At 37.4% G+C, this 121,349-nt stretch overlaps 2 protein-coding genes and 1 long non-coding RNA gene across 4 annotated transcripts; 2 read left to right on the forward strand and 1 right to left on the reverse strand.

The window, feature by feature from the left end:
- The first annotated feature begins 32,375 nt into the window (after positions 1-32,375).
- LOC145989906 (uncharacterized) lies at positions 32,376-57,756 on the forward strand. The gene is made up of 6 exons (XM_083125404.1): positions 32,376-32,506; positions 34,535-34,632; positions 40,204-40,311; positions 43,191-43,312; positions 47,327-47,478; positions 56,711-57,756. The coding sequence occupies exons 1-6, from the start codon at positions 32,497-32,499 to the stop codon at positions 56,776-56,778; spliced, it is 558 nt and encodes a 185-aa protein (XP_082981530.1). The 5' UTR covers positions 32,376-32,496; the 3' UTR covers positions 56,779-57,756.
- A 2,914-nt stretch (positions 57,757-60,670) lies between these two features.
- On the reverse strand, positions 60,671-106,830 carry RNaseZ (ribonuclease Z). 2 transcript variants are annotated; one of them, XM_083125406.1, is made up of 9 exons: positions 106,376-106,830; positions 105,068-105,254; positions 101,388-101,616; positions 98,700-98,942; positions 96,248-96,749; positions 83,536-83,742; positions 77,125-77,627; positions 74,233-74,456; positions 60,671-61,532 (listed from the first exon to the last, which is right to left on the reverse strand). In XM_083125406.1, exons 1-9 carry the CDS (start codon positions 106,636-106,638, stop codon positions 61,371-61,373), a joined length of 2,520 nt encoding a protein of 839 aa, XP_082981532.1. In that variant the 5' UTR covers positions 106,639-106,830; the 3' UTR covers positions 60,671-61,370. The 2 variants fall into 2 exon arrangements, with proteins under 2 accessions (XP_082981532.1, XP_082981531.1); XM_083125405.1 differs by having other exon boundaries at positions 98,700-98,945.
- A 276-nt stretch (positions 106,831-107,106) lies between these two features.
- LOC145990259 (uncharacterized) lies at positions 107,107-112,420 on the forward strand. The gene is made up of 3 exons (XR_014441955.1): positions 107,107-107,241; positions 107,899-108,021; positions 112,411-112,420. It is a non-coding gene; the product is annotated as an uncharacterized LOC145990259 (long non-coding RNA).
- The last annotated feature ends 8,929 nt before the right edge of the window (positions 112,421-121,349 follow it).

A 121,349-nucleotide genomic window follows, 5' to 3' on the forward strand; every position in this document is an offset into this window, starting at 1 on the left:
TGGTACCCTTGACCCTGTGTACATCCCCTATAGAATGTGAAAGGTTTTGCATGGTATATGAATATTTTGTTGTTTGTGAACGTTTTCAGTTTATTTTAGCTCGCGAAAATGTGCTACTGTGAAATAAAGTGTTTCTTTACCAATAAGAGCCTGAAAGCTTCGCGCAATTGAATCTAGCACCCAAAATGACATTCTACAACAGCAAGTATAATTTTACATAGTTAGCATAGGTTTGGTACCAATAGTTATTATCAACTTGTTATTTTGCTATTTGAGTGTGCATACAAAGGGTTTTAATAATAAAAAGCGGCGGAAGCCCTCCAAAATGGCAGGTTTTTGCTTTTGCTGGTCATACTTTATGATCGAGTATCTCAGTTATTTGTGTTTTCCACATGCTGCAACTAATTTTATATTATGCAAAACATAAAAATCTGTCAATTAATATAAATTTCAATGTAATTCTGGAGGGGTATGGTGGGTAAATGGCCCCATGTGCTTGACACCAGCCATTCGTGTATCAAAATGTTTGAAGATTTTGTTCAATACCCTTCTACAGGTGCCATGATTGCTAAAATACTGCAATTTAAAGGTGTTGAAAAAATTGCACATTTTGCACTCATACTTTCGTAGTTAGATGGGTCAGGTTTAGTTCTTTTAGCATTTTCACATGGAATGACCCTGTTTAGAATTTGATGATAAATTACAGAACACAAAGTTAAAATGCCATTATGTCCATGATGAAAAGGACCAAAATATATACTTTAGGAAATGAGTTCATGTTAATGCTAGTATAAATTCTGCTTTTGGTAACAGTTAGATATAGTGAAAACAGATTTCTTCAAATTTACAGGAGAAATGATGGGAAAGTACTTACGGAATTGAGTTCCTGTGGACTTTTGGAAGCTTATTCGGCCGGTAAATAATGTCATTTTCGACATTAATGTATCTCCGTTACACGATAGCTCGTGCCACCATTACCGTCAACTACGTGAATAAAATGTTCCGTGCATTCAAATATGTAACCCACTGTCAGTGTAGCATCCAGGCGGTCGTTTTACAAGATAACATGTGAGCGAGTTTTTTTTCCAATTTAATTTTCTATTTTTGCCTAACCTAACTGAACCTAACCTAACCTTCCGTGAATGGTTTGTGAATCAATGTTAGCCTAAAAAACATCACTTTTCGGTTAATAAGTGTGTAGCAACCACACGGTAGTTTTACAAGATGACGTGTGAGCAGTTTTTTCCCCCAATTTATTTTCCTAACCTAACCTTCCGTGAATGGTTGTGGATCAATTTTCGTTTAAAAACCTTTTGTGAATAGTTTGTGCAGCATTTTTCGGTTCATAAGTTTGGAAACACTGCATATCAGCTGACGATAGACAACGTGAGTCAAGATTTGCGCACCATATTGTGTGTAACGAAAGCGAATTAGCAACAACCAATAAATACTTGTAATGTGAAAAATTACGCTTTTTTCAGTGAAAAAAACATAATCCAAAGTTGAAAAATTTTCAGCTATGCATATAAGGTAAGTACAAATGTAAATAATTCGGAAATAAAAGAGTTAAATGTGTTTTCACTATATCTAACTGGTACCCTGCTTTTTATACAGTAACACACAGGTTTCTGAAAATTTGATCTGGTGTACCAGATATAGACCTATGTATTAGATGTAATATATGTAATAGAAGAAAAACACCAATGAAGGCATGCAAGTAAATAAAAGAAAATGGAAATCCAACAACTTCAAATTTTCTGATTTTTTAAAATTTTTCATAAAATTCCCTCTTTACCTACAATTGGACCTAGGTTTCCCTGTACCAAGATAAATTTCCCTTCACATAACAACACTGCCTCTGCCAAGCACCCTGAAGGCCTCATGTTTTTAAATAACCACTCTCCTACTTTCTTTTCGTCTCCCTTACCTACAATCTGGGAGGAAACCTGGTCATCAGAAGGGTGTGATGGAGACTAGTTTTTAAGTTTTTTTAAATAATTTACTTAAATTCTGGTTTAGAAGCTTGTAGAATATATAATCAGCAATAAACCATACTTTAAATGAAATACAATATGAAAAAAGTTGGTTTACTAGCTGTAAACGTGGTAATTGGAGAATGTGCCACTGTAATTTACATACACAGATATGGACATCCGAAAGGAGCCAAGGAAAATTACTGTCCACCTAAAAACTACATATTTCACACATAATTTCATTTCAGTCACGGTAATTCATGTTATTTATTATAAATTCATTGAAGAAACATGATAATTTCAGACTGAAATAGTGTTTTTGAGGGGTAAAAATATTCCTGCCCACCCCCCTGGAAAAGATCCTGGAGATGTCCATATACACAGAAGTAAGATAACTTATAGTAAACTTTATTTATATAAAAAGGCTAGGCAATACCAAATTCAAAACGTTACATATATTTTCAACCAGACATGATGCATCATATACATAGCTTAAACAGTTTTTAAATATCAGTAAAGTAAAGTGCTCCCCTGTGCTATGCACCATGCCATGATGGTGTATAGGGGGTGTGAGGTTAGGTCCCCACAATTTCTTGATCACGGCCGAAGGTGGGGGTGATGTGATCAGCACCATGCCCCTGGCTGCCTTTACCCCCCCCCCCCCCGAGTTTTCTTTAGGTACCCACTTTATACGACGATGGGTGAGCACCGGAGCTTCTTGAACAGGTGGAAAAATTCCTGGTTCTCCCCCGCTGGTGATCGAACCTAGGTCTCTCGCATGGTAGTCAGATGCCTTAATGACTGAGCTACCGCAACTACTTTTAAATATCAGTAAAGAAATTATATGGGTCATTCCTTGTCAGACCAATTTCAGAAAGTCTTGGATTTGGATGATGGTCCAGTTATGTATGGAAAGGTTCTATACAAATATTAGGTTTCTCTGAGAAATAGTTCTAAAGCTATAGCGTGTGGAAGAAGGTGGTGCACAACAAAAATTGTGACCCATATTTGACCAATAAGTATTGTATCTAACTGCAAGGTTCAATAACTTTGGAACTATTGATCGATCACAGCTTGTTTAGCAAATACAAAATCAAAATATGTGTTAAAAGGTCTTACATGCCATAACAGGCATATTTTGTGTGCATAAAGTTACAACTGTAATCCACCCAGGAACATGGTATTAATAGTAACACTGATGTCGGCTGAATAGACACACATTAGATTATTTCAATATCTATCACATGTGGCTGAATCTACTAGAAATGGAAGAATCACTGGAAAATGTAGCACAAAAAGGGTGATATCCAAGCCAAGTTAGACACACTATCTAATCAGACTTCTCCTTAATGAGTGACATAATACTAACTTGTTATTGCAAGGCATTAGTGTACAGTAAAGGTTTATAAACATGTATTGGGATAGGTGATGTAAACAAAATTCTAAAAAATGTTGATTCGAAATCTCCTTCATTGCCATGTGCCATGATCTCATAGGAAAATCATTTGTAAATGATGAACCGTCGAAGGTGAACAAGAAAATGGATGCTCTGAACAACAGTGGTTCTCTACATTTGTGAGCCCACAGCCCAGTAAATTCGTATTTTCAAAGTTGATGCTCCGATCCCAACAATTTTTCTCGCAAATATCATCCTATTTTTTTCAACTTTATACATTAATTAATATGTACCCGTAAAATTTAACATTAATACATGAATTATGGAATATTCAAAGAGAGTATCAGGCCGTGTCCAAAATATACAAGACCGTACTTGAAGCGAGTATACTTCGAGAATGATCTTGCAGTGTGGTCTTGAAGGCGTTGACTGGAAGTGTAAATCTTTCAAACTGCACTTCGACTGCAGTGCCAATTACGATCAGTAGATATATCCGAGAACACGTTGCTTTTCCACATTTTAAACACTTGTGTTTCACCACAGAAATCACATAGCAAATGTTCTTATATATACATTTCCACACATTTGAAGAACTGCAACAAACAACTTGCTGGCTTTCTACCTCTGAAATTTCAAACAAATGAACAACTCCACTTGTCATGTGACCAAGCCTGTAACTTGGCATGCCCTGTCATGTGGTCTCGATACCTCATGAACTTGATGCTTTCGAACTGCATTAGGTGACATTACTTCTGTTAAGACAATACTTCAAGTTTGCACTTTGTACCTTTCAGACACAACCTTAGTTCAATTATGTCTAGGCTTGTTGACAAATATAACATTTGCTTCAAACTTGATGACAACTGGATCTAATAGAATTCTTTACTTTCCTCTACCTAGTTTCATTAAATTTATTTTGTAAGTGCTGACTTTCAGTGGAATGTTCTATTTCGAACACCAAAATAATTCCAATGAATCAGAATATTTGCACTTCAGTATATTTGTTAATTAAAATTGCTGTGCAAACTAAATTGTCCATGGTGTCTGTCTGGCAACCTCCAAATTTGGATGTGGGAAGCTATGCATTTAGTTCGTTTGATCTATTATATCACCACTGTCATGGAAGCATTTGTGGGAAACTCGAACAAAAAGCTATCTTGGCAGGTAGTTGCCACCTTGGGGTGCAAGTTGCTTCACCCTTCTGACTCTGACTCGAGAATGGCCCCACAGTTGTAATTCAAATTTCGAGGCTGCACGAATGACAGTCCCCTGTCAGTGGGTTTGATTTCTCACCAGCACTGCTAAGAAAGAATGCCCTATTTATTGTGTCCTGGTAATTGCCAGCTTGGGCTAAGTCTGTTCACCCTTCTGACTCGAACTCAAGAACGACAAGTCCCGTTAACCTCCAAATTTGGTCCCCGATTAGATCGTAGATCACTCACCACCACTGTCGCGAAAGGATTTTCTGTTATCGCAGTCAAACTTGAAACCAAAATTAATACATCATTCCAGGTGGTTTCCAGCTCGGTATGCAAGTCACAAACTTCAGGAGAACCTTTCACAGCCCGGTATAATTGATGCCAGGGCACTGCTCTATAAGAATTACAATAACGTGAAATTTCCCCTAAATCTAATTGAAAGGAAATTCAATACAAAAGTGGAAAAACTGATTAGTCAGATGATCATGGACTTGATAAATTAAATGGGAGAACAAACTATGTCAATTACAGTGGCCGGAAGTAGCGTGCTACTGTAGCTAGCTACAAAATTTGTAGCTGTAGCGGTGCTACATTTGGAGAATTGTAGCTGTAGAGGTAGCGAAGTTACAAAATTCCTATAGTTGTGGTGAAAATTTCACTACAGCTACATTTCTTCTCAGCATTTTGAGATATTTTGAATGTGGCAACAGCATCAAAAATAATTCGACAATAATGCTTAGTTTTGTAGGAGGTTCATAAAGATAAAGTCTATTGTGTACATGGAAATACAGATAATCTGGATTATAAAAAATCTTGATCGTAGATTATACCGGCGTAATTTATTTCATTAGTATCTGAATAATTCTAATATCCAGAATACTAACTGATATATATGAATATATTCTGGCTAACAGCTACGTTTTTTGATCTGCATCACTATTTTGAGGAGAATTGTGCCTCATTTGTGACACCACTGGAAAAAAAAATGCCTCGTTTGCGCCACCACCGAAACGAATCCTGTGGATATCCCTAGTGTAAGATGCAGCCAAATGTCATTAATTACTGTGTAAAACACAACTTGCAGTGCAAACAGGAGTGATCCATTTTCCACTAGAATGACAGCAATAGTGCCAGCAATCAATGGCTCAGTATGTTAACAGAATTGACATTTGTCAGGATATAAGATCTCACCAGCAAGAAATTATTGTTACAAGAACGATACATATACACTTTCTGGAATTACAATTACTTTTGTAATAATGTTTGTTCACAAATTTTCAAATTACAATGTATTTGGAACACTCGGATTTACACATCAGTTTCCTCAATATATTTCTGTTTCGCTTTTTGGTTACTTTCACTAACTATAACAATGAATAAGAATGCTTTATTTAGTAATTCTCTTATCTAGAGTCACTTTCTGCCTCTTTTGGCTATTTTTGAGAATGAGGAAGAATGGTGAAAGATGATGAGCAGCATGGGGAATGGAGGAGCAGGAGGATCCCATCCTCCAGGCATCTTTCCCAGTTTTTATTTTCAGTCCACTTTATGCACAGATATGCTAATCGAGACTGGTTCCGAACCACTACTCAATATTTATTCTCAATGAAAATATGTTGATATATAAATGTAAATAATTCTACCAAATTTTATTTGTGTGTAGTTGTAAACATTAATTTTGTGTCATCCTAATTGCACTACTCATATATCAAATTTGAATTGATCAGCCGCTTTCATGGTAACTGAAGTAACAATGCTATCAAAATTACCGAATGATGGGAATCATGACAATAAATAACAGTATCAATTTTCCAGTAAGTACAACTATCATACTAGGGTCTTCTTTGAAATATCCATGTGGTTGTTTTAATTTTTTTATGTAAAAGTAGCGAGTAGCGAATGGGAGTAGCGTAGCGAGCTACTTGTTGGAAAATGTAGCTGTAGCTGTAGCGAAGCTACATTTTGGAAGAGTAGCTGTAGCTGTAATGAAGCTACTTTTAAAATGTAGCGTTCTGATCACTGGTCAATTATGCCATTAAGGTGGAAATAAATAAATGCGGAATCCCATTAAAACACAAAAGACTCACCAGGAATTCCTTGAATTCTGGGAATTATGCATGCATTCTAAATAGAGTTGCAAAAAGCCAGATTTTTTGAATGGGCTTTTTTTTTATAAAAAGCTGGCTTTTTGGAAAAAAAAACAACTGAAATTTTGGCTTTTTATCAGTTACAGCTAACCTATTTCACTTGAAGTTACTGTTCTGAGTTTACAGGTTTGTAGTGACATATTTTACAATTACTAAAAAAATTTACATGATGTAGCAGCCAAGAGACAGATGTGCATAGTGGTTCAGATACAATTTTAACCCTAGCTTATCAAGGGGGAGGGGACTTGCAGGCCCACCACATCTATTTTTTTAGCTTTTTCAACTGTTTGAAAATATATTGCATTGTTCTCTAGGATGTTAACAATATTTTTCTTCTGTATTACTTTTGCTCATAAAAACGTAAATGTAATGTAAATAGCAGGCAAAATGCACTTGGTGGGCTTATCAGGCGCTATCTTTGAATGAATCTTATTCGAAACACTCATGCCTGTAATAGTGTACAATTGGTTCTTAATGATGGTAATTCTTGTTATTATTATATTTATAAAAAACTGCACTTCTACAGACAAAAAAGGATTAATAAAAAATTATGGATTTTGTGAGTTTTATTGAGTGATAAAATATATGTGAAACACTCAGGCAATAATTGTTTATTATTTTTTATTAATGATAGTAATTCTTGTAATTATTATAATTAATAAAGAACTGCATATATATAATCAGCAAAGGAAGCAGTGATTCAATAATAAAATGGTTTCTTAAATTCTAGTGATAAAAAGAAAAGTGTGTGTCTGTGAGCCACCCCCGATATGTAAGTTTCTAGTACAGCACATGTAAGCTAGGGTTTAAACTAAACGTGTAGTCCTGATGAACACATCTGACCATAAAATTTACTTAAAACCAGTGGTTGGAAGCAGCGTGCTACGAGGGTGAATCAAATGTGAACGAGCCTTGATTGGCTAAGCATCGGAATGGGTAGCAGGGTGTGATTGGGCATGTGCGACCGGTAGGTGGGGCTGTCGTGAGTCAGAAACCAGAACAGCCGGCGTGTCGCATGCTTCGTTTAGTAGCTCTCATGATGAGTGAGCAGAGTGTGCCAGTGTCTGTTGCGCAATGCATAATCATCAAGTTCCTCACCCAGGAAAACGTCAAACTGGCCGAAATTTACCGGAGACTGCAGGCCCAGTTTGGGAATGGTACCCTCTCATGGGCAAGAGTGAAGGTGTGGTGTAAGGAATTCCAGCAAGGCCGTGAACGTGTTGTAAATGAAGTGCACCCCCGTCGTCCTTGCACCAGTGTGACGAATGACAACATGGCTCGTGTTCGTGAGCTTGTCGAACAGGATCACCGAGTCACTGTGAAGCAAATTGCGGCAGAACTTGATGTGAGCTATGGAAGTGTCCAATCAATCATCACAAAGCACTTGGGCTTCTGCAAAATCACAGCTCGGTGGGTTCCCAAGCTGCTGAATGTTGCTCAAAAAGATGACCGAGTTCGCATTGCTCGCCAGCTTCACACTCGTTTAGACGTGGAAGGGGAAGCGTTTTTGCATCGCATCGTTACCTGTGATGAGACATGGGTGCATCATTACACCCCAGCATCCAAGCATGCCAGCATGGAGTGGAGAAGGAAAGGCGAAGGAAACCCCGCGAAGGCCAAAGTTCGGTTGTCTGCGGGGAAGGTGTTGGCCACGGTGTTTTGGGACTGGAGGGGGATCCTACTGGTGGATTTCTTACTCGAATGTCGGACCATCAACGCACCCTACTACTGTGGCCTCCTGGATCAAGTTAAGGTGCATTATCGATGGAAACGACGAGGCTGTCCCATCCGTCAGGTCTTGTTCCTCCACGACAACGCCAGACCCCATACAGCAGGTGTTACGTGGCAGAAACTGGTGGAAATGCACTGGGAACTGCTTCTGCATCCACCGTACAGCCCAGACCTTTCGCCATGTGATTTTCACCTGTTCAGACCCCTCAAAGAAGCACTTGAGGGCGAGCGATTTGCGACCAACGATCAGGTGGAAACCTTTGTGTGCAACTGGTTGGCTACCCGCCCAGCTTCATTCTACGAGAACGGCATCAAGAACCTACCACAACGTTGGGAAAAATGTATCATTAAAGGCGGAGACTATGTAGAAAAATAGGATGTGGCAGTGTCTCTGTTTCCTTCAATAAATTTTGTTTTTCCGCACAAGGCTCGTTCATATTTGATTCACTCTCGTACTTGTAGCATCACTACTGTAGCTAACTACAAAATTTGTAGCTGTAGCGAAGCTACAAAATTCCTGTGGTTGTAGCGAAAATTTCGCTACAGCTACATTCTTCACAGAATTTTGAGGTAAATTTTGAATGTAACAAGACCATAAAAAATCTACAATAACACTTACCTATGCAGGAGGTTCATAAAGACAAGTCCATTACATATAAATATGGATAATCTAGATTATAAATATCTTGATATCGCAGATTATAGATATCCATGTATCTGAATAATTCTAATATCCAGATAACTAACTAGCATATTATATGAATATATTTCGGCTAACAGCTATTTTTTTTGAGCTGCATCGCTATTTTGAGGAAAAATGTGCCTCGTTTGACCCCCGAAGCAAATCCTATGGATATCAATGGTGCAAGAGACTGCAAAATGTTATTATATACTGTGTAAAACCACTTGCAGTACAAAAACGAAAAATCCATTTTCCACTACAATGGCAAAGCAGTAGTGCCAGCAATGGCTCAGTAAGTTGACAGCATTGATCATTGTCAGTATCTCGTATGTAGGATCTCACCAGCAAGATATTATTGTTATAAGAACGCGGTGGCTCAGTCGGTAACGTGTCTGACTACCATGCTCAAGGTCCCGGGTTCGATCCCCGGCCGGTTAAAATCCGGGAACTTTTCTAACGTTGGAAATGGCCCCGGCACCCACCCAGCGTCGAATAACATGGGTACCTGGGGGAACCCTGGGGGGTAAAGGTGGTCAGGGGCATGATGCTGATCACATCACCCCCACTCATGACCGGATCAAGAAAGTGTGGGGCGTTACCCCCACACCCCCTATACGCCTTCATGGCGTGGTGCTACGCACAGGGGAGCACTTTACCTTTTTTTTTTTACGATAGACATACGCTTTCTGGAATTACAATTATTTTCATCATACTATTTGTTCATAAATTTTAAAATTACAATATGTTTAGAACACTCGGGTTTACATATCAGTTTCCTCAATACATTTTATGATATTGTAAAAAAGTACGTTCGAGTTATTGACTTTTCTGCAGAAACGACAATTCTTTAGTTAATATACAGTTTCCAAATTTATGTACTTTTCCTACTTTTATGTCACTTTCCTGTAAGTTTCGCTAATCATGACAATTCATATTCATATTCAATGATGAATGAAGATGAATGGTTCATTTTGTAATTCTCTTTATCTATAGTCACTTTCTGCCATGTTTGGCTTGTGAGAATGAGGAAGAATGATGAATGAAGATGAGCAGTTTGGGGAATGGAAGAGCAGGAGGATTCTATCCTCCCAACTAGGCATCTTGCCTAGTTTTTTGTTTTGAGTCTACTTTATTCACATATAAGTTAATCAAGACTGGATCCGAACCAGTATGTGCCTCCGTTGGGTATCGAATCTGGGGCCCTTTCACTACAAGGTGACAAAAGTTTCCACTGTGTCTTCAGGGAAGCATTCCCAACATAAAAAGTTACATAAAGCATTGCTCCACCTGTTTTGCATTTGTACCATAGAAGAATACCCCAGCTATTGCCAAGGTTCGAGCAAACATCTTCCCCCAAACAATTCATTTTGTTTAAGGGATAAGAAGATAAAACTGATAAATATCCATTTTTTTATTTTTTCCCCATTTTGCACAACACATTATAGTTAATTTCAATACATATGATAAATTCCAATTAATTTTTAAAAAGTAATCAATGAAAAATAGTTTTGTTACGCTGCTTGAGAACATGCACATGTGGAAGACCTAGTTTCATTAATCTTCCATGTGGACAGCAGGAATATTTAATAAGAGAAATGATCGATCATTACAGAGCATAGTTTACCCTCCAATTGTTGTTCCTTAATATTCTCAAGGAAAATATGTTGATATGTAAACATAAATAATCCTACCAAAATTTATTTGTGTATAGCTGTAATCATTAATTTCGGTAACACTGTAATTGCAATGCTCATATATCAAAATTGAAATTATATACCACTTACATAGGTATGATATTCTCAAACATTATAGTAAAAATAAGTATCTGAAGTAACACTGCTATGAAAGTTATCGAATGATGGTAATCATGATGATAAATAACATGAAGTAACACTGCTATGAAAGTTATCGAATGATGGTAATCATGATGATAAATAACAATTTATTTTCCAGTAAGTACAACTATCATACTATGGGCTTCTCTTGAATATCCATATGGTGGTTTAATTTTTTTATGCAGGAGTAGCGCAAAAGTAGCGAGCTACTTTTGGGTAAATGTAGGTGTAGCAAAGCTACATTTTTGAAGAGTAGCTGTAGCGAAGCTACTTTTAAAATGTAGCATTCTGATTACTGCTTAAAACTACCTTTCACATGTTTGTGTCTCAATTTAAATGTTGATGTCGTAAAATATGAAACAAATGTTAATATCAAAATATTCGACGTTTCGGAACTGTTTCACTGTTCACAACACATATGCAGGAGTATACGTATTATGTAAATGTGTGTATATATCCTGTTTAACAGAGCTTTGAGATGGAAGCGACATGTGGCTCCTGCAAACCAACCTTTAGAAGTAAATGCAGCATTTCGAACCGAAGGATCATTCCATGCCAAATCATCCACAATTTTGTCAAAATGTCACCCACCATCCCCGATTTTGATGAAATTCGCTATATTTATAGCATTTTTAATGCTAATTACAAAAATGACAACTTTTTTTTAGATTGGTCAAGGGGTTCAGAAGTTACGTGCTGTTTAAAATCTCTGTGTACGCCACTTGCAGCTCCACCTTGAATGACACACAATAGGTTATAAATGATGGTATTTTCCCTCAGGTTTTTTTTTATCACCCTGTCTCTGAACCACCCATCCCAATTCTTCCATCAGGCATTAGTACACACTCTGAGCTACCCACATATAAAATTGGTGGGAAATTGAAGGGGGGGGGGTATTGCACGAAATTCGCTATTGAAATAAGTAATTTATTCGTCTAAAAATTACATGAAACTATACATAAAAATACATGGTTATTAATACATTCATCTGAAACCTTATTTAAATGAAAGCTTACACCATTTTTAACAAAAGAAAAGAAACTTGAAGTTTCTACGGCAAACCTGAGGAAAGATACTATCATTTATAACCTAATGCGTGTCATTCAAAGTGGAGCTGCAAGTGGCGTACACAGAGATTTTAGAAAGTGCGTTAACTTCCAAACCCCTTGACCAATCTAAAAAATATTGTCGTTTTTGTAATCAGCATTAAAAATTGTATAAGTATACTGAATTTAGTCAAAATCGGGGATGAATTGACATCGAATGACTCCGAAGCAAGTGTCACTTGGCCTGTACTATTTCCTCAGGGAACTTTCAGACCGAAGCAACAAGTGACATGTGTCAGTCACTTGGAAGCAGACTCTCAGTAAACCATTCAACCTTCTGAAACAAAGTGCGACAACGACCTAAACATGTCACTTGCATGTTGCTCGGACTACACTGTTTTCTCAATGGCATGCATTGTGCCGCTTTGGTCTGTTCTTACATGCACGGTGAATGTTTTGCTTTATACTGAAGGAGACTGTGTCGCTCGTCATCTGTGACTTCAGTCTGAAAGCTCCTTCAATGGTGCACATCATTTCACCTCGGTCTTGCTTGTGCATGCATGGTGGATGCTTGCTTACAGACTGAAGGGGCCCATGTCAGTTGTCATGGCCCCCCACTGTCATGTGTTGCTTTGGTCTGAATATTCTCTAAACTTAACAAGATTGTTAGCTACTTCATCAGACATTAAGATTTAATTTAGCCTGTAAATCAGAGAACAAATTGCTAGTACTATTGTTGTAAAAAGGCTGGCTTTTTGATAGAAGTTTCCTTTTATAATCACGAATGGAGTGGAATAAATTATTAATTGTTGCCTTGCAACAAGAAGGTTGAACCTCAGTGGTCAGAGTGCATCGGATCTCATTTCAATCGTCCAGTCCAGAGTTCTAAAATAGGATTTTTTGCCTGACATTTGCAACCAGTCTTATTTCATTCTGCTTCAGTTTTAGTGCCAGTGTTTTTCAACTGCTGGGCCGCAAAAATCCATTGCACCCAGGGATTGACGACAAATTTAAATCTAATTTTATATTTGACAGCAAGTCTATACATAATTGAACCATGATTATGCCAGAGTTGATATATAAATATTAATTAAGGGTGCATAGTAATTTCCATATAAACTTTAAAGATCAGAAATGTATTTATCAGTGAAATTGTTGGGATCAGGGCATCAACTTGTAAGAAATAAATTTACTGTACTGAGGTTCACAAATGTTGAGAATTTTGCAACAAGCAGCGAAAATACACCACTAGTTGCTCTGTGACCAGGGTTAGCAGCCATTTATCCAAATTATACATGATGTACTGGAAAGCCAGAATACAAATATACATATTTTACTGAACACAAAATTTAATGTAAAGATATTTGATACTAGACTTTCTAAAGGTAGAGCAGTATTTTCTTTTTTGTTTCATGTACGTGTTCGTATAACAAATTCAAACATCGTAAATAGTATCTTACTGATCATACTATTAGGTTATATTTAAAAAAAAAACATACAAAACTACTCTAATTATGTGAATATGTTTATACTACATAGATTTATTTAATAAGCCAACCGAAATATGAAGATAACACTCTGTAGGAACCGTTTTAACAATGTTTATATCTAGCTACGAATTTCATATTGTAAATTGTATTTTATATTTTGAAATAAGTGTCCACTTTACAGTAGGAAGCTAAACGAAAACAATGAAACAGGAAAAATACTGCCAACTCCTGTATTTTCATTGATTTGACACACTTTTGTGAAAAAAGCCTCAGAAAAAACCTCAGGTTTCTTTTTTCAAGCAAGTCATTTTTTCCCGACCATTTCCAATTCTAATTCTGCATGGATTTTTATCTGTGCACGTGAAAATAGCAACTTTTGTGAATCAAAATTCCATTGAATTTATACATGTCTATAAATTCACTGAGGCACGTTTTTCACAGTTCAGCTTTATTTTTATCAAAAAAGGAAAAGAAAGCTGCGTGGAAAATAGAACAGAATTCTCTCAATCTGTTTACTTTGTTAGTATCCTTTGCAGAACAATCTATCTGACAGATGGAAGATTGTTGCAAGATAAAATATCTCGAAGTTGATGTTAAATTGAGTTTGAAATTTTTATACAATTAACAATTTTTCATAGATTAGTATATGCCGTAACATTTGTGATTTATGTTTGTAGATGCATTTCGAGTCTTAGTATGTTAAATGGTAAATGTAAACTCTGCACCATAAATTAAATATTTTTTTTTAAGTATGTAAAAAAGTAAAGTGTTCCCCTGTGCTTAGCATCACGCCATGAAGGCTCTGCACAGTCAGCAAGGCAACGGCCCTTACCAGCAGTGATTGCACCTCCACTATAACTTTCCACCAGCATCAAGGGATACCCCAGGTGAATATCTTGAGGTGCAAAGTCCACCACATCTCAAAGGAATTCTGAAGTATAAAAATAAACCTGGAGATGGTAAATAGACACCATCGACGCTGATTGACAAGATCACATCATCACGAGGTCGCAACAAGCGTGCGGTAAGATTGCAGCAGTCTGGACTACAGAGAGCCAGAAGCCAAGAAGCCAGCCCAAGTCCAGAGAAGTAGCGGTCCAGCGATAAGCCACCAAAACTCCTGCTGCCTCCTATCGCTGTCAACATCTAGGCCAGCAGTCTCCAGCATCTCCCGCCATCTCCAGTGCACCCATCTCTGCCCAACTGTTGCCGACGTCAATAGCCGAGGGCCAAATCATCACGCAAGTGGTGAGTATCATTCAACCGACTAAGGCTCCCAAACACCCTTGGTCCACACCATTCAGGGTAGAGGTGGTCAAGCATGACCCAAATTGAAATCTTATGTTTATTTAATTGAGCTACGTCCCGGCATGACTCGATACCATAATTAACCTAATGTCACACTACAATATATATACATGTGTGTTGTGTGCGCGTGCGTGCACGCGCTCACACACACTCACACTCTTCAGATTGACCCTGCAAAAAAATAGTCCAATCTCATTAAAGAACGTTACAGGAGGCAAAATATTTGTTGCTATTTTAATGTTTCAAAGGTGTTATACTAAAATTCTGTGCAAAGAAGCTGTTTAACAACACCTGGTACGAGTATTTTTTTGGTATACTCAATCTAAAATTTTGTGTCAAGACATTCTTCTGAGGACGACAACTACCATCTTTCTTTAGATGACTCATGCACTGTAAGTAGACTTCTGTCACCATATCTTCTCGACTTTCTAAACCCAATCCTTAGACTTATTTATGCACAACCATAATTCCTATTTTTCATATAAGGAATGGGGAACACTAAAATTTTGTTGAAATTCAGTTGAAATAGCCATGCTTACGAAGCGTTTGTGGTTGCTGTGCATGAACAACATGAGTATGATAATAAAATACAGTTATGTGCCCAGTTTCTTAATTTACTGTGGCTTCAATTCTTGCTGGACAGTTTACACATTCGATTGCTTGTTGACAAACATACCACTATTTTATGCATCCATCCTGATGAAATGTTTTTTGTCCTGATCTGTTGAAATAGTTGGTTCTATTCAGTTCCTGTTTCCACTTCAAAAATTCTACAAGAATTGTACATGCTTGCAGTTGTAAGAAATGTAATCAGTGCGTTAAAATCTCATGGTAATAGAAGAACCATCACATCAGATAATAAATACTTGCAGTAGTGGAGTGTCAATAGAGATTGGAGACAGTGTCTATCTCAAACTTTTCATTAGTAAAAGCAAATAAAATATTACGTCGTTCGTAAAGTAAGTTCCACTGATGAATACCGTGGCGCTGCAAGCAGGGCAGTGTGAATGTGCATGAGCCTTGTGTAGCCACAATCTTGATGAAGTGCAGACGTCAGTCTGAGGCAGGTTGGTCAGGATAGTAGTGCGTAGTGCGTTGTTGTTATGTTTCAGACAATCCAAACTCCCGCCACGTGTGAGGTGCGATCCGTGATCCGTTTTCTGGATGCACGTAATGTTCCAGCTGCGGAGATCCACCGTCAGATTTGTGAGGTGTATGGAGAAGGAATAATGAGTGCTTCAATGGTAAGAAGATGGGTGAGACAGTTTCGTGGTGAACGGGTTAGTGTTCATGATGCAGAACGAAGTGGTCGACCGTCTGTTGTGAATCCCAATTTGGTTCGTTTAGTGGAAGAGCAGATTAGGGAGAATGGACGATTCACTTTGTCTGAGCTGTCATTAGAGCTTCCACAAATCTCCAGAACTGTGCTGTATGAAATTGTGACAGTGAATTTGAAATTTCGCAAATTGTGTAACTGTTGGGTCCCTCACCAGCTCTCCGAAAATGCCAAAAAGGAAAGAATGGGAAGTGCATTAGAGTTTTTGAAACGGTATAGTGAGGAGGGGGAAGAGTTGTTGGATCGGATTGTGACTGGAGACGAGACATGGGTTTTGCATGAAACCCCAGAACAGAAACGAAGCACCATGGAGTGGAGGCACTCCGCGCCACCGCGGAAAACGCAACCAAAACCAAAGCTTACAAACAAAAAAATCATGTGCACCGTGTTTTGGGATAGGCATGGAGTATTGCTTGTGGAATTTATGGAGCGTGCCGAAACCTATTGTGTGACACTTCAAAGCCTGCGTCGTGCAATCCAAAACAAACGACGTGGCATGCTCAGTCGGGGTGTCATTCTCCTCCACGACAATGCTCGTCCGCATGTGGCAAATGCAACTCAGGAACTCCTGACGACCTTCCATTGGGAAAAACTACCACACACCCCTTACAGTCCTGATCTTGCCCCATCTGATTTTCATTTGTTCCTCCACCTTAAGGCATTCCTTGCTGGAAAACATTATGGCACTGACGAAGAACTGAAACGTGCAGTTTCCCAATGGTTCTCCATTCAGGCGGAAACGTTCTATGATAGGGGTATAACGAACTTGGTATCTCGCTATGATGCATGCTTGAATTCTTATGGCGATTATGTGTGAATGTTGTACCATGTATATATTCTCATTCCTATAAAGGTCGTGATATTACTATTTATATTTTTCATTTTATTGCATGATGGAACTTACTTTCCGAACGATGTTATATATATTGATTTCTTTAAATGCTGTATTTGGCAAAAGGATGAGTGTAGTGCAGTTCATAATCTGACAGTAAAAACAGAACACTAATCCAAAACAAACCGAACCATACCTCATTGGAGGCTGCAGCAGGAATGGGATGAGTACTGATGGGTGATGTCTGGTTTCTATTTAGACAGGTTTCTATTTGCTATGCAGAAGTAAACTAGCTGATTGGAAGAATTTATTTAATTACTAGTATCGACACCATCATTCTTGACCGATCCTCTATTGCTTGACCAGAAGTTTTGTGGAATGAACAAATGATGTGATTGATTATTCAGTTTGTGTCCTTGATTTCTTTGTTTTGAGCTTCCTCCATTGTTTGTGAATCCACTAGGTTTGGAAAACAATGTGTATCTTTTTTTGTTAGGCACAGTGCCAATCATTATTAACTTCAGTAGTAAACATGGTATCCCCCAGCTAGCAAAATTTTCCCAAAGCATCCTTCAACAGTCCCATTGTCACCATGTCATACCATAAGAGCATCTTCCACAGGGTGTTTATCAAAATAAGATCCAAAATTCTTGACTTTTTCATGACTTTACATTTTCTTGACCCCCCTTTTTTTCTTAACATTTATTTAATTGTCCTCTAATTAGGTGTACTAATGAAGTAAAGAAAATATATATTTTTATTCAATGAAAACCCCATACCACAAGGCCAGTTAAGATGAAAATTGAAGCTCTACTTTAAAAAGAGATTTAGACTTGCTTTAATTATTAATACTGTAAAACTTAATGCTTCAGACTTCATCCTGGATGGGGAATGACCACATTACTTTAATAGTTTTACAAAACTTCACGCATACAAGAATGTAATTCTTGAGAAACAGAGTGAACAAATCTTTACCACAACTCAATACAATTTTATCAAATCCCAGTACAATGTACATTCACTATACTGTAAAAAAAATAGCAACAATTCTTGACCACAAGCATAATTTTGTGACTTTTTCTTGACTTTCTTGGCCTACCTATTAATTGCTTGACTTCCTTGACATTCCTAACTGATAGACACCCTGCCCCAGATAAAAGTTTCAACTTCAGATGCTAGTTTAATGCAAATATTACATCAAACTGCAAGTTACGCCTGCAGGCTTCGTTGCCAACATTTTTTTCTGGCCTTCACTACATGCATATTTATCATATTGGCAGGGCCTCCCTGATGGTGTAGTGGTAACCATCTTGTAATCTAGGGGTCCCAGGTTTGATACCCATTGGAGGTACATACTGGTTCAAATTTTACATTAAACAGTATATTCAGTCGCGATTAGCCTTACTGTGAATAAAGTGGGCTTATACTCAAACTCTTAGTGGGTATTGTTGATGTTAGATACAAGCCTTTTGATCATATAAGCAAATATCAGGAAGTAGTTTGGCCCCAAGCAATATCATTAGCTCAGGAGCTTGACAGTCTACATGTTTAAGGATCCCAGATTCAATTTGCAATGGAGATACATTACCCAGTGGTTCAGATCCAAAGAGGACTGAAAACAAAAATTTGAAGACCTTGTATTATTCTGTAATACTGTTTACCATCAAATCGAACATGGCTTCATCACGAATATTTGTTTTAATTGTTTTTACTAATATGCATTTTAACTTAGTGGGTCCATACACATGGTTTAAATTCATGTAGCAATAAAACTAATACATTGTGTGAGAGATTTGCATCCTTCAAGACTCTTATTCGTTTCTCAGACAGTGTATCCACATAAAGTTAGTGTTAAAATAATAACATAGGTTCCCTTAAGTTTGTTCTGAAGAATAATCCACATTTTTGAGAGATCTTAGGGAGAATTCACACCATTTCGTCATTTCGAAGTGACACCAAACTGACAAGTGATGGGAGACACTTGTAGCTTGATGATTTCACCAATCAAATGTGGCCTGCAATGGTGCTATGGCATCTTAATGGACTTAATCACAGTACACCCAATCTGATTAATTTATCATTGCACAACTACTATTCCCCACAGTACCAGACAGTGTTTGCTTCATCTCTACTTGTGGATATTTGCCTTCTGTTATTGAAGGCTTTGTAATTTTTCAAGTGTACGCGAATGTCTATAATCATATACAGGGGCATATCCAGAAATAGAATCTTAGGGGGGGGGGCAGCCAGGGGTGCCCATTCCCAATGGCATGTCCCCCCCCCACATCAAGTATTTAATGACGACGGCGTATCTATTATTATTAATAATAAAATTTACTACACACGAAGTGAATCATGTTTTGCTTAAAATCATTTTTCACACACTGACAAATAGTGTTTAATAGAACGAAGAAGAAAAAACAGTAAAGTGAGTATTAGTTTCTCCGTATCTAAATAGTGTTTCTTACTGCCTGGTAGTAATGCAATATATTGTTTTTTATTTATTTATTTATTAAAATACAGCAGAAGCCATTTTAAACCGGAAAGAAACAACAGTAAAACAGTACACTAGTGTTAAAATGAACACACGAAACAAGATAAAATAAAATAGAATAAACAAAATATAAATATAAACATAAACAAGTCGAGACAGTTCCAAGGTAAACAGATGTGTTTCACAAAAGCATTACTTATATACAATTTTTTCTATGTTGGTGATAAAAGATGGATATGAACTGAATATATCGGTTTGGTTTGAGATTACATTGAACTGATTTGGTAGCCTATGAAATAGTGAACGTTGAATGAGTGAGAGTCTTGGAGTTGCAGTGTGGAAAGTATCCTTGCTCCATGTTTTATGTCTGGGCACTCTGAGGGAGAGTTCGTGGAGTGGGATGCTGCATCTTAGGTTTCCATTAATTATCTTATGTAGTAATTTCATATCTGCAACGTATCTACATGATTCTGGAGTATTTATGTTTAAGTTTATAAGCAGATCTCTCTTAGGTAGGTGTCTCAGGGCCGGCACTCTATATCGAACGATGGAGAGGAAAAAGCTGATAACACGCTCGATCTTCTGAGAACATGCTCGATCTTGGAGGTATGAGAAGGGGCAGCCATGTTCCAGATGGGTGAACAGTATTCTAGAATGGGGGACACAAAAGTTTTGAAGTAAATGGAAAGTGCTTTCGGGTTATGGATTTCGGTGAATCTGTAAAGTAAGCCTAGCATACGCATTTCCCTTTTTGTGATGGTTGATATGTGATTATCGAAAGTTAGTTTAGAATCTATGATACCTAGATCTCGGTGTTGTGCTTCTTTTGTTAGAGTGATGTCGGTGAGTGTATAATTACCTTCAAGATTGTTTTGCTTCAATGAAATTGTTATGTAAGAGCATTTCGAAGGGTTTGTGGTCAGTTTCCATCGCTTGCACCATTCAGAGAATCTATTTATGTCATTTTGGAGAAGTTGCATGTCTGATGGCTGTTTTATTTCTCTCATAATCTTGCAATCATCAGCGAACATTAGAATTGTGCTTGAGATGGAGGAATTAAAGAGGTCTGTGAGATCATCCAGATATAATACAAATAACAGAGGGCCAAGAACGCTTCTTTGCGGCACACCAGATATAACAGGCACTGCATGTATTATTCTGACAGAAAAAAAAAACTTCACTTACTGTACCAAAACAGTTTCTCACGGTGGAGTTCGACATGGCTGAAGATAGGGCTACATTTACAGTATGACTGGCACAGTGTGCACACATTCCTTTTGGGTATTGTTGATTTATTCACGATTGCACACCATTAAATCTGCCACTCACATCATAACCTTGACCTGTGATTTTTTTCATGTTAAGACCAAGTTTGTTTTTTCATGTCAAGACCAAGTTTGTGACATTGTTAAAAAAGAACTGATGTCTTATTTTCAGCTGACATATCACCACCCAGTGTGAAACTTGTAAACTTTTAGTGGATATTATTCTCAGAATCCACAAACCATGCACACAGAAAGAATTCTTCTATACCTGCTACATTGTGCCTCATCGGGAAGTATTATGAATCAACCATAGTGTATTCCAAATTTGGGGGGGGATGGAGTTCCAGACGCCCTGAATATGCCCCTGATCAGGTATACTACACATGTATGCACGAAACAATATTAACTAATAATAAGCATGGTCATTTGAAATGAAGTGTGTTCATTTATAAGAAAGTGATTAGGGTTGAGGCACCGGTTATGGCCACCTTAAGACATTTTTGTACTGTAGATGTAATTTTGTATCGTAAAAAAATTGATATTGATTTTGGAAGATTTGAAATGTATAGTTTGAAGTTTTGTGAATCTGGTCATATGGTCAAATTTATTCTATACATAATTCCCAAAAGATGAAAACATTTTAAATTTTTGATGACATGTTTCCCCACTTTTCTCCACTCTGTATCTAGTTATGGGCATCACTTTCTCCATCTCTAGATTCTCTAGATTTTAGAAATTTCTTTCATAGGGGAGCTACTTTACCTGTGCCTTCACTGCCCCTGTTGCAGCGTCCCGTTTAGACAGAAATCTGTGAATTTGACCTTGATGTCATAATCCACATTCCTTCCACATCTGCATCAAAGGTCAACAGCTCACAGGTTTTGGGAAGGAAGGGCTGGAATACATGGTAGGCACTATGATTGAATATTGTGCATTCATTTTGTATGATGTATAAATCTGTATCATCAAAATTATTTTAGTAGTCAAGTGTGTAGTAGAGGATGATGTCAGTAGCAGTCAATTAACACCTCAAGAAATGTTTTAGAAGATACATAGAAAAACTAGTTTTACAACAAACACATTTAATACTGTTAAATTTTGTTAATTTTATATACATTTAAATTTTGACTGATTTTCATCTTTTTTATATTATAAAGAGGATATTGCAACGATGAGATGAAATAGAACGGTCTCACTGCGGAACATGGGCTGCTTTTTTCCTCTAAATAGACTAACAAAATTTATATTCCTGAAAGTACGTACCTTCTACTTCCATTTTCCGGAGTTACTTTTCCGATTACTATTATATTATTGCGCATAAAAAAAAGTTTTTCCTGCAATGCATTTCTCCATTTGTTCGTGTCCATATTGTTTACACACAGTTGCTGTCATTTGTTTCAGGGTTTTCCTCTCCGCACAAGAGTTTTGCTACCATTTTGTTCCAACGTCAGACGAGGTTAGGTTAGGTTCCATTAGCATAAATACAATGAAAAATTATTCTTTGGGCTAAGAGAACTAAACCTAACTACCTAACAATGTAGGCACTTTTTGCTTTCACTACATTTGTGCAGAAATGTGCGCCACCATGTCACTTTTTCCTTCCAAGAGCGCCCAACCTGTATACGAATTTCTCGTTTCTTTCAAATAAAATTTTTATTTCGCACCTTCAAACTTACTTTTCCCGATTACTAACTACAAAACATTACCAAAAAATTATGAACCGCGTTTCTCCTAAGCAGCCCATATTCTGCAGTCTTACCCTAACAACACACACATTTAATACTGTTAAATTTTGGAAAAAATGAACTTTGAGATCAATTCTAGCTAAGGGCCTGGTATAGTTTTGGAGATTTTTCACTCATTACCTTATCCACTTTATTGTCGCGATTAACCTCGTTACGTACAAGTTTTCTAAAATATAGAAAGCAGAATGGGCACACCGCATCTATAATAAAAGGAAAGATACTAAATGTGGACTTTAAACAAAAACTCAACTCAACATTTAAATTTTGACTGATTTTCGTCTTTTTTTATATTTTTTTTCCTTCCTGTAGAGGATATTGGGTATAATTTAACAATACATGGAATTTCTCCAATTTGTTTGAATTTTCGGTTACTTACTAATTTGGGTCTCCTAATCACGAATCTGCACTTAAAATTTGGCGCTCACGTAAAAATTTGGCGCTTATTTGGGGGCAGGTGAATCCGGCCACTTTCTAACATGCCCTTAACAGGGAGTCTATAGATATAGGCGGGAAGCCGGAGCGGAGCGGAGCGGAGGCGGGGCCGCGATAGCGGTTGGGGCGGTAGGTCGATTACCCCAGGGGCGGAGCCCGGAACCGGCGGGAAATTCGGAAATCGAGGGTGTGGAAATAAGAACTTAATTTCGATTATTTTGCTATTTCCACGTGTGAGCGCCAAATTTTGACTGCAGATTCGTGATTAGGGGGCCAAAATTAGTGAGTATGCCGAATTTCAAACAAAATGGAGAAATTCCCTGTATTGTAAAATCGCTCCGGATATTGCAACGATGAGATAAAATAGAACTGCCCTTGGCTTGGCTAGTGTTCGAAGCCCAGACTTTCGGCAACAAGATCGTGAGTTTCATGAAATAACTTCCCTTCCAAAGAATCGAATTCACCATATGTTTCTTACGTGAATAACTTCCTCCAAATTTCCAAGCACTTGATACTGGTGTGAATTCAAGCTGAAGCAATCCATTGACATTTAATATTACCTTAATTTGTTGTACATTTATGAGCTCATTTGGCATGTGCATTCAATGGCTTTTTATATTTGTAGGTTTTTGCACAAATGTCGCAGAAAAAAATTTCCAGAAGCAAATGCAACATCTTTACCACGAAGTTTGTACTTGTAATTTGCCTTGCTTGTGCTCCCTAATCTGTGCTTGTGCCTTTCAGCCGCAATGTTGCTAACTAACAACTTTCATTTTTGTTTAAAGAAAACGGCATATTCGCATACGTCCGTAGCTTCTTTCTAAAGCTATTTATTTTTCTGGGTTGGCTACTCTGATTTTGTGAGGCCCCGGAATCTGGATTTCATTATCACTTCCGGTGCGGGTCCTGGGATATGTGGAAAGAGAAATTTCGCGGCCGGGGCAACACAATGCACGGTATTGATAAAACGATCCAGTCCGAGCGACAAGCGACACCTCCAATTTGTCGTGTCGCTTTAATTTGGAAGGTGTTTTTTTATTTTTGAATGTTGGTTTCCAAGAAACACGTATCGCTGCAGTCTGAAAGCTTCCTTTCGTACCAATTCATCACGAGAAAATGCACGTGTCGCTTGGACTGGACTGTTGTTTTTGTCAGCACCATGCATCGTGTCGCCTCGGTCTGTTGAACTAGTTTGCAAGGTGAATTGTTTCCTTTAGAGTAAAGGGGCTGTTGCTTGTCGCTTCGGGGTGTAATCTCCGTGCTACTTAAAAGTGAATCCTCAGTGATCAATGAAATTTTTCGAACCGAAGCGACACAACAAGCTGCACGTGTCGCTCAGATTCCCAATGGCGTGTATTGTGCCGCCTGAGACTTGATTTCCCATGAGCGGTAAATGCTTATTTATAGACTAAATGGACCTGTGTCGCTTGTCACTTCGGTACGAACCACTGCTGTCGCGTGTCGCTTCGGTTTGAAACCTCACTAAGAGGCGTGCTTTTCACCACAACACAATACGCAGATAAACGATCAACATGCTTAACAAAATGCAAGTCGTACAAATCCTTTTCGGCTACCAATCCTTTCTTCGTTCTGCTTGTATCAACAGGTTTCGTCTCTCTACGTCCTTCGGAAACCTACGAATTGATACTTGACTCAATAAATTTGTTCCCGATCGAACTGTGAAACCATATCCTACACAGTTGACACCCTATTTCCTTGTAAAAGAATCTCCACCTTGCGCTTTCATATTAACGTCCATAGCACCTTAAGCGTAACCGGATGTTTGAGGGGGACCAGACGAGTGCGCATGCTCCGCAGTAGCTCCGCCTTTAACACCATCTATTGGGCCGATAGTTTTACAAGTGTGTTTGCGCACTGGTTACTTTGTAAGTAACTTTCGCACAACAGTTTTGCTACCTTGTGTTCTGACGACAGACGAGGTATGCATACGAGGTTAGGTTAGGCCTGTTAGGTTAGATTCCATTACCATAAATACAATGAAAAATTATTATTTAGGCTAAGAGAACTAAACATGGCTAGCCTAACATAACAACGTAACAGGGGCGGCGCCAGAAATTTTCGACCGGGTGGGCAGAAGCTCCTTATTGATAAATTAGGGTGGGCAGTATAAATGTAAAACCATATATAGTATATATGTGTATGTAAGACGTATGTATCTCCCTCTCTCTACAACTCCCGAATTCCCTCTTACTTCTTTTCCCTTTCCTTTTATTGTTTTCCTCTTTATCTTTTCTAATCTATTGTCGCATCTTGTTCCATTTCCTTTCGTTTTGTCTCTGATGGACACAATTATTTCAAGGAAGTGTTTACACATGCGCAGCCATACCCCAACCAAACATTCTAATCCCATTCTTTCATGCATGTTAATACAGAGAAATAAATGTGAATTAGGTTTAAGCTTGTGTTGCAAATACAAGGCACATACTTGATTTTATGTATTCGGCGACTATGACAGAAAGTGCGATGGTAGACCATCGTGAAGTTTCTCGTAATGTAAATGCATGTTCCTGAGCATAGTATTTTCATCGTATGAGTTTTTGACTGAACGAGTTTCTTACTCCTTGGGGGTCACTTTTCTTAGCTTACAAGGTTTGTACAACTGAGAAATCTATCTGAATGTTTGTAGTAGCGGCGATTGGGTGCCAACATTTGAGGGGCAAGGACAATATACTTATTCTTGGTAGAAAAGGCTTAGCATAAAGAGACCATAGTGCGGGGGCAAAAAGTGGCAAAATGTGGCGGGGGAACTGCATCCCCCACTTCCCGGTCCTCCTAATCGCCGCCACTGAATGTTTGGATTAAATTAACGTCTTATTAGGAATGATTTAAAACACACACGGAGAACAATTTGTTTGTTCATTGTCCATGGAAGTATTCCTAGGCTAATGAAAGGTTATTTTGACAAAATATCACTCATAAGTAATAAACAAGTAAGATTGAAAAATCTGTTCAGAATTGAATAGATTATTACCTAAGTTGCTATTCGTTTTCTGAACTGTCATGTTACTAATGCGGGAGAAGCAATACACGTATGGTCACATGAACATATTTTTTGAGGTAACAAAATGATTTAGGACACACGGAATTCATCGAAGTTGATCACCGTGCCAGAAATAATTCATCTATTTTTCATAGATGACTTGGGTTGTATGGTGTGACCATTTCGAACACACTAGAATTTCAACCTCTACCCTGTGCAGCATACCCTGGAAACTTTATTCTTTCAGGGCAACGAGTCCCTGGCGCTTGGAACCACTGTCAAAGTAATAATTTATGAGGATTTGTATTTTGAGTGTCAGTATGTGTTTGTTTTCGCCCCTTCGTTACTTTCATCTAATTACCATTGAACCTTATCGTCGCCATTATCAAAATTAACAGAAAAATGGCTTTAAATAAAACAAATCAACCAGAACTTACTCTTCAAAAAATGGAATTTCATTAGTCCATAGCTCTTAGAAAGTTGAGGTGGTAGTTTCAATTGCACAGCTTTTCATTAGTGGATCAAGGCAGCTAATTCCGTGAACAATGACGTTGTTTTCCGAAAGTCTCAAATATTTGTCTCAGGCAATCACCCTCTTAAAATGGACGCATCTTCTGTGGTGATAAAATGCCACGTTTGGTGCGAGTTCTTTCTGTATATTCTTCCCCAATGGCATAACGCTGTCGCATTATAATGAAGAGGTCCTGTGTTCGACTTCCCCCTCCTCTGGTGGAAGCACAATACACACAGGTTCAGACTACACGTTAAACTGTAGGTTTAGTCCCGATTAGCCTATCTGAGCATAAAAGTGGGCTTAAAACGAAAACTAACAAAATCGTCTTCTGGATACTTCGTGACATAACTTTGTTTCTTTACTTCAACTGTATCTACAGATTCTGTTTAATGTGGCAAAATTTATGTGTGGGACGAGGATTTCTAAATAGGATAAGTCACTCATTAGTAATTGAATAATTCTGTAGCTTTTTCCATACATAACTTGTTTATTAAAATTTATTCACTTCAGTATTGTAGTGATTATTGTGATTCCTTCTTATTAGTAGAATAAATATATATAAAGTTGATATTTCGCATACCATATTGATAATGGAAGACAACAGATATATAAAAATTGTAATGAAATAAAAAGGACACTTCTGGAATTTCAATGCAGAGCTAATTAAAACTATATTATACTCTCTAGCATACTTAAACCCGAAGGTTTGTGGCTGCAGCAACACAAGCCTTCCATCTGCCCAGGGACGGCGCCAGGGGTGGGCACGGGTGGGCAAGCGCCCACCCAAAAATTCCTGTGCCCACCCGATTGCCCACCCAATCAAATTCAATAAGTACATATACTCGGGGATATATGAATGATTAAATATTTAAGTGTAACCTGGTGTTCATAACATGTATATTTTACTTGTGAATATTATCTATGCTGGAAATGTTCACATATTATCAACCCATAAAAAGCCACTTTTGTCATTGTTGAAACAAAAACTGTGATCAAATGAATACTTCCATGTTTAAAAGCAGCTAGTAGGCTTAGGAGGCTCAAAATTATGCAGGGTATGATGAAGGCGAACTTGAGGACTGCAGCTCCGGGTCTCCACTACGTATATATATATTCCGGCCTGGCTATGGTTAAAATAATCTCCAAATAAACAAATCTAAACATCATCTTAGCGTTACTTCCTCCAGCAACACAATAAATTATTTCGACTTTTTAATTAATATTAGAATAATTTAATCAAGAAGACTTAGATGGTCAGGCCATGTGACACGAATGGCAGAGGAAATAATAGTTTACAGGATTCTTGTTGGGAAACCTGATGGTAAGGGACCAGTAGGAAGGCTAAGACGAGGATCGAGGGATAACGTTGAGATGAACCTAAAATAAATCGGTAAGGATGGGAAAGATTGGATTGATCTTGCCCAGGATAAAGACAGATGGAAGGCTTGTGTTGCTGCAGCCATAAACCTTCGGGTTTAAGTATGCCATAGAGCAGGCATGTCCAACGCGTCGATCGCGATTGACCGGTCTATCGCGGGGCGATTGTTGGTCGATCGCAGTTATCTATTGTAATTATACGAATATACGTTATTTGAATTCAACTTCTATAATGTATAATGGCTGAGCAGGTACAAATTTTTGCAGAGATGAACGATTAATAGTAGCTCACTGCCGGTTGTGACAATAAAAAGTAGGGTCACTGCTGGATTGAAGTTGAACATGCCTGCTATTAGTGTTGTCCACGGGACGAGACGGGACAGGCTTTTAAAAATTCGAGACGAGACGAGATTGACCATGTGTCTTGAGACAAACGAATATTTTCGAGACGAGACAGCATTTCCACGAGACTTCCACGAGACGAGACAGGCCAAATTAGCTCTGCATTGAAATTCCAGAAGTGTCCCTTTTTTTCATTACAATTTTTATATACCTGTCATCTTCAAATATCAATATGGTATACGAAATATCAACTTTATATTCGTTCTACTAATAAGAAGGAATCACAACAATCACAACAATACCGAAGTGAATAATTTTATATGGAAAAAGCAACAGAATTATTCAATTGGTAATGAGTGGCTTATCCTATTTAGAAATCCTCGTTCCACACATAAACTTTGTCACATGAATCAGCCGAAAATGTTAACAGAATCTGTAGATGCAGCTGAAGTAAAGAAAAAAGTTATGTCACGAAGTATATAGAAGACGATTTTGTTAGTGTGTTTCTAAGCCCACTTTGATGCTCAGATAGGCTAATCGGGACTAAACCTACAGTTTAACGTGTAGTCCAAACCAGTGTACATTGTGCTTCCACCAGAGGAGGGGGAGTCAAACACAGGACCTCTTCATTATAATGCGACAGCGTTATGCCATTGGGGGGAAAATATACAGAAAGAACTCGCACCAAACGTGGCATTTTATCACCACAGAAGATGCGTCTATTTTAAGAGGGTGATTGCCTGAGACAAATATTTGAGACTTTCGGAAAACAACTTCATTGTTTACGGAATTAGCTGCCTTGATCCACTGATGAAACGCTGTGCGATTGAAATTACCACCTCAACTTTCTAAGAGGTATAAACTAATGAAACCCCATTTTTGGAAGAGTAAGTTCTGGTTGATTTGTTTAATTGTAGGTCATTTTTCTGCTAATTTTAATAATGACGACGTTATAAGGTTCAATGTTGATTAGATGAAAGTAACGAAGGGGCGAAAACAAACACACACTGACACTCAAAATACAAACCCTCATAAATTATTACTTTGACAGTGGTTCCAGGTGCCAGGAACTCGTTCCCTGAAAGAATAAAGTTTCTGTATGTTTCAGTATGCTGCACAGGATAGAGGTTGACATTCAAGTGTGTTCGAAATGGTCACGCCATACAACCCAATGAAAAATAGATGAAATATTACTGGTACGATGATCAACTTCGATGAATTCCTTGTGTCCTAAATCATTTTGTTACCTCAAAAAATATGTTAATGTAACCATACATGTATTGCTTCTCCCGCATTAGTAATATGACAGAAAAAAACGAATAGCAACTTACCTAATAATCTCTTAAATTCTGAACAGATTTCTCAATCTTACTTGTTTATTATTATGACGAGTGATATTTTGTCAAAATAAACTTTCATTAGCCTAGGGATACTTAATGGACAATGAACACATGATTTGTTTTCCGTGTGTGTTTTAAATCATTCCTAATAAGACGTTCATTTTAATCCAAACATTCAATGGCGGCGATTAGGAGGAGCGGGAAGTGGGGGATGCAGTTCCCCAGCCACATTTTGCCACTTTTTGTCCCCGCACTATGGCCTCTTTATGCTAAACCTTTTCTACCAAGAAAACGTATATTCAGGGGTGCCCACAGGGGGTATTATGACGCAGGCTGCGCCATCGAGATTTTTGGGGGATTTTTTCCCTTCAGATAATGTAAAATTGAACATTTATATATTTGTCCAAAATACAGGTAAAAATTTTACACCTTAAATTCACCATATTTAATCCATTAGATAAAGAAAAGAAAGCGTTTAAGGTCATTATTGAAGATGCGAGTGGGGGGGGGATAAATATCCAACTCTTATATATTAGGCCTTAATTGACACGTGGGTTCTGTGGGGAATTTGAATTAAACGTTGGCGGGGACAGTATTCAACTCTAAGTCTTAGATTATGGCGGGTATTTTTAGTTAGAGGGGCATTGAGCATTAAGGTATCCAATTCTTGTGTATTACTATTGTCTTACAATGTTGCAGAAATTCTGGTGTGGAGACTGAGAATTAACTTTTTTGGAGGAGGCAATATCCAGTCTTCAATATCAACAGTAAGTCTAAAATTGGCATGGACATTTTTGTGGTAGGATTGAGTATTAAATTTAAAGGGGGAGATAGGAAGCGGTTGATAAAGTGTTAAATCTTAGATTGTCAAGGGATTTCTGTAGTGAAGAGAGAGTTTGAACATTAAATTTTGGAGACTGTATTTAGCGATATGGTATCCACGCGTTTTCGACCCCGAACGTGCCAAAACAGAAGTTGGAAAAGACTAAATATCCCGGGATCCTAAGAAAGTATTGACACCCCGTTAAATTAATATTCTTGAAAGCCTGCAAAGAAATGGATGTAAAAATGTTCTTGCTTGCTTCGCTCGCAATAATGTGTTTGGCGTTTTACTGAGGTGGATGTGAATGTTTATGCTATAGCTGCATTACAAGACATGAGCGATATTCTCCATATTCATGAGTAACATCACTTCTCAAAATATAGTGCTTAGTGTTCGTATACTGCTTATTTTAAAGCAGGTGCATCATTTGGAACAAAAAGCTAAAGAAAAAGTTACTTTCGGTGTAGGGATTACGATATAGTTTCAGGGCGCAAATGATATGATTGAGGGGGGGGGGGGCGGATGACATGGACATGATTTTTGCGGGGATGCGCCATTGGCCTTGGGGGGATGGGCACCCCTGCGTATATTGTCCTTGCCCCTCAAATGTTGGCACCCAATCGCTGCTACTACAAACATTCAGATAGATTTGTCAGTTGTACAAACCTTGTAAGCTAAGAAAAGTAACCCCCAAACCCCCAAGGAGTAAGAAAACTCTTTCAGTCAAAAACTCATACGATGAAAATACTATGCTCAGGAACATGCATTTAAATTACGAGAAACTTCACGATTGTCTACCACGGCACTTTCTATCATTGTCACCGAATACATAAAATCAAGTATGTGCCTTGTATTTGCAACACAAGCTTAAACCTAATTCACATTTATTTCACTGTATTAACATGCATGAAAGAATTTGATTAGAATGTATGGCTGGGGTATGGCTGCGCATGTGTAAACACTTCCTTGAAATAATTGTGTCCATCAGAGACAAAACGAAAGGAAATGGAACAAGATGCGAGAATAGATTAGAAAAGAATAAAGAGGAAAACAAGGAAAGGGAAAAAAAGTAAGAGGAAAATCGGGAGTGTAAGAGAGAGGGGGATACATACGTCTTATGTACACACATGGTCTTACATTTATACTGCCCACCCTAATCTATCACTATGGATCTTCTGCCCACCCGGTCGAAAATTTCTGGCGCCGCCCCTGCATCTGCCCCTATTCAGAGCAAGATCAATCCAATCTTTCCCATCCTTGCCGATTTCTTTTAAGTCCATCTCAACGTTATTCCTCCATCTTCGTCTTGGCCTTCCTAATGGTCTCTTACCATCAGGTTTCCCAACAAGAATCCTATAAACTCTTCTTTCCTCTACCATTCGTGTCAGATGGCCAATTAAGTCTTCTTGATTAAATTATTCTAATAATAATAATAATAATTAAAAAGTTGAAATAATGTATTGTGTTACCGGAGGAAGTAACGCTAAGATGATGTTTTTATTTGTTTATTTGGAGATTATTTTAACCATACCCAGGCCGGGATTTATATACGTATGTGGAGGCCCGGAGCTGCAGCCCTCAAGTTCACCCTAAATTCTGATCTAATCTTGATCATACCCAGCATAATAATTTTGAGCCTCCTAAGCCTACTAACTGCTTTTAAACATGGAAGTATTAATTTGATCACAGTTTTTGTTTCAGTAGCTCTAGTAATTGCTTTCACTTTCTAATGACAAAATTGGCTTTTTATGGGTTGATAATATGTTAACATTTCTAGCATAGATAATATTCACAAGTAAAATATACATGTTATGAACACCAGAATACACTTATTTAACGAATCATTCATATCAAGTATATGTAGGTACTTATTGAATTTGATTGGGTGGGCAATCGGGTGGGCACAGGAATTTTTGGGTGGGCGCTTGCCCACCCGTGCCCACCCCTGTCGCCGTCCCTGAAACGTAAGCACTTAGCCTAAAATTAAACAGTTGTTTCCCGTGACGTCAGAACACAAGGTTGCTCAAGTGTTGTGCGGTAAGTGAGACCCACTTTGTAATCTGTGTTTTTTGGTATTAAACTGTGACACTAAACAACTACTCTGCGCAACTGTCTTGCAGTAGCAAAGTCTACAATTTTGGTTTAATAATTATAAATTTGTAGTGATCAGTTTCAAGTGCACATAGATATGCCTAGAGGTAATAAATTTTAGATATATAGTATACAAGAGTTTGTGCTAATTAATAATTTTAGTTACGGCAGCCATTTCATGGGTACTAACTTTGAAGCAGACATGTGGCAGTTTTAATGAATAAATTACTAAAATATATATGCTACTAAACATTACACAAGTTCTGTTTCTTTGTCTATTGCAAAAACAACAGCGAGACGTATTTCCACACAATGCTTTGTTCTATATCTAAAATTTTAATTATGATAATTTATAGGAAAGTACTAATGTGTACGAAATGTGAATAGGTAGTTAAAAAAGTTCATAAATATACATAAGAGATTTTTCATGTGTAGTGTTCAATTCTATCACAATTAATTACACATTGCAAATCCCAAAGAATAAGATAGGTCAGTGTGCCAAGTTGCATCATGCCATAGAATCACTGATAAAATGGTCCCAATTGTATATAAGTAACAATTGACGTAATCTGAAAATTATTATTTTTTGGCCGTGTGTATTTTCACCATGTGGCGAGAATAGCATGTAGGCTTATTTTCACTGAATAATTGGTATTATATAATATCCTTATTTTATGAACAGGCCGAAGGGGAGGCATATTACTACCAGGTCCTAAGAACATCATCTGTGGCTATTTTCACCAGCAAAAGAAATTACTTGAATCATACCATAACATTGTATTGTATTGCTGAATTTACTTTTGAAGTTATTAAAAGTTACTTTAAATTAAAAATTGGTTCAATTACTACTGTCACCAGGTAGAGAATAGCAAAAAGTGCTGAAGACAGAACTTCCATGATCAGAACAAAAGCATTTAGGAACTTAATAAACCCTCATACTTAATTCATGTGGTAAAAATTTGATACGGTGCCAACAGATTTTTTCATTTTTACACAAGAAACTACTTACAGAAATTAGTTTCTGTAGCATTTAGAGGTTCGGGTAGGTATTTTCTTTCATCGTGGAATCTATTTCACCGGGAAATCATGACTTTTTGAACAGAAATATATCTCCGATGCACAATTGTCGTTCCTTTCATTTCCTTGTACTACGTGAACCAAATGTTGCAAATGTTTGATGACGTAACTCCCTGTCGGTGTTTCCAACCATGCCGTTTTTTGCAAAAATATGACAATTTTAACTATGTTTGCCTAACGTAACCTAACCTAACCCTGCCGTGCATGGTTTGTGGGGCTATCCATGAATGGTTCGTGTGGATTTTTTGGTTGACAAGGTTGGAAACACTGCACACCCAATGATCGTGTACCACGCTAGTCAAGCTGTCTTGCCATGTTGTGTCTTACGGAAGCGAAATAAGGAACAACAATAATTACTCCTCTTGTCACAAATTGGAATTATTTTCATGAAAACAAAATACCACCTTGAAAAATCTTTCGTAATGCAGAATAGATAAGTACGAATGTTAAAAATGACTAAAGAAACTAGTGAGAGGTGTTGGGACCAATACCGAAATTTTACCTTTCATGTCACATACTAACAGCACTAGTCCATATCAGAACACCTTGCAGTATTTTTCCAACTCCATGGCATGCAGGAAAAGACTACTTGTCTCCTGCACGAAAATAAATGCACACCGATGCAAGCATCATACACATCAAAAACTTAAAAGTACACACACACTTCCGTGAAACAGGCCAGGCCAGGTTGTAGATCATGCACATGCAGTTTAAAATCTGGCTTGAACACATGTTGAAAATAGTCACTCTTTATTTTTTCAATATATTAAGGCAGATATATATTTGTGAATGCATACAAATTGCAGGAAGTTATTAGGTTAGAAACATTATTCCTAAACTTGATACAAGCGAATTTCCATTTTCATAACAACAAATTCGAAACACAATATTGTCTAGTGTTTTTATGCACACAGACTATGTTGTCACATTCATGGTTTTAAAAATGTGTTTGGAGATGAATGTGATTGCTAGTCTAGAATCGTATAGACTGCATGTTACACCACACATGTTATGCTGGTGTGTCTCAATTGTGCTTTGAACATGGCTTTTGTTTTCAGGAAAATATACCAGCCATAAGGGGAAGCATAGGCGCTTCACAAATCCAGAAGAATTAGAACAACAACGAAAGAAGGAAGAAAAGGAGAGGCAGTGGAGGGTAACCTTTTTTTCTGTTTTGTTGTACTTTTGTATTTGATTTCCAAATTTATTTGGTTAAAAAGAATGCCTCCAATTGCATTTGATGGTATAATACCTATTAGTCCAGTGGCTAAAATTTTAATAATTATTGAGTTGTTATACTTTTTGTTAAAAGTGGGAGAGTTGTTAGGATTAATTTTTATACTATGTAAGAATCTTTAATTCAAGGAGCAATTGGCTATCTGCATGCTGGCAATGGCCATTTTGAAAAAGAGCCCGCCATATTGAATATTTTTCTAAGTTCATATGTCGCTCGAACTGTGGTACCTATCAATGCCAGTTCTCAGAAATGTTCCAAATAGTGTAAAATTTCACAAATCCATAAACCTATTTTTTTAAAAAAAATAAAACAGCTATTTTGGGAGCGAATTTACAATACCAGAAGTTTCTCCAATTTGTTTGAAATTCGGCATAATCACTAATTTTGGCCTCCTAATCACGAATCTGCAGTTAAAATTTGGCGCTCACGTGTAGAAATTTCAAAATAAGCGAAATTGAGTGGTCCACGATCGGCACAATTGCTCATTATTTACCGAAAAATGCACTGTTGATAAACTTACCTCTAATGAAATCAGTTCGCATTTCACATCCTCTTCTACATCGTGATTGTCACTTTCACTTCCGTTGTTTTCATCCTCGACGCATTTCTCTGTGGGATCGTTTTGGACAAAACACCGAAATCCATAAGTTTCTTAATTAGCCCACGGCCATCCTCCTCCACACTGCACCTAACGATCTGTCCAAGATTCACAACTTTTTTACTGCTCCCTTCCGCCATTCTAACACGATGCGTGCTCTCCAAGTATGAAATCGCCACGGTAACTGATTGCGAACGTCAATTGTCCATATCAACAAATATGGTTCCCACACTTCTATCCGGAGAATGATTGCGAGAATTGAAGCTGTTTTCTTGCAGTTTCTACACGTGAGCACCAAATTTTAACTGCACATTTGCGATTAGGAGGCCAAAATTAGTAAGTATACCGAATTTCAAACAAATCGGAGATACATCTGGTATTGTAAAAATATACCCTATTTTGCTTAAACAATCTCACTCTTTATAACATTTTATAAGAGTAACTTCAAGTTGAAAGTGTTAATAATGCTCGAATCAAGAAATAGTATTTTGTATATTGTAAGGTAAAGAAACATTTACTATAAGACAACCTAATTCATTAAAATACTCATTTTTAATATTCAGAAATTAAATTAAAACCCCTTAAATATAAATATAATTTACAAAGAATTCAATTTGGTTTCTGAAAAACTAGTGACTGAAATGTATAGAATATTACATTGTTCTATTATTTAAAACAGAACAACATATTTTGGTATGGTTTTACAATACCAGAAAATGCCATAATCTCGTTAATAATACAAATACTCACTAATTAAGGAGTCCTGATGTCGTATCTATAGTTAAGATTTGGTGTGCACGTGTAGAAATTGTAAAATAATGTGAAGAAGTTGTAACGGTGGTATTCGTTCATATTTTGAATACTACGTGCTACGAAACTGACGTTTTTTGACGGTCGGCGTGGTACGTTAAGAGAGAAAAAAAACATCCTCTTTATCATAAGCTTTGTTTTTAAAAAAGGCATTTTTCACTAAGGTTAGGTTGGGTACATATTGATAATACGGGGGTATTCATTCATATTTCGCATACTTACTAATTTAGGGCACTTGATCACATTTCTGCGGTTAAAATTTGTCGCTCAAGTGCTGACATTTTTTGACAGTCCCTGGTTGCAATTAGCCTTACACCCCTCGAACCATGCACGGTTGAGGCTGGTTAGGTTAGGTTAACATAGTTAAAATTTGGGGTTGTAGTAAAATGTGGAATATATGTTTCGTTTTTTAAGTATCCGAAACAGTAGTATGCAGTAGTAGTATGCATTGTAGTAAAATGTGGAATATATGTTTCATTTTTTAAGTATCCGAAACACAAAATCTTGCGATAAACATTGGTTTTCTTGAGAAATCGAGAGTGTCATTGCAAGTTCTACACGTGAGTTCCAAATTGTAACTGCGAATTCATGAATAGGAGCCCTAAATTATTGAGTATGCGTAATATGAACAAAATTGGGGAAGTTTCTGGTATTGTAAAATCGCTCCCACATTTTTATCGAAGTTAATACATAAGACAGTGAAAATTGCAAAATCTTTTCTTTTGAGTTTTCCCTTCGATCATTTTCCTGCACGTATGCAAACTGCAATGAAGGCAAGATTTGCAACTCAACACCTGAAATGTTTAGTGTGCTGTTTATTTTTGGCACATTCTTTGATTTCTCTGTAGGTATCACCAGCTAGCTGTGTTATTGTCAGTCATCATCCACAGTGTTCTGGGGTTGACATTACTAACAAGGGTATTTACGATATAGATCACAACCTCACAGCAACAAGTGCTAGTGGTTCATTCATGATGAACATATTTTATTATTCCAGCATGTTCGTGTTGACAAAAGTGGATCAAAATCAGTCCATGCTGTGTCATTGGACATCATATTATTTATTTAATACACTATACAAGTCCGTACTTGTTGTAAACGAGAAATGAAGAAGAACAGATAAAGTTCTTGTACTAAATTTGCCTCCTCTCAGTGGGTGGTCTAGAAATTCAGAGAAAATAATACAATTTGGTCAGTGCTATTAATTTAAGATGTAAATGAGTACCTAATTTCCTGAAATGACAGATGTGATAGATCTTGTGTTCATATATTTACTCTAGATGCAACAACAGTATTAATCAGTACTTTTTCCTCAAAAACGAATGCCATCTTTCATTACAAACATATAACTACTATTGATCAAAGTTTCACCCCCAACCCTTCAATAATAAGTTACCAGCAGTTAAAAACAGGAAAATGCATTGCAATTAGAATAAATTTACTAAAACTATTTTTATCTTTTTTTTTTTTTCAAAAAATAATTTTTAAGGACTTTGTCTTCCAAAATTTTGGCGACCTCAGTGGCATTTTGTTGGAGATCGGACTTGCATGGTGATTATTTGCACCCATAGGGCTACCTGCTCCTAGAAGCAAATGTTGAGAATGTTGTTTATCTGGGTGAGGTGTCATGTATTTGAATTACAAAGAATCTCTTTTTTCACTGTTTGTTATTGGAGGGGTGAATGATACTACTGTTTGTTTTTGTGTGTATAACTTCTATCTACGCTTATGCAAGACATAAAATACATAGGTTCAAATTATAACATAACTTTAATACCTGGAAGTCATTCACGTACATCTAACACGCGTGGCGTGACTTTTTCCAATTCGGTACCAGCCATCAGTATGACAAGTAATCTGCTAAACGTTATCATCTACCCCCCCCCCCCCAAAGCAGGCCTTCCACCTAGCTCTTTTTTCTTCAGCCTACCCAGTGATTTAGCCACAAACACTCCTCTAACAAGAACTACCACTCATGATACAATTACAAACCTCTTGTGTTTCTTTTGAATATTCTGTTTAAAAATGACTTTGCCTTTGTACAACCCATAGCTTCATCGACTGCTAAATGCTCTGTAGGATAGTAGCATTTAGAGCTCAGATCATTGATCTTGTCAAAGACAAACCTCATCTTCCACAGCCTGTCAAAATTGGGATCTTGGGGGGGAAGGGTTCTTCGTATTGTCCTCGAAGTGTAGGTATCGGAGCAAGTGAAGAAATCTGTTATGTGATATCGTCTGTCCGTAAAATGGTGTGTGGAGGTGGGGTGTCGTAGACCAGTAGTCGCGCCATTCTGACCTGTGGTCATGTCCCATCAGTAACGTCAACCCAACGAAAGTCTTCATTTCATCAAGGGTCATGTCACGTTCGGGCTTTGTCATTGGGTGCTTTGCGATATGCTGGCGGTAGTACCTGTTGGTCTCAGTCACCAGATGAAGGAAGATTTCCTCTGAAAAAGTCAGCGTAAAAAAGTCCAGAGGAGAGGAATTGTTGTCAATATGTTGAGCCTTCAGTCCAGTCTGTCCTAGGAAAGGCTGCAGGTTGGGAGTAGTCCTTCCAGTTCGGGGTGGGGGTTGTCAGTCGACAGGAGATGCAGGAGGAGAGGGGGAACGTGTGTCACGTATTTGTGACATATCATCAGATTCTGATGATATGTCAGAGGGAATGTCAAGTTGTTCGTCTTCCCACTCTGAGTCCGTGTCCATTGCCTCAAACTCATCTCAAATTTCATCCGAACGAAGATCACTTGGAGAAGCCATGGTCAACTATAAGCCTTTTGGAAACACTGCAGGCATTATTAGCACTAATGGCGCTTGAACAGCTTGTTCCCACAAACACACACACACACACAAACTAATTGATGAGGTCGTATAACAAACTTCACACAAAAAAAGCCAACTGATGCATGCATGAAACCACCACAGCTGAGCTACAGGATGTTGCTAGAACGATAGCCAGGAAAGGGGTGACGAAACCATGCCAAATCATCCTCTTTCTTGCATCTTGCGCACCTTTCTATTTTTAGACAATGCAGGTCACATTGCAGTAACTTGAAAAACATGTGCTTGGCAACAAAGACCTGTTTTCGTGTTGCTTTCGAACTTTTCTTTGCAATAGTGCAGTTTTCCTCAGCCCGTCTTCCCCCCTTGTGGCGACATGGGGAAAATTCCTCATGACCTTGGGTACCGAGAAGCAAACTTTTCACCCAGTTTCCAGTGGTGGAAGAAAAGAATTGCTAACAAATCCAGCCTTTGATTGTCGGAATTCTTTTTCCTCTGTGAGGAAGCTGCACAAAAAAAAGCTGCCATTTTCCTGCCTTTTTTTGTTCGACACCAAGACGTGCAAGAGTCATAATTGTTGAATATGTTAACAATAATGTAAAAGAAGAAAATCGCAGGTCGAGCCAAAAATAGCGACATTATAATGTAAAAACTACAAACATGCTAGAGGCTCTTGATCGAGATGCTCGGGATGCAAGGGGTTACATGTAGGATCTCGATCGAGACGCTCGGAATGCAAAAGGTTAATGACCTGAAGCAAGTTTTTCACAGTTTAGCCATTATTTTTTCGGGGAAGGAAAAGAAAAAGTTGCATGGAAAACAAAACAGAATTCTCTCAATTTCTTTGCTTTGTTAGTGTCATTTGCACAATAATCTAACCGACTGAAGATTATTGCAAACTAAGATATCTTGTAGTTGATTAGGTAAATTTCAGTTTGAAATTCTTACACAATTAACACATTTTTGTACATTAGTATATCCTGTAACATTTGTGGTTTGTGTTTGTATATGTATTTCTAATCTGAGTATGTGAAATGGCAAATGTAAACTATGCTCCTTTAATTATCATATTTTTAATGTACGTGTTTGTGCCCTTGATGTTTTGGAAAGTTCGCCTTGAAAACCGGGAGTTATATTTGAATTTTATCATGGTCTTAGAGTGGCCACCCTGAAAAACAAATAAGTATCTGTAAATAAATTCCATCCAATGCTTTCCAATATGATGCCCCCTGTATCAGCTTAGCCCTAGAAAATACGCAACATGTACCAAGGGTGCACCTTTGATTGCGACTTCTATTTCAGGAGAAGAAAGGTGAGGCAACTACAGATGATGAGGAGGAGGAGGAGGAAGACGATAAGAAGGAAGAAGAATCTGAGTCCGAGTCTGGATCTTCTGAAGAAGATGTAGAGGTATGAATATACAATTTAATTATGTAATTACAGTGAAATCTTTATTTTACATTCTTCAGGGGTCCAAGATTAAAAAACTTAAAATACAGGAAAATGTAAAATTCGGGGAAATGTTATAGCATTTAGCTCTACTGGGACCATGGGAATTGAATGTATAGTGCGGGAAAATGTAAAATCTGAGTTCTACTGTAATGATAAATCAGTAGAAATGGTGTATGATATTTACAGGTAGCATGTTTGTTGCCAAGGGTCCTTGGTTCAATTCCCAGCCTGGGCATGGCTATTCTTCATCCTCATTGTCACGATTAGCCGAAAGTGTCAGAGATGCGATGCTTAAAAAATCAAACCAAATGGAGCTGGTTTTTAATACTGTGTACCCACATATATTGCTGCATAACTACTATTGCTGCTGATGGTAACAATTTATTATCAGGAGTATAATTACCGGAAGTGATGTATCCCGTATCAACTTCCATTTACTTCATCAATTTTATCTATTTACTCCCTTCCTCTTTTCCATGTTACATTTGTATCATGCTGAAATAGATGCATTTTCTATGTAAAGAATTCTGCATTCTTACGCACACATTATGTACGAAGTATATTGAATGTTCACTGCTTCTGGCAAGAAAAATCATTTTTCTTCTCCATGTGTGTATGCATGTTTCATAACAAGCTATCAATTTTCTTATTGTTGCCTGTACTGCTTGCAAAAATCATATTACAACCCAACTCACACCAGTCCTTACCATTCAGTGTACCTGTAAAATCTTCAAAATTTTTCTTCCTGTATGTACGAGGAGGTATCAAAAAGTTTTGCCTGTTGAGGTATAATTCGTTTAATAATGGAAATATTGAAACAATGAACATTCATATAGTTTGCCTGTAGTGTCCTCTACTTAGAGTTACCCTTCCACACAGTTGCCATCACGTTCGATGCATTTGTGCCAGCGTTTTATCCAGCCCTCAAAACCAGTTTGGAAAAATTCCACAGAACACTCCCTGCCCCACTGTTCAGAGCTGTTTTAACCTCCTGTAGGTCCTCGAATCTCATGCCACGAAGCACAGACTTAGCTCGGACTTAAGTAGTTAAGTTCAAAGTGGGAGAAACCGAAAGTATGGAAATGACAAGGAGTGGCAGGCCATCAACGTCGTTGACCGACGACAACCGCCACAGGGATGATGAGCTCATTCAAGAGGATAGACACATCACCATCCAGGATGTGCATGATGCAGTGCACATGTCCTATGGGTCAGCACATGCAATGATTGGGGATACCATAAAGTCTGAGCGAAGTCTGTACTTCGTGGCATGAGATTCGATGACCTACAGGAGGTTAAAACAGCTCTAAAAGGTGGGGCAGGGAGTGTTTTGTGGAATTTTTCCAAACTGGTTTTGAGGGCTGGATAAAACGCTGGCACAAATGCATCGAACGTGATGGCAACTGTGTGGAAGGGTAACTCTGAGTAGAGGACACTACAGGCAGACTATATGAAAAAGGAATAATTACCCATGTTACCTTTTTAATTCTGGAGAAGTTAAGCGACTATGCCATTGATGCGTAGCAGTTATAAAAATAATGTTCCCATGATTGAAATAAAAATACTTGTCTTTCTTGCCTTTTTTCCTAAGAAGTTAATAGACAATTTCAGAGGTTTTCATTCAAACTGTGTTGAGGCTACTCGTACACACACACAAACGATCTCAAGTGTGTGTGTTGGGAAATAATAATAGCATAACCTATATGTGACTTGTCCCACAAATAATAAAAAAAGTATCAAAATTTGTAGAGCCAAACACGAACTGAATACATTTCGTTCATTCCCACATTACAAGTAATGTATGTATAATAGTTCTGAATTTCACAGTATAAATGTTGGTACACAATGAATAAATACATATCTATAAAAGGAAACATCCATTCATGTTTTTTGTCGGGTTGTGCAGTTACATGGGCTGCTAGAAATAACCTTATTCAAGGCTACCACCCATACAGTCAATGTCTTCTTGCCGTACACTGAGACTTCCTGTTTGGCTTCACTTGTCGGTTCAGAGTCAGGTATCTAGCAGTCTATATATCTTTGCCACGGCCATATTGCATGACAGTGTTATCATGGTCTTCATGAGGCAGTCTCCCCAATGGCGCAGTGGTAGCGTCGTCGCCTTGTAAGCAAGAGGTCCAGGGTTTGGTACCCTGTGGAGGCACATGGTTCGGATCCCACTTTAAAATGTAGGTCCAGTCCCGATTAGCCTTACTTGTGCATAAAGCGGACTTAAAAACACCAACTCAATCAATCTTCATGAGGCATGCAGAGAATCGGTGTTGCGAAAGAAGAGATCGACACTTTCTACTGAATCCTCCCATCATATTGCAAGACAATGCTCGGACGCATGTAGTGACTGTGGCTGATTTATTAGCTTGATGGGGCTGGCAGGTGCTCTACTATCTCCTGTGACTCTGATTTGATTCCTAAGATGAAGGAACCACTTCATGGCATTCGCTTCCGAACGGTTCCAGAGATTCTTAAGGCAATAGACCACTCATTTCGAACCATCAACAAAACAGGTGCTGATATGACTTCCACATCGCTGGCAATGAGTTAAACACAATGCTGGTGACTACATCGGACGTCTGTAAATGTTTCACAGAGGTCTCTCTTTTGTATCATTTGTAAATAAATAGTTGATCTGCAATCCACGTAGTTTCTAATAGAGCTTTTGAATTTTGGATCAAGTTCAAAAATCTATGAAACATGAGAAAATTATCCACGTAATGAGTATTCACTGAATACATAATCTAATGTTACTGTTCGGGTGATATAAAGAGATGTAACACTCCATTCTGTGGAAAATATTAACTTTTGGTCTTTCTTTGCAGCCAAAGAATAAAGGCGTGGAAGGCCTGATAGAAATCTCTAATCCTAACAGAGTACAGAAGAAAACAAAGAAATTAACTAATTTGGATAGTAATGTTAAGACGGAGCTCTCACGAAAGGAAAGGTAAGTTGTATTATGATTTGTTATATTTCACATTTCAACTGATAAGAAACCTGCGTCAGTAATAAAACAATCCTGCGTCAGTAATAAAACAATTGTAGGCCTGGCTGAACCTTTAGGACGACACTAGCAAAGCTCTTTTTGAAAAACCTCTATGATATTTCAAAATGTAAAAAATTGCAAATTTTAGAATTCATTCTGGAACATTCACGTTTATCTTTTTTATGGTTTACTTTCACTGTGGCTAGATATTCACAATAGTGTAATAGGTACTATATGTCGAGAAACTAAATGCTTGGTGGCTGTGGCCAAATCTGGAACTAACAATGGTATGAGAAATTATTTGCAACATGTAACAAGGCCCCTTCACATTTACAATACGTGAGTTTTGTCACAGTAATGTAGATGGGAGAGAATAAGTTGCCACAGAAGTCTAGTTCTGAGTTGCAGACTTTGTCTATTCCAGCTTGTAAAAATAAATTAGTGTATGTTAACAACGTTTGCAAGATTGCTGACGATACATAAGATAAAATTTCATGTTACTTTGTTGGAGTGGTAAATTGGGAAAGTGGTAAAGGCCTGGCCCAGTTGTCTGAAGATCGCAGGTTCGAACCTCTTTTAGAGCCGATTATTTTTTATTAAGTAGAATTAGTGTATTGTCGACATTTATAAGAAGCAAAATACGATAAATCTAATTCCTCGTCGATGCCACTTAGGATGTGTTTTTCATGTAGTTTCTCCAATGCTAAATTACTTCTAACAGGAGGCAATAGGGTGGACAGAGATATTGGCGAAAATCTTAACCCTTTGAGGCCCACCCTGTGAGGTAAAATATGAGTTGACTCTTTTTAAATAAAATAGAAGAACAATGACAACCCATATACGCAATGGTGTAGCAAAATATCGTGAGGTCCTGGGAGAGATGAGAATACGAGTCCCCAAACTGTTTTTAAATTTGAAATCTCAATGTGACACGAACAAAATCTTCAGGGATACCTCAGCAAATTATCATATTTATATAATAAATTATAGAAAATTATATTTAATAATTTCACTCACTCTAATAATGTCTTTCTTTGTTTTCCTGGAGCTGAAATATGAAGCTGTAGGAAGGAAGTAAGAACTGCTTATATTGTCCTCCTATGCCTTCTTGAGTTGCAAACGACCCAAGCATTTTAAATGCCTCGCACTTGCGTCGTGGCAGTTGAAGGTGCTTTTTTATTAACATAATAAAATCGGTAGTGCAAGGTCAATAGAAAGAAGAAAGACAAGAGAAATTGTTTTTTATTCGAGAAAGGAATAAATGGATAAAAATGTCCACATAAGATATCGTGATTTTTTGCAAAAATGTTACATATGAGAAATATGGCAATAATTTTTAATTTTTCCAGGTCCCCTTAGGCATAGAGCCTGTATGTTACGCCCCTGATTTGACATATTATAACGTTTAACTAGAATTTTAAGCCAGATAAAAACAGAATGTTTTAATTTTATTGCGTACAAAAATTCTGTTCCATCTTTTTACCCCTCACTTCTATTTAATACATTTTTTGTATCAACCCCATGAGACGAGAGGCCCCGGATGGTCGCCCACTTTGCCCACCCCTTGATACGCCACTGCATATACCTCCTTTACAAATTCTTGGGCACCCTGCTGCAAAACAACCAAGGATAACGTCATACTGCTGAGAAAACCTTCGCGTTCACTATGTGAATTGTGGGCTCAGACAGAGATCACGAAGCTTGTCAATCATAGAACTGCACATGCTCAGCTTGCAGTTTTCCTAGGTAGACAGTTGAACATTTTAACAAACCCGGTAAGAGACCCAATTTCTTCCATTGTTTAAGAAAACCAATTCTAATTAAAACTCGGTTAAGCCTAATCCTCAGTTTCTCAAAAGTACTCGGTTTTCTCCCCGTATCGGAGATCGGTAACATATTGTGGCTGGGTGCGTATTACTCACTATATAATATGAACAATACTAAAAATAGTATAAAATTAGTTTTAAGAACTACTTATGCAATTGTTGAAGAACGACGTTTTAGGTACAACTGCCCACTTCATCAGGTTCATAATTCTTTCTAAGCACTAAAACATAATGCTGCGTTGTAAAGTGTAATATGAGGGTTAGGTAGAGGGTTGGGTTAAAACACTTAAAAACAGTCCTTGACATATTTCAATTTAATAAAAAGCTCGCTATTTAAAAGACCCATTAAACCAAAAACACACGTATCCCGTATATTTTCTTTCAGATGTAGTTGTTTTTCCAGACCGATACATTTTTTTTACCTTCTTCCACCATGGAGATCGGGATGCAACTCACAGAAAAGAGAATATCTTAGTTTAAAAAGACTTGAGGTGAAAATGATGTGTTCAGTAACACATTTGACCTCAAAATTTTTCATCTTTGAAGTTTTGCTTGCAACGCCACCATCAACCTAGCATTTATATTCTGGACATATAGTACACAAAACTATTGCTAATATCTAGATAAGATTCACATGGATGTTCTATAAGGAATTCTAAGCATATGTAATGGATATCATAGCAGTTTTTCCAAAGGAGAGGAGATACCGAAAACAAATTTGCTGGCATTGGATAAAATCGAGACAGCCAAGGCATGGCTGGACTTTTGCAGCTTTTTTTAAAAAATTTCATCTCTAGATAATTTCAATAGTTTAATAGACTTACGCAGCCACAAAACTATTGAAAATATCTAAACAGTGAAAGCAAACCACACCAAGATTCACGTCAATTTCCTAGAAGGAATTTTAAGCAGATGTAATTTTTTAGTTTTTAGAGTATCATAAAGATTTTTCACAAGGAGATGAAAATTCGAAAAAAGCTGCCCTGGCATTGGCCAAAATCCAGCTGAGCCTTAAATACTATGGATGTTGATAATCACTCAACTGCTATGGAGGGGTCTGTCAGACCCTTGTTTTGATTTTGAACTGCAAACTACCTGTTATTGCTATTTTTAATTTAAGACTCATTTCACGTGACGACATTGTTATAGAAGATTATTCTAAAGTAGTTTTCGATTATTATTGTTTAGTTCAAGAAACATAACAGAGGAAGAAAATCTGTCAAAAATTACAACGATGGCTCCTTTATTTTTTGAAATTCCAAAATCAAAGTTTCTACATTTTTATGTTGTGGGAAGAGAGGTAGTTCAAAGTAATATGTAATCTTTTGCTGGAATTGAAAATGAGTGATGAGTCATTTGAAGGATAAAACAAAGAAACGTAACTACTATGGTACATCTGTCAGATTGCTTGCCAAAAATAGAATTCAATAAGATTTGAACAAAAGTGAGACCTCGTGACCTTGACAGTATGTAGCAAGCATTCAAACTGAAAGGTATGGAGGAAGGTTCACTTGTGGTTGGACGAGTGGGAGAAATAAAGTAAAAGATAAATTCAAGTGTGAGAGACTGTCCATGGTAGTTAAGGGGTGTGGCTGAGCAGACCTTCAAAAATTTCTTGTTTACAAATAATAATCCATGGTGCAACAGCCCATTGAGAGCCTGGGCCTAACTACCGGCGGCCCATCTCACTCCCACCTCGAAAGCTGGGAGATCATCCTACCAGTTATGGGGTGACATGTGGTAGCACGTTGAACCAACCGTCGTCGTAAAATTTCATGACTGGGTTATGCTACTCATTTGTAGCTCCCCAATTTCCTCATGGTGCGGGACTCTTGTTTTGAAACCTTGCTGCAGTACTCAAAATTCCTTCGAATGTTCCAGTTAATCTTTGCATGAATTGCTTTTGCAATGTTATTGTAAGACTATTATATGTCACACAAAAGATTTGTGTGAATGCTCTTGAAGGAATTCTTAGTAGATGCAATTCTTCAGAATTAAAAAAAAAAAAATGCCTGCCGAGATGCACCAAAGGTATAGCAGAATCTTAAGGTATTTGGCTTAACTACTAAAATTGCAAAAATTGACTTGTTGCTTATTCGTTGAAGGAATATGTTTGTGCAAGTATTTACTTTGGATTGTGGTTTACTAGGGAGGAGCTGGAGAAGCAGAGAGCTCAGGCAAACTACCAGCGAATGCATGCTCAGGGAAAGACGGACGAAGCTCGTGCCGATCTGGCACGATTAGCGATCATCAAGAAGCAACGCGAAGAAGCTGCAAAACGTAGAGAAGAGGAGCGATTGAGTAAGTACGCTTTTCCCTAAATCTCGGTACATGCTGTCTCTCAGGAATTTAAACAATACTGCTACAACCCGGGGGGTACGAACAAAAATGTTATTTACCATGGCTACAGAAATATCTTAATCTCAGGGGATAGGTTCTTTATTTGAGAATTTATTCGAGAATTCCAAAGAAGAAAGCATTTTATAGCCAAGAGGATATAGTTAAAATGCGGATCTATATTCTAAAAACTGTACACAATACAGAGAAAATATATAGCGAAGCTTGTATATACATTGAAATATTTATATATGCTGATTCCAAATTTACGTCTGTTATTTTCTTCTTATAAATATATGTATAATTGAAAAGGAAATCTTCTTCTTTTCTTCTCACAATTTTGTGGAAAAGGCTTCTTCTTCTTTTCTTCCTTCTATTTTGGTAAAAGGCTTCTTCTTTTCTATCCTTGAATAGTGAAAAGGCTACTTCCTCTTTTCTTCCTTCTATTTTGGTAAAAGGCTTCTTCTTCTTTATCTTTGATTAAGGAAAAGGCTTCTTCTTGTTTTCTTCCTTCTATTTTGGGAAAAGGCTTCTTCTTCTTTTCCTCCTCCTATTTTGGAAAAGGCTTCTTGTTTTCTTTCTTCTAATTTATTTTCTTTCCTTTTAAAGCGTAATCTCATTCATTACATATATGCGCTTTTTCCCTGCTTCACAAGCTATACTTATAGAAAGATTAGGGGCATCTAAACTGACAATAGCGCCACCTTCTTTGTAACGACCAAAAGGGGAATAGCCCAGGATTGCTACCAGCAAGCGTTGCCTATGGCCCAGTGCGTCTAATAAGAAGCGCAACCGTAAGTACTTCGGGGCATCTAATTTGGACACAGTGCCACGGAGGGACGGACAAACACAAAAGCTGACGGATGTTCTCCTCGCCAGAGGTACTGAATCAAATTTTGATCACTAGGATCAAAAGGAGATACATTTCTGAATTAATTTGCTCACTTATTAACTTTCGTAATTGTTTCATATAAGAGCATATTCTTAATTATCTTAATTGGCTATTTACAACATTTTATTCACTCCTATAATTTTTATACTCTTCCTTTATATATTTTGCATTTACTATAATATATATAATCGCTCTTCTCCGCTCCTAGTTTCTACAATGAGCTCTGCTCTTCTTTATATGACGTGCTGCCATCTATCGTTGCTCTCGGGAAACAGTTCTTCCTTGCATTTTTCATTGTGTCGTCGGAACTGGCACGTGACAATACTCTGTGCATTAACTGTTAAGAAGCAACACCTTCAGGTATTGTAGTAATGTTCTCAGAGCCATACAGTCGGTCATGTGTGGTTCCACCATTTTACTTATGAGTAAAAAAAAAAATGTTGCCAAGACTTATGCACCGCACCAACTCTCACATATCTTTGTAGTCATCACTAAACTATCATTGTTAACCAAGGGATGTTCATCATATATAATGTTGGGTTAAGTACAGTAACGGGCTGTACATGTTAAGAGTAGTGATGGTGAAAGGGACAATGAAGATGCAACGATTGTCAACACTGACATGCTGGAATCTGTACCCAATCCAAAATTTTACAGAAAATGTTTCTTAAACATTGATATTTGTAATGAACTGTTTATGAGCAAATGGACATGTACTTAGATCAAGTGATGAGTACAGTACCACTTACAAATATTCCTCACAATATTTTTTCAAATGTGATTTTTCAGAAAGCCTCTCTTTGTAGTATCATGTCCTCCTTCATTTTCAACAACAGGTCAAAATATGAAAATAGCACAGACAGATCATACCGTATCAAACTGATTCTGTAGAAATTAAGTAATCAGCCTTCACAGCCCAACATAAACAATAGCCCTGAATGCAGTAACTATACAGGAGGTTAAATGTTGAATGTATAACTCTGCAAAAAACACTAGATATGGCATATTTGCCGGAATGGTGTGTGAATCCCCCAATTCTATAACTATAAAAATCCTTGACATTGGTTTGGAGTTGTTAGAGCCCAGTGCTGAGGTTCAGTGTCAATTTTAGAAGTTACACATTGAGTAATTTACACACTCCTGATCAGCATGCAGATTTAAATTTTTGCTTTGGCGAAATTTGCTTGGAAATGTACATCATTGTTACTGCTGCTGTTATTATTACTAATGATGACTAGATGAAAAATAGTAATCCTTTTCCCTCCAGAGTATTTGCTGTTCTGTGGCCAGCTCTACTAAATTTTTATTCTTCATTCATTATTGCATTTTAAAAACCTATTAGTCTGGAAGTTTCACTATACAAGTTATCATTTTTAAAAAACTAATATGTAAAGTACTTTAACTCTTAAACACCGAGTGCATTTTCAGCGGGAAGTTTAACCTTTAGCCATCAGATGGTCGAAATTTCAACCACCCCATGAATACCACTTAACACTGGATGGCCGATATTTTGACCAGCAGCGCACGGCATCAATTAGCGTGCCATTTCTTGAAAACTACACACTGTATTTCAGTTCTGTATTTTTTATCTTTAATATACATATGATATGCAGTAGCCCCCCAACTTACGTAATAACTGTACGTAGCTGTCACAAGACATTTTTTTATGTGAAAAGTGTGATTTCAGTTTGTTTTTATATTCTTTTATAGTTTATATCTGAGTATATACTGCTGCATGATGTTCATTTATAAAATAATACTGTTAGTGTACTCAAATTACAAAACAATATTTTCATTTTTACTACTATTAACAAGTGCCGCTTTGAAAAACCCTTTGTTACTATGAGATAAATTTAAGACAAAGGCTGTAACTCCTGAACCACTGCATCTTTTTGAACAATTTAAATTCTGAATGTATAAATGAGCAAAAAGTAACATCCGACATCCAGGAGGGAAGCTGGGGCAAAGGCCCAAAGTTCGAAATTTTCTGTAATTATGCAACTTTCGAAACCCCGTTATTTCGGATATTTACGAAAGTTGCAGTATGTGCATTACATATCCTCATAGAGTGGTCTTTTGTCGTGCTTCCCTCCAAATTTGTTCCTTATTAAATATTGATATGATTACTTACATGAAATTTGAAATTTCCACGTTGCACAATTTAATGGTTATATCTAGGGATGGATGATATCTGAAATTAGGTATTGCAATATATCGTCACAGACGATATGATACGATATTTTTTCTGCATCGTGATATTTGCGATATATCATCTTCACGATACATATCGTCTCGGTGATATATATCGTTCCCATGATACATATCCTGTCGGCGATATATATTGTCCCCACGATACATATCATGTTGGCGATATATATCGTCCCCATGATACATATTGTGTCAGCGATATATATCGTCCCCACGATACATATCATGCCGGTGATATATATAGTCCCTCTTTCCATGCTGCATTTCCAGTCAAAAACAGAAGAGTATTTCATGAAATAATAAGTTTGGTTCGTCACATTCGGATGAAAAACACGATGTTGTAAGATCTGTACTTTGCACATACTTTAGCAGGGCGAGAATAAAATGGAAACGCAATAATTAGTATGTAAATAATATTGTACAAAGATTAATGGTAATTACCTATGTTGCAAATTCAAAGTAGTCTTGGGATCATTTTCCAATACAACCAAAATAATTTTAAAAAAATGTTATTTCCCTTGTCACAATATTATTTCATATAAAGTTTGCAAAATTTGCTTTGTAACAGTTGGCTTGCTAGGACAATAATAATATTGCTACCAAAATACCAAAAATGGCTTGAGGCTGGGATCAAAAAGTATTACTAGCAAAGACCGTACAAAATTACTAAAAATAAAGGGGAAGCTACGTGATGTATTTGCCGTGTTGTTCACAGCACATCAATATTAACATTGTTTGGCTGGACCGAAAGTCGCATCTCCAAATACTGCAGAATAACTAAAATTCAATTTCTACACATTATGCTTATGTTCTCGCATGGGTTTGAACGTCCAGCTGCAAAAGAAGTGTCGTGACAAGAATTTCAAAATTGCGCATGCGTAGGGGCATGCATATTTCGTTTTTGACGAAAAAACGAAATTTGAAAAAACACATTGTAGTGTTAATTTTTCATGTTTTTGAAAGGTGTGAGGTGCATTTTGTGACCATATTTTGTCACGAAATAATGCGAAATGAACTGCAAAAAGCGAAATTAACTCTTAAACACGAAATTCAGGGTTTATTCACAGACGCGACACCTTCCGAGGTCTGAATTATCCTGAGAGTTATGCAATTCCCGGAAAATTGATTAATTCTGCTGTTAATATTGGAGAAGCAAAAATGGACTCCTTTACACAGAAATAAACTTAATACTCTGATAACTACATAAATGTGCTATTAGAAGTGAAATGTTAATTCTGTGGAATAAGTGTGGTTTTTAAATCATATTTAGGATTATTTTCACAATTTTAAAACCAATATGTCTTTTTATATACCACTTTTCATCCATTTTTTCACCGCTTTTGAACCCGAAATTGACTCAGTTTTTGTACCGAAATTTTGCCTTTTTATTTACCAAAAATATGTGCCTCTACGCATGCGTAATGTACTGTTATTCCTTACAACTAAATTTCATTTATCACTGGTTACCAATTACGTATCTACACATGTATAAATATATGCACACGTATAAAATTAGGCCACACTTAGTATTTGTTATGTAAGGTTAAATTACTGTAGTCTTGTTTCTCTTTTAATGTCAATAACAAATTTATTCAAAGAATGTATTATCTTTCAACAACAAGATTATAATAGTAACGAGCATCTTGGAAACAATTACATTACTTCTTTTTACAAGCGTCAATAATCTGATGCAAAACTTGCATTCATATCATAAATTTCAGATTTGCGGTTTTCGCGCTAACCAACCAACAATTCTAGACTTTCACTCTTGTTACAACCAAAAATCTCCAAAAACCCTAATGGAATACTTGTTTTTTATTCAACAATGCATCGTGCGTTTAATTAACAAATGCTATCTTTACAATTATAAAAGTTAGTTAATTTCTTTCAACGCACTTCAAAAAACTTTTAAGAACTTAGCACCTATAATTTTGCTTAAAACTAAATTACATTCTTGCTCAGCAAGAAAATCCAATTAAACTCGCCAGTGTTCAACACTCGGCAATCTCAATACATAATTTGTCATTAGTCCCTAACATGGCTTTCATTTATATTGCTCACTAACAACCTCAATGCTTTTATCACACAGCCTTAAAAGTTATTCCTTTTTTTTTGGTATATAAACAGCACTAGAATTACTACCCATTAAATTAGATGCTCTTTAGGAAAAAAATGATATAAAAGGGGCAAATTACTTTCTTTGGTATTGTAAGTGCGTTAGCAATGCATTATGCACCTATTGTCACACATCTCGATTAGACCAGTTGCATTTTTGCAATGATTCACTTTATTTTAATCAATTCGTGTCTAACACGACTTATTCACAATTTTTAAAGAAACTGCAATTCATCTTACAAGATTGTACAGTATTTTTTGGTCCAACTTTTTACTTTGCTCAGCACGAGAATTGCAAATTACATAATTTTCCTCGACAAGCAATGCTATCGCGAAATATTCTCAATCACCAGGTTCGCATCAGAAAAAGGGGGAGGAACTCACGACGTTGTTTTAACTGTGTTTTGTGTAACGGCCGTGCCAATTACATAAGAAAGGTAGAATTGGAACACTTTTACACTTTCACCAAAATCAGTAGTAAACCACTTATAACACTAAGTATAATGGCCACACTTTTTTGACAAAAATAAGTTTCATACCTTTGTACTGCACCTCAATATGATGTTCCTCGTAATTGCGTAATTGACGAATACTTATTGACTCCCAAGAAACGTGGAGGTGAATTTCCAACTTTGCTCCCCCAGTCATAAGCGTCCTCGTTCATTGCACGTAATATCGTCAGTAGTTAATGTATTATAGTTCGTTGACGGTACTTACAACTACGTGAACGTTTTCCCCAGGCATCGCACTTGCCGAAATGGGCCAAGTATACGGAAGCCCCAATTCGAATTTTGCCGAAGCTGGTGTTGCTTCCGCATCAAGCTGACGCGTGATTAGAACTCGGGCAGACTGGTTGAAGCGAGAGCGAGTGACCTACTGCTGGTTCACCTGCGCTGTTGTTACATCATCACCACTACTGGTGTGATACAAGAAACTGCCGAGAATAGCTGAACAGGTGCTGCCACCTATAGTGAATTTTTAGAACTACACAAGTTTTAATGTATTACGTAAGCGTTTTACGCCAAGAACACAGATAGATGAGACTTGTAGGATTTTCAGTAATTCGTCATTCTGGCTATAACTCCTGTCTACTCTTGCGGCGGGTGTCTTTAATAACCTTTTCTCGAGCAGGCCTCAACTCCAGGAAGCTATGAACTCGGGGCAAGTCAAGGACTTTTAAGAACCTTTTCCTGCTTTCACAAAAATAGGCAATAGTTAGGCTGGAGAGAGTTTAATGAACTAACCGTTCCTCATGCTGGCAAGGGAAGTAGGGAGCAGTGAATACTCAGCAGACCAATCATACAAAATGGGTGGCACGGAGAGTTATGACATCGAGAAGAAGTGCTGCATGCACCTTGTTCTACAGGTTGCTGCATTTTATCACATTGGATTGGTCGCTTCCCCACTTCCCTTGCCAGCATGTAGGCTCCCGCCATAAGACTGGACAAGACCTATAACTATGAACGATAGACATGAGAGAGAGAGACAGAGAGAAAGGTGAGAAGTAAACTAAAGCTTATCTGCGAACGCTAAAAAGTTGAGTTGTAGTGACCTATGCAGAAAATCAGATATTAGTCGTTCGACTATGTACGAGAACCAAAATAAATTAAAACATTCCACGTTTATTGTGATTCCCTTGCCTGAACCATGGTCTTGGCTAGCACTCAAAACGTGGTAATGATATTCATATATCGCGAACACGATTTATATTATCACCTCAATAAATATCTTGGAGACATCTATTTCCAAGCCTGGCAATACTGTTATTACTTTTTCATGAAGATCATAATCCTTTTTAGCAAAGGTGCATTTTACTGGTATAACGAACGGGGTAGCACTGTATTTAAGTGAAGTGATACACGAACCAGGATTTTTTTCAATCAAGGGTTCAAGTTTCAAATATTGTGAAGGGACATATGATTTTTAATTAATTTTGGACACGATATATTTCGCTGGCATGATAAATATTGATGGACTGGGACCTCTAAGAGCAATTTTCTGGCAATTTTCTTTAAGAGGGCGCCCCAAGAAATCGTTGATTGTAATGACCTATTATTACAGTAAAAGCTGAAAGAAGGGCATATTACAATAGAGAACATAGGCATAACCAGCAATTTTTGTCTGGGGAAGGGCAGCACCAGGATAAACGTGCTAATAATAATAATAGTAGTAGTAGTAGTAACATCAAATATGTTATTATCGTGATTCACGCAAAAAGGGGATACAAGTCGGTGCTAATGCAATAGTGTGGGAACAAACTATTTGAATTTTCATTTAGATCGTTGGGCTCCCAGATCTGACTCCCGCCGCTACGGCTCGTATTTCGAACGTTAGGTCTTTGCCCCCCTTGGACCCTTAATTTTTGGATATTACTTAAAATGTTGCTTTTTACTTATTCCTACATTTAGAATTTAAATTGTTCAAAAAGATGCAGTAGTTCAGCAGATATAGCCTTTTATCAGCAGATATAGCCTTTTATCTTCAATTTATCCCATAGTAACAAAAGGGAAACAAAGGGCATAGCAGTAACAATGGATGTATTGTTTTGTAATTCAAGTATATCATACCTTCATATGTATACTAAAGATTAATAAAAGAAATATAGAGTATAGTCTTCAAGAAAAGGCATGTTAATTGCTGCCTCGTGGTGCTGGCAGCTAAAGGTTAAGGGTTAATATTTGCTTGATACGAACTTCCAAAAACAGTGCATATCTCGTTGTTGTTCAAGCCTTCAATGTCTGAATGACAAAACGAGAATTTTTCCACTAAATTCGTACCTTTTACTTAATATATTGTGAAGCATTTGTAAGCTGGTAATGTAATGTCAATGATGGTTCACCTTGGGTCAAAAGTCACAATTGGATACTATCTACAGTGAACTTATCATTCCAAAGCAAAATTGATGTAAAAAGTTGTAGGTTTAATCTACTCACATACATTGTCTGGTAATATGCTTCTGTGTTGCGATAGAGGTCAGTCAATTCCAATATTTTGGTTAGAAGGGTTTTGATCTTCCACGTGGCCTCTTTTTGTAAAGGAAAAGATTAGTACAACTTGCATGAACTCCTTTGAGGATTGAAAGCAGAAATTACCCACATATTCAGAATTATCACTCCTGAAATACTGAGGCAAGCAAGACAATGCACATGGCAGCGACTCCAACTGCATGTCAAGAATGAAGTCAACACTTCAAAGGAGTTTGACCATTGATACATTAATCTTACAGGTGTTTTTGTCCTAAGGCATTTGTGTATCTTGTTCAGTTTAATACAGTTTCATGAACACATTTCTTTTCGCAGTAATAACAATATTATATCAATACCAGATTGTGACTTTTGCTCAAAAACGACCGAGAAGAATGTGTTGGGTCCACATCCCACTATATACACGGGTTGGAAATTTATTAGTGGCAACTATTAATTTACAAATGATATGAAAGAGATACCTCTGTGAAACTTTTACAGTCGTTTGATGTAGTCACCAGCATTGCATACAACCGTTGCTAGCAATGTGGAAGTTGATGGTTTAAAGGAGCGGTCTAGACTGCCAACTCTAATGATACTCGATTCCTCTTGCCACTGCGCATGCGCCTATTGTTGGAAGGAAGAGTCCATTTACTGGAAGGTAGCTTAGGCATCAAACTAACATGTGGTATATGCGAGAAGATACAGCTGTGTTGCCACTATTAAATTTCCAACCCACGTATAGTGTGGGAAACTTTACCTTTTTTCTAGAATCTCCAAGTGTGGACTTTGCCCAACAGAAGCAGTCATATCCCAAATGACAAAAGCGTAGCCCTTTATACAATATGTAACATTAATTACAGCTGATAAGTGCACTTGTCACTTCATCTGGGAGATTTCACCAGAGCAACAAGGGTGACCAAAGAAATGCAAGTTTATGCAACACACAAAACTGCTATGACATGAAACTTCCCTGAAACCGGTGACACACACATAACTTTGCTTCTTTCTTTTGCAGTGAAAGAAGCGGCAAAGCAGTCGAAAGCGCAACAAGTGCAAAAAGCATTAGGGAAGAAAAGTACGTGACTTAGTAAAAATCATTGGTGGTTTTGTCATGTACGTGAACTGTTTTATACTCAGTGTGCAGTTCATGTTTTTTGATAAAAGTTTTTGCAATAACATTGCATATTGTCATACCAGTTGAAGTTAAAATGAAGTGCACATTTAACATTGTGCTGTAATTTCTAGGCAGTGGAAGAAACTGTTGCAAACTTATTGTTTTCCCTTTTAAATATTATTGCCTTCAGCTGCATGTCAAGTTTGCTGTAACAAACATCAAACGAAAAAAAAAAAAAAGCTGGTATTGTAACAAATTTGGAAACCTGGATTTGCCTAAAGTGTTAACCTTTTATTATTATGATGGTCCTAAGATAAAAAAATAAATATCATAAAAATGGGAATGAAATTTTTGTTAAGTTTATGAAAAAGGGTTACATGTTTGATCGAAAGTTAGAGAAAAGAATAACATCAGTGCTTACCCTGATTTTACGTTTTTCTGAATTATACATTTAATCCTCATGCTCTCAATAGTGCAAAAATGTATAGAATTTTCTGCATTTTTCTTGCTTTTGTTAAAAATGTAAAATCAAGGTTGTCACTGTATTCAGTCGTCTTTTATTTATAAATGTTTAACATGTACTTAAAATTTGCATGTCTATTAATTTTGGATGCCCAGTGACCATCTATATTGGAACTGTTATCGAAAACTGAAAGCTTGCTCAAGAATGAAGATGCTTTGACATGGACAGTGGTACGGGACACCTAAATTGATAAACATGTGGCCATTAAGTACATGCTTCCTGGTGTTTATAGTTTCTTGAAAAAAATGAAAATGTTTTGAGTTAAGTATCTGAAATGTCCATAGGTGATAGATATGTATTGTAGGATATAGAAAAAAAACAGATGAATTAGAGCATATTGTAATAACACACTATAAGAGTAGTCTTCAAACATATTTCATTTTTATATGTATCAACAATAAAACACACTGAATTAGTTTTTTTATGTGATGATGAGTTTGTGTGAAACCTACACTAAAACCCACTTTACCTATTCATTAATCCTTTTTACATCATCTTTATCCAATTTCTAAATATTTATTTTATGGACGAGATATATTAACTGATAAGATTGCTGTTAATTTTATTTTTGATCTGGTACTAGATTCTGCCATTTTAAAATATTTTTTTTTAGTGAATATAAACATGGGTCTCACTTATTGCACACCATAATGAGCTTAGCCCCGCTTTTGTCAGTCTGATGTAAGCATGGATTGTTTTCGTTATTAGGTTCATGGTTCTTAGCATAAATACATGATAGACTGAAATTTTTGGGTGCTAAGAACCCTAAACCTAACAATGAAAGCAATCCATGCTCGCGGGAGTTGGCTCAATATGGTGTCGATAAAAGACCATATGAATATATGCTTTGTTTGTAAATGTTGAAAAACAATTTACCTTTTGGAAGGTAAATAGTCAATGAAGAAGGTTAATGATTATTAACATTTTCATGAATATTTGGAATTTTATGTTATCAGTAAATTTTATATCAATATTTTTTTGTATCTGCAATACTGGTTCTGTCAATATCAATATGTATCAACTCAATATATATCTCGCAGCCCTGCTAAGAAGCAGTGTTCCTGTAAAAGTGGACAGTCAAGGTTTGTCTACTTTATGCTCAGATTCTATATACAGTGGAACCTGATTTTACATTTTCGCACATCATAACATTCAATCTTGATGGTCCCAACATAGCAAAATATTTTATAATTTTCATCGGTTTTTATATTTTCCTGCATGTAACGTTTCTCCAGCCTCATCCCTTGAAAAACGTAAAATCCGAGGTTCCACTGTATTCAGTTTTAAAGTAGGGGCCAAACCACTGTGTAATGTGCCTCCACGTGGAATTGAACCCTTTGACTACGAGGCTGGTTATTTACATGAAACGTCATATTTCCACATTGCACAATTTAATAGTTAGTTCTGATTAATTTTGAAGACACTGTCTTCATTCACTAAGGGTACAGCTTCTGCAGCAGAGATGGTACCGCATCACTGCTTTGTTTGTTCCTGGGCGGCGGTAGTTGCATTTTCTCCCGTTTGATGGCTTACGTCTGTCTGCTGTGCTTTCTGTTTTCTCTGACAGCCGGTTGGATGAAGTATGTGTGGACATCAGGGGATGCAAGTTTTGTTTATAAGGCCACATGCCAATGTTGCAACAGCTACATTGGCAGAACCATCTGCACTGTCCAAGAAAGGATTGATGAACACATAAGACACCAAAAATCAGGCCTTTCTCAACACCTCCACTCCACTAACCACACAATCTCCTCCACATCCATACTTCACCCAACAATCTGTCATAGAAACCCAAAAGAACCCAGACTGGAAAAAGATGCAGTGCACATACTCAAACCCCCCTCCAGCCATGCGAGGAACAGGAACTGCACCACACCAAGCAGAGCCACCAGAAAGCATACAGACGATGCAAGCCAGAATACACATGCCACTACCACCACCCGGGAACAAACAAAGCAGTGACGCCGTACCCTTAGTGAATGAAGACAGTTTGTCCTAGAAATTAATCTGAAATAACCATTAAATTGTGCAACGCGGAAATACGACATTTCACGGAATAATTCTTAATATCAATGTTCTTCTTGAAGGTTCACATAGATTATTTTGCATGTACAAAAATTGGTTAACACATTTATTTTTAGTGGTTTTTATTTGATTTTATCTGCGAAATTTCGTTCGGATTTCCCAGAACTTTTTCAAGCTACACTTACAACACAACCTCACAGAAGTGTAGACTGACTAGCCATGTGAGGTGGTTGTGTTGTAAGTGTAGCTTGAACAAGTTCTGGGAAACCAGAACGAAACGTCAGACAAAATCAAATAAAAACCACTGTTAGATTATTTTGCATGCAGTAATTCTTAAACTGCGTTTACCACATCCATCATGAATACAAGACTGGTGTTACCATTGTGTTATCAGTGACACTAATGGTGACAGCAACAATCTTCTCCATAAGTTGGATGAAAGGTTCAAGTGCTAGTTAAGGAACATTACTACACATAATTCTGATGTATTTGACAGGATTTAAAAGTCTCTTTGCTCTGTTCATAGGGGAAAATAGTAGAGAATATAAATTTATATCAACCATTCAACTTATTGTAGTAAAGGTATCTATGAAAGTGTTCAGTTCTTTTTAAATATGAAAACTCAGTTTATTTACACATTAAATATATATATTATATATACAAGTATGTCTCTATATGTATGACCCCAAAATATTTATATGTAACAAGCATATGTAAGTTGTTCTTTCATAAACTCCTTTCTTTCACATGAAATTCAGGCAATTTTGTAACAAAAACTTTCAGAAAGCAATTTTCAAATTCATGAGATTTTTCAGTGTAAGAATTTTCATATTAGATTAACACCACTCAATTCATAAAGAAAAAAAAAGCTACTTTATGATTTCTCTTCTCTATATTTGGTACAGAGTAAGGAGCAAGTCCAATTTCCTAATCTTTCATGCCATATCTCAATAACAGTTCCAGGAAATTTTGGAAAGATAAGAGTACGTATATAATAAAATTGTCAGAAATGACATGAAAAGAAACTTCTGTTCTGTGCATGTTTTGTGGAGTTTTATTGTAATTACGCAAAACAATCGTGAAAAAATACATGTATTGCCTGAATGCTACAAAAACCTTGAATCCACACAATTGCTTTTTTGCGAAGTTCTGAAAACGCATCCACTAGTAATGATTTACTTTCGTGTTTCACAAGTTATGACATTCACAATGTGGTAGCAGAGAAAATGTAAGTTCGGTAAATAAGAAATCTGATGACAATTTCAGCATAGTTGTTCTTGTAGACAACAGATAAAGATGCAAGTGCAGCTACAGTTGCTTAGCGGTAAAGAAAACTTCATTTTTTCTTACATTGTAAATAGGAGAGTGCGGGATCCTGAAAAGTCAGTACCAGGATCGGTATAAAAAAATCCCACCCTCATCTTAACGTTTGGAAATGGCTTCGAGACTGTTCGGGATCCCAAATAGTCATATTTAAAAGTGGTTAATTATCGATGTTTTTTGCATGGTAAGTGTCTGGAAATTGTTTTTATTTCAGAAATGCAAAAAACAATCACTTAAGGAAAAAATAGCAAGATTTCAACAGTGTGTGGAAATTTGGACCATTTCCCATCCTGAAAGTCTGGATTGAAAAAAATTTCCATCACAACTAAACATTTTCTATCCTGCACACCCCTAATTATAAACATAAAGATATGCTTTTTGACAATCACACTGTTGCATGACCAGTCTTAGGGAGCTCTCACACCGAAGCGACAAGTGTCTTGTAAACCACCCATGAGGGGGAAAAAAAAATCAACCTTTCAAACTCGAGCAACATGACAAGCAGCATGTGTCAGGCTGGGCGATGTTTATCAATGGCATGGCTTATAGACTGAAGAGAGCTGTGTCGCTTGTCACTTCGGTCTGGAAGCTCCCTGCAGAAGAGAAAAGATCCGTAGGGGCAGGATAATCAAGCACACCTAATTGGCTTATATTACTCTTGAGATTATCAAACCTTGGCTTTGCATTATTTCATGAGTTTCCCACTTCCACTGCTGTCTGCTTTAGTTTCTCTCTTTCAATTTTCATCAATCGCTTTGCAGTCTTCTGTTCCATCTCTTCATAGTGCTCTGCAAACATGAGTTTCAGGGCAGGATACATTAGAGGCAGCAACGTTAGATCACTAAGGCTAACCTGAAAATAACAACATATATATCACTTACATCTGTAGTTTAGGTTGTTGACAAAACAAGATATAGAAAAATACAGGATGCCCAGTTGCCATGGCACATAAAAATTTTCACTGGGCACCTGAATTTTTAAAGTCTGTTCTAAATTATTTTTTGCTTTAACTTATGCTGCTATGTAATGATCATTCTGACATAGACGAAAACCTGAAGAAGGGAACAGTAGGATCCCGAAATATTTTTTCACAAAACACATACTCACGAAACCAGGCCCGTAGATAGAATTGATCTCCAAAGGGGGGGGGGGGGCAGCTTTGTAAACCAAGTCCATTTTTCAAAAATTTAACAGTGTTAAATGAAGGTAAATTATTTCTGTGTGTGTGTGGGGGGGGGGTCATTAAATTAATAAAAAAAAAATATCACACAAATAGTACATTTTTCTATAGGTATCTTCTAAAACATCTCTTGAAGTGTTAATTGCTACACATACACATACTACACACTACTTTTTTTGATAGATATTTATATCGTACAAAAGAAATGCACAATATTCAATCATAGTGGCTACAGTACATTTCACCCCCAGCTGATGGAATAAAACTCACCTTTGTTCCCAAAACTTAGGAACCGTTCACCTTTGATGCAGTCAAAGTCACAGATTTCTGTCTTAAACGGGAGACCGCAACAATGAAGCTCCTCTGTGAAAGGACATTCTATAGTCTATAGAATCTTCTAAATACTTGTCGCTACTTTGACTTCAGCTCATAAACAAGATTAAGTTTATGTTCTGTGAATTTATCCTTCACCAAGCTGAGCAAAATAATATCTGCTGTCTACATTTTCACTCCACTGCAAACAAATTATACAAAATAGTTTTGCCTAATGTCAAGGGGGAGCTCAGCCTGACTACGGCCCTGCTATGCAAGAACTTTCTAAACTCTATACAACCTACTAAACACAGCATGTCTACAAATGAATGAAGCAGTTTCACAATGTTACTGTACGTCTATTGAAGATATTGTGAAGTAACTTTACAGTTTTGTAGAGAAACTGAACAATTTTCGTGACTCATTACAAGTGTTCGATATGCCCCCTCTTCGTGATTCTGCAGACATAAACTTTATAATCAAGTTATTCCCAAATGCAATGATTCATGTACCTATCAATTCGATCAAAAGCACTGATGATACGAGTCAGCAGTTATCCTAGATCACTCGGTAATGAAGGCACAAACACTAGATCCTTCACACAACCCCACACACAAAAAAAGTTACCGTGAGGGAATGACAGGAGTTCTTGATCATTATTTCCACAACGACCAACCCATAGTTTGATACTCTGGTGGTGAAGATTTTGTGGACATCGTGATGGAACTGAGGCAGAGTACCATCCAACTGGTGGATAAGTTCTCACTGTCTGTCTCGAACTGTGTCATGAGCCAATTTTCTAACATGTCAAGATACCCATATTCTGTAATGGTTGTTTGCTGGAGAAGAAACGGCCGTAAACTCTAAATTTTGAGAGTGCACAAAAAGCATTGAGTTCCGGAAAGTCACGAATATGCCCAACGGTGCCACGGCGAACAGAAAACTTCCATAACTTGTCACAAAACTTGTTGAGTTTCTCTACAAAACTGCAAAGTTACTTCGTGATACGTTCAATAATACATGTACAGTAACATCATGAAACCACTTTCAATCATTTGTTGACACCCTGTACTTTCTGCTACTTAGACTTCAGTTCAGAAAGAAGATGAAGGAATGTGATAGCTGATCTTCGTTCTGTCGTGAAGTTGTGACCACATAATATCCGCTGCCTACATTTTCACTTGTCACTACAAACAAATTATAAAATAGTTTTACCTAATGACTGGGTGCTGAGACAATGCATGGGGGGTTGATCCCTGCCTGGCTGCGGGCCTGCACGAAACGTAAGTATTTCATAGTGTATATATTTTCATATTATACTTTTAATATTCCTAACGTGAGTAAGTCGCACACGCCTAAAATATGACTTTTTAATATTTGAGTTCGCTTACGGAAATTTCCATTACCTTTTTTAAAATAACGAGAACAGCATTAATATTTCTGTTTTTTCTGCATCATGTGTATCACCATTAAATCAGAGTAATAAACATGGCATTATACATTTTTTGCACTGTACTGGCTGAATTTTAAATCTGCAGTGCTTTGGTAGAGTCGGTCATATATTGGAATATATTGCATACCAGTTGGCCCTTCATTAGGAAGGCTACTCCAGTGCAAGAAATAATTACTTTTAATCCGATCTTGTATTAATTAATAAATTAAATGTTTTAAGATCACATTTCATAGCTTATCTTAGTTGGATTCATGGCTTTTTTTAGTCTGTATTAAAAAAAAATGGCTCCTCAATTATTTTGTTTTGTCTACCATGCTGATGCTACAATTTGGGCTATGCAAGTTGATTTAACTGAAAAGAATAATTGAATAAATTACGAGGCGCATCCAGAAAGTAAGTTTCCCTATTTTTTTCCCGTGAAAGTAAACATAATGAGCCGTGTAAATTGCGCATGCGCAGCAGAGCTAAGACGTATCAATCATATGCCAGGCGGACAGATCCCGCCCGGCGCCAGTAGCGAGGCAGCAGTGGTCCGAAGTGGAAGCTCGTATTCCTTCTCCCGCCGCATGCCAGTAGCGAGGCAGCAGTGGTCCGAAATGGAAGTTCGTATTCCTTCTCCCGCCGCATGCGAGGTTTGGTTGGTGATAAAGTTCCTGAATGCACAAAGCATTGCGCCAATTGACATTCATCGTCAGCTCTGTGAGGTCTATGGGCCGAACATTATGAGTAAGCAGATTGTGCATCGCTGGTGTCGGCAGTTTTCGGAAGGTCGTCAGTGTGTCCATGATGAAGAGCGCAGTGGGCGTCCGTCCCTCATCACTGATGATCTGGTTGAGCTGGTGCGGCAGCGCATCGTAGAGAACCGTCGCTTCACGATTACGGAGTTGAGCAGCCTTTTTCCGCAGATATCGCGATCCGTGTTGCATGAGATTGTCACGCAGCGCCTGCTGTTCAAAAAATTGTGTGCCAGGTGGGTGCCGAAAAACCTGACACCCGAACACAAAATGAAACGTTCAGGAGCAGCACTGACATTCCTGCAACAGTACCTTGATGAGGACGATGATTTCCTCGACAGGATCGTCATGGGCGATGAGACGTGGATTTCGCACTTCACCCCGGAAACCAAGCAGCAGTCAATGCATTGGCGGCATAGTGGATCTCCGGTCAAGAAGAAATTCAAACAGACGCTGTCGGTACAGAAAGTGATGTGCACCGTGTTTTGGGACAGGAAGGGCATTTTGCTCATTGATTTCCTCCCCAGAGGTGAAACGGTGAATGCTGACCATTACTGTGAAACACTAAGGAAATTGCGACGTGCCATTCAAAACAAGAGGTGTGGTATGCTTACTGCAGGTGTTGTGCTCCTCCATGACAATGCTTGTCCACATACGGCTCGGCGCACAGCAGCTGTTTTGACGGAATTTGGCTGGGAGTTGTTTGATCATCCACCTTACAGTCCTGATCTGGCTCCCAGCGATTTTCACGTTTTCTTGCACCTCAAGAAATTCCTGTCCTCCGGTGAGCGTTTTGGCAACGACGAAGAGCTGAAGGTGTCTGTCACACGCTGGTTCCATTCACAGGCGGCAGAGTTCTACGACAGTGGGATCCAAAAGTTGATACCACGATACGACAAGTGTCTCAATTCTGGTGGTTGCTATGTTGAAAAATAGCTGAACCTTTGCTGTATCTGTTGCCAATAAATGGTTTCCTGAAACTGTGTTGTTGTTTTTTTTAAAAAATAGGGAAACTTACTTTCTGGATGCACCTCGTATTTCTAGTTCTAAGTAGATTAAAGTACACACACTATATAGTTATATACAGGGCCCTGGACTTTGTCCTATAAAACTGTAAAATATGTATGTAATGCAGAAATATTTCCAGTAAAGCCAGAAATGTGCACAAGAGTACTTTCGAATTCCTCATTACATGGGAAGTCAGTCTCTTTTAGGGTGTGAGTGGGGTATTAAATGAAGTCAGAATCCCTGTAACCGAAGAATGTATTTGGAAAATACTGGTCCCTAAGTTTCATTTACTAGATTTACACCTTTGTGGAAACTGAAGCATAACTGGCAGCTCTCTACAGCTCTGACAAATCTAGGCAATCGATACACAAACACAACTTTTTTAGGTAGATTTTATCTACGAGGGGCATGTAAAAAAAAAAGGGCCGATTGGTTATTATAGAGAATAAAATCAAGCGATGCTATACAAGTGCATAACCCTGGCTATTTTTCTACATAGTCACCATCATGCTTCAAGCATGTACTGTGGAACAAGTTTACGTAGACCCTCTGCGTAGAAATCTGCTGCCTGGGATCTCAGCCAGTCGAGAACTGATGTCTTGAGAACATCACTATCATCGAAACGTTGCGAAGCAAGACACTTTTTGAGGTGAAGGAACAGAAAGTAATCACTTGGGGCAAGATTGGGACTGTATGGTGGGTGATTAAAATGTTCCAATTGGAATTTTTGAATTGTCGCAACAATATAGTCAGCTGTGTGCGGGCGGGTGTTGTCATGAATAAGCAGAATTCCAGACCTTAACATTCCTCTTTGCCGGTTTTGGATGGCATGTTGCAGATTAGACAGTGTTTGGCAATACACATCTGCTGTGATTGTTTGTCCAGGAATTCCTCGAGGGTTACACCTTTTTGGTCCCAAAACACAGTTGCCATGATTTTGCAATGTGATGGTGTTTGCTTGAATTTCTTTGGTTTCGGTGAACCATAGTGACACCATTGCATGGATTGCTGCTTTGACTCACCAGTGACGTACAATATCCAGGTATTGTCTCCAGTCACTATGTGAGAAAACAAGTCATCCCCAACATTTTTGGCACCCACCTCGCACATGGTTTGCAATAACCCAGATTGTCCGTTACAATTCGGTGCAATGTTTTATCAGACACTTCAGGAAACTCCTTATCTAGAGTCGTTTTCACGTTCAGAAGAGACAACGGCGCTTATGGAGAAACCGCACAGTGTTGCCAATACGGCGCTAGCTCATGTCGCCGGGATGAGCTTCCTTCACAATGAAGGTGTTACATATTTTGTATATATAATGATAATTATATGTAATTATTAACATTAATATTATACTGTGAACATTACAGTTACCCTTTTTACTATGATCCATTGTGATCACTACACATGCGAGTGTAATGCACGAATATGACACTTCAGAAATCACTTAAAAAAGTAAAAATCACTGAGAGCTCACACAACTGAAAACACTTTTTCGGGAGAGGGAAAAAGTCTAAACAGACCAAAGCAGATCTCTCACTCAAGTAAGGGGACCCTGGCACATGGGTTAGATTCAAGTTGCAACCCAAACAAACAAATGAGTTATGGCCCACGTGAACTGATAAGACGTGAATGACTCAAGCAAGGCATGTCATATTTCTATCTTGAAGCCCCATATTTTGTCACGTGTTGGAAAGCCTTTCAAAGGTTAATATGGTGTCTATGAATTTATGTGTACGTTGGAAACTGAAAGGTGATCTTCATTTCAGCATTAATGTCGACAGTAATGTAAACGAAAACAACGTGTATTTGCAACAGCACTAATGTTGCTCACAACAGCAGCATTGGAAATAATTGTCAATTATTAAATTTAAGTAATTTCAATTCTATTATAACAAACTGCATGAAGTTCATATTTTTACTGAATGGAAATAAAATAACAACTGGAAAACTTTGTGGTGATAGCCGGAATGCTGCGGTGAGTCGGCTCAAGATGGCCAGACAACGTCTCCTTACTTCGCGCGCGGTTCGGGTTAAAAAGAAACTCCAAATGCATGGAAGTAATATTTCTGGGAACCTTTGAGTGGTTATAAAAAATAATTTCATTATTTTCTCCACAACTTTGTCGCTGGAAGTTTTTACTTGGAATTACAGAACAAAAAATGGCCAGCGACGACATTTTCTACTGCACGAATATAAAAAATCTCCACATACTTTATTTGAATATTTTTTAATGCAAATATGCTTTAAAGTATTGATAAATTCTGAGTACCACCGTCACCCATGACAATTAAAAAACAGTGTCAATTTTTTTCATAATGAAAGCTTCAATTTTACGGCATGTTTCAACGTTAGGAATGAAAACAATGTAAAAATTGTGTTTTCACAGAAAATTTGCGTTTTTAATTTATCTAAAATTATGTAAGCAAGTTACCAGTTTTTTGTGTTCACCATCGTATTCTCTACAAAATTTCCTGCAAAACTGCAGGTACCGATTTTACTTAAGATAAATTTGTAAATCCAGAAATTTGACAACAGCGCGCTCGTATTTCCCATAAGAGCCCATTGTGTCTTCTGAACGTGAAAACGACTCTAGACCAGTAATGGTGAAACAGCAATTGGATCGCACTTACTCACCAACACATTGCACAAGGTCATCCGTCTGAACACTAGGCCTGTTGCTCCGCTCATCATGAACATTTGAACGTCCTTCCCGAAAAGCACGGCACCATTGTTTTACCTTTCCTTCACTCATTACTGTTGGTCCATAAATGGCATACAATTCCCGATGAATGTCAGCTGCACTCAGTCCTTTAGCATTTGGAGGGATTTTCATTACAGCAGCCATTTCAACTTCCTGCTACTTGCATGTACGCACCTCCACACTGAGAAATATACAAGGCGTATTCGGAAAGTAAGTACCAAATGGGTGTAAGAAATAAAGTAAAATAGTTTCGTACCTTTTTTTATTTACATTGCATTCTACAGACCTTAAACTACTTTTCTACATAGTTTCCACCATTGTTCAAGCATTTGTTGTAGCGTGGCACTAGTTTTTGTATTCCATCATCATCGAATGTTCCCTCCCGCCTGTGACGAAAGCCATCCATGTACTGCTGCTTCGACATCGTCATCCTTGTCGAAATGCTGACCAGGAAGAAACTTCTTCTTCAGATGAAGAACGAGATGGTAGTCACTTGGTGCCAAGTCAGGGCTGTTGGCGGATGGACAAATTGTTCCCAGCTGAATGACGTGATGACATTTTGAGTTTGTTGGGCCACATGCGGACGAGCATTGTCGTGAAGCAACACAATGCCTTCGCTAAGCATTCCACGTCTTTTGTTTTGAATTGCACGATGCAGCCGGATTAATGTGTCACAGCAGGCATCTTTGTTGGTGGTCTGTCCTCTAGGCAAGAATTCTACCATTCTTGCATTGAGAAAATAGATCACAGACCAGACTTCACCGTCGGCGGGCCGATTGATTTTCTTGAACATTTCAAACCTTCAGAAAACTACGAAGAAAAAACATGACCTGCTCCCACGTGTGCCTTTGGCTAACTAACAGATGAAGGACGTCAGCGAGAAATCACACGGTCGCAACTGCATCTCTACAGCGGCAATATTTGCAAGTGGTACTTACTTTACGAATACACCTCGTACCTCTGTTGCAGTCACAGAATACTAAAGCATGCTTCCGTGCAGGCACCTTCATCAGTGTTGCACGTCCCAAGTTAAAAAATTATCGGCCCTTTTTTTTTTTTGACATGTGCCTCATATACACTAAGTGAAAATCAGCCTACAGAACATGTTACATTTGATATTATATCCTTTCCACAATGCACATATCATCTTATGGCAACAATCAATACACAAACAACATTTTAGGAGGATTCTAAATACAGGGCTAGCATAAATGATTAATTCATTTTGAAAAGGCTATATTTTCAAAAGTATTACACGTACACACATGAAAGATATATGAAAAGAACCACAAACTCACCAAGTTTATACACCCTCTACAAATGTTCGATATGTGCCCCTTTGGTTACATGACACACGTCCAGATGATACTCGAGCTCATTCCATACATTTTGTAGCATAGTCCTGTCAATGGTCTGCACTGCAGTACTGATGCGGTCTTTGAACTCTACTAAGGATTGTGGTAGTGGGGGTACGTAAACAAGGTTCTTAACATACCCACACAGGAAGGTCGCAGGGTGTTAAATCAGGAGATCTGGGAGGCCAGGGGAACAAAGCTAGGTCATCCACAAATACGCCCAATCCAGAGATGCGGAAGTTCATTGTTTAGGTAGTCACGAACACTGAGTTGCGGGAACAACCACAACTGCAACGTATCCAGGTAACACTTACCAGTCACAGTTTGCTCAGCGAAAAAAATGGCCCATACATCTTTGTTTGTGACACTGCACAGAAAACATTCACCTTTGGCGAACCTCATTCAACTGTCACGACTTCTTCCTGTGGAGGTACGTTAAGGACCTTGTTTACGTACCCCCACTACCACAATCCTTAGTCGAGCTCAAAGACCGCATCAATGCTGCAGTGCAGACCATTGACAGGACTATGCTACAAAATGTATGGAATGCGCTCGATTATCGTGTGGACGTGTGTCGTGTAACCAAAGGGGCACATATCGAACATTTGTACAGAGTGTATAAACTTGGTGAGTTTGTGGTTCTTTTCATGTATCTTTCACGTGTGTACCGAATGTTATTTATAGTATTGACTGATTCAGGGTGGCCACTCTACGACCTTCATAAAATTCGAGTATAATTCCCAGTTTTCAAGGTGAACTTTGCAAAAATTCAAGGGTACAAAGTAGATGTGTTCTCCATTTCAGCCTTACACACAAGGTTTGTTCTATACGTATCGGGACTGAAGTCATAAAAAGACATTTATTGAAGATATATGTGCAGTGTGTTAATATTCTTCAAAATATGACCCTCCTACATCAATACACCGCTGCCAGCACTTTTTTCACTCTTCATACGCCCCCTGGAAGTTGGCAACTGCAAAGCTGTTCAGGCACCCCGTCGAAGCGGAAGCTGCTTCGACAGCCTCAATCGTCCCGAAACTATGCCCTTTCAGGCTCCTTTTCATCCGAAGGAACAAAAAGAAGTTGGGGGAGCCATATCTGGACTGTAGGGTATCGTGCACAATGTTTGGTCAGTGCCTTCCTCACAATTGGAGACGTGTGACTGGGTGCATTGTCGTGATGCAGCAACCAGGAATCGGCAATCTCCCTTCGGATGCAGCGGACCCTAATCATCATCGGCCACAATTGAATGCACAGTGTATTTCAGTAAATTTAACTCATGTGCTATCAAACGAACACTTAACCGGCGAAGAAGAAGTTCTCGCACTTTGGCCACATTTTCAGCATTTCGGATCGATGTCGGATGTCCAGCACGTTGTTAGTCTTCGACATCTCCCCGGCCATCTTTGAATTATTTATGCCACTCAAAAACACGCGTTCTGGACATGGCTTCATCCTTGTAAGCCTCACGGATCATATCAAAAGTCTATGTAGCAGATTTGTTCAGTTTAACGCAAAATTTGATGGCACAACGCTGCTTGATGGTTCGCTGCATCTTGACTCTTGACACTAGCACTAAACGCACTTGCACTTCAGGTGCGACCTACACACTCCAAAGGCTCGGAGGCAACTGAGCTGGGTCTCCTAGCTCACGTGACATCCCACAAATCGATTTCACCCACAGAGACCACCCTCCACCCCTTCCCATTGGCCGGACAAAATCAATCCTGATACTTATTGGACAAACCCTGTATTACCACCTCTCATGTCATGTTTCAGGGCTATTTCAGTGGTGGTGGCTATCTCCTCTCGTAGATCCTCTTCTCTGCAACAGTAGGAGAAGGCTCTTCGATAAAAGTTAAGCCACACATTGGCTTTTTGCTTGGGGGGATGGCTAGAGAGAGCATGTAAGTACTGGTTGCCTGCATCCGGTTTTCTGTAGACAGTGGTTGTGAATTTGTTAAGTGAACGGCTGATGGTGAAGTCCAGGAAGTTGATTTTGCCATGTTTTTCTTGTTCTACGGTGAAGTTGAACCTGGGGTGGATGCTATTTAGCTTGTTCACTAGAAGGTTGAGTTCTTCTGTCTTTTTGTATACCACTATTGTGTCTTCTGCGTACCTTTCATATCGGATGTATTGTAGTTCTGGAGTGTGGAGTATCTCTTTTTCAGCCAGGTGCATGACGATGTTGGCTAAAGGAGCTGATAGCGGATTGCCCATCTCCGTATTTATATACTACCGCGTCTCTCTTTTCCCAATTATGAACACAGTGCAGTATTGTTTATTTTTTTACAGTAGCCTCTATTTTCCATTATAGCCATAATATCACCACGTTTTTATTAGAGATGGGATGGACTAGCTGATTGATTGATTTAAAATTTTAGAGTGCTTCAGGCTTTGCAGCCATTTTGCACCCTTCTAAGTATATGGGGGAAATCCCCTTATATAAAAACCCTTACCTTTAAATTAAAAGAAGAGACCTTTGAGAAAGGTTAAAAATGCAGGTTGTAAAGGGATTTTCACAGAACAAACACAGAATTTAAAAAAAGGCAAGGACAGTCTAAGAACTTCCTCTGAAACAGTGTAAAAGATAAAAAATAACAAAAAAGATAAAAAACATTGGTAAAACACAGTCATCATCTCCCAACATTTATGGATGGTAAATCATTGGGAAGGTTAAAACTCTGTCTGAGGAAATTAAAATAAGCACATGCGAGAAGAACGTGCCGAACACTTTATACAACGTTACAGGTATGGCACCGAGGAGGGGAGTTGTGCAAGACGGCTGTTTCAGATTCGAAGCAGTTAAGATGACTTTTTCTCGGCGAGAGAGAGTGGACGAGAAGGTCACCCACCATCTGCATCAGCAGACTTGGCGGTAACATCAGCTTCTTCCTTCCCCTTGATGCCTACATGACTGGGGACCCAGCAGAAGCAAACTAATTTTTACTCTATTGGTATGGGCATATCTGTGTATCAATAATATTACTGATAATTTGAGCCACTTTTTACTACATTTATGAATAAAAAAAATACAATTTGTATGTCATGGTTTTGTGAAGTAAATGTCTAAATACGCAGTTCATTATTGAAGTAAATCATATTGAATCACATGGTTACATACATTAATTGAGGAGGTGAATGAATGTTCTGCAAGAATCATTTGCAATTTTGCATTGGCTCAGTTATTGGAATCAGCAAATTTTACATCAGTAGTTTATCAGTACTGGGAAATACTTATATCAGTTTACTTTCTGAAATCAAACTAAATGAAGAATCCGTGTGCACATATAATTAAGGACTAAGGTTACAGATATTTGTCTGAGTTAACACCTTTTCCAACAATATTGAAGTGCACAAAATAACATTCCAAAAAACACCACATATAGAACAAATATTTTCACACTTTTGAGAAACAGAAATTTACAAATGGACACAATATCAATTAATCTGTAATGGAAAATAAACATGTATTACAAGCCTATGTCTTGAAAGCAGCTTGTGTGAAGAAAATCAACAGATAGGAGTATATTCTAGCCCTTCAGATGTACTTCAATGTCACTCAATGATCAATTAGGGGATTTTCCCTGAGAATTTTACGTTTTTCAAATTCCCTAAGATTTCTAGGTGTGTGTAGATACAAAGATCTCACTCCAGTATTCGATTCGATGAAAAATAAAAAAAATGTTATAACAAAAAGTCCTGGGCCCTAGTTATAAATAATAACTGCTTTTAGCAAAGATAGATAAAGATTGACTGATTTATTTTACTTCACTTTTCTGTCACACTGCCTAATCACAAAGATGACGATGAGTGATGATAGGTAAAATCAATGAAGTGACACTCACAAAGAACACCCAAGCTCAGTCCGGATTCAAAACCAGGACCTTAATGAAAGAGGAAATACCACAGGCTTCTATCTTGTTAGCTAACGATAGTGGGTAGTGGACAGGCCCAGATTTCCCAATAGGCCTCATAGGCCAGGGTCTAGAGCGGCACTTTGATAGGGGCGGCACGATTGTTTGTTTTAAATTTATAAGGAATACCTAATTCTCGGATTGCCTCCTTTTTTCTCCGGACACACAAATAGAATGAATTAATGTAGTTGTATTGTAAATATAAGTTAACAAAGAATATTTCTTAAGGGAGATAGGCTAGCAGGGCTCGGAACTAGTTTACTAATTTGTTGTTTTAATTACAGACTTTTTTGTTTCGAATTGAATGTACAGTATTGTGCTGATCCTGGTCGGTGATTGCGGCAAGAACATGAAGCCTGCTGCTTGCTTTTAAAAGACAACACCAGCTTGGATGCGTTCCAGGAACGCCATTCCTTGTTACTGCCGGCATCGATTTGTTACATTTTTTGTATGATGGTATGTACCTATCACTTAAATAAAGTAAAAATAAAAGTCTTCTCTGAAAAGCAAGGTAAATGTTAAAATGTAATTTATATAATTTATGTCACATTTTTTGTAAGCAACGATCATTTAATTAATACTGCATGCCGTTAATAGTAAAAATAGTAATACAGAAAATAATGATTTTTTTTCATTCTTGATAAACGGTATGGGTGGCGGCAGAGCTAGTTTGACCTAGAGGTGGCAAAGAGGTAAATCCGGCCCTGGTAGTGGACTCACGATCTTGCACCAAAGGTTACAGAGTTGTTTCACACTGGATATGAATGTATCTTCATCAATTTAATCTAATCAGCATTCATTCTCTAGTCATGATTAACCAAACACAGAGGAAAATTCATAAAAAAAATGATCTAAACTCTTTAAAACACCAGTTATTCGGATCACTTACTTGCATATTGTCGAAAGCTATCCCAACATTTGAACTAAAGTTCTCATTGAACTTTGGAATTTTTGCATAACGCTGACTGAAATGGGTGAGAAGAGTGAACTTGGCATTCATAGCCTTTCCAACTTCTATGGCTTGTGAAGTAGTGGAATGCATCTTCAGCCGAGCTTCCCCCTCCAACTCATCCTCCATTGTTGCTTCATGAATAAGCAAATCACTGTTCTTTCCTGCAAATTACAATTACAAGTATTAGGACAACATTTCAAGCAAAAATTCACTTGTGGAAACTGTGAACAAATATGGCCTACCTAATTAGTACTCACTGCTATGCCAAAGGACTTTTCCCTCCAAATATCAGAAGTAAAATTTGGATATATTAACAAATTGCAAACTCACACCTTTATCCATTATTTTTAAAGAATTTGCATGTTTTACTACTACATGATAGCATATCTGACATATTGTAACTAGGACTAACCAATATCTATGCTTGAAAATTGCAATAAAAGTTCTGCAAAATACTGAACAATATTAGCGTGTAAGCATTTCACTCCAATTTTGTGCGACAATTTACCAAGAGTTTTGCTTCAAAATATTCAAGAATTATGTTAAAATATTTGTTATGCAATCACAAGATCCAGTTTGTATAATTTCCAGGAAAATTAGATTCCGTGGCATTTTTGCAACCCTATGAAAGACCAACATTTCGGCTGGTATCAGTAAATAAATTCCACTTGATTCTGGCACCACTGGCATTGGGTTGACCCTAACCTTAATTCTTACTCTCATTTTTCTTATTTGATGTTTCTTTTCTGCCTCTTTAGGCTAATTGTGAAGAACTTCAAATGTTCCGTGGCCAGCTCAGTCACCTGATCTGACCCCACTTGATTTCTTCTTGTGGGGTAATGTGAAAAGTCTTGTGTACGAGACCTGTCGAGACTGAAGAGGATCGCGTTGCAAGAATTCTTGCTGCCTGTGACATTGTTCAAACGACCCCGGGGCTGTTCCAACGGGTACGCCAGAACTTTGTGCGATGATGGCATGCCTGCAGCGAAGCTGGGGGATGCCACTTTGAACAACTGTTGTGAATGTAGCAACTTGCCAAACTTGTGCAGGTAATAAAAGTATTACATCTTCATACACCGATTTTCGCTTATAACTTTCGACTAAGTCGTTTCCGGACCAGAGTTTCTTATCCCAAATTGGTACATGTGCCCTTCTCCATCATCCCTGAAAGTTTGTATCATCAGCCAGGAAACACCCTGTGTAATAGGAAAGATGGTGAGTTGATCAGTGATGGAATTTAAATACATTTCGGAAAGTACTGGTTGGAATTCATCTAGCAGATACCAGCTGATATTTTTCTGGCATATTGGTCTTTCAGTGGGTCTGCAAAAATGTCACATGACATTTTTGTGGAGTCTAGTTATCCTAAAAATTGTGCAAAAATTGAAACTTTCTTTTTATAAAATATAAAGAATGATATCTTCACTTATGAAAAAGTTGTGATTTAATTCCATATGACATCAATATATTAAAAACGATTGATTGATTTGCTTTATTTTACTTCGCTTTTTTTGCCACTTTTGGCTAATTTGCAAATATGACATGATGAAAGGACACTCACAAACATCTATGCCCAGGTCAGATTCAAACCTGGGACCCCCGGCTCAATGTTTTAACCACTCCACCACGGGGGCTATATTAAAAACGAAATAAAGTGACAACAAATACCTTGTTTTGTCCTTTGAATTTTCAGTCTGACTTCCGGTTCTTCTCCCAAGGGATCAGTCATACCTTGCAGCTACCACCCTGGTGGCATGAAGGTCACACATTTCTTCTTTTCTCCCATCCATGAAAGATGACATAAGCGAGTCCAAAAATTTGAAGGACAAAACAAGGCACAAGTTGCGACTTTGTTTTTAATTCCACACTTGTAAATTATATTTTTCACTAGTACAACCTGTAAAACATAATCTACAGTATGGCCAAGAAGTCCCCGTACTCCTACTTGTATGTATTCTGTTGAGAATGTGTTGAAAATTGGTCACCATTTAGTTATTTGGCAACAATTTTATTTTCGTGGTTGGCATGAAGGTCACGTGGAATGCTCGCTCGAATTCATCTGTCAGTTGTTGCACCATGGCTGATATGAGCAGACATGGTTAGAGTGCTGAAGAATGGTTAGTGACATATGTGTGAGTGCACAAATGATAACTAGGGGCATGCATATTTCGTTTTTGACGAAAAAACTGAAATATGAAAAAAAACACATTGTAGTGTTAATTTTTCATGTTTTTGAAAGGTGTGAAATGCATTTTGCTACCATGTTTTGGCACGAAATAATGCGAAATGAACTGCAAAATGCAAAATTAACTCAAACACGAAATTTAGGGTTTATTTACCGACGTGACACCTTCCGAGGTCTGAATTATCCTGTGAGTTATGCAATTCACGGAAAATTGATTAATTCTGTTGCTAATATTGGAGAAGCAAAAATGGACTCCTTTACACAGAAATAAACTTCATGGTCTGATAACTACATAAATGTGCTATTAGAAGTTAAATGTTAATTTTGTGTAGTAAGTGTAGTTTTTAAATCACATTTAGGATTGTATTCACAATTTTAAAATGAAAATGTATTTTTATATACAACTTTTCATCTGATTTTTCACCGCTATAACACTGAAATTTTGCTTTTTTATTTACCAAAAATATGTGCCTCTAACGATAACGCATCAGACAAATGATGTAACGTAATGTAAAGTTCCCAAATATGGTATAATAAATAATTATGTCATATATCTCTAGGGTAATATGTACTATGTAATATAATCTAGAGACATGGAGACTTCTCAATCACACTGTACAAAAATTGCATAATATACTACTCACCCATTTCTATTAGGTCACGGCTGGGCATGGTGTCGCCTGAATAAGTCAACTTCCAACCATCCTTGTGAATGACGGACACTCCAAAAGCATTTGGACAATGCCTCACCAGAACACTATTCACTTCTTTCAAAGCCAGCGAACTAAATAACCTATCACGTACATCATCGTCCAACATATTATTCTGATAAACTAGTGCCCCGTTTGGTATTAACATGAAATCATCAAGGATTGGTTCAAATTTGTGATGATAGAAGTTAAGCCAGAACATTATCTGTCTTGGAGCTAGGAGGAAAATTTTCTCAAAATCTCTCCGGAGAGTTCTAAAGGCTTTCCTTCGTCCTTTGAGAATGTTTATAAGTCCGATGTGATGGTCCGCGTGAAGATGGGAAACAAACACTGCCTTCAAATGACACAGGACATTGTCAACTTTATTTCTGCCAAAGAAACGCACCATTTGTCCATACGTGCTTTCACCACAGTCAAACAGGAAGTATTCATTCTTTCTGAAAAGGAAACAAAAGTATTAACACACACAAACACACAATCAGAAATCAAAACATGAAGTCAATTCAAAATACTGATGATTACTGAAATGGCCACCTTCTGCAATGTCTTATTGATTGATATGCTTTATTTTACTTCCCTTTTTGTGCCACTTTTGGCTAATTTGCGAAGATGGGGATGAGTGATGACATGATGAATAGATTTCACAAACATCCATGCCCAGGCTGGGATTCGAACCCAGGACCCCTGGCATCGTAGCACGGTGTGCTAACCACTCCGTCACGGGGGCTAGCCAATATGTCTTATTGTTAGAGAGATATTGCTAACTATTTTATTGAAATTGTGGAGGACCATATTTACAGACAGCGATTATTAGTGACTAATGGTCTGAACTATCATACTCTAATGTACTAACAGTTGGGCTGAAAAGTTCGTAGGCTAACATAGTAAAAAATATTTTTTTGACAAAATTCGATTTTATTATTCAATATAGTTGCCTTCGAGGGCGATACAATGATTATAGCGGTCATACAATTTTTCGATGCCATTTTTATAGTACGATTTCTCTTTAGCCTCAAAATAGGCCTCAGTTTCGGCGATTACCTCTTCATCAGTGCTAAATTTCTTTCCAGCGAGCATTCTTTTAAGGTCTGCAAACAGGAAAAAGTCACTGGGGGCCAGATCTGGAGAATATGGTGGATGGGGAAGCAATTTTATTACGGTTGAATATCGCTAAACATTGCTCCGAATCATCAAAACGTTGTTGCTTTTGATCGATTGTGAGCACGCGCGGCACCCATTTTGCACACAGCTTTCGCATGTTCAAATATTCATGCACAATATGTCCAACACGTTCCTTTGATATTTTTAAAGTCTCAGCTATCTCGATCAACTTCACTTTACGATCATTTAAAATTATTTTGTGGACTTTTTTGATGTTTTCGTCGTTAACAGCCTCTTTGGGGCATCCACTGCGTGCATCGTCTTCGATGCTCATTTCGCCTCGTTTAAATTTAGCAAACCACTTCTCAACGGTTGATTTTCCTGGTGCAGAGTCCGAATAATGTTTATCAAGCCAAGCCTTGGCTTCAACAGTATTTTTTTTCGCCAAAAAGCAATGCTTTATTAACACACGAAATTCTTTTTTATCCATTTTTTCACAATCACAAAAGCTGCTTCACTCACAATGCTATATCTCACGAACTAATTATCCGGCAGCTGTGAAATTTATACACGTATCTTTTGAAGGTTAGTACTAAGTAAAAATCACATGGATTTAATTCTAGTAACGCCATCTATGAGTCAGCCTACGAACTTTTCAGCCCAACTGTTATTCTAATACCCCTGCACAATATGTGCTTCCATGCACATCGTTCCACTCATACTGGCAAAACAAATTCTCTGAATTTTCCAGGTTTACCTTGCAATTTTGAATAATTTCAAAACTACTGATAAACATTTTAATCTGTACTACTAAATCTTCTGATTGTCTTACGTCTTGCAATCTCTTGCTAGGTCCTTTTAATCAAAAGCTTTCTCCATAAAAATTGGCACAAAATCTAATATTTAATATTTTAGGCAAGAATTTACAATACTGGACCCTTCTGTAATTTCTATGCATGGTGTCGCCTGAATAAGTCAACTTCCAACCATCCTGCTTATACTAACGAAATAATTAGTTGCAATGATTTATCTGATGTTCACATGTTGGGGTGAGGTGTAGATATTGTTCATTAACGTGTAGAAGTTGTAAAAGAAGCTTTTCTATTCTCGCAATGATTCTCCGCATACAAGTATGGAAACCATATTTGTTGATATAAACAATTGATGTTCACAATTGGTTACACTGTCTACAGTATTGCCACACTGTTGATTTCATACTTGGAGAACATGGATCGTGGAAGAATGGCGGAAGAGAACAGTAAAAAAAGTTGTTGATTACAGGTAAGTTTGGCAACAATGCATCGATCGTAAAATTGCAGGATACGAAAATGGCGTCTTCGATGAAGAACGTTTGCCATTAAAGTGCTACGAAAATAATTTTTTTATTGGTTCATTATCACAATTAGCGCAAAACCATTCACGGATAGCCCCACTGACCATTCTCGCTAAGGTAAGGTTAGGTTAGGCAAACATAGTTAAAATTTGTGGTCGTAAAACCATACACGGGTAGCCCCACAAACCAATTACGGACAACCCCATGAACTATTCATGGTAAGGTTACGTTAGGAAAGCATAGTTAAATTTGGGGTCGTAGTAATGTCAGGAATGCACATTTCGTTTTTTAAGTATTGGAAGCAGAAAAATCTTCCGGTAAATAATGAGCAATTGTGCATGTCTGTTCCGATCATGGACCACTCAATTTCGCTTATTTTGCAATTTGTACACGTAACTCCAAAATTTTAACTTCAAATTCGTTATTAGGCCTCAATTAGTGAGTATGCGAAATATTACAAAAATCGGGGAGGGATCCGGTATTGTAAATTCGCTCCATATTTTATTTTAATTCAAAAAATAAGTTCAAATATATGTGTTTCCCTATTTATGTGTCAGATGCACTTGGATTATTTTGCGAGATGTCACATCCAATCTCAGTAAATGTCGGGCATTTACCAACTATTTTGGAAAACTCATCAATCAAACCTGAATGTTCTCTAGCAACAATTATTTACACTGCTACTTTTGTGACTAACGAAGACCATGGTACAGCCTCATTTTACTACACTTGACTTTTTGATCAAGTAGCTTTGAAATTGAAGCTCGCTTGACACTCGAGCTTTCTCTCCCTTAAACTGCCATCTTGTCCCCTCTTCAGCCTCTTTTTTTAATGCTATCAAATCCTGCACAATGAATTTAGTAAGTCACAGGCTATTTTCACAATATTTTTGCATCTGTCCAAAGATTATTCTGTTTCTCAATTTGTACATGGTAGGTTAAAGAGGCTTATAGATTAATAAACATGAATTTTATAGCATTTGCATGCACGAGTTGTAATTTAATGTGCAAAAACAATAAATTTTCAAAAGTGTTATCAGTTATGGCATAATTGCTTTCCCCCCCTCCATTTTCTTATAATGACTTTAACTGTAATCAATCAGCAAATTGTCCATCACGGAAGGATGCATACGCATACAAAATATTATCATAAGCTTGTACCTTTATTCAGAATAATAAATTTGTATTGGATGTAACTGTTAATATTAAAAGAAATTATGTAAGCTAAAGAATATCACCTTTAAAGAAATTTTTGATACCAAATATCTCATTAGTCTTCATGTAACATGGCTACATATTTGATTATGCATGAAAACTCAATTACTGAATAACTTTTTAACCTGTATTCCAAATTCAATAAAATTTTGAAGATAATGGTTTGAAAATATAAGGAATTCATTGGTACTTCTAAATTTGCGATCACGAAAAACATTGCATCATATGCAATATTAGCCACAGATCTACTCAAAATGGAATTGATACCATTACAATTGTATAGCTAAAATTATTGGTCATCTTTACCAATAGAGTATTGATTGATTATCCTACTCCCTATTTACATACACCAATAAAAGGATAACAGCATGGAATATTTCTTGATTATATAGTACTAGTAGTGACATAAAATTACATACAGCAAAAGTAATGAGTAGAGGCATGCATATTTCATTATTAATGGAAAAATGAAATGTGAAATAACACAACATAATGTTTACTTTATGTTTTTGAAAGGTGTGAGGTGAATTTTCTTCCTACCATGTTTTGTTACGAAATGATGCAAGATGCGAAATTAAATCTCACAAAATTTAGACACTTACTGAAGTCTGAATTATCCTGCGAGTTATGCAAATCACAGAAAATTGATTAATCCTGCTGTAAAAAGTTCAGAAGCAAAAATGAATTCCCTCCCTTACACAGGAATAAACTTAATACTCTGGTAACTACATGAATGCATTAGAATGGAAATGTTTTCACTTTGTGTAATAAGTATAGTTTTCAAATCAAATTTGGGATTTTATTCACCATTTTAACACATCAGTATCGAAAACTTGAAACTTTACCATAAATATGTGGCTCTAACAATGACCAACATGTAATGCAAAACTTGTATGATATACCCTATATGTCACTACATAATCATCGCCAAATTTATGCAATTTGTTTTTGCAAAAAAGTAGTGTGCGACCATCATGTGTTTGTTTTTTTAAAAAATTTTGCTGGTATTACCAGTACTTAAAAATAATTTATTACTAACCTGTGTTCAATAAAAGATGAGGATGCACAGAATACTCGTTAAGATATATTAAAATTCAATATAGTTCAAATCAAAGCACATCATTTCTTCGTGACAGTTTAGCGAACATTTTTCCAGACTGAAGTTAACAAAATAGTTCTTGATTTGTGCACTATAGTCAAAATATTGCACCAGAGAAAATCTGAAGATCCTGCACCGCTATCATTGGTTTCATTATCTGATGCAATGAAAGGTTATGAACCAATTTTTGCACTGAAAAAAAATTACAGGGTGTGACATTAAACGGGGAAATATGGTACAGTACAGAAGGTTGTTTCATTCTTATGGCAGTGAAATTCGTCCCCATTTTAGTAGGCTGTAAAACTCACCAGCGAGCATTTTCTATGTGAGAGCCCTGTTCATGAACAATAGCACGACAACGGAGCTTCCATTGTAGGAGACATCTATTGAGTACAGCCTGACCAAGTTTTGCCCACTCGTCCTTGCACACTTTCCAAAGACCACCAAGCGTAGTTGCACGACATTTTTTGATGTTCCGTTTCAGGAGGCCAAACACAGAAGTCCATAGGTGCTGCATCAGGGGACTTGACAGGTATGTCTCTAAATGGGATAGCCTTCACACCTGTCTCCTTTTCCATACAGGACATGTAGGCCCCTGTTCTTCTTGCAGTATAGCTGCTGGCCTTGCCGTGGTGGATGTGCACTTTGTCGATGTCATTGCCATACAAAGCAGGGGCATGTTGGCGGTAGATGGGGTATAATACGTGCTCGATGTAGTAGGCTCCATTCACCTTCACATTCGATGACACAGTGTGTATATGAAGCTTCCCATTTGCACAGAAACCTGCCCCTACCATAAACCCTTTCGGGAAACTTTCTTTGCATGATCCTTCCCATCGATCGAGCGGTAGTAAATTGCACGTATCTGCTTGGATCCCATCAAATACACGCATGCCTCATCTAAGGTGATAACATAACGCTATTTGTTGCCTGCCGGGTAGCCTTCATACAGCCGTTTGCATGCCACCGTTGTGCAATGTGCTTTGCTGTGAGAACATGAACCTGTTGCTTGTGTGCATTTTTGAGCCCCAAATTCTGGCGTATGATTTAGTTTACAGTTGCTGTTGACCATTGCACACGTCTGGCTATGTCCCGTTGTGTGGGTGGATTCTCCTTGTTGACACACTGGCGTACCTTAGCAATGACGTCCTGACTGCATTGTGGAGCAGGTTGCCTCTTTTGCTGCTTTTCACCTGGCAATGCCTGGGTTGAAGATGGGTTTGCATTGCGATGGATTCCCTCATCAGACACTGTGAAATCTTTCATCTGGCACTGCTTTTTAATTCGACTATAGCTGTAGCCTATGTCGGAAAGGGCTACAGCCCTCCCAAAAGGGGTGGAGTTTCGGAGGCATGTTGATCACACATGACTCTTCTTTCCCTCGTTTGTTCGATTAACTGTTTGGCCTTTGGATGTTATGTGGATCACGCAAATACAGCGCCTCTGGTGGCGATTCAACAATGCTACCATAAGGATGAAACAACCTTCTGTATAAACTTCTGGCATGAATCAAAAGTACAGGCAATTGTATTAGCATACAATGGAACAATTCTAGTCAATCTTAAGCCAAATTCAAGCAATAAAACCTTGTAAATTACCTTGACTGGATAAGAATACCACTTGTATTCCGAGTTTTGTTGGGGATGCAGGACCCAGTGCCAAGAAACAGAACCTCTGGGAAAGAGGTTTCACTTCTCTCGTGCTGAGCCAGCTGCTCCTGTAGAGTTGCTAACGTCTCCGGGAAACCATCAACTGCCAACGTCTCCTGGATATATTCCTCTGGATTTAAAGCTATTTCGCATGAACTTGAGGGGAAGAAATTAAGACATATGATTGGTAATTAATAGGGGTGGTTTTACAGGTACTAAAATCTCTAAAATAGGTACTCTAAAATTTAAAAAAGGCATCAAAATAGGCAATACAACATGAACTTGTAATTTCAATTTTCTTTCGTCGCTTTCACAGTTATTTGCAGAGAGGAAACAGAATGTGCATTAAACACTCAATTTTAATTTTTATACATTTAGAACATTAAAATACACTGAAACAAATCTACAAAAAGCTTAAAAAATAAATCTCTTTGAAGGAAAGAAACAATAATTGAAGGACTTGGGAGTAAGTGACATTTTGGTCATTATTGAGAATGGAGTTGAACTGTACTGGTAGTGTTTAGTTTCGTGAACAGATGACAAACCTAGAAGTGTTGGAAGTTTAAGTATCTAAAAGTTGTTTCGTGTAAAGTATGGTAAGTACTAGGCTCGTTCAAGGAAAAAGTTTCCCTATGTTGCAAAAAAATTATTAAGTTATGGACAAAAATCAAGTTGCACCAAGTAGCATGGTCCTTTCTCACTTTTCAATATAATTTCCAAGGCGGCACAAGCATTTGTCCCATTGTTGCACAAGTTTTTGAAAGCCATCTGCAAAAAATTCGGGGTCCAGGGAACGAAGAACACTTTTCACGGATGTCTGAACCTCCAAATCAGTGTGAAAACGTTGACCCTGCAGCTGGGACTTCGGTGCAGGAAACAAGTGAAAGTCATTTAGGGCCAAGTCGGGGCTGTAGAGAGTGTGGTAACCTTTCCCATTTCATTTCTCGAAGTTTATCCTGTGTTAGTCCTGCCGAATGGGGACGACCATTGTCATTCAAAAGAATGACACCAGCAGAAAGGAGACCAGGACGTTTGTGTTGAATTGCTTTTTTCACTTTCTACAGTGTTTGGCAATATTGTGCAGCATTGATTGTCTCCCTTTCTTCAAAAACTCTGTGAGCAATATTCCACTGGAATCCAAAAAGACAGTCACAAGAACCTTACCCTGCAATGGTTGAACATTGAACTTTTTCTTCACAGGGGACGTGGGATGTTTCCATTCCATCAACGTCCGTTTGAATTCTAGAGTGTAGTGATGAACGAAGCTCTCATCCTGAGTCTCACTACGGCAGATAAAGTTGTTTCCTTTATTGTGGTACTGGGTCAGATAATCCAGGCAACATGTCATACGCATCATGAGATGTTCTGCAGTGAGTTGTCTTGGGACCCAACGCGATGAAACCTTCACGTATCCCAATTTTTCGTGGATGATTTTGTGTGCAGTCCCGACGGAAATGTTCAAATCAGCGGCTGCTTCACGAACCTTGATTTGACGGTTGGCCAAAACCAGTGCATTCACTTTGTCAACCAATGTTGCGTCACTGACTACAGAAGGCCCACCGGGCCGATCTTCATCGAATATGCTTGTTCGTCCTTCAGAAAACGATTTGCACTACCTTCGCACCATTTGCACTGACATTACAGAGTCTCCATAAACAACAACCAACTTCCTGTGGATGTCGATAGGAGCAAGACCATTTGCCCACTCATACCGGAGCACAGAACGAATCTCTTTTACTCCACACCGCCAAAACATGTTGTTCTGCCATGACTCGCTACTCCTTACGGCCAGAGCACGTTTCACACAGCATGACACACACTAATCAGGTGCCGCGCATGTGCGGTAGTCCACACGAACATTGCACTGTGTGTAAATGTAGAGGAAAGACGAAAGAACACATTGCTAGTTTCATTTCATTATCGGGCTTGTACTTTAAATAAAAAATAAAAAAAAAAAGGAAACTTTTTTCTTGAATGATTTTTGTAACAAAGATGGTGGCGAAACAGCGGTTGCAGAATTGCAACAGGTCTCAGAAAGTTACCGAATTTTTGGGCTACACAGATGAGAACGAGTTAGAAAGTGTATGATTCTCATAAAGATCTGGAATAGGTACAGTAAAACCTCGTTAATCTGGACTAATGTGGGGGGATAAGTTCACCGGTTTAACGAGAGTCCGGATTAACTGAAATAACCTAAAAGAACAGTAGAAAGTGCATTAAAACTCAGTTTATAGCAACAAAACAAGTTTATTATGGTGTATTTAAAGGGGCCTAAATACACTATGCAAAGTCTGCGGGAAACAGAATTTCATCAGTGGTTGACTGCCTTTTCTTTGGGAAGTCCTCTTCTTGACTTCTAGCCACATTTAAAACATTGCATTCTACTTTTCTTTTTTGCCTGTCTGGCTTATCGCGGTCCGGATTAACAAGGTTTTACTGTACTACCGAAAAATGAGGAGGATACCAATGCAGAGGTGAGTAAAACTGTGCATGGCCACGTATATTCTATTTCATGTAAAAACGTGTTCTCTACTGTAGATACCAGTGTGTACATGCAGTAGTGCTCATGATGGCAGTTTCAAAATAAATGTTACTCTTGTACCTGGATGTCAAATGCAATCTAGTAGAGAAGCATATACTTTCCTTCTACTACAGTTTGGTCCAAAAAAATATCTCCATCCCCACTTGCAATATTTGTTTATTTCGTCATATATTTCAACTTAAATCTGAATGCCATAGGAACGCCAATATTATTTATTTTAGAAACAAGTATCAATTAACTGGTGACTGTAGATAAGAATACTATTGACATCCTCACACAGATAATCGACGTGAATTACATCATACATACACAAGAATTGAATTGTATTTTATTACGTGTATGTTTGATGACAATGTTGTAGATGGTTGTGCTTCTTTTTATTTCTGCTAAACAATTTTATTTCAACACCCCAGAGTAATCTGGACAAGTACTGACTCGACCAATTAATGCATGAGAGTGGAAGCGAGAACAATGGTGGGAAAAATGCGGCTGCAGCCACCATCCCTTTGCATCAGCGCACATTGCTTTGCTCTGCTCACTCGCTTTCTCCCCTTCACTACCATATGGTCTTGCTCCACGGATTCCCAAGACAAAGTATAGGTAGTTCTTTATTAGTAAACTTCAAAATTATTGGTTAAATTAGGTTAGTTTTTATTCTCATGTGCTTTCAATAAAACCTTTGGGTGGGGATAATTTATTGGACCAAACTGTAGATATAAATAACTGAAGTCACATAGAAATTAGTTTGACTTTCAATTGGTTATACACATTTAAGGCTGCTTTAAGATACCATGCTTTACATGCAACATCAAAAATTTATTGCACTTGAGGAATATGTGATATGATCTTCAGAATCGTATCAATAATTCGGAACTGCTTAGTGTTTTATCAAATATTTCTTCAATAATTCGGAACTGCTTAGTCTTTTATCAAATATTTCTTTCATAAATATGTAATGTGCATTTCAAAAGTTATGATATTTTTACGGTCAATCTAATTACCAACCTATTTGTAATATCATTAACTTTTGTATTTATGATATTTGTGATTTTGATGAAAGCAAATTCTTTTATTGTTGATATTTAATTGCAAATATGTGTTCTTGGTTCAAAATTATAACTATTTTAATCCATAAGAGCTAAATTTCAGTGAAATTTATTAAAAACAAAAGTCCTATGAACATTTGAAATCATTCATTACAAATATGTCAAGTTAAAGAAAAATATAACTGTTGTTGTTGTCTTTAAGATCGAGAAATCAACCTTATGTATAAATTGCTTATTGAATCACAGAAATCTAATATTGCCATTGGATAGTCTAAGTAACACAGCTTTGTATCAAGAGAGGCACTTGTGAATCACATTTGGTTTTTGCCACTCAGCAAAGGTGTATGAAAAAATATTATAATAATCCGTCGCGCAACAGCCCATGAAGGGCCTAGGCATACCTACCGCCTGCCGGTCTCCCTCCCACGCTTTCCTTCGTCACCTCTAAGTGTGGAGATCTGCAACCAGTATTGGAATAGTCAGGGGGTAAGCCCGACGTATCCCCAGCCATTATAGTAGGTCTCCGTGACCGGATTACGTTCACTCACTCGGAGCTCCCCAATTTCCTCACGATATCAAAGCGTTCGAAGATTAATATGGAACAGAGATGTACCTATGAAATGCAAGAAGGTACTATGTGCCAATAATTACATATGGAGCAGACTTGGACAATGACAGAGAGAGACAAAAGAAACATGTAGGCAGTGGAGATGAAATTTTTAAGGAATATATTGGGGAAGACTAGAAGGGATAGAATAAGGAATGAGGAGATCTGACAGACAGTGGGTGTGGTGAAGCTTCAGGACAGGATAGATCAGGCACAGATGAGATGGTTCAGACACATGAAGAGGATGGATGCAGAAAGACTACCAGTAAGAGCTTACAATGCACAAGGAGTGGGAATAAGGCCAAGGGGGAGACCAAGATGTCGGTGGAAAGAGCAGATGAGAGTTAGGAGAAGAGGACAAAATTGGAACACCACGGAAAGAGGGGAGTGGTGAAAGACCAGGAAGAAATTGAGAGGCTTGACTTCTATGCCAACCCAGCCAGAGGCAAGAAACGGCGAAGGATGATGATAATTCTGTTTTGCATGCTGAGGTAATAATTAGAGCCTCGATCTCTATCTGTGTGTGTGAGGTAGATATGTGAAGCAGAAGAAATGCTTATGCAAAAATATATATTTTTTTTTTTTTACGAAAATTGATATCCATAGAGATCAGGAAGATATTTTTAATCACAACTATTCAGAACTTTTTTTGAAATACTAATACAATAAAATGAGGAAATATACTTTTCTAATAGTCCTCCTCCGTGGCCGTGCAGTCTAAGGTGCTGTGCTGGACTCAGACTGCAGGATGGCATGGGTTTGAGTCTGTCTGGGTTCAAGGCCTGTGTATAGGCCTGGTGACCACCCACCATTATGAGGAAATTGGGTAGTAGCATAAGTGAGTGAGTAGTGTAACCCCGTTACCGATTGAAGATCTCCACACCTTTAGGTAGGATTGTGGGAGGGAGACTGGCAGTTGGGAGATAGGGCAAGGCCCTTCCAGAGCTGTTTCGCCACAGATTATTATTATTATTATATTTTTCTAATGGTGTTTATTTCATCATAGACAAAGCAAAAAATCGTGACATAGGAAAACAAAAAATTGTTAGAACAAGTAACTCACATTATTCTTTATTGAATAAAATTATTAAAACCCTCCATTTTTGTATTACAAATTGTTATGATTGCTATAAAAAGTCTAATGTCAAAATATTATTGAACTGACATCATAAGTCAGCTTGAAAAAGTGGTCCGAACACTCATTTTGATAGGCCTAGTATCATTACTAGATACTAGGGGTAGCAACCTAAGTAAACTTGAAAAAAGATAAAGATTGTGATTTTCTAGCTGACCCAAGCGATATTCTAAATAGATGGAAGAACTACTTTAATGACCTTTTAAATGTTCATGTACAAGATAAATCAGAAGTAAATGAAGTGCACACAGCAGAACCTAACTTGACTAAAGTAAAAGATGCTATTAAAAGGCTAAAGAATAACAAAGAACCTGGCATTGATTTCATATCAGCTGAGTTAATTAAATATGGTGGAAATACGTTAATATGTCAAATTCATAAATTAATTTGTTTCATATGGTATAAAGAAGAAATCCCTCAAAAGTGGAAAGAATCCATAATTGTTCCTGTGTTTAAAAAAGGTGATAAAATGAACTGCAATAATTACCGTGGAATTTCTCTACTCTCAACAACATATAAAATATTATCTAACATTCTTTTAACAAGACTAACCCCATATGCTAATGAAATTATAGGTGATTATCAATGTGGATTTAAACGTAACAGATCAACTACAGATCAATTTTTTCACATTAGACAGACACTTGAAAGAAAGTGGGAATATAATCAAAATGTCCATCAGCTATTCATTGATTTCAAAAAAGCATATGACTCGGTCAAAAGAGATAAATTATATAACATATTAGTAGAGTTTGGAATACCTAAGAAGCTTATTAGTATGATAAAAGTATGCACCAGTGAAACAGAAAGTAAAATTTGTGTGGTTATTAATCTGTCTGACAAATTTACAATTCATGATGGGTTAAAACAAGGAGATGCATTATCTCCATTGCTCTTTAATTTTGCATTAGAATATGCTGTTAGGAAGGTAAAATAAACTAACGAAGGACTAAAATTAATGGTGTGACTCAGTTGTTAGCATATGCAGATGATGTAGGTTTATTAGGGGATGATATAAATATAATTAAGAATAATGCTAAAATATTTTTCAAAACTGCTAAAGAGATAGGTTTGGAAGTTAACAAAGAGAAAACTAAATATATGCTTACAGGCGGAAACCAAGTGTTAGGTAATAATCAAAATCTAATTATTGATAACAACTCATTTGAACCAGTTTCCAAATACTTAGGAGTAATATTAACAAGTGAAAATTATATTAAAGAGGAAATAAAAAGTAGGCTTAATTTAGGAAATGCATGTTACTTCTCTCTTCACAAACTTTTGTCTTCTTGTTTAATATCTAAGAAACTAAAAGTTAAAATATATAAAACAGTAATTTTGCCTGTAGTATTATATGGGTGTGAAACTTGGTCCCTTACATTAAAAGAGGAACATAAATTGAGAGTACAGGAAAACCTCGTTAATACGAAGTTCAAGACACCAAAAAATGTCAAATTCGTATTAAACGACTTCGAGTTATCCAAACCTTTCAAGATGGCGCCTGTTTTCAGGTGTAAATAAAGTAGAGTATAAATTACCCCCACAAAGGATGTTTTATACTTGGTGGTAGCTCAGAAAATAAGCTTTATATGTACTATATAATAATATTGTACGCTTTAAAGAAAGTGTAAAAAATGTTACACAAAATGAGAACACGCAGCTTACGTGGACACAAAGATTCCAAGGAGATGGTTAACACCATTTATCCTGCCTAGTTATACAACCGGTTATGCACGGGATGCATGTTGTGGCAAAAAAAGTCTTTAAAAAAACGGTATTTTCTTTTAATTGTGCAAAGTCGTTGCTCTTCCATGAAATTCTTACAATTTTAGTTCATAAGAAACCCCTTTGCACGGAGACCTACGGAAAGGAAAACAATCTCGTTTATTGCAAGAAATGAAACTCGGAAGAATCTTGACAGTAGTCACACTGGGGCGAGCAAGAGACGGGAGATAATCGGACAGAATGAATATTGGATTTTATCTGCCTTCACTAGAACATTGTCCATTACAGGATTAACTGGTAAGAGAAGACTTTCTTGGGAAAGAACACAACCTTTCCCTGGCACAAAACAAAACAGAACAAAAAAATCAGTGCTGTAAATGTGGTTCTGGTTCGGCTGTCTAAAACACATCCTAAAAAATGTCACGTATTCTTTGCTTCAGTTAACTTCATATTTGCCCCCCCCCCCTCCCCCTTTGCAGGGATAAGTTCAAACTCTTCCTCAACTTGCATTGTAATCTACTCTGAAAAAGTAAACACACAACTTGCAATCTTTTTGCACCGAATGTGTATCCTAGGACACATTAAACAGTGACGCACTCGATAATCACTCTCGTTTGTAACCCACTTTAAACTCTATATTTAGTCCGGCTTAGCTCATCAGCATAAAATGAACTAAAAACAAGCTTTACGTACTTTCAGATTAATTGACAATTTATTGTAGGTTTCAGGAGTATTCTGGAGGTCAAACACTCATTGCAGTTATCGGCAAGCGAGAGCTTTCCAGACGCTAGACTAAACACTGGCGCCAGCTGCAGCGTAAACACAATGAGACCCGCTGGAAGTTAGAGCAGCAGGTGGCAGAAGGGAAATCATCCGCATTTTAAAGATAATGCAGTTGTCGAAGCCCGAACTTTTATCAGCAGTGTGAAAAAGAAAAATGATCCTTGCATTGTCTTTTACCATGCAACAGACAATAATACGGGCAATATTTCCTATCCAGACAGCTGCATTCAAACAAGAAAGAGGGACCTGAATTCTGCAATTATCACATTACCATGCACACCAGTGGCGGATAATGAGCTGTTGTAGGAGAAGGAAGGGGGTCACTTTTCTTTTACTTATCATGCGGTTTTTGTTCGTTTTGAAGAAGGTATTCAGAACTGTTTGCTTTTTTTTAGATGCTGAAACAATTAGCAACGGACCCCCCCCCTTCCTGTTTGCTGATAGAAAAAGGGGAGAAGTCACTCAGACACAGTAGCCTACACAGGATTTCATCAAGGGGGGTGTTATTTCGAAAACTTTCTACAAATTCACATTACCATTGTTTTATTATACTTTAATTAATAATAATAATAAATTAATAACTCTCATAATTAATTAATTAGTTTAATTACTACTAATAAAGCTGCTATTTATGAAAGAAATAGAACAAAATTACATTTTATTTGTTTCTTTGTTACAAAATAATTGTCTAGTCAACAGGTATTTGTATATGACAAGTCAGACATTTTAAGTGTGAAGCAAATCCATAAAAAAAGCAAATATATTAAATTTATTGAAATAATCGAAATATGAAACTCATTCGAGCCGCGCTGGTCTAGTCTGACAATTTCGTGGGAGATCCGGGTTCGATTCCCGGAATTGGTTGGAATTTATCCAGCCTTGTCTCCGCACCCATCCTCATAGCAATGGGTACCTGAGAGCAACCCTGGGGGATGAAGGCTTCCGGAGCATGGTGCTGATCACATCTGCAAAATGGTTCGAGATCGAGAATCTTTGGGGCCCACCACACCACTAAGTGTGCCTTCATGGCACGGTGCTATATGCATGGGGGAATTTATATTACCTTTACCTATGGAACTCGCCCAGGATGATCATGAAGCACGAGAATACATGTTGCTAAATTCCACAGAGTCTATGTTTTCGTTGAAAAGTAAGTTCATAGACATTCCAACACATTTATCACTTCTAGGTGATTCACAAAGCACTTCTTCAACATTATTTGAGAGTTCACAAGGGGATGTGAAATCAGTACCGGGAAGAATGTTTGCAATAAGGTCGGCACACTGCGACGAAGCAAGGAATTTTCACAATTCTCGCGAGAGTCACTGCGCGACGTTTTGCAAAAATAATTGCAAAATTGAACTTTGCGGCCGCTTAGATTGTGTTTGGAATGTTGTGTTTTTCTTCATGCTGCATGTGAATAATAATTCAAATTATTATTATTATTATTATTATTACTGTCGCAGATCTTTGACTGTGATAAATTAGCCATTTTTAATTTTTTTCTACAGCATTTTCCATAATATTTCAAAAGCTCAAGTGGGGGTTTAAACCCGGTAACCCCAACCTTGCGTACGCCACTGCTCAGACAACAAAACACTGTTTTGGCAAATTTTATGACCGGCACAGTTGGGAAACTTATGAAGCAGGAAACTGGAGTTGCAACATACGTAAGATCGACGTCAACTTTTGCGGGAAACCTAGATGACAACGCATTAAGTGGGTTGATGATCTTTAGTTGGTCTATGTGGCTTTGATTATCTGTAACAGTTTTCCTTTTTTTATGAAGTTCTACAGGGCACAAAGAACATGCTTTTAATGAAAGTGGTTACCGGAAGTTGTCGGCTACCAGGCCAAAAGTTGCTCGCTCACGGGAAATTGCTGTATCTCGAGCTCAGAGCTAGAAAGATGGGTGAGACTTCCAGGTGCCATGCATCTTGTATTTTGGAACACTCTTGCGATCTTATCTCGCATTTCTCATCTAACACTGGTGAATATTTCCAAGGTGGCGCATTCAGCAGGGAAAGAGCTTGACCTGCCATGCACATTGACAAAGAATGTCAATGTCCAGCGGGCATTTCGGGCTGCTTCCCTCGAGTTGTCAGCAGCTCTTAGGAAAAGGAAACATGTCAAGGTCAAGTTAAAATAACGTCCAAGCTCTCTCCACATTCGATCTTCTCTTGTCGACTTACGCAGGTGTCTACTTCGAATTAAGTGAAACCAGTTTTGCGGAAGGGTCTTGTAAACAACTTCGTATTAAAAATTATCCGTACTGAAATACATTATAAATCCTATCTTATCGGCTGTGGAATGGGAAGAATTTCGGATTAAAGGGTATTTCGTATTAACCAATATCGTATTAACGAGGTTTGCCTGTATTTGAAAATAAGATCCTTAGGAAAATATTTGGACCTAAAAGGGATGAGGAGACAGGTGAGTGGAGAAGGTTACATAATTTAGAACTACATAATTTGTATTCATGTCCAGATATTATTAGAATGATTAAATCAAGAAGACTTAGGTGGGCAGGCTATGTGGCACGAATGGGAGAGGAAAGAGGAGTTTACAGGATTCTTGTTGGGAAACCTGATGGTAAGAGACCTGTAGGAGGCCAAGATGAAGATGGAGGGACAACATTGAGATAGACCTAAAGGAAATTGGTAGGGATGGAAAAGAGTATATAGATCTTGCTCAAGATAGGGACAGATGGAAGGCCTGTGTTGCTGCAGCCACGAACCTTCGGGTTTAAGAAGGCTAGAGAGTTAGAGACTTAGTTAGTTAGCTAGTATCATTACATGTAAAGTATGGTAACTACAGCAAGTCCTTGAACAACCCTCAAACAAATCGCATGTTTCACAACAGATGAAATATTGTGTTTGTATGATAATAAACATACAAGTGAATCATATTTGCTGTAAATAGTTTAGAAATTTATTTTAATTTGTAACTAAGATTTTTTTTTGAAACATCAACTTTCAATATTTCGAAACCTCCATGTTTCGCTCCAGAGACCTTCAATTAATGTGATAAAATAATCCATGCCCAATTTACATCTTAGAAAAGTCTTTCTTTACAATGCATTTGAATTTATACTTTGAATGTCAGTGGGATACATGTGAAACAATTTATTTTTTGGTCTTACTATACATGTGTTATACATCAAAATAAAGGCAATTTCTTTGCCTACACGATAAAAAAGAAACAATTAGAATCTGTGTATTCTTGTGTGTGCTAGAGATGTTCAACAGAGTCCTTGTTTTTCATATAATGAAAAAGTCCGTAGTTTTGGGTTCCAAAACTAGGGGAGCAAGGTGCAAAAACTAGGGGGAGCAAGAGCAATTTACTTTTCTTTGGTACATAATGTATAGCATAGAACGAGGACAAAGTGGCAAAAAGTGGGGGGCAACTGCCCCCTCGCCGCCACTACCCCTTAGTATGAAACACAGGCGATGTGCAAGTAAATACCTCCTCATTACAAGTAAATAAATAAGTGTTCCATTTCTTTCGATATTTCAAGTAAACACATTGGTCAAGTGCATGGGCGCCCATAGGAGTATTCTCGGGGGGGATTCTTTGTAACTCCAAACATTCAAGTGATATTGCCCATACTATGCACGTGCATGGGACACTTGTCATATCCAGGATGCATGGGATTCAATGGGTTAAAGGGTGTTGGGGGTGCAGAGTGAAGGGGAGGGTTAAGGGAGGGATTACAGTTGCTCCTAAATCCTTTGGCCTGAATTGTAGCTATATGAACATCAAGAGTTCATCAAAGTTGATTGTGGAAGCTATCTGATGGCCATTCGATCATTATCAATTTAATGGTTCTGCATGATTTTTCCAATTGAATGGAAAATATGGATCTGAGTTACAAAATTAACTGTTATCTTGAAACATAATCTCTTAAATGTAGTTTACAAGTGTTCCCTAAAAATAGGAATAAATGTTGTAATATTGGAGAGTTTAGCCTATGTCACATTTAATCTGGAACAACACACAAAAAGTTAAACCTAGGCAGCACTAGCAGTTACCACACTATCAACACTAGATTACCGAAAACTGTTTGCTGAACAAAGTTATTTCCGTACCATAGTTCAACTTTTTGATAATGTGTTCATGGTGAATGTAGAAAGTGTCACTCAAATATACCCACGCTTTTCCTACTTTTTCCCTGATGCAGAAGAATAAGTTAAGTTGAACTATTTTCTTGTGCAGAAATAGGAAGCAACTTGAGAAAGCACTTTCATTTTGCTTGTGGATTATTTATCTCTTGTCTTCTAGAAAACCAGCACCCTGGAGCTTTACTATACCAGTTGATTCTTGCATTGCTTTCTATCCATGGAAGTATTAATTCTTACGTTCTGAGTTCCCTGAAAATACTTCTTGTTTTTCAAGAACATAATTGAGAAAGTTCATTCATAGGTTTCAGGCATCAGGATTTTTGTTACGGTTTTCATAAGCTATCTAGGTCAGCTATTTCTGCATCAAAGGACAGCGAAACTGACTGTTAAATGATCATTTATGAACATTTTTTGAATTGACAACATTTGGATGAAAATTATGAATGAATTCAAAACCAGAATGTACTTATTTATTGAAGCACATTTTCCTAAAGTATGCATGTTTTTCCATGAATTTATTTGGGTGGGCAACACCCCTGATGTCATTACTGCAAAGAAATTTCCTACAGGTAAAACAGCCAAGCATCTCCCACACAGGTTAAACAATGGAAGAGAGACCTAGGTTTGAATCCTCGTTGAGCCTAAACATATAACTTCTGATATTGTAACAGAATTTATGGATATAAAAAGAAATCTACTTACTTATCTAGACCTTTGCGTGGCCTGAGGTGAAAATTACTAAACGTTGCACCCAAAATCAGTGGACAACCACTACTTGAAGAGTAGGCTTCTATGTTATTCGTCCTATTGACAGGAGCTGCTGTAGATGTTCTTTCTACACTATTACTCACTACACCATTTGCAGCCTCTGGTTCATCACTTAATTCACTTTCACCTACACTGTCAGTTGAATTCCCTAGTAGAGGGAAAATTTGTTTATGGAGCAGATTTAACTTGTACTGTATACGATGCACAGCCTCGCTTCCCATGCACACGTTATCTTCATTTAGTACCAAATGCTGCGTGCTCATTGAGAATTTGCTCATCCAGTCCTGGTACTTGGGATGGCTAATTATATGAGGTGGAGTGAAATGTATGACTAGATGTGCAAAATCTTCTTCACTACTAGACATTGCTTGATGCTTCTCAAACTTTGGGTTGTTAACCAAAGATTCTATATAGTCTTCAGATGGACATTCGACCACTGAAACGAAAAAAATACACTTTTATGAGTTCTTGAATCCTTAAAATCAAGTAAAGAAAAGATTCCATTTTCATATTACACGTACTACAAAATTCATCACACTTTTATTTCATATTACTTTCATACTAGGACTGTGCCGATATCAGACAATACCTTAACGGCATTTTGTTTTTTCACATTAGCACTTTCAGTTTAATTATCCTGGAAATTATGCAAAACTCGAAGTTCCTTCTCATTTTTCACTAGTTCTCTGTGAGCAACTGGACTTGGTGATTGCATAATATACATTGCAGTATTCTGCTCGAAATTCTTGACTATTTTAAAGCACAACCCTTACTAAATTTATATTCGATTTGGTGCATATTATTCACAATATTAAATATTAAAAATATTTATATTAAGAACACAATAAAAATATCATATAAAAGTTATTTTACTTACGTATTTGTGAGTCTACTCCTTGAGTTAGCTAAGTTCCGGGGAAGCGACTGCCCCCTTCTTCAGGCGTTCTTTAAGCATGCAATACTGCCATGTCGTGTCGTTATATCACACAAGGAAAGGTTGGACGGGTAGGATTGGGGAAAAATTATCAGATAAAACTATATCCCTTTCACCCTGCATTCCCTTAAATCTTGTCATATTCACTATAAATTCACTTAAGATGCATTAAAAACAGTAAAAGTGAGTTAAAATTCCAAAAACTGTACTCCCTTCCGTTTATGTGTAGCTGTGTAGATTTTGAGAAAGTCAAAAGTAAAAATAAAATAAAAAGGTAAATCAAACAAGGGATCGAAACCAGCATAACCTATTTAAAAGATGGGAAAAAAGCCAAAAGAGGGAAGAAATAGGATTTCAGGTAACCCTGGAAGTGATATATGCCGTACAGGAAGTACGTGAATTTGACCCGGAAATAACGTAGTTATAACCGAGGTGAAAACATGCTGTAGGGATATAGCCTGTCTTCCTGCAGAACATCAGCTGATTTTCACACATACAGAAGGGAGTACAGTTTTTGGAATTTTAACTCAATTTTACTGTTTTTAATGCATCTTAAGTGAATTTATAGTGAATATGACAAGCTTTAAGGGAATACAGGGTGAAAGGGATATAGTTTTATCTGATAATTTTTCCCCAATCCTACCCGTCCAACCTTTCCTTGTGTGATATAACGATGCGGCATGGCAGTATTGCATGCTTAAAGAAGGCCTGAAGAAGGGGGCAGTCGCTTCCCCAGAACTTAGCTAACTCAAGGAGTAGACTCACAAATACGTAAGTAAAATAACTTTTATATGATATTTTTATTGTGTTATTAATAGAAATATTTTTTAATACCTTACTAAATTCATGTACATAATTGGATTGATCTGGTTTATTTTACTTCACTTTTCTGCCAATTTTGGCTAATCACAAAAATATGAATAACTGATATGATGAAGGAACACACAAATAACATCCATTGAACCTGAAACCTTGGCATGGTAGTATGCTATGCTACCATGGGCACATAATTGGAGTAGAATACTAAAACACTAATATTAATCAATACTCTGAACACCTTTTAATTATTACAATTTTGAAACATTTCTATTGGTTCAGCCCAACTTTTTACTTTTTAATAATAATGTTAATTACCATGACACCAATGAATACTGTAATTATGTTAAGAAAAAAAAAAGTTATTTAAATCGTTGTTTGAGTTTGGTTTTAAGTCCATTTTATGCACAGAAAGGCTAATTGGGACTGGACATACAGTTTAAAGTGTGATCCGAACAACTATGTTTTCTGCCACTTCTGACTAATTATAATCAACAGGATAAAAGTTGCAGTCATGACCAGGCTAGGATTTGAATTCAGAACCATCAGTGTTGAAATTACGAGTTGATCACAGCCAGCACGGTGAAAGAGACAGTATTAAAAAAATAAATACAACATATTGGCTAATAACATTACCTATAAAAACTGGACCTGGATCATCTGGAGAGCAAACATCACAGGATTTTACAACTGCTCCGTTCTCCAAAGTGACATCTTCTCCAGACTTCAACCGGCCAAGCAAGGGTCCCGCCGGGACTCCCCTCTCTACACACTTCTCCAAGAGCAAAGTACCTGGTCGTCGCTGCAGTCTACATACGTAGCTCATGCTGATCTCTTCAATTGGCTCTATCTTCCTTGAAGTTTTTGGACGTTTATTTCCTACTGGAAGTAAAGCAGTAATCCCTCAATATGTGTTCATCTACATTGAAACAGGGTTCAAAATTGATTTGGAGATGAGCATTTTTGAAGCCACGACTGTACAATATGCTTCTATTTTGTACTAAAAATAATTACAACCAATGCGATGTACAAAAAAGGTGAATTGGTGACATAACAATAGGAAGAAAATAAGAAAACATGACCCTCAAATCCTATTTAAAATTTTCAGCATTTATGAAGTGCCAAGAACACTTTCATAGTTAGGTTACTTTGCCAGGAAAAAATATGAACTGAATGCCGAATCTTTAATCAAAGTGAATTCATCACACATCTCTAGAAATGCAATAATGAAAAGAGAAAAATTGCAATTTGGAATATAAAAAAATATTGACTTAAACCTTAAAGGATGGGCCATGCCACAGATGTCACAGCAGGTATTTCCCTTAAGGACGGCTTGTGACATCGGTGTCACAAGCAGCTCTTTCTCATAGTATGTTACTTTTTTAACATACTGTAACTTGGATAATGATCGAAGATACATGTATTCAGTTCTGCATGAATCTAGAGGTATGTAATTAATATGTTTTGATTGATTTGGTGTTTTAAGTCCACTTTATGCACAGTAAGGCTAATTGGGACTGGACCTACAGTTTAAAGTGGGATCTGAACCATTATGTGCCTCCACCAGGTATCCAACCCGGGACCCCTTCATTACAAGGCAACAACGGTAATTAACATGTAGTAAAGTTTAATTTCATTGTTACTATTTGGGGAGGGGGGTGGGTGGTCTGAAAAATTATGTTTATTTATTTATTTATTTTTTGAGATTTATTTTCATTGGTTTCGAAAACATCGCTTCTTTCTCAATATTTGTGTTTCAAAACACACTTTTGGCAATAGAAGTATGACCTTCCGACATTCCTGGTGCAAAAGCATGGGTAGGGGCAGCAGGAGGGGGAACGGGGAGCCAGCAGGGAAAGAAAGTCAAAAGCCTCCAGCCACCAACAAAGGGTTGGAAAACACCAGACTGCTGTTTGCTGTTTCACAAAATTGCACCATAGGATTACAAAGGAAGTATTGTTGAATGATTTGCCTTGTTTTTGTCGGTCATGCTATTTTTAGCCCCTGGTGTCATGTGTTTACTTAGGTAAGTTGCCATGGAGGGTATGACAAACTAACAAAGCGAGTTGGACGAATTGAAATTATTCGAGTTTGAACTTTCGATGTATGGGGGTCCGATGATTTTCAAATTTCGTGTAAAAAAATAGTTACTTTCCCTTTTTCCTTCTTCTTCTAACTGATTATGATTTTTTTCCACCAGGATTATAGCCCAAAGTATAATGAACAAAATGAGGTATCATTTGTACCTCTAACGTTCTTAGTCCTGGAAATGTAAAATTTCATTTAGAAGCATGCAGAATTTCAAATTTCCCGCTGAAAACACGCTTGGCGTTAATGCAAATACCTGGAAAATCAGCCTCGGCATCTAAGGGTTAATTGACCATTACACTTGAACTGATAAATAAATAAACTGGCTGCGGTGGTTCAGTTGGTAACACATCTGACTACCATGCTCAAGGTCTCGGGTTCGATCCCCCGGCCGGTTCAAATCCGGGAACTTTTCTAACGTTGGAAGCGGCTCTGGTGCAAACCAAGCCTCAAATAACATGGGTACCTGGGGGTTAAAGGTGGTCAGGGGCATGCTGCTGATCACATCACCCCCACTCACGACTGGATCAAGAAAGTGTGGGGCGTTACCCCCACACCCCCTATACGCCTTCATGGCATGGTGCTAAGCACAGGGGAGCACTTTACTTTTACTTTACTGATATAAGGTTATCATCAATACTTTTTTTCTGGCGATAAGCAACGGTATATCATACAGGCACATTTTTAATAGGTGATTGTTTAGGAACATACCACAATGTTTTGAGTAGTTCTTGTGATGAGCACAAGAAGAAACCAACTTGAAGAGTACAGGAACCTTTCTTCCCTGAAACAAACACTGGTTATTATCATCAATTAAGTTGTATTTTCTGTTCGATGAATAATCTATCCAAATCTTTAATATTCTAATTTAGTGCCATTAAAATAAAAATTATTCTTATTATTTTTCATTAATTTCTATGAACATTGTCAATATTAAATAATTTGCGCCAGTAAAATTCTATCTTTGTGAAAGTTCGGTGGAAATAAACAAACTGGATATTATATGTACAACACACAGCACAAGTATTTTGTTCACAATGTAATGCCAATGATGAGACTGTCATTTTACAGTTATTATGGTAAAAAAGTTTATTTTAGTTCTTGACAACTTTTTGCCTGGGACTCCAACTTGACAATAGATATTCACATGAGAAATTTGATGGTTTTAGAATTTATGAGAAATGATTCATGAAGAAGGCAAGAAATATATTATCATCTCCACATCAAATTACCTACCATTATCATCAGAATTGGCTTTTCTCTTCTTCCTCTCATGAGCATAGTAGTCTGTGTCATCCTCTTCTACACTCTTATTTTCTCTGTTTGTGTCTTGGCTTGTACCAAAGATGGGGACATGTTCAACTTTCATCACATTATCCTCAAAGTCTCCATCCAGATGACTACACATATGGACCACCATGTCTTTCAGCACAACAAACCGCTTTGTTGCCGTAAATATCTCATCCTGGAAAAGTAAAACAAGACTGAGCATTAGTGTACAAACTGCTGGAACTGAATAGGTATACGGAGAGGGTTGACTGCATACCTTCAAGGTCCATTAAGGGTGTACAGGACAGGAATTTTTTGGCCAGGATCGGATCGGTACAGAAATTATTTTTTGGGCTTAAGTTCCTATTGTTTTATTGTGATTTCATCATGCTACGAATGCAATTTTAACATGGTTTGATTTTGATTTACTTCTGCTAACACATACTGCAGAGTTTTAGCGATTACGTAAGATTTTGTTCAAGCTTTTGTAGTAAGATTAGGCAGGCCATGATTGGTTCTCTTAGCATTAAAGTAAAGTCCCTAAATGCATTCTACTAAGCTTCCGATTTACATCTATATTAATTCCCACTAGTCTGCAGTACTTAGTCGCTTATCAACGGAAAATACATTGACCATGGAAAGCGCGCATCCTTGGGTAAGGTAATTTGTAAGTTTTTTTTTCAACATAAATAACTTTTTCAAAATCCAAACAGTGCTCATTACTTTAAGGAAGCTTCAAACTTTGTGTGGCCAAATTCTTTCTGTTAGGAGAATTTGACAAAAATATTTATGCAACAGCACATGGTAAGGGAGTGTGTGATGGTGTTGGAGGGACAGTAAAGAGATTGGTAGCCGAAGCTAGTCTCCAGAATACTCTTTCAAACCAAATTATGACACCACTCCAGCTATTTGAGTGGGGAAAGTAGAACATTCCATCAATAACTTTCTTTTATGTGACAAATGACAAACATTTGGAAGAAGAGAGATTTTTACAGACAAGGTATGGTGAAGCTGTAGCTGTAACAGGGACTCGGAGGTTTAATGAATTCATACCAGTAAGCACAGAAAAAGTGGAGACTAAAGTGTTTTTTGCATCTGAAGAAACGTTGGCACATTGTGTTAAAGTTAATGCAGATGTTGAAAATGTACCCTTTGAACACATCACAGGTTTTGTAGTGTGTGCGTATGATGTGTACTTTCGAAAGATGATGTACAACATGAAGTGCAGGTGTCCTTCTTGCATCCTTGTGATTCATCACAGTCATTTAGTTATCCCTGGCGAACCGATGTTCTTAAAATCCCAAGACACGCACTTCTTTGCAAAGTGGACCCTATAACAGCCATAGGTAGAACATACCAGCTCAATCAAGAGATGACAGAAGCATCATACATTTTATCAAAGAAAGACTTTCTGTATCACTAAGCAGTTTCTTGGTATGCATCTGTATTTATAATGTGGTTAGGTATGTAAAATATGTTAACTTAAATAATCGCATGGTCTTGAAAGGAATTCACTTTTCATATGATACTAAAGAGATACCACCTTGAAATTTTGACTGAACCTTCAGTAGATGTGTAAAATTTTTAAAATTTCATTTTTTGGAAATTGTAAATTTTTTTTTTTGGAAAACCTTCCAAAGTTTATTTTCCTCAAAAAAACAAGAATGTTGTATATCAAAAGAAAGCGCTCTTCATAAGTTTTAAAATGAGATCATGCCCAGCCCTGTAGTTGAGACAGGTCTCTTGCAAATTGTATTTAAAGTTTCAGCAGCGAGCGGTTCTTGGGCAATATTGTCAATTTTCAATAACTCAAAAACGCAACATGAAAATTAAAATATTATTACCTGTTCGATCTCCGGTCAACACCTCTCACTCGTTTATTTCTTCATTTTTAACATTCGTACTTACCTATTCTGCTTTGCAAAAGATTGTTTAAGGTGGGGTGGGATTTTGTTTTTTTCACGAAAATAATTTCAATTTTTAACATTAACAGTAATTATTGTTCTTGCTTTTTTGCTTCTGTAACACACAATACGGCGGGCACAGCTGTGGATCATGAGTGGGTATGCAGTGTTTCCAACCTTCTTAACTGAAAAATGCCCCACAAACCATTCCCGCATAGCCCCACAAACCATTCACGGTAAGGTTAGGTTAGGCAAACATAGTTAAAATTTGGGGTTGTAGTAATATGAGTAATGTATATTTAGTTTTTCATATGCTTGCAAAACAACGGCATGGTTGGAGACACTGACAAGGGGTTACGTCATCGAACGTACGCAACACGTAGAGGAAGCAAGTAAAAGCAACGGCAATTGTGCGTCCGAGATATATTTCTCTTCAAAAATACATGAATTCCCGGTCCAATAGATTCAACGATTAAAGAAAATACGTCCACGAACTTTGACAATGCTACAGAAACTCATTTTCGTAAGTAGTTTCTTCTGTAAAAATGAAGAAATCCGTTGACCGGAAATCGAACAGTTACCAAAATATTTTATATTTTTCAGATAAGAAACGTGAATACCAAAAATTAGTCAAATCCATGACATCAAATTCCAAAATTTATTTTTTCTTGGTTGATTTGACATGGAATTACACTATTACATCTACACTAGTGACCTATTGGTTATGCTATGAAAAATGCTACAGAAATAGGACCGATTCTATCCTTGAGAAATGCCATAAGATTTTTCAATTTACACGGTAACATTTTGGTATGGCATAAATGTTAAGAAAAAGGTAACAGTATGGTATAGTGAAAACACATTTCTTCAAATTTACAGGAGAAACTACTCATGGACCAGAGTTTCTGTAGACTTTTGGAAGCTTGTGGAAGTGTTTTTTCCCTTCGTTCAACTTTCTCGGCCGGTAAATCATGTATTTTTCGACATAAATGTATCTCTGATGCACGATAGATCTTGCCACCATTACCGTCGACTACGTGAATCAAATGTTCCGTGCGTTCGATTATGTAACTCCCTGTTAGTGTAGCAACCAGGCGGTAGTTTTACAAGATGACGTGTGAAGGTTGCATTGTGAATTTTTTTTTCCAATATAATTTTCTGTTTGCCTAACCTAACCTTCCGTGAATGGTTTGTGTATCAATTTTCGCTTAAAAACCTTCTGTGAATAGTTTGTGCGGCATTTTTCGGTTAATAAGTTTGGAAACACTGTATATCAGCTCACGATAGACAACGTGAGTCAAGATTTGCCTGCCATATTGTGTGTAACGAAGTGAATTAGCAACAAACAATAAATACTTGTAATGTGAAAAATTAACGCTTTTTTCAGTGAAAAAGCAAAATCCCACGTTCAAATACATTCCGCTATGCATAACAGGTAAGTACAAATGTAAATAATTAGGAAATAAACGAGTGAAATGTGTTTTCACTATACCATACTGTTACCAAGAAAAATGCTTTGGTCTAAAGCGGGCCTTTATTTCCCATACAAAAATTTCTGGCAATGCCCATGATATGCTCGATGGTATGGATCCTACTTTAAACCATGAGTCCAGTCTCGAATAACATGACCTTAAAACAAAACTTTTTACTGGTTTCAAGATAATGTACACATGTTAGTGAAAAGGGAAGACGGAACATGAATCTCTCAACCCCCAATGTAAAAAGAAAAGTCTTTGTACTCACTGTTCCTGGTGGGCCATGAATTGTGATTTCCGGAACACCAACATCTTGAATAGTAAGGGCAACTCCAGGCAGACCACCTATGTTTTCCCACGCAGGACGAGTAATAAATATATGTTCCAACTTTGCTAACTTCATCTTGTGTTCATGAGCAAGCCGCTGAGTTCCTTCTCCACAATTGAATAAATACCTGCAACAGAATTGTCCTCCTATAACTTGGTAGCAGTAGCTAAACGTGTGTACATTAAGATAAAAAATTACATTGGTCCATGTGCACAAAAACTGCTAGCAAAGAGGAGGTGGGGGGGGGGTTTTTCCTTAGTAAGTACCCATAATGTTTTCTACACTCTTTATAGCCTATATATACACACACCCTACTGTTTTAGTTGTTGATGGGTAGCAGGAATGAGATATATTAATCGGTACTCTATCGATATCCAATGACAGGTATATCGATATATCGGTAAAATTACAATATCACTGTTACGTAAATGTAAATTAATGTCCCTCCCTCTTCTGCCTCTAACACATGTGGTGGCATGAAACAAAGCAGGAGCCCATGAAACAGAAACCGAACTGTGCAATCTGCAAACAAAATAATTTTGGACATTATACTTGTACAAAACGTAAGCCTTACGTACAGAATACCCATTTTGGTACTACTTTACTATACCGGAGACACCTATCAATGATTTATTTCACAATTTTTTACATTGCTAACATACTATTCTGCATTGCGGAACATTTCTTTAGATGAAATAATGAATTTATAACGAAAATAATGTCTATTTCTTTCATTAACGAGTACTTACTGTTGTTCCTTATTTCCCACAAACCATCCACGGGTACCCCCTAAAACCATTGACATTAACCCAAAAAATTCACGATAGCCCCACGAACCATCACAGGGACGAGGTATGCCTACTAGGTTAGGTTAGGCCTGTTAGATTAGGTTCCATCAGCACTCCCTTCGTTCAATTTAGCATATATGGACATCATGGCGGCAGCAGCAATAGCGCATCGGAAATAGATTTTCGTAGAAAACCACATGCATTCGCATTAAAATGGATCAAAACTACATTCCCGAACATCAACAACACTACAGAAAATGATTTGCGTAAGTACTTTCTCCTGTAAATTTGAAGAAATCCGTCTCCGGTATAGTAAAGTGTTACCCCTATATTTTAACTATCATGTGAACTGAAAGATGATACTGATCAAAAACATTGTGTGGCTTTCCAACATCACTCAATTATCCCTACTGGTTAAATACATTTTAAAAAAAATATACCGAATGCACCGATTACGTACCTTGTTTGATCAGTAAAAATGTACAAGGCTCTTGGGGCACCTTTTGCACCACTACCCAAAACCTGTAACGTGACACTACCCGGTGGGTACTTCTGACTTTTCTGTTTTATCTTTTGTCGTTGTTTTTGAAGAACGTACGTATGTGTTGTTTCTTTCGGCATTTTTACAATTAGATGATACAATTTTGACTTCACTTTTGTAGAGAATGTGGCGTGGTGATGCAATGGCAAGGAAGCGACTTGCCTAACTAAACAGAGATTCATTTGCCTTATGGTAACGTGAATTTAATTGCGTGTTACAAGATTTACCACTGTCAATTAAAAATGTCACTTATGAACAATAATTTAATTAAAAATGTCACTTATGAACAATAATTTAAGTCCACCATTTTTTAAATACTCAAAAGCATAGGCCGGCGATGTAAGAACAAATCATATGAAATTTACAAGCATGGAGTATGCGGGGTAGCAAACAGTCCTGCACCAGAGAAAAAGAAAAAAATCCATTCACGTAATTAGTCCTTTTTCTAACTAATTTTAATGTATAAAATCTTGTAAATGAACGTAAATATTGCCATTATTTATGATTACGAATAACAAGAAACTATTTTTTTAAAACAAATATTTGAGATTTGGTTTGGTGAACATCAAACTCTAGTAGCATTCGCCATGTTTTCGAGCAAAAAATAATGGATTCTTCTATCATCACGTGAAATGATACAAACTACTAAAGTGTGTGGCGTACTGGATGCAACCGTTGAGTGCAAGGGCAAGGAACGAAAATGTGTATATAGTATATGTCCGAATTCGACATGATGAAAAAATACTAACACCGGAGCAAATGTTTTACTGTACGAAGAAATATCTGTGCGTAACATGCTTTATCTAGATTTTAGTAGGTAAAAATACTCTTGGATAAGAAAATAATCGTATTCGAAAAATTTCGTCGTAAAGTGTGGTAACATGATTTGTAAAATTTCTAGAACTAAAGAGCAACATACATGTACCTTTAACTAACTAACTCTCTAGCTTTCCTAAGGATCTTATTTTCAAAAGTCTCAATTTATGTTCCTCATGGCTGCATCAAACAGGCCTTCCATCTGTCCCTATCCTGAGCAAGATCTAGGCTATAAACTCTTTTCCATCCCTACCGATTTCCTTAAGTCCATCTGAACGTTATCCCTCCATCTTTCTCTTGGCCTTCCTACAGGTCTCTTACCATCAGGTTTTCCAACAAGAATCCTGTAAACTATTCTTCCCTCTCCCATTCATGCCACTTGGCCTGCCCAAGTCTTCTTGATTTAATCATTCTAATATCTGGACATGAATGCAAATGATGTAGTTCTAAATTATGTAACCTGTCTCCTCACCCCTTTTAGGTCTAAATATTTTCCTAAGAATCTTATTTTCAAATACTCTCAATTTATGTTCCTCTTTCAAAGTTTCACATGCATATAATACTACAGGCAAAATTACTGTGGTAACAATTCGTTATATCGGACACACATTTCTTCATTTTTACAGAAGAGACTACGGGAAATATGTAGTATCGCCCGAACAGATTTCTTGGCTAGAGTCTAGTTTACATCCTTCTTGCCTGTTTACAAAACTGTGCTAGCAGACAGCCGGCGCTCCGGCATCCGTAGGGTAAGTAAGTTTTTCTTTTTACACTTTGTCACTAACCATTCACGGGAACGAGGTATGCCTACGAGGTTAGGTTAGGTTCCATTAGCACTCATTTCACCCCTAAATATGTGCTTCATCATCGAAAAATGTCATCAGTACGTTCCATCATGCATATCCGGACAACATCGGTTTTTCTCGATTTTCTCCTCCAGCAAATTTTTCCTCGCCTTGGGATTTAGTTTGTTGAATTCCTTATACAATAACCTTTCCAACGATATATGACACGTATTCCTTATGAAAAGGACTAAACTAGACTCTTACAGATTTCTTCATTTTTACAGAAGAAACTACGGAGCGAATTGACAATATAGAGAAAGTCTCCCATTTTGTTAATTTTCGGTATACTAACTAATTTTGGCCTCCTAATCACGAATCTGTTGTAAAAAACCGATTGAATTTTATATATATATATATATATGTGTGTGTGTATATGCGTAGTTTTACGAACAAAAATGTAATCTCCTGTCATTGTTTCCAACCATGCAGTTGTTTTACAAGAAAATGATTTATGTTGTTCAATTTTAGTATGAACCCTATTTTTTCGATGAATTTAGGGGTGAAATGAGTGCTAATGGAACCTAACCTAACCTCATGTGAATGATTCGTGGGGCTACCCGTGGATGGTTTTTGGGGCTAACGTCAATGGTTTGTGGGGCTACCCGTGGATGGTTTTGGCAGCTAACAAACAATGTTTCATCAAAATGTACAATTTCCAGACGTGACCCCCGGTTTTTTACAACATTCGTCATTAGGAGGCCAAAATTAGTTAGTATACCTAAAATTAACAAAATTGGAGACTTTCTCTATACTGTCAATTCTTACCGAAACTACTTACTTTAATCAATTTCTCTGACATTGTGGAAGTTCGTGAAGGTGTTTTCTTTGATCGTTTAAGCTTTCTGACCCATAATTCCTTTTTCTTTCCTGAGAAATATTTCCAACACGCAGAGGCGATTGCTGCCATTTCCTTGCAATTTGCCTGCGTTTGATGACTTAACCCTGTGTCAGTGTTTCCAAACATGCTTTTTCTTTGTTTCCTGAAATCGAAAACCATCTCTTCGACACGTAGTGGCTGTTTATGTCGTAAACCCTTCTTTAATTTTTTTTTTTAACTGTTTGCCTAACCTAACCTTATCGTGCATGGTTCGTGGAGCTAATCATGCAAGAATCATGGAAACATGTAAAAAAATCGTAATAGTGCGTAATTTTCTGTCATTAAGGTTTGAAACACTGCTTGCAACATGTAAAAAAAATTGTAATAGTACGTAATTTTCGGTCATTAATGTTTGAAACACTGCTTGCGCAATGCAAATCGACAAAACACAAGCACGACGCACGATGATGTGTTGAGTTGAGTTGGTGTTTTAAGTCCACTTTATGCACAGTAAGGCTAATCGGGACTGGACCTACAGTTTAAAGTGGGATCCGAACCACTTGTGCCTCCACCGGGTATCGAACCCGGGACCCCTTGATTACAAGGCCAAGACAACACGCGATGATCCTTGACGAGTGCATGCCATATTGTCTGTTACACAAGCGAAACAAGGAAGACAAATAATGACTTGTAATATGGAATGTTGACACTATTTTATGGAAAAAGGCATAACTTCACCTTAAAGAATCTTCCGCAATGCAGAATAGATAAGTATCAATGCTAAAATAACGAAATAAACGAGTGAGATGTGTTCGGGCGATACTACATAATTAATGAAACTACTTACGGAAATGAGTTTCTCTAAGGTTTCCAATATTCGTCGAGGTATTTTCTTGCATCATGGAATCTATTTCACCGGGAAATCATCCAAGAGAAATATCTCACTGACGCACAAGTGCCATTGCTTTCGCTACTTGAACCGGATGCTGCATACGTTTGATGACGTAACACCCTGTCAGTGTTTCCAACCCCCCCTTTTTTAACTGCTTGCCTAATCAAACCTAACCTTATCGGAAATGGTTCGTGGGGCTATCCGTCCGCTACCTGTGCATAATGTACAATTTGCACACGTGACAAACACGATAGTAGGTATTTTTCAGTGAAGAAGGTTGGAAACACTGCATACCTACAAAAAAAGGAATGACAAAAACTACTCTCCATGTGAAAAATTGTGTTTGTTTTCATGTAAAAAGCATAATGGCACCTTGAATTATGTTCCGCAATACACAATTGGTAAGTACGAACCATCCAAAACACAAAATATCCGATTTTAATGTGTCTCTGATATAACAAACTGTTACCATTACTGTTTTGTATATTTTAACTTCGTTTCTTAGATATTGAACGAGAAGACAAGAGTAACATGCATTTCCTGAATTAAGCCTGCTTTTTATTCCTCTTTAATATAATTTTAATTTGTTAATATTACTCCTAATACTTGAATTTGGAAACTGGTTCAAACGAGTCGTTATCAATAATTAGATTTTGATTATTACCTAACACTTGTTTTCAGCCTGTAAGCATATATTTAGTTTTCTCTTTGCTAACTTCCAAACCTCTCTCTTTAACTGCTTTGAAAAATATTTTAGCATTATTCGTAATTGTATTTATATCATCCCCTAATAAGTCTACATCATCTACATATGCTAACAACCGAGTCACACAGTTTAATTTTAGTCCTTCATTAGTTTCTTTTACCTCTAACAAGACAGTTACAAAATACAAAACTTCACCCCCCCCTTAAATTTTACACGTTTATACATTTTTGGACTTTACATTACATACTTTCAATCAGTGTGAATGTTTGGCTTGTTAGGTTAGACAAGGACCTCAATATAGACTTCCTTAAAAGGGAATATATATTACTCAATACCTCCAATTTAGAAGCTTTGTCAAAGAATAAGAAAAAATCAAAAAGCATGCTTGATCATATCCTACAAATAAATATATATCTAACATAGGCATGTTAGACTGTAGGCCTAGGGAGGGCAAAAGCCTTGATGAAAGTTCAGTGGGGAAAGAAAATCCTCATTTCATCTTACTGTTTTAGTTTCATTGCATGGATAGGTGTTTGTGTGTGTATATATATATATGTGTGCGGGTATATAAAATGCAGCAACATAGAGGCACCACAATGAATAAATAAATTGTCTCTGAAATGTGCCCTGCTTCTTTTCCTCCAAGCAATTGTGTTCATGCATTTAAGATCAAAACTATTTAGCAGCAAGAGTTTGAAGTACTTAGTAGTATAACAAGTTACAATGCAAAAACAAGAAAATTGTGAGCTAAGCAAGCCAGGAAATTTTAAGATCCAAATTTTTGCAAACTGAAGACAATAGATTTAATATGGCACAAAAAAATTCATGGGACGTCATGGCATTCTCTTTTACAATTTTCTTCATTTAGATTGTTCGGCACCTAGGGCCAACTCCTGCCACCCACTAGCTACAGCTTTGAACTTGACAAGACTATAAGAAAAAGAGTGCGAGCAAGAAAATTTTACGAAATGTATTTTTTTTTTTGTATAAAATTTGATATTGAGGGGGCAATTTTCCTTTGTGCTCTTGGCGGTCTGGAAGAAATAATGCTAGAAAGATGTGAAAACTAATTCCATCTTGAATATTCTTTTGTCCTGCTAATCTTAGATTCTACTAGTGTTACTTTCTTTTACCTCAATCTTTGCCCCCCCACCCCACCCCTCTGTGGTTGCGCCACTTCACTCCCTTCCTCCTTAGTTGCTTTGAACTTCAATCAGTTTGAAAATACTTTATTTTCTTTAAGAGTATAATATCGTTTAATAACAGCGATAATGATACCTGGTAGAGGTTCAGATCCCACTTTAAACTGTAGGTCCAGTCCTGATTAGCCTAACTGTGCACAACACCAAACAAACTCAATATAACCGCGATAAGATTCCTCTACACTAAATTTCTAGGTGAAAGGATAATAATGTAGGGATATGGACATCTGGAAGGGGGAGCAAGGATGGCCACATCTTCCCCATAGAAATCGAATTACAAGCTACAAGTATATATTTTACACATATAATTTGATTCAGTCATAGTAATTTACATTAATGCAATAATTTCAAATTCAAGTGTTGTTTTTTGAGGGGGCAACACTATTATCGGGGTAATTTACCCCATGGAAAAATACCTTGCTTGTCCCTCCGTTGAAAAAATCTGCAGACTTTTACCTATTATTATACATCGTAGTTTTTTCTTTAAGATCGTGTGTTTTATATCTCAATATTTATCAAAATATTATGAACATTTAATTTAAAGTGAAGGATTGTAAAAACAATCTTTTGTATAAGTGTCTTTAACACAATCAACATGTTAATGAAGAGAAATATTAATGTAAATTATCACATAACTTTTTTACTTTCGAAGTGTTTATTTTTTTGTTCTTTGCAGATGTTGAAGGAATCATGTAAAATGAGATTTGTGACAACATGACCACCAGTGAATACTACTTCCTCCTGCTACTTGTGATAATTCCAGTGAAGTTGTTTTTTGGATTGTGGGCATGGCTAGGATGGGAATTATTTAAGAACAACTGAAAACAAATGAAAAATTTCCCACAAAAAGTATTAGAAATGATATTTTGTATATACATATATTTGTAAATAAACATAGCATCCTATATATTTAGTATTTTCATTTTCTATGGTAGTGTGGATGCATCAACTGGTTATTGATATTTAGGTGCCTCATCTGACAAACTTAAAACATCCATTTAATAATAATAATCCGTTGCGCAACAGCCCATGAAGGGCCAAGGCATACCTACCGACTGCCAGTCTCCCTCCCACGCTTGACGTGCGTCACCTCTAAGCGTGGAGATCTTCAACCAGTATTGGAATAGTCGGGGGGTCAGCCCGACGTATCCCCAGCCGTTATAGTAGGTCTTCTCGACCGGATTACGCTCACTCATTCGGAGCTCCCCAATTTCCTCACGATGGTGGGTTGCCACCGGCCCTATACGTAGGCCGAATAAATTCCGACCAGAGCCGGATTCGAACCTACGCCGTCCCGCAGCGAACGATCTCAAGACGAGTGAACGCCTTAACCCGCTCGACTACGGAGGAGGACAAAACATCCATTTATATAATCTAATAAACAAAATTAATATGTCTCAAAAACAATAATTTACCCTCCAGATACTCTACTCACTTCTTTACACCTATGAAGAAAAAGAAAGAGTATACAAACCTGTTATAATGTCACAAATATGCGAGATCTGGGGTTTGTTCTTGTGGATTAACAAAACTGTTCTGCTGTAACACTCCTGTTCACATAAAGTGGCACATTTTACAGGGTTTAACAGTTGAAATATGTGCTACTTTTTGTGCACAGGAGTGTACAAAATCCTTTAATATTAGCCATTTTGGGATAGTGTTGTTATATACTGCTGGACAAAAAAAACCGGACACTTGCATTTTTTGTGATAACGCATACATTCTGATTCGAAGGCTAACTAAATTATTGGAAATATATTCAACAGAAAACAAACTTTGAGGATGTTCTACATACATTAATAAGTAAAATTAGAACAAAAACGAAAGTTACAGAAAACTACCAAACTGAGAGCGTAATTCATAAGTAATTGCAATTCAGATGTCAAATATTAAAGTGTCCGGTTTTCTTTGTCCAGCAGTATATATAAAAAATGTGTTAAATATCAACACAAACTTTTTCTTTAAATTAGGAACACACAGGAGATGTACTACATAGAATTTTCAGCGAAAAATGCAGGCTCAACCAGGACTCGAACGCGGGGGTCTGTCATACTGTGCCATTGTTCTAAAGTCTGATTTTTTGCTCCCGCTGTTTTACCTGTGTGGAATCGTCCCTTCTAGTGCTACTGCAACAGGATCTGTTGCCTTTGAAACACTGTAGACGTAGTCGTTGCCTGGTTCCTCCCAGCATAGAGGAAACTGTATCATTGTTTGACAAAAAATAATGAACTCCCGGATTTTCAATACATCAATATGGGATGATTACAAATTTTGTACTTTTGTATGTGGTGGCTCGTATTAATATTTGGACACTGCACATTTTTTAAAAAATTTAGAATATTTCAAAATTACCAACATGCACATAAATGTAAACGTCAGTAAAATATGTGTGAGAACCAGTGGAACGTAAATCCAAAAGCCATTTTTAGTTAGTCAGGCAATAGTCAAACATATTTGTACAAATACAGTATTTTCTATCTCCTATAGATAAGATAAATAGGAGTTAATCCTTCCGGCTCTCACATGACAATATGTACGTATCTATTAATAGCTGTTGAATTGTCAAAAAAAGAGGCCACTTTTAATGTAGCTCCTTACCAGTCTACTTTGACGAGGGTGAGAACAAGCTATGTTACTTTACATAAAATCATCTTTTCCGATGAAGCACATTTTTTTTTTCATGGCTATGTTAACAAACAAAACTGTAGGATTTGGGCAGATGAAAATCCGCAAGTGATTCTGGACGTACTCCTTCATCCTAAGAAAGTGTCTGTGTGGTGTGGTTTTTGGGCCAATGGCATGATCGGGCCTTATTTTTTTGAGGACCAACATGGAAATCGTGTGACTGTCAATGGGGAGTGATACAGGAATATGGTGGTGCAGTTTTTGTGGTCTAAACTGGCAAATCTTTACATCAACAATGATGTGTTTTTCAAACACGATAGTGCAACTTGCCACACCGCTTGCCAAACAATGGAATTATTGCAGGAAAAGTTCCCCGGACAAGTTCTGTCCAGAAAGGGTGATGTGAACTGACCACGAAGATCATGTGACCTAACCCCCTGGATTATTTTCAATGGGGTTGTGTCAAATCTAAGGTCTATGAGACTAAGCCACACAGTTTGTGACCTGAAACGGAATATTGAACAAACCATTGAGGTTATACTGCTCAATATGTGTGCAGACGTACTGGAAAATTGAACATTCAGAATTCATTCAACCCACCGAAGCAGAGGACATTTGAACGACATATTGTTCAAAACATAATGCCATTGTTTGCTCTTCAAAATAAAATAAAAAATATATGTCATTATCACTTGTGGTTTTCATTCTATCTAATTTTAAAGATCTGACGTTCAAATTGGTAGACCCTATACTATGTCCTTTTCTCCAAATGTAGGCAGAAAAGTAGATAGTACCTTTCTCATGAATTACTTCCCCAATGGGTCTTACAAAACAGTCGTACTTAGCGAATTATCTCTGTAGGTGGCAACTGTGTCATAACTGCGAAAGTTCCCTCGTCGTGATATGCAGAAACAGGCACAGCTGATGTCTTATGGGCTAAACCTGCCACTTTGTTCCCAGCTCATGGTGGAAATGTTCCCCGCTGATACTTCTTCAACCCTCTGCACATGTGTCAACTTGGTTAGGCCAGCTCTTGGACTCGGGCTCGGACTGCTGCCTCACGAGGGTACAAAACATCTGGCGATGCAGTGAGGAGGTTGGGACGGTCGCCATGTCAGCTTGACCGAATCTCGTTATCTGTAAACTATCAATGTATTAATTTAACAATACTTTGGCGAGGTATGCGTTTCTTCTGAGGGTAGTGCCATGTGCCACGTCCTCTCACGTGAGCATCTGCCAGCTTAGCAGAGGATAGAAACAATGAGATACTTCTGGGCACAGATCAGGGTGACTAACACTACGAATATATGGAAAGAAACAATATATTTAACCCACTACGGAGGGTACAATTCGTAATATATTCTTGAATAATCATGTACAAATATTAGATAGCTTTGGAAATCTTTTCATACAATATATTTTCTTCTATTTTTATTTCTTATTAATTGTAGCCAATCTTCTTCTGTGGGCTTCTTCTTGTTATCGCTAAGGCTTCTTCTTCTTGTAATTACTAAGGCTTCTTCTTCTTGTAATTACTAAGGCTTCTTCTTCTTGTAATAATTAAGGCTTCTTCTTCTTGTAATAATTAATGTCATCTTCTTCTTGTAATTACTAAGGCATCTTCTACTTGTAATCACTAATGCTTCTTCCTCTTGTAATAATTAAGGTCATCTTCTTCTTGTAATGCCTTTTCCTCTTCCTCTATATGCATTTCTGACCTCTATATTCCTATCCCGAATTCTTGTTTCCGGAATTTCTGCTCTGGATGTTGTTCCTCTTCAAGATGATGCCTCTTAGGATAATATCTACCTTCCTTTTCCTTATCCCATGACCTTTGAGTCTTTTTCAGCATGTCATCTGTTCTGAGGTATTCTATCAAGTCTTCCACCTTCCTTATCTTTACTACAGCCACCGCTCTTTGTGTCCATATTGGTAGCATTTGTATTACTTGTCTAACCAACTCTTCCTCATTCCACTTTTCATTCAAATTTCTGAAGCTCCTTAATGTTTCCCATGGGTGTGCTTCCAAACTCTCAACCTTGGACCAATCTATATATTTTCTTTTCAATGTCTCCAGTTGCCTTTCCTTAATTTCCTCACTGCAATAATATTCCAAAAATCTTTTACTAAACTCTTCGAATGTTCCAAACTTGTGCTGATTTAACTGATACCAGCCTGCCGCAGACTTTTCAAAACATCCTTCGATAAGGTCTAGTATCATTTTTCCTGGTATCCTCATTAGCTTCACGTTAGTTGTTAGTTCCTTCAGGAATTTTCATGGACACTTGTCAGATATATTTCCATTAAACTTGGGCAAGTGTTGTAATTCATTAGGCTTAGGGATTCTTGTCTTATATTTTCCCACTTCCAAATTACTTCCGTTCACTTTGTCCAACCATCTTCCACTGTCGCTCCCTTGTTCACTACTTTTCCATTTCCTTTTCTTCCTCTCATGATTTCTTTTATGCTTTATTTCCTCCTCTGTAGTTGATTCGTCGCTACTACTTTTCTTTTTTATTCTCCTCTTTTCATACTCTTCTTTTCCATCATTTCCTTCTCGATTGAAACCTATTGGTTATCTTGTATTCTCATATCCTCTATTTTAGGGATTATTCCTCTCTATTGTACTTTATTCTCTTTCTTTCCTTTATCGATCTTACTTTCGAGGATTTGCATCTTCTTATTACTCTCCTCTAATTCTTCCCTAACTTCTTGTCGCTCTCTAATTATCATTTCTCTAAATTTCAAAGTTTCTTTTACTATTGTTTCTTCTGTCGCAATCTTCATTTCTTCTTCTCTGTTTTCTACTTCATCTATTTTGGAAATGTTAATATCTATCTGCTTCTTATTTGCCAAAATTTTGTTTTCTAAACTTGTACTCCTCTGCTGGCATTCTTCATTCACTCTTGAAGCTTCCTTTTCGATCTTGCTATTAGTTTCTTCATATCTTTCATCTGACATCCTTATCATTTCTTCTATCTTTCTCTCGAATGCTTTCCTGTTTTCTTCAGATACTTTCAACCTTCTTCTGTTTTGATCTTGACTTTTTTTTTTCATCATCATTTTCATCAATAACTCCATCATGTTTTGTTCTTCTTTCTTTCCTTCCTTTTCTTTTAACTTTGCTTTCCTGCAGTCTTTGCATTTGTATCCTTCTCCCCTTTCACATATCTTCTCATATTTTTCTTTCCGGATTCCTTCACATAACCAGTGTTTCATTTCTTCACATACCTTACACTGTATTATTTCTTCCTTATTTCCTTCTTTGCCACAACATATATATTTTCCTTCTTCCATTTTTGCTTTACTCATCTTTCCAAATTCTTATTCTTCGCGTTATTTCAACCTCTGGTCTGTATCGTGCCCCACACGTTGGTCGCCATTAATCATTGCCAAATCCTCTCACGTGAGCATCTGCCAGCTTAGCACAGGGTAGAAACATAGATAGCTTTGGAAATCTTTTCATACAATATATTTTCTTCTATTTTTATTTCTTATTAATTGTAGCCAATCTTCTTCTTTGGGCTGCTTCTTGTAACCGCTAAGGCTTCTTCTTCTTGTAATTACTAAGGCTTCTTCTTCTTGTAATTATTAAGGCTTCTTCTTCTTGTAATGATTAAGGCTTCTTCTTCTTGTAATAATTAAGGTCATCTTCTTCTTGTAATTACTAAGGCATCTTCTACTTGTAATTACTAATGCTTCTTCCTCTTGTAATTATTACATATTGTGTATGTTTCCTTCTTTCTTTTCTTTGTCGATCCAAATTGATGGAAATATTTTAAAAAATCGATCCCCCAGATAAACAAAGAGAAAGAGGTTAATTAAAGATCGCCGCCTGGCCAGCGCTAACCTTAACTTGGAGCTGCAATAGATGCACCTACCAAAGGTGCTTGGGTGCCTGCCGTGAAATGGCGCTACACCTGGGAAAAACAACCCAAAAGCCGCACGAAACTCTCAGTTTGTGGGGACCGAAATAGACCCAGAATTGTAATTACAATTCGATTTCTTTACTTTTATATAATGATCACATATGATATTACTGAATATTAATTACTCTTTCCACCTTATTTATATCCTGTTATTGTACTAAGTTCATTTCTTTCTTTCATTATAATTAGCATTAATATCTACAATCATTATTTCACCACATCATCTCTTTGCTCCTCCTCCTTTCACAACTGCAAATGTCTTCTTGAGTGCTGCCATCTCTGGCCCACTTTCTAAACTGCTTTATGCATCATCAAACATAAGTGTTGTTCTTTTTGCATGCTGCCATCTATGATCCTCTACATCAAACACCAACAATGCAGTTTGTGTACGTGACACATGGCACAGCGACTCTTCCCTTTAAGCCACCGCTGCCTATAACCATAATGCTAAAATTATTATTATTATTTATTTTTTTAAGAACTAAACAACACTAGAAGTTTTACTACTACCCATAAAAGAAAATGGTCCTGCACAGTGGCCATACAGTCTAAGATGTCAGGCTTTGGGCTCCAGCTACAGGATGTGTGCAGATTCAAGACTCCTGGGAATTTTTATCTAGGGATTTCAGCCTGTGTGTGGAACTGGCCGCCACCCACTATCGTGAGGAGATTGGGGAGCTTTGAATGAATAGCATAACCCCGTCAGAGAAACCTACGACGACGACGACTGGGGGTTCGTTGTGCTGATCACATGTCACCCCATAACAGGTTGGATATTCTCCCACCTCGGTAGGTCAGGTGGGAATGAGGCCGGCAGTCGGTAGGTAGGCCCTGGGCCTAATGGGTTGTTATGCCACGGGTTATAAAAGAAAATGATTGCGATCTATGGTGAGTGTGCAGCACATGACAAACATATCGACTAAAATAGAAACTCTCACAGTGTGATAGATAGTTCCACGCTGATTTTGGTTTTTTGAATTTCAATCTTCGATTAGAGTGTCACTGTCTTTCAAATTTGTGAGAGCATCCAACCTACACCAAAGAAAAATTTCGAACACCCAAAAAACTTGGTTAAGTGACCTTAAACAGACAATAATCCACAGTTGTTAATCCATTATGCCACAAATGCTGCAAAACATTTGGCAACAGATAAAGAGTACTATCTTGACATTTGTCGGGCCACCAAAGGTGCACGTATGGAGATAAACTAAAACTTGACGAGTTTCTTTAACACAAAGTCAAAACCCTGCCAGTCTAGCTTTCTTTATTACTTTCAGAAATATTTCAATTTATTATTGGTTGTACATATTACTCCTGGACACCCTGTATTTTGCTACTGTACAACCCCCTCCCCCAAATGTTACTCATTCGTGCAGAGTGATGGTTCACACTCAACCTTAGGCATAAGGGGATCCCAGGTTCAGTGCACATTTGAAAGAAACATACACACACATATACAGGGAGGTTATTTAAGTCTTTTACCGTGAGAGCGCAGGCCGTTCGGCGGCCCAGTCACGCAACAGGTCCCGGCAAATTGCGTTACAGGACGTCCGTAACAGGAACTGCTTGTTTTGTAATGTTTCCACTTTTCACAATTACAGATACTATTACAATTGAAATAAGCACATACCTTGTCCCAAGGATGTTGGAAAAGGTGTCCTCCCAAATACAAATATTTCTGGCACCTTATTTCTGACATCTAATCTTAGATTAGACATCGCTACTTTATCCTCAGTTGACAGAAAGGGAAGACAGCATCCCGGCGCATGAAGCAAACCGAAAGTGTAATATGATATTTAAAAGTAATAATAATGATGATCACTAACCTCATGTGTTATAAGAGATGTTGAAAATGACCTCCTTCAACAGCAATACAACATGTTTCTTAGGTTTAAGAGATCCTGTCTCTCGTAATTGCCTGATCACTTTTCTGCAAAAGTTCATTTTCACGTAATTATAGTACATAAAAACTCTTTGTTCAAGACTATATTTGTTTGGAGCATAACGAATGAATGAATAACAATTAACACACAATAAAGCACTAGTACTGAATAGCACACTAACTCAATAACACAGTATAAACAACACACGTACTGATAAATACAAACAGAAGTGAACATGAGCGTGCACTCACTACGTCTGGTAGCCGACAGTGTTGCCAACCATTTTTCGGCAATGTCCCTACGCCAAGTAAAGCGACTGAAAAAAACACCACCTCATGAGCATGCAAAACAGAAGATAAAATATACACATTTACTTACCAAATCTTTCTGCTCGGTGCTTCCCCACATTTTAACTATGTTTGCCTAACCTAACCTTACCGTGAATGGTTTGTGGGGCTATCCGTGAATGGTTTTGTGCTAATTGTAATTACGAACCGATAAAAAATCTTATTTTCGGCACTTTAACGGAAAACGTTCATCATCGAAGATGCCATTTTCTTATCCTGCAATTTTACGATCGATGTACTGTTGCCAAACATACCTGTAATCAAATCAGTCCACATTCCACATGTTCTTCGTGATTGTCACTGTCACATGTAAGCACCTTCTTTGGGCAAAATACCGAAATCCATAAGCTTATTAATTAGCCCACGGTCATCCTCCTGCACACTCCACCTAACAATCTGTACAACATTAACAACTTTTTTACTGTTCTCTTCCGCCATTCTTACACGATCCATGCTCTCTAAGTATGAAATCAACAGTGTGGCAATGCTGTAGACAGCGTAACTAATTGCGAACGTCAATTGTTCATATCAACAAATATGGCAACCATATTTGTATACGGAGAATCATTGCGAGAATTTGAAAAGCTTCTTTTACAACTTCTACACGTTAATGAACAATTTTTTCACCTCAAGCCAACATGTTAACCTGAGATAAATCATCACTACTAATTATTTCTTGAGTATAAGATGTAGCATAGAAATTACAGAAGGGTCAGGTATTGTCAATTCTTGCCTTAATGAATAACGTTGAGTCGTTTACATTTGATTATGTTATTTGAAGTCATACATGCTGCTGCTGTGAAGAGATAGATGTTGGTTGGTGATGCTGTA

Source organism: Lepisma saccharinum, chromosome 7, assembly GCF_977018435.1.
Source record: "Lepisma saccharinum chromosome 7, izLepSacc3.1, whole genome shotgun sequence".
NCBI classification, from domain to species: Eukaryota; Metazoa; Arthropoda; class Insecta; order Zygentoma; family Lepismatidae; genus Lepisma; species Lepisma saccharinum.

Bases quoted from the DNA above. Each gene is read 5' to 3' on its own strand.
- LOC145989906 (XM_083125404.1), top strand. The intron at 40,312-43,190 runs GTATGAATATAC...CTTTCTTTGCAG, and splicing joins CTTCTGAAGAAGATGTAGAG to CCAAAGAATAAAGGCGTGGA. The intron at 47,479-56,710 runs GTAAGTACGCTT...TTTCTTTTGCAG, and splicing joins TAGAGAAGAGGAGCGATTGA to TGAAAGAAGCGGCAAAGCAG.
- RNaseZ (XM_083125405.1), bottom strand. From the start codon at position 106,638: ATGAATCTCTGTTTAGTTAGGCAAGTCGCTTCCTTGCCATTGCATCAC. The intron at 105,255-106,375 runs GTACGTAATCGG...ATTCTGTTGCAG, and splicing joins ATTTTTACTGATCAAACAAG to GTATTTATTCAATTGTGGAG. The intron at 61,533-74,232 runs GTAAGTGATCCG...TGTTATTTTCAG, and splicing joins TAGCTTTCGACAATATGCAA to GTTAGCCTTAGTGATCTAAC.